General features: G+C 46.7%; 8 protein-coding genes across 16 annotated transcripts in view; 4 read left to right on the top strand and 4 right to left on the bottom strand.

Annotated features, from left to right (window-relative positions):
- Positions 1-29,902: 29,902 nt before the first annotated feature.
- Positions 29,903-33,864, bottom strand: LOC116997028 (ovocleidin-116-like). The gene is made up of 4 exons (XM_033061220.2): positions 33,622-33,864; positions 32,306-32,359; positions 32,073-32,165; positions 29,903-31,977 (listed from the first exon to the last, which is right to left on the bottom strand). The coding sequence occupies exons 1-4, from the start codon at positions 33,721-33,723 to the stop codon at positions 30,004-30,006; spliced, it is 2,223 nt and encodes a 740-aa protein (XP_032917111.1). The 5' UTR covers positions 33,724-33,864; the 3' UTR covers positions 29,903-30,003.
- A 2,716-nt stretch (positions 33,865-36,580) lies between these two features.
- LOC116996601 (integrin binding sialoprotein) lies at positions 36,581-47,807 on the bottom strand. 3 transcript variants are annotated; one of them, XM_033060446.1, is made up of 7 exons: positions 47,784-47,807; positions 40,215-40,279; positions 40,093-40,143; positions 39,902-39,973; positions 39,656-39,709; positions 37,589-37,690; positions 36,581-37,317 (listed from the first exon to the last, which is right to left on the bottom strand). In XM_033060446.1, the coding sequence occupies exons 2-7, from the start codon at positions 40,266-40,268 to the stop codon at positions 36,736-36,738; spliced, it is 915 nt and encodes a 304-aa protein (XP_032916337.1). In that variant the 5' UTR covers positions 40,269-40,279; positions 47,784-47,807; the 3' UTR covers positions 36,581-36,735. The 3 variants fall into 3 exon arrangements, with proteins under 3 accessions (XP_032916337.1, XP_032916336.1, XP_032916338.1); XM_033060445.2 differs by lacking the exon at positions 47,784-47,807 and adding an exon at positions 41,391-41,582; XM_033060447.2 differs by lacking the exons at positions 37,589-37,690; positions 47,784-47,807 and adding an exon at positions 41,391-41,583.
- Positions 47,808-49,079: 1,272 nt separating this feature from the next.
- LOC116996501 (dentin matrix acidic phosphoprotein 1-like) lies at positions 49,080-53,019 on the bottom strand. The gene is made up of 5 exons (XM_033060227.1): positions 52,794-53,019; positions 51,908-51,981; positions 51,767-51,808; positions 51,049-51,303; positions 49,080-50,956 (listed from the first exon to the last, which is right to left on the bottom strand). Exons 2-5 carry the CDS (start codon positions 51,959-51,961, stop codon positions 49,697-49,699), a joined length of 1,611 nt encoding a protein of 536 aa, XP_032916118.1. The 5' UTR covers positions 51,962-51,981; positions 52,794-53,019; the 3' UTR covers positions 49,080-49,696.
- Positions 53,020-68,847: 15,828 nt separating this feature from the next.
- SPARCL1 (SPARC like 1) lies at positions 68,848-81,253 on the top strand. The gene is made up of 10 exons (XM_042779272.1): positions 68,848-70,004; positions 70,134-70,187; positions 72,500-73,669; positions 74,342-74,411; positions 75,056-75,183; positions 75,753-75,873; positions 76,637-76,773; positions 77,224-77,372; positions 78,271-78,419; positions 78,863-81,253. Exons 1-10 carry the CDS (start codon positions 69,951-69,953, stop codon positions 78,889-78,891), a joined length of 2,061 nt encoding a protein of 686 aa, XP_042635206.1. The 5' UTR covers positions 68,848-69,950; the 3' UTR covers positions 78,892-81,253.
- A 91-nt stretch (positions 81,254-81,344) lies between these two features.
- On the bottom strand, positions 81,345-87,310 carry NUDT9 (nudix hydrolase 9). 2 transcript variants are annotated; one of them, XM_033060230.1, is made up of 8 exons: positions 87,205-87,310; positions 85,963-86,199; positions 85,120-85,215; positions 84,502-84,588; positions 83,516-83,627; positions 83,204-83,350; positions 82,871-82,955; positions 81,345-81,954 (listed from the first exon to the last, which is right to left on the bottom strand). In XM_033060230.1, the coding sequence occupies exons 2-8, from the start codon at positions 86,154-86,156 to the stop codon at positions 81,779-81,781; spliced, it is 897 nt and encodes a 298-aa protein (XP_032916121.1). In that variant the 5' UTR covers positions 86,157-86,199; positions 87,205-87,310; the 3' UTR covers positions 81,345-81,778. The 2 variants fall into 2 exon arrangements, with proteins under 2 accessions (XP_032916121.1, XP_032916119.1); XM_033060228.1 differs by lacking the exon at positions 87,205-87,310 and adding an exon at positions 86,804-86,954.
- Positions 87,311-87,623: 313 nt separating this feature from the next.
- Positions 87,624-97,304, top strand: LOC116996895 (17-beta-hydroxysteroid dehydrogenase 13-like). Its single transcript, XM_033060929.1, has 7 exons — positions 87,624-87,902; positions 89,518-89,625; positions 90,234-90,365; positions 91,000-91,106; positions 95,145-95,282; positions 95,541-95,657; positions 96,584-97,304. Exons 1-7 carry the CDS (start codon positions 87,693-87,695, stop codon positions 96,669-96,671), a joined length of 900 nt encoding a protein of 299 aa, XP_032916820.1. The 5' UTR covers positions 87,624-87,692; the 3' UTR covers positions 96,672-97,304.
- Positions 97,305-100,646: 3,342 nt separating this feature from the next.
- On the top strand, positions 100,647-106,943 carry LOC116996896 (17-beta-hydroxysteroid dehydrogenase 13-like). The gene is made up of 7 exons (XM_033060930.2): positions 100,647-100,974; positions 102,991-103,098; positions 103,710-103,841; positions 104,476-104,582; positions 105,275-105,412; positions 105,672-105,788; positions 106,486-106,943. The coding sequence occupies exons 1-7, from the start codon at positions 100,765-100,767 to the stop codon at positions 106,571-106,573; spliced, it is 900 nt and encodes a 299-aa protein (XP_032916821.1). The 5' UTR covers positions 100,647-100,764; the 3' UTR covers positions 106,574-106,943.
- Positions 106,944-113,804: 6,861 nt separating this feature from the next.
- Positions 113,805-126,872, top strand: part of KLHL8 (kelch like family member 8) — a 19,150-nt gene continuing 6,082 nt past the window's right edge. Inside the window, exons 1-8 of one of the 6 annotated variants that reach the window (XM_033060244.1) lie at positions 113,810-113,863; positions 114,646-114,985; positions 115,406-115,600; positions 115,686-115,776; positions 120,456-120,700; positions 122,726-123,274; positions 125,291-125,477; positions 126,179-126,322. In XM_033060244.1, the coding sequence (XP_032916135.1) occupies positions 120,497-120,700; positions 122,726-123,274; positions 125,291-125,477; positions 126,179-126,322 (1,084 nt within the window). In that variant the 5' untranslated portion in view covers positions 113,810-113,863; positions 114,646-114,985; positions 115,406-115,600; positions 115,686-115,776; positions 120,456-120,496. Of the gene's footprint in view, positions 113,864-114,156; positions 114,986-115,405; positions 115,601-115,685; positions 115,777-120,400; positions 120,701-122,725; positions 123,275-125,290; positions 125,478-126,178; positions 126,323-126,872 lie in introns of those variants that run through there. The other 5 variants (XM_033060249.2, XM_033060246.2, XM_033060245.1 and 2 more) reach the window with 5 other exon arrangements.

Raw genomic sequence — 126,872 nt, 5'->3', positions numbered from 1 at the left:
CCTTTTCAGGGACCAGGTGCCAGATATTTTTCAAGTTTAAAAAACAGGGGGAGAAAAAAAGCAGATATAACTCCAGCATGAGGAGTGCCATGACTGGCAGTGGGAAGCAAAGGACATGGGATGAAATTCCATGCCTGCTGTGGAGCAGTGCATCAGCCCTGCTGATGGGTGACAGATCTGTTGTGGCCTCTCTCGGATGTCCATAGCTTTGGACTGGTTCTGCATCAGCGGGGATGTGCTGGAGAACTCTCAGACACTCTTCCATGTGGTATTGCTTTAAAAGGACAATGAGGTGTCATTCAAACACATTCCAAACAGCCCCCTCAGAGGGCAGAATATTTATAACTCTTTCAAGGTTGTTATCTTGCTTCTCATTTGTGACATGCCTCTGATGTTTGCTGTGTCCTTAGTCAAGCAGACACGAGAGACCTGTTTGTACCAGCTCCAGCAGTTATCCTGTGCTTACTGACCCTTCTGGGCCATGTTTAGAGACATCAGGAGTAACATAACCATGTTAGCTCAGCACCTGCCCATCACTTCATCACACAGACTTAGCTGATGGTATTTTTGAGTTGAGATCAGCAATAGCTGGAAGTTCCATTTAGTGTACTTAAGAGAGTGTTCTAATATCCCAGCAGGAGAACTGGATAAAAACATAGTAGATAGTATATAATTTATAGTTCTGACTGTAAGGATCCACCTGAGTGAGGACTAGCCTAGCTTTTATTTTCAAAGCTATGTGACCATTGTTATATGGTAACTCAGGAAAGAATGTTCAACCAAAAAAGCCTTCAGCAGCTAGGACTTCAACACCAGTCCTGACCATCAGTAAAATCTGCTTCCATCTGACAGAGCAAAAACATAGAGAAGCCAGTGGCTCACACCACTGGATGTGGGACTGGGTGTGCTGTGTCCTGCTCTCCTGTCCACACCCTGGATTAAATTTTAAGCCTGAAAAACCTACTTTCCCTACAAACCATTCATCAAGAGACACAGAACTGAAAAACAACATTATGCTCAAAGATCCCCTAGAGCTGCTGTCTGGCCAAAACCAACACTTGCAATCTGCATAATGGTGTATTGCTGTGTATCAGACCATCAGAAAAGTACGTATTTTGTAAACAACCTGTTTCACCAAGTTCAGCAGCAGTTATCAGCTGTGCTGATGGAGCCATCAAAAACAGAGCCTTCCTGCAGTTTGTTACAGACATTCCTGTACAGGTCAATTATTACTGTGGCACCTCAAGGCAAATGTTTTACAAGAAGTGTCTGTGTCACCCCCCGGGAGCTGTTTCTGGCAAACAACTGATATTTCCAGTGTGCTGGGAGGTGACAGTGTTGTTGAGAATGTTGCCAAAGCTGTATGGTGGATCCTTAAGCAATAAGGATGTTTTGCAGTAATCCAGAAGCAGTATGAGAATCGACAGCTATTACTAAATGTCTTCATTTCATGCAAGATTAGCTTGTACAGAACTGTAGTAAATTTAGCACTTGTTTCATGCCTATCATTATGTGGTTTTTCCTCCTGTAAATCATTTAGTCTAGCTGAGAAATCCTTTGCCTTGTTAGGATTTGTGCTTTTTGTCTCAAAGATAAGGAGTAAGCAGGACAGAAAGCGGGGAACTTTCACCATTTTCACTTCCCACATTAAAATCCTTAGTTCTGGAGAGAACACTTGCCTGCTGGAGGCACAGCAGGAGCAGCTTACTTGGGTTTGTGCAAGTGGGAGGGTACATGATTCTGGCTTTCAGGAGCTGTCAGGGTCTGTGCAGAGCACGACTCTGGCTGTAATTTGTTGCATGTAGGAGACATTTTCTACTTGTCTGTCCTGTCAAACAAAGCTGTTGGCCACAATTCCTTCCGTCCTGGGTTGTGTTGGAAACATGTGGTTAGGCTGTCATTTTGTGCTGTCCAGAAGCTGTATCAGTGCTTCCCTGTGCAACCTCCAGCACCTGCCTAAGATCCTGAGCTAGGACATCAGTGTGATGCCCAAAAATACCTCTGGCCAGCTTGGGAAATCCCAGCCTGCCTGCAGTGACCTGTAGTGCTCAGGACAGCTGACTTTTGTTGAGCTTTGTTCACCCAAAAACAAGTCTGGAGGTGAACATGAGCAAAGATTAGATGGTAGAGAGAAGACTGGAAGAGAGAGGCTATTTTCTTCGACAGCATTAAAAATGCTGTCAAATACTGCTTTGCAACTAGAATCTCCCCAAGAAAAGCAGACTTAGTAAAGACAGGTTTCTGTGAAAGACAGACGAAAAGCCAAACTTTCTTGTATTGCTACCATAAAATGCTCTTTGGAAACTTAGTGTATCAACTAATATACCTCCCAAAACCATTACATTTTCCTGATTAAACCTTCAAAAGTGAGGACAACCTTACATACAGCACTGGGTAGACTTAAAACAAAGCCTTCTGCCTCTTAAATAGACTACACAGACCACCACAGTGTTTGTGTCCAGGCCCAGGAGAGTATTTGATATGCAGAAGAGATGTGGGTGTCAGATCAGTTTGGTAAAGAATTACAACAGAGATTTGCTCCTTACATGTAGGAGCAAGGCACCCTGATAACACATGCTTTGCAGCACAGCTCTGTATCTTTTCCTTTTCCATTTGGAGCAATTAAAGAAGTTGTAGTCTCTCACTCACAGAGTCAGCCCCAGAAGTTCCTCGAGTTGTTGCAGAACTAGGCACAACACTGACCTAGAGCTGGAGTAGGTGACAAATTGGGACAGAACTGTGACTTTCTGGGAAGCAGCCCCACCATAGGCTGAGAGCATGTTAGAAAGTGCCATTGTCTGACACATTGCACAGTCTTTTGGTCTGTCCTTATCTCCCTCTACTCAAAGAGAGCCCACTCGTTTGTCTCTGGCTTCTGGGACTGGTCACTACCTGTTCCCATTTTCAAATGTTTTTTTAGGAACAGCTTTGGAAAGTGAAGAAAAAAATTAATGTTTGAGAAGCTGCCGTGTGGCTGTGTCTCAGAAATTCTGGGGCCTGAGTCAGATTCCAGCTTTCAGAGAGACAAGTGGATGCTGTCTACAACTTGTTAAAATGGAGCCTCACTGATGTCCCTCCCTTGACTTTTACAACCAATTAGAAAAAACTCCAGATTTTTTTTTCCTGTTGAAATGAACGTATTTTAATACTGAAGTCCTTATGTAGCAGCAAGAATTAAACCAGGACAGAAACATTGGTTGTTTTCTGGTCATCAGAGTTACCAGTGTGAAGAGCAAAACACCAGCTTTTCAGTGCTGTGTTTGTGGCTGTGCTTCAACTCTGAATTGCAGAAGAATTGCATTTGTTTCAGCTGGAAAATAACAAACACAGTAATAGTCTGAAGTGCTCATAGAAACAGGAGCAACCAGAGAAAGAATATATGGTGTACACCATGTTTTCATAACTGTGCCACTTCTTAATGTATGTAATGCTCAAAAAGCAATTTTTTGAGAGCAGGGAGATGAGACTTTCTGAGCTCAGTCTGAAACCTGAACGCTGCTGCGGAGATAATGCTCCAGGATGAAGGAAGGCATGTGAGGTGTGTGTGCTTTAATCTCACATATACTCATAAAACAGCAACCATCAGATTGCCAGCTCAGGGCTCACAGTTTGAGTGCTGAGAGGGGTTTGATAGTAGGAAACAGCTTTACAGAATATTGCTTCTCAGACAAGCATTGCAAAAACTTTGTGACAAGATGTTTCCCTCTCTCCCCCCGTGCTCAGTTCCCTGTTTCCGATCCTACTGCAAAATTTTCTCCTCCTACTGAGAAGGGACCCTGATGGAAAAATCTGAATGTGCAGAATGGGTATGGAAAGAACAGCATCCTCTCACTCTGCATTGTGAAACCTGGAAAGTCACAAGACTCCTGTTCTCCCCAGTGTGGGGAGTGCACAGCAGGAAGGATTCTGCACACTGCACCCCTCCGGCTGCATCTCCATGAAGCTCTGCTGGCAAAACACAGAGAAACACTCCTGCTGCAAGCAACAGAGCAAATGACAGCACAGCAGGACAGAGAAGAGGTAGACAGGGAGATGATGGGCCAACTCCTCCATGTTCTGCCTCTGTGCATGACTGAGATGAGCATGAGAGTCCTAACTGCATCCTGGGAATCCTTATCACACAGCAGCCTTGATTTTGCATTCCACATTTACCACGTTGAGCTCACGTCGTGTTTCCAGACACAGCCCCACAAGGAGCAGAGAGTCCAAAATGTTTGCTACCCATCCCAGAGACAAACCTGTCACAAAGACACACTTTCTGAGTGCCTCCTGGAAGAGGCCAGTGCAAAACAGATAATTTGGAGAGGTGCCGGGCATTGCGCAAGGCAGGATTCCACCCTGCATATCTGTGGTTATCTGTGCACAAGGCATCTTTTCTGCAGAAGGTCTGGAGCAGGGGAAGCATGTGCTGTTTGCATGTTGTGACCCTGTCAATAAACCTGACCTCAGACACAGGCTTGGCTACAGATCAGAAACCTGTGTGATTTCAGCTTCTGCTGCGAGCAGTTTTCCTAATTCTCAGCCCAGGGCTGCTGTGGTCTGAGGTGGGAAGAACTGAGGTGGTCTGGGTGCAGAACTGAGTCAGCGTGAAAACAAACATGTCCCAGGCACTGCCCTTGGGCTGTGGGGACCCTGCTGGTGGAGTGGGAGGAAAAAAACCCATCTGTGGGCCTGCTGAAGGGAAATTAAAGAGTTGGGGACTGGGCTTGGGGAGGAAGTTGTTTGGCCAAGAAGCTGATTTGATTTTGTGGGGGAACCAAAAATCAGCAGGTCAGGGTCAAGGCCTCTCCTGTCTCGACTGAACCAGGGAGAGAGTCCCTGCAGCTTGCTAAACCTGGAGTTGATAAGGCTGTTTTCCCACAAAGCAAAAAAGAAATTGTTCTTGTACAGCAAGCAATAAATGTGTCGATAGAGAACATCACTCAGACCCAGCAATTTCTCCTCGTGTTCTGCATACTAAAATTTTTTAAACTTGAAAGGGTTTTTTAATGAAATGTGAAGTAATAGCTCATACCTGATAGGTATTACCATCAGCAAATCAAAGAGGATGCTTTCTTAAATGCATAATTTTTCAAGAAAATATGATAAATTGATAGACTGAATAGTTCAGGTACAAGTGTCTGGGAAAAACTAAAAATGTTTCTTTTCATTAAACACAGAAGCACAAACACATTTGGCAAATCGCTGTTCTCCCTCCTTGCCTACCAGCTCTCTTTGGAAGGGAGTTTTTGGAAACACACAGCTGAGAGATAATCACATCCAGATTTAGGAAATAACATTTTGCACATAATTCATACTGGCTACCTAGACAGATTATTGGTTGAGTGTGTAGCTATAAATTTGGCAGAATAAATGGCAAACTGTGGTTGGCATATGGACGCAAAGCAGGATGCAAACTGCAGCTATACATTAACTAGAGAAAAGGAAAACCTAATAAACTGAGTGAAGCAGCAGGATCTGAAGCAGACAAGAAGAAGGGGGAGCTGACAGGGCAACTAACTCTTGAGGAGCATCAGAGCTCTTTGCATCAGGAAGAATATTACCAGTCAATAAATAACAAGCCAGCACTGCTATTTTGCTCGCTGAGTCTTGTTTATCACAAAGAAGTCAAATGACTTCTCCTCACCCATGGAAAATGTGAACACAGAGGATGACAGGCAATTTTGGGAAGCAACATCCGTTCTGTATGGAGAAACTTGATCTTCTGTGCCCAAAATAGCTGCTGTTGAAACACAGACTAGATCTCATCCCAGCAATCGATTAGGCAAAAGGAGGAAGCTTGACTGCTGGTTGGAGCTGAGCTGGTCTCACCTCAGTGACACATGGGCTGAGCCAGGCTGGACAACACAGATCTCAGGGGCAGGTTGTCAGCAGATAACTCTGCCCCTCTGCAGGGCTGAAAAGCATTTTTTATGTAGGAGTTCTGGCACCTGCACCTTCATTGGCACCAATGCAGTCGCATCCACAGGAGTTTCCACATCCTTGAGACATCCTACCTCTGCCGTACCCTAAAAGTGCAGGCAAGGCCACATTACACAGCTACATTATCCAGGCTCCCTAAAACCCCACTCTTAAAAAATCAACAGTAAAAGAGGGTGCTGGATCACAGCAAGTCCCAGTGAGATTATTCCTAGTCTTCTAATTCAGGCTTAAGTAAAGACAGAAAGAGGAAGGTTTAATTTCAACAAATATTCACAGTCATGGAGGTCTCTTTTCCTCTCCTCCAGGCAAAGAAGCCAGGCTGCTGCACTGGAAATTTGTATGTATACCTTTCAGTGTTTTAGGTCAGCAGATTCATTCATCCTATCTATTTTCTAGGCAGCTACCCTCCTGAGAGAGAGAGAGAGAGCAGTGTGACACAGCTGCAGCCCCATTGAACATAGATTTTTACAATAGGAAAGGCAGGACTGAGTCTCAGAACAAGGGTGATAGAAGATGGGTTATCCAGGGAATGTTATCCATGGCTCTCTCTTGGGCAGTGCCAGCTGTGTCATTGCTGGGGTGTAACACTGCTGCTTCACAGGCAAGTTACAGAGCACCCTCAGTGGCTTGTCTGGGGTCTGAAGATAATAGGAATAATGTAGAATTTCCAATAATAATAAAAAAACCCAGTAGCAACAAAATGGTAAGAAATGCAAACTACCAGAGCAAGATTTTCCTTAAGCAGTCTTTAATTTACCTTCATGTCTACCATACCTGCCCTTCCCACACTGATGTTATGGCATGGACTTACATAATTTTCAGCAAAAATGACATTAATTATGGCTCTGGTCTTTCAAAGCTGCTGTATGGGCACAAGCTTTCTCTTAGAGATCAAATTGTTATCAGGTCCTGTTATTGCGTAGACTATTAAATATATTTTTCTAAAAAAGGCAGGCCACTCTAAATCTTGATGTAAAAATAATTTGCTCACTTTTTTTATCATCTCCTGGCTTGATATTGTTAACAAATGAGATGAGACATAGATGCCTCAGACATACTAAAAGTACTAGCATTTTTCTTTACACCTTGACTTCCCACCTTTATCACCATGGATCTCAAGGGAAAATACAGAGGCCAAATAGAAAACAAAACAAAAAAATAAACCCAACCAAGTAATTGCATTAATTTGCTCTAGGTTTTGAATATCTTTCTTTGGCAGGAAGTCTTCCCCACAGCCTTAGCAGCTCTGCACACACACAGACTGCACACTGGAGTCAGGGAGAGGGAGAGGCTTTTTTATTTATATGGGCTACACAGATGCTGCAAACTGTGACAGCAGGGCTGCTCTCACCAAGACAATGCCTGCTGAAAAATCAGCCCATTTTCTTCTTCCCTGCTTAGCAATTAAAGGGGGAAAAGGCTGTGGTCTCCCTTGTTCCATGTTGGAATGATGCAGGGGCTATCCAGGGGTTCAGGTCAGATCTTTCCTGGAAAGCTGACAACTCCCCCAGCCTGAACTGGCAATACAGACAGACCAAAAGAGTCAATTACCACAGTGTACAGATGATACAAAGCAGAGGATGAGTATCTGTGGATTTTTAAAGCTTAAATAGGCCAACTTTTAGTCTGACCCCCCTGCACACATCAGAGAGAAGGACAAACTTCACATACTACTGAGTTTAACAGCTTGCATTTGGCCAAGTGCAGTTATTCCTCCTGCACTGGGGTTGTTCTGTGTTAAAGCCACTTCCCATATAGTCATGTTGATGAGCCATTGTAATTCTAAGAATTAAATCATGCACAGGCCTTTGGCCTTCCCCTTGCTTTTTGTGGCCAGAGAGGAGATTATTCTGGCTATTTACACAATTCAGCCATGTATAAACACAGCAGCCTGGCTCACAATTACCAGTTCTATTCCAGCCCCTGATATTCACAAGTCATATTCTGATTTTAACAGAGATAAGCCTGATGGCAATGTTGGTGAGGTTTTGCCAGCACCCTCATGCTCATAGCTGGGAAAGCCTCCCCAGAGCACTGGCTTCTCACCCTGCTCCAGTTTCAGATTTTGCTACCCAAGAAGTCTGCTTCACTGTATGGCAAATCTGTCTGTGACTTCTATGGAAACAGGAGCTTTCCCAGCTCCATTAGGCTGCATACACACCTCCTGGTTTCCTGGAAATAATATTTCTTCTCCCAGTGATCAGCTCTGAAAGACAGCAAGATATCAAGGCAGCTGAACCACTGATGCAAAATGGATTAGAAACACATAGGTATGAATTTTTTTTAAATGACCATATTTCTCCACTCCTTTCTCAATGCAATACAATGCACTCTCATTGCTCTTTCCTCTGCAAAAGCTTTACCTAACTTCCTAACAACACCTGGTTATCATGCAGGGCCTGTGCCCAGCAGCAGCAATTCTTGTGCAGGTTTTCCAGCTCTTACTGTCCAGAAAATCTCCTCGTCGGCACAGGCCCTACTCTAACAAGCATCAAGGCGGAAATTGGGCTCTCCAATGAAAACAGCCATTGGTTTATTTGTTTGGGTTTTTATTTCGACACAGTAATCTCCCTACAGGCGCTCTAGGAAAGCACAAGAGGAATGTTTCTTCTGCAAAATGTAATTAACATCGTTTTCTTCCTGCTGCAAAGTGTAGTTGCAAATATAAACCGACACACGAGAATGGGGTTATTTTGGGTGATGGTTTTGTGAAGCAAAATACTGTGAAGAGTTTGGTTTGTCAAACTGAAGACAGGGCAGACGTCTCTCTCCCTTCCTGTTTAAGCCAGTGGTCTGGGAAGGGCTGCCATAACCTATAATGACGGTCAGCTCACCCAAAGAAACTTGTTTCCCCCAATCTATAAATGCAGTTTTCTGAAGGCTGAACACGTGCCAGAACATGCTCATGCTTTGTGATCCTGTGTGACATGGCAAACCCTGGTCTGATTTTAAGCTGTGTTAAAACTGACATTAAAATGCCTCAGTTCTGACAAACCTGCTGCCTTTCAATACCTAGGGGAGCCTACACGAAATCTGGAGACTAATTGTACAAGGGTATAGGACAAGGGAGAATGGCTTTAAACTGACAGAGGGCAGATTTAAATTTGCTATTAGGAAGAAAGTCTTTACAGGTTGACCAGAGAAACTCTGGAAGCCGCATCCCTGCAAGTGTTAAAAGCCAGGTTGGATGGGGCTCTGAGCAGAAGAGGATTCAATCCTCCCATGGCAGGAGGATTGAAATTAAATGGCTTTCAAAGTGCCTTCCAACCCAAACTGTTCCATGATTCTATTCTCACACACAGCTCATATAAGGGTGTGGAATACCCTTTCAAAGTCAAAGAAATGAGCCAGACTTTCCTGTGCAAAAGCATTTCATAAGAACCTGATCAAACATGGGTCATCTTCACATTTCACTGGGTATTTGTGCTTGCTCTTCAGGTGGCAAAGCACTTAAACCTGTACACAGCTGAGCCCCAGGAGCTGCTGAGAGCAGTGGAGTGTGGCACAGTGGGACTGGATGGATGGCTGCAGTCTAGAGAAGCAGGGGTGAGTCACCTCCTGGCTGGAGGTCACTTTACCCAGATGGGCAATTCCCTGCAACGTGTCCCCACATGCAAAACGTATAATCCAAGACGGAAACAGGGCACTGAAATAACAAATGTTTTACTTTCCCCTGTTCTCCATGCCAGGTCAATCATTAAACATAAATGAAAAATTACATTCCACCAGCACAAACTCTCACTAGTAAAAGTAGGCATTTGCTTACTGTATTTGTTTGGGTCTGGGCTCTACAGTCATTACTATAATTTTTTTTTGAGCCAGTGTACCTTAAAAAAATCATCAGCTGCTTTCTCTCTTATCTTCTTCATTCCCTGCAGGGATATACAACTGGATACTCTGTCCTCCATCCATAAGACAAGGCCCTGCAGCACAGGTGGCCTGGTTGATAATGAATAAATCACTGGGGAAAAGCAGGCAACAACTTTGCACCCTGGGGAACTGCAGACAGTCAGTCCCTCCTCAGTGCCTGGAAAGATCCTGGAGCACGTCCTCCTGGAAACTGAAGCACATGGAAAATAAGGAGGGTTACTGGGGACAGCAAATGTGGCTTCACTAAGGGCAAATCTTGCCTGACAGATCTGGTGGCATTCCACAACAGGGTTACAGTATTGATGGATAAAAGAGTGACTGACACCATCTACCTGGACTTGCTGAAAGCATTTGACACAGTCCTGCACAGCACCCTTGTTTCTAAACTCCAGAGGTGTGGTTTGGATGAATAGACCACTCAGGGGATAAAGAAGTGACTGGATGGCAGCACTCACAGGTTTTTCACTTTTTTGGCCCATTCAGCCTGGTGACTTACTCTGTCACAACATAGCATTCACAGTTACAGTTCAGCAAGGATTTCCCAGACTCCTCACCCTTCCAGCAAGCTTTTAGAACCAGATTACTCTTCTGGCTCTGTTTGTGAAACCTGTGAGAGGATTCATCCTTTAAAACCTAGAGCCATGGTGTCCTGGGGATCTTTATCTGGGCAAGTGGATAACATAGGCAAGCAGGCGCAAAGGAGGCTGAGAGTGCCAGGATTGAAATTTAGCTTGGATTTAGCATTCAGCTGACACTGACAGTGGTCACTGCGATTGCCACAGGCTCACAATCACAAGAAGTTCTCCCCACAGCCTGTCAGGGAGTACAGAAAGACTTCTTCAGGAAAAAACAAGCAGGAAAAGGCACAGAAAATTTGTCAGGCCAATCACTGAGGAGAGGTGGTTTAAGCAAAGAATTGTGTGCAAGGGCTCTACCTTGTGCACCCCCATCCACAGCCTCTGTTGGCTTGGAGCTTCTTGCAGGTGCCCATCTCTCAGACCAAACACCTGCAGGCTTTGGAGAGCCAGCCTGACTTTCAGAAGGAGCTGAGGTCCAAATTTCTGCATCTGCTTTCAGACACAAGGAAATGCACATGAATTCTGAGCAGCTTGAGAGGTGTGACAGGTTTTGTTTCAGTACCATGTAAAATTGAAACTGGAATTTTCCAGCAGCATCCCGTGCCAGACTGATGATTTATGAAACATATTCTGTCACATCAGCAAGGTGTGTCAGTCCCCACAGCAAAGGATATTAAAGCTCTCTGTTGCTCATTGAAATGAGAGCAGGGTCCAGCCTAAGCAGTACTCCACTCATAAAAAAAAGGGAGTGAACCACCAGTCATTACAGAACATCTCTCCAGTACAAGCTTTGCCTTCCTGGGGGTCTTTAGTGACACCTTGCCATTGCAAGAGAGAACAAACCCAAATAAAATTATTTCTCAGGCACACAAATATGGAATATCCAACAGCATAGAAGAATTCAAATAACTATCAGTAAGAATTTTTATATTACTTGAATTGAATTATATCAACTATTATATTTTGCTAGAAACTATACTGGAAACTAATTTCTGTATGATTTCTACAAGAAGGGGAGGCAAACAGAGTGAGCCATGCCACATATCTTGACAAAACCTCTCCTTTGTGCCTGGCACCTGACAGATCAGTGGCCCTTGCAGCAGGCTCTGGAAATAGAAATCCTAAGTGCAGAAAGAGTAAGAAACAACACCACCATTGCCCTTCTGATACACCAAGGGATTGGTTAGCAGAAGCAGAGGATCCAAGAGAAAGCAAACAAGCTAAATACTTCTTTTTTTGCCAGTTGATTCTCATCTTCTGGGGAGCAAATCACAGCAGCTGTTCTAGACTCTTCTAGACTGACACCCATACACAGCCAGCTGTGTACAACCCTCACTGAGTTGTTTACAGCCTCAGGGCTTTACCTGCCCTTGAAAATGTTCGCTTTTGACCTGTGCCCTTATATTTATTATATCTCTGAGCGCTTAAAAACCTTGTCTGTGGTCCTCATGGCTATTGGAATTCTTCTGCACACCCAGAGAAGCAGAACAGATGTCTTGAAAAGAGTCTGATATAGCAAGTCTGTGCCAGAGCCCTGCACAGCTCTGCCTCCTGAGCCCAGCATCTCTAGGAAGGGGTCCCTTTCCTTTCCCCTCTACAGTGCCCTGGATAAGGCTCTGACATGAAGTTGTGTACTGGTCCCTGACAGCATGATCTTCGAAACCATGGAGAGAACCAAGGCTAACACCAGCTGCTGCTTTTGTACCATGGGGCTGAAGTATTTTATTGCTGTCATTAAAAATGAAGTGATTTAATCTCACTGGAGTCCTAATGCATACCTTGTTAACTAAATCTCATTTTCTAGTTAGCCATGAACTATTAGACTGCATTCATGCCTTTAAACAAGCAGGACTTTCAGGGATTAACTGTGGTGCAGAGCTTGCTGTGCCAAACCCACTAGCACCTTCCCTTCCTGCCAGGTGTGCCAGAGCAGACAGGATGACCCAGGACAGTGCCTGGCCACAGACCTCAGTCCCTGGGGCATCAGATCTTTGATTTTCCCCCTCCAGAAGCGGATGCAGCAGCCAGGGCAGAGGGAATTAAATTTTCTCCCCTGCCACAAAACTCCTCCGGATGACACCAACACCCTGCATTTTCCTTCCACATCCCCATGCGGAGTCACACAAGCCCACACCCCAACAAACACCTCCACCTCCCAGCCAGGGGAAGGTTTCTCCAGCTCTGGAAATCTAGGCCTGGGCAGTGTTTGAGCTGCATGGATGAAGGACACAGATTAGTTTTTCCAGTGACCATAGCAATGCTTTGCTCTTTCCTGGGGTCTGGCTTTTTGTTTTAAGTGGCGCAGAGCCAGGCAGCACTAAGTCAGCACTAATAGCAAAGGTATAGCATAATTCCTGCTAGAAACCTACTCCTGGCTCTGCAAACAGGAAGGTAAAACTTCCCTGCTTTCCTCAAGCACACCTCACAAAGCCCCTTTAGCAGGATGCAATGGTTAGGGCAGGTAGGACAACACGGGGAAAGCACACGGGGCTTACAGGGAGGGGGTGAGTAGGGTGGAAATGGGGAGTGGAGACATCCTCTTCTGCTGGGAGAGGGCAAGAACATGTTAGACCGTGTGTATCACAGCATCTCACCTTAAATACACTTATCACACCCCCCAGCCCAGACTAAGGGAGAAGACACACAGGGAGGTCAGAGAAGGGCAGAGTTTCCTGACACCCGTTCATTTCCAGGAGCACTTACTCATTGCTGGGAAGTGCTGAGAGCAGCAATTGTTCCCCAGTTCTTGCACAGAAAATCCCATCTTGCCCCCAGGCATGTGTCAGAGCCTGTTTCCAGTGACCCATGAGAGCTGGGAGGCCACAGCAGACACTGGGTCCGAATGAGATGACAAAATCATCATCATCTGATTGTGACTCACCTCAAGCAACTTAGTCTCGGGCAATTAGCTTGGAGACCAACATCCCTCCCTCCTGTTAGTGATTTACACCCAACATCCCTCCCTGTGACTGATTTACATCCAGAATATCTTAACCTTTGGGCACAGAAGCTGTCTGCAAAACCCAGGGAGTTTTTCCAGGGAAACTCATCCTGAAGGGTCCCTCCTTAGCTGCAGCATGAACCTTCCCCTGCTAAGGGGAATCAGTATCAAGTAACCTACTGGTCTTCAACATCAACTTTCTTATCACCAGTGTAGCAGTTATTCACTTTGTTACAGGGGACTATTTCACAGCAAGAATCCTTGTATTAATGATCATTATTCAGGTGTGTTAATGATAAACAGGAATAAAGGCAAAAAATTTCCAGGTAGCAAATGAGACTCCAAGATATACAGCAGCACTTGGTCTCTTGATGCTTCCCAACAGCTTTCCCTACAGCATCTTCCTTTCACTTCTGTTCTGGCTCATTTCAAAAAGCATAAAATGAAGCTTGGAAGCATAAAATAACCAGGTACAATGAGTAGCAGACTACTGCACAAAACTGGTATCCAAGGGATTTCATTAAGGACTCTCCTCAACCTCATTTGGCTGAGAATTTTGGACAGTCAGAGCAAGGAGGTAGCACCAGTTTACTCAGGCTGGAGCAGAGGAGGTGAGCACTGACAGATGGCACAGCAGGAAAAAATGAAACACCAGGGTGGAAATGTGTAGCGGAGAAGGCAAGGCTGGAAAAACAGAAACGGGGAAAAAGGTTGAGGAGGAAAAAGCCAATAAGGCAGGAAAGCCAGAAGGCTGGGAGGGGAGAAGGCTTGGAGCACAGGTAGCTGAGGAAACTGGGCTGGAAAAGCGGGGAGAAGAAAGTAAAATCATGAAGTGGAATCCACTCCACAAGGCTGAGCTGGTCAGCCAGAGGCAGAGCTTAAGCAGAGGGAAAGAGCATGGCCCCAAGCTTCCCTGTACCCCCAGCACCCCACAAGTCTGTGCCAGGGGTCTCTGCTGGGGCAGGTCTGGCAGTGGCTGCACCCTTGCATCAACTCTGCTCTCATCAGCTTGATTGCTTAATTAATATATTATCCACAAGAAACCTACTTTGTAAGCTCTACCTTGAAGCCTGGTGTGATCTGCACAGCTATGTAGAGTGTTAACTCCTGTTTGTGACTCAGTCCTGGTGCTCACCCAGTGCTCTGTATTTCCATAGCTTCCCTAAGGGTGTCCCTGCTATTGCTGGCATGTGCAGCCTGCACTGCCATTAGGACTCCACTTAAATACATGCCAACTCCAACTATTTTATAGAATTTCTCCCAAGGTGGAGAGCAGCAGTGCTGACAAAGACAGAGGTTAAGAAATGTTGAGAACCTCTGCCTTTCCAGTGTGGCTGGTGATTAACTCACCTCTCCTTTTTAACAGTGGGCCAATATTTCCCTTAGGTTTCTGCCTGTTTTTTATGTATCTAAAGAACCTTTTCTGGCAGTTTTCAACATCTCTGGCCAACTTCAACGCAAGATGAGCTTTTGCTTTTCTTGCAGCATCTCTGCAGTTTTAGTAGTAGGAAGAGATGCTCCTCATCAAGGATGTGGGATTATGACCTGACCAAGAGAAAATGTGTTTAACATCTGACAGCTGATCCACATCACCACTTCTCGCAGCAGCATCCCCTGGTCCCTGCCAGACAATCATTACATGCTTTTGTTAAGTTTCTATATATGCTCTTTTCTGTAAATTTAAAGAGGACCTTCCCTTCCAGTAAATTACAGCTTTCCTTTGGCTTTCAGGCCAGTCTGCTGCTCGTGTTTTCCTGCAGCCCGAGCTGCCTGTGTTTGGCTTTTCCGAGACGCTGACTGCGGAGAAGGTTAAGCAGTTTAGTGGTCGAGTGGCTGGTACAAAAACAAACCTACAGATTTCTGATCCAGAACACCAAAACAACACAGTATAGAGAAACAGCCCAGCTGGGGCCAAGTATACGTGCTATTGCATTGCACACCCCCGGTGTTTATTTACAAAGCAAGCCAAGCCGGGCTGCCATCCCTCCTCAAACGTGTACTTTTCATGCCCAGAAATTGTCCTTGGATCAAGTTTCTGTTGGGAGGAGTGTCTCAAGCAGCCGTGCCTGCAGATCTGTGGCCAGCAGGCTTCTCCAGCACATCTTCCCAGAGGTGTAACACAGGTGTGAAGGGCTTGTCCACAGTGCTGTGGGCTCTGAGATTCCTGAGACAGCAGTGAGGCTTTGGCATCAGTGTCACAGACAGAGTGGGAGCTTCAGACAAAGCTCATTAGAGAAGCCCTCCCTTAAGTCACAAGGTGTGGAAAGAACCCCCTTGCTTTTTGAACTCCTCAAAGAGGAGCCTAGTCCTAGTCTGGGATCCAATCTGGGGCCCCAGACTTTGCCAATGGTTTATGTCCAAAGGATTTTCAGGTGTAATTGAGCCTTTATCCAACTTGTCCAGCAGCACTAAGGATGGCAAACCAAATATAAAAATAAAATGAATGATCCATTTAAATTGGTTGCAATGATGACATGAAAAAAGGGCTTTAGCAGAACTATTTACAGCACAGTTAGCTATAACTACTAGTATAGTGCACTGGTCTTGAAGCAATGTTGAAGCAGTTAATAATAAAGCAATTATATTGAAGCAATTATGTTGAAGTCCTTAAATTCACAGGCTTTTTAGAAGGGGAAGAGCTTCATAGAACTGACAGTGCTCCTGTCATCAGCTGAGAGTCATCACTGGAACATTGCAACCAGGGACAAAACAAGAGCAGCTTGGGCCATAAACAAGATGTCTCAATACATACAAATTATTCTCAAAGAAAATAGTTGTCTTTGGATGTGTGCACAACCTGCTGCTCTTTCAACCTTCAAAGCATTGAAATGACATTTTTAGCTGTGTCTGTCCTAAGAAACAGAAGGTCTTTGCACCCCAAGCAGTGCCTGTTTCCTTTTCCCTATAAAACACACACCATCACAAGAACTACAAAGTTTATACCTTCAACATTTCACCCCAAAATAAATGACTACAGTGTGATGAAAAGAGCAAGCACTTTTGACTGACCAAACCAAGGATTTTATTCCCACCTTCTAAAAGAAATATCAGCAGAAACCAACACAGATGAGCAGACTTGACTGTATTTAAATCAATTGAAATTTATTTATAAAAAATTTAGAGAAAATGGAACCTTATACAACAAAAACTATATACACAAAGAAAAAAACTCTTTATTCCACCTATCCCCCTGATAGGTGAGTACCTGAAAATTCATCTTAAACTATCTTGAAAAATAGAAGTACTTATATATAAATGGGATGATATTGTCCTGGAGTGAGACTTGTCCTGCAGGTTGGGCAAAACCTGGCAATCTGAAGGGCAAAGGGGAGGCACTGACTGCAGAAGACATGGCCACACAGTGTTGACAAAATCAGTCGGCCACTTTGCATGATCTGGAAGAAAGGAAATCACAACAGGAAAGAATTTGAGTTTGCTGCTTTACTGGAAGCAGACAAATAGGACTTGGAATATCTGCAACCTGTCAGTTACTGCTGAATAATGGGGAAAACATTGGTCTGGCAGTACCTCTTTGGCAAGGGCTTCTCTCTCTATGTACACCAACAAGACGTAACTTTTAGAGCTCCAAAGCAAGGTCTGTGCTTCGAACCAGCTGCCCACAGCACCCCACATCAACCAGCTGGGTTGTGCTGCTCCCCTTCTGCCTCATTCCCCTCCCACCTCCCACAAAGGCAGAAAGATGACCACAGGTGGGTCCTTACCTGTGGGTAAAAATCCATGCAGATTGGGCATTTAATAACACCTGCAGGCCAAGCACTAGAGAGAACAGAACCAGAAAGAACACGTGGCTGTTTATGTTACCACACATCGAGGGTCATGGCATCTAAAATGTCATGTAATCTCCAACTGCACTGAGCAGTCATGACACATTTCCTTTGGAGAACCCTGCATATCCTTAACCCTCAGTTTGCTGTATGTAATAATGAGTGTGGGTCTCTCAAAGGAAACAGCATCCTGGTTTTCATTGGGATAAGGATGCAGACAGGCACCCTGCTCCAGGATCTGAAGTATCAGCAGCCCCCAGCACTGGGAATTCTATGTATGGCAGCATTTATGTCCAACAGGTCTTCAACAACAGCTTTGTAACTAAAGCATGGAGCTGTCCTCTGGAAAATATTTGTTCTAGAATGGAACAAGGCCTGACACTACAGAGTAACACTGCAGACAGCTCTGGCAAGAAGGACCCTTTGCTCACTGTTGTGCTGCTCTTCAGCCTTGCCTAAACAGAGCAGGAAGGCATGCTGCAACAGAGAATCTTGAGACTGAAGGGAAAAATTATGCCTTTTTAATATTAAATTCTCTCCTACATCGCCTTTCAGTAATCCAGGGCACACTAGCTTTATTAAAACCTGCACAGAATTTGTCCAGCTGCTGCCAAGCCATTGATACCAGTGAAAGTATTTCCTTATCTACTAGAGTCTGGCATGAAAAGAAAATGGAATGCACTGTGAGCTATGGCCTGTGCCTCATCACCTTCTCTTGCTATGTCCCCAAACTTGTCTTTAAGGTTGTGTGCAAAGATTTACTTCTGCCTTGGGCTGCCTTTCTCTCCTGAGGTTAAAATGGTATCATTTGATCATCCTGCAGCATGGGATGTGGTTGTCATTGAAAGAGGGAAATAAGTAGAGTAAGTGAAGGTTTCAAAGGTAAGCCAGGCCATAGCAGTAAAACCTAGTCCTGTCTGTATGAAAACCAAAAAGCAAAATTCAGCATCTGGTAGGTCTGGAGACATACATACTCTGAACTTTCAGTTTCATCTTCTGATGAATCCCCTTCTTCAGATTCTGAATCACTCACAGACACATCATTATCTGTTGCTTCATCTTCATCATCATCACTCAGGACAGAGCTGTCCAACAGCAACTGGCTTCTTTGTTGTTCACACCCTGCAATTTGATTTCAAAGAGTTAGATCTATTATTTACCCTGTCTCTTTGGAACTACCCTTTAAATGAGTTATTATAAATAATCTGGAATGGTTCCTATTTGAAATGGACCCTATTCAGCTGGGGTAAAAGCAATCTTAAAGAAACTTGGTTTCCTAAATATTGAGGCTGAACCTTTCCACACATTGTGATTATTCTGCTACAGACCAACACAAAACATTTCCTCTATTCACCCTAAAACACAAACAGCCAAAAATGTTACCTGAGAGAGTCTCAGTGTCATGCATTCCACAGAGTTATTCTACTTGTGAACAAACTGGCTTATAAAGGGAAGCTCCCTCACATTCTTACTGACAGGGTCTGCTGTGGTCCTATGGTATTAAGGTAACTTGAAAATTATAACACATATAGTTCAAAGGAGATACATTTTTAATGGTCTGGTGTTTGTTTTTTAATTCTCAGAATACACATGCGACAATGATCTCTGCAACTTCCATGTCCACGTAACAATAATCAAGCACTAATCAATTGAAGTTATAGAAAATGTCACTGAATTAAAGTTTCTTCCTACATAAGTATTGAGCAACAACTTCTGTTGTGGGGATTTTCCACTGTGTTTGATAGCAGCTATCAGATACAGATGGGATCCATTCTTAAAGACACTGGCCAGAGACTTTAGCACTGTTCTTTACTTTTTGCTAAACGCAGTTTAAATCCCTGCTGCTCGAGATGGTTGGAAAGGACACAGAAAAACTAATGATTATATTTATAACAATCCCATTATCAACTTTAAAATGTAAACTCACCTCCAATAAGCTTGCATCAGTGCATATGGGAAGAGAGAAAAAAGAAAATACAGTTAGACTTTGGTGTGCAGCCCTGGTGTTACATACCATCACCAGCTCAGCAATTACAACAGATAAGATGAAGAATGCTAGGCTTTCACTCTATAATTTTGTTTAAGAACATTAAAATTAAGCAGCCAAATAGCTGCTGCCCTGAAAACAAATAAGATATTGCTGGTTCTTGTCCTACTGCTGGAACATGATAGAAACAGAGGCAGAACTACCTGAAAACCCTCCTCCCTCCCCCCATTTTGGTTTACAAACCAGATTTTGGCTGGAGGTATTTTTTCCCTCAATTTTCCCCAAACAGGAAAATTCATATTAGATGAACTGAAGAAAAGAAGAAAAAAAAACTAAGCTGGAATTGGGAGGAAAGAATTCCAGTTTGCTGCTCCATTAGCAACCTAGACAAAAAGGACTCAAGTATCTGCAATCTGTCAGTAACTGCTAGAAGAATGAGGAGCCCACAGATCTGTCAGTCCCACCTTGCCTGGAGTTTCTCCCTCTGGATGCACCAGCAAGAAGTGACTGAGAGGGATGAGCTACTTGGAACTTCAAAGCCAGGGCTGTGCTTCAGGCCAGCTGCCCACAGCATCCCACACTGGCCAGCTGAGCTGTGCAGTTCCCTCTCTGCCCAAAATCCTCCTCCCACAGAACACAAGTGATGGCAATACGTGGATCCTTACCTCTAAGTACTCATCCATCCGGTTTGGAAAGCTAAGAGTATCTGAGGACCATGCACTAGAGAGAGAACATGACCAGAAAGAACATGCAGCCATGACTTTCAGCACACAGAAAGGGTTACAGATAGATAGAATGTCAGAAATTAAAACATCCCATAGTATGACTTAGCAACGCCCCAGCCCAGCAACACAATAATTCCAAAAACTCTTATGTACTGCAAGCATTTCAGCTCATCTCAAGTCATTATATAAGATACATTCATTAATGACCTCATGAACAGAGGAGAAAAATTCTTGGATTTTGCTTGGATTTCTTTTTTTTTTTCTTTTTTTTCAAAGTAGTTCTCTTCCAGACAGGATATTCTATTCTAGGTCATAATATCAAGAAGAGCCCAAACTTTGTCTAAAGACTGTTACTACCCTATGTCAGAAACCAGACTTTAGAGAGACACTGTCTCTCACATACCTATTATTGTTTCTTCCTTCCTCTTCATCACTTGCCAGTAGCAGTGAAGAATCATCTGCTGCTCTGGAGACAAGTGAGTGCTGCTGGTTTTGCTCCAGCTGCTGCAACAGGGTAGAAACAGAGGCAATTTAGGAACCACCCACACACCCTCCACCCTGCTCCCCCAGTTCCATGACTGGATTTGGTCTATACATATTTATTCCCTTCTTTCTCCCCAGAATGGGCAAATTCAGCTGTGATAGCCACAAACACTTGGTGTTAGATGAACAGTTGCTGAAGAAAGGAAAGCTCAACATGGATTGAGAGTAAAGAATTCCAGTTTGCTTCTCTATGGGCAACAGGCAAGAAGATTTGAAATGTCTTCAACCTGCAATGGCTGTTAAACAATGAGGAACCCAAAGACATAGTGGTGCCATCTTGATAAGGATTTCTCCCTTGATGCACACCACTAAAAAATGACTTGGAAGGATGTGCAGATTGGAGCTTCAAAGCAAGGGCTGTGCTTCAAGCCAGGTGCCCATTAGCCAGATGAGTCCCATAGCTCCCCCTCTGCCCCATTGCCCTCCCACAGAACATGGAAGGAGGAGGACATGGGGATTCTTACCCATAAGAAGCAGTCGTTGTAAAGCACACTTGGTAGGGGACCTAAGAGCCTTGTGGAAGAGTGAACAGAACAAGAGAAAGACACAGTCATTATTTTCACCATACAACAAGGGTTACTGATACATAAAACGCCAGAAATGTTAAGTATCTCCTATTCTGATCTAGCAACATCCCAGCCCTGCAACAACCCAGTCCAGCAACATGAGCATTCTAAGTACTTTTATGTACTGCACACATTTCAACTTAGCCCAAACCATAGTGGAAGATATAGTCAATAATGGCTTCATGAACAGAAAAGTTTCTAACAGATTTTATGGTTTTGTTTAATTTTTTACTCAGTTCTCTTCCATACAGGCCACTAATTTCCAGGTATGAACTTTTTGCAAAGGATTATACAGAACCTAAAATCTTGGCAAAAACCTGTTGCTACTCTGTCAGAAATCAGACTTTGGAGAGACATGTCTGTCACATACCCATCATTATCTCTCAGCTCTTCATCATCATCACTGGTCAGTAGCACAGCTGAATCATCCACTGGTATGGAGAGAAACGGGTACTCCTGGTTCTGCTCCCACTGCAGGTGGGTAGAAAGGGTAGAAGCTTAAGAAACATGTTAAAACCCTTCTCCTTGCTCCCCTGTTTCAGTTCCTATCTGGATTTAGGCTGCAGGCAAATCTTTCCCTCTTTTTCTCCCAAACAGGAAAATTAAGTTGTATTAGCCATAGAAATTTCATACTGGGTGAAGAGCTGATGAAGAGGAGAAGAACAGGGAGTTGGAGATAAGAATTCCACTTTGCTGCTCTATGGGCACCAGGCAACAGAACTCAAATATCTGCAATCTGCCAGTAGCTGCTAGAAGAATGAGAAACCCAAAGATCTTCCAGTGCAGCCTTGCCTGGAGTTTCTCCCTCTGGGTGCACCATGAAGAAGTGACTGGGAGGGATGAACTACTTGGAACTTCAAAGCAAGGACTGTGCTTCAGGCCAGCTGCCCACAGCATCCCACACTGGCCAGCTGAGCTGTGCAGTTCCCTCTCTGCCCAAAATCCTCCTCCCACAGAACAGAAGTGATGGCAATGCATGGATCCTTACCTCTAAGTACTCCTCCATCCAGTTTGGAGAGCTAAGACTACTTGAGGACCATGCACTAGAGAGAGAACATGACCAGAAAGAACATGCAGCCATGACTTTCAGCACACAGAAAGGGTTACTGATAGATAGAATGTCAGAAATTAAAACATCCCATAGTATGACTTAGCAACGCCCCAGCCCAGCAACACAATAATTCCAAAAACTCTTATGTACTGCAAGCGTTTCATCTCATCTCAAGCCATAATATAAGATACATTCGTTAATGGCTTCATGAACAGAGGAGGAATGTTTCTGCTGGGTTTTGCTAGGATTTTTTTCACTTAGTTCTTTTCCAGACGTGTCTGAAGTTTTCACATCAAATTAAGCAGAACCCAGAAACTTGACCAAAACTTCTTTCTACCCCATGTCAGAAATTAGACTTTAAAGATACATTTTATCACATACCTAACACTATCTCCTGGTTCCACATCATCATCACTTGCCAGTAGCACAGCTGAATTATCTGCTGCTCTGGAAACAAGTGGGTGCTGCTGGTTCTGCTCCCACTGCTAGAATAGGTTAGAAACAGAGGTAGCTTAGGAATCACATGAACACCTTCCCACCCTGATCCTCTGTTTCAGTTTCCTGATTGGATTTAGGCTGGAAGTGTTTCTTTCCCTCTTTCTCCCACAAATGGGCAAATTCAGTTGTGATAGACATAAAGTCTTTGCATGTAATGAGCGGCTGTTGAAAAAAAAGTCCAACCCCAAACCCACTCTTATTTTTGCATAACTGGAGCTGGGTCATACATAATCTTCCATAAAGTTCAAGGCCTTTTCCAGCATCACTGCTGTGTGTTTCTTTGCTTTGCACAGTAGCAGTGGTATACCAAACATCAGGGGATAAACTACCCTGTGGGCTGGATCTTTGTAAAATACTTCTTGGAGTAATAAATAGAACTGGATCAATAAACTTGAAATACTTCTTGGAGTAATAATGTACCCCAGCCAGCTACAGATGTGCTTGGTACCTCAATGACAGGAGTACCTCAGACCAGCACTGCAGCTAAACATTTCATATTTGGGAAGTCAAAGGCTTCTTTCCTTTTACTTTAAATCATTGGCCTATATCTTGGGTATCTCTAGAACAGCTTCAGCTTAAACCTATCAGAAGAGAAGAGAGGAGATTACCTGTCTAGAATACCTGTTCTCTTGAATACCATCCATGCTCCAGGATTCTCATCCCCAAGTCACCAGCTTCTGCAAAAGTTCAGTAGAGAACTGAACACCAATTCTGCACAAGTTCAGTAGAGAATTGAACACCAGTTTCTGTACAAGTTCAGGCCTGGAGCCCCAAACACCTGCAGCTGGGTCAGAAGCTCAGGACATCCTCTCGGCATCAGAAACCTTTTCAAAAATAATCTACACTCACCTGTGTAGTCGGTCAAGAGTTTTCCTCGTAAATGTCAGCAAATCACCTTCTGTTCCCACTGGGATGGAGAAGATGGACACAGCACAGAGAAGATGGATGCTTTGTGTCTGCTTCCCAGCAGAGGATCCATCAACTGCCTTAACAGACCCCAGATCACCTGGGATGGAATCCTTGTGGCAACGGTCTGGCTGTGCCAACATTCCATTAATGGCAGCAGAAGCCCCCGTTGCGCCCTTGCACCCTCCTGGTGCCCCAGAATGCTTTGGTGTGGAAGGGACCTTGAACATCGTCTGGTTCCAATCTCCTGCCACAGGCAGGGATACCTTCCATCCACCACATCAGGGTGTGCAGGACCCTGGCCAACCTGGCCTTCCAGGGACAGGGAATCCACAGCTTCTCTTCTCCTCCATGCTTTTCAGTCTGTGGTTGAAAACTTGCATGAGGCTGTTTTAATTTTAACCCCTAGTAAACAGAAATTAAATCTAAATGAAGAGATCTTTGGTGTTGGGTTGGTGTTTTTTCTAAAGCGGTGAAAGTCTAACAACTTAGGTTCTTATTTAAAGAAGTCTCTGAAATCTTGAATTTTTCAGGTGTTCAATATTCCTCTACTGAGCATTTCACAAGAGGATTGGGAGGAGATTTGCTCTGTTTCTGGGGACAGCATCTTCCTCTTGAATCCCTACTCTGCTATGAAAGGCAACATAGCAGGAAAAGTGAAATTAAAATTCAGTTTTTCTTCTAACCAGTCTGCCACTGGACCTGCATTCAAAGGGTTTGGCTGGTGCTGCTGAGGGCAGCAGCAAACCCATCCCAGCCCTGCTGGATACAGGGATGCTCCTCAAACTCTGGTCCCGTGGGTGCTGGGGAGGATGGTGGAAATTCATCCAATGCTGTGGATAGCATATGGATATTTTCAGCATACACTCTGCATGAGCAAGATCATTTCTTGAAATAATTTCTCTGTTGATACAACTGTTGCTTTTAGGTAATTGGCAAAGTGTTGAGTGTTTAAAGATGGATGGGGATGACTTTCCTATTTTTCTCAGTCCTGTGTCTGGAAATTGAAGCAAAGGCTGGTTTTGGTCATCATACTCACATCTTTTATTTCTCATATTCGGTGCCTGGCATGAGATACTTCCTTATTCATATATTAAATAAAGTAATTTCACAATTATAAGCTGCACCTGTTTATAAGCCGCACATTACAATACAGAGTGTGATAAAAGGTATCTGTTCTATCACCATCTGTTGAGGGTGGGGCAGTGATCCTTATCTCCACGGGAGATATTCTGCTAATGGGCCATCCATTGAAACCAGGCAGAGCATTGTTCTTTATCTTTTCACAACCCATCCTTCCTCCAGCGAGTCATTTTCTGCTAATGGCCCATTGAGTCCCACTGTGGGACTGATAAAATTACTGCATCCCATTGGGAGTTGCTCCAGCCAGGGGGAAGAGCCCAACATTTCTTACCAAGATAAAAACAGAGGTTTTGGGACACTAAGGGAGCCCCTTTCTCCACTGGACTCCAGAGGAAAACTGGATTTCTCCACATCACCACTGGAGCTCCGGAGGGAAACTGCACCTTGTACAGGAGCACTGCTCCAACTGAGCCACATCTGTCACTCCAGGAGGATGCAGCCACCATGGAATGGGACTGCTGCCAACACCCTGCCTGACGGGGTGTCAGGTTGTACTCTGACTTTGTCAGTTGTTTCTTTGTAGTACTGTATTTCTATTTTAATTTCCCTAGAAAAGAACTGTTATTCTTAATTCCCATATCTTTGCCTGAAAACCCCTTGATTTCAAAATTGTAATAATTTGGAGGGAGGGGGTTTACATTCTCCATTTCAAAGTGAAACTCCTGCCTTTCTCAGCAGACACCTGTCCTCCAAACTAAAACAGTAACTTTTTGTTCTTTGTCCATATATAAGCCACACCTAATTATAAGCCACACTTCGGGTTCGGACCAAAATTTTAGTCAAAATGGTGCGACTTATAATTGTGAAATTACTGTATTTGGAATTGCTCTAGCATATTAGTACTTTTATTTTGAGCACTAGGTTTTTTATTATTTAAAACTCTGCCCTTTGGACCCAACATTTTTGGAAAGCAGGATGTTTAAGCTGAGATGAAGCACAAGTGGATTTACTGGCATATGAAACATCCCATATGTTAAGGCAGAGAGCCTGTTCACTCACTCTACAGGTACAGCTGAGATTGGCTGAGTGGGCTTGTATTTTGGGGTGGAATTGGATGGCTTTTTGCAGGGATGTAAGGGAGGAGGGAGCACTGAGGAAAAGGGGAGTCAGCTTTTAGTAAGTCAAACATTTGGAGTCTGTCAGGCTTGATCTTCCTAATTGCTGATGCTTGATGGCAGGAGGGGGCTGGGAGACTTTATTAAGGCCCAACACTTTTAATTAAAATCACTATTGAAAATATTCATCACTTGGTGGTGGGAGTGAGATAAAGCTCCTATCCCTTCTCTGCACATTGCAGGGGAGCTGAAAAGGCCACGTACCTATTTTATCTCCTCCCATGCAGGTCAGCTCTGAAGTAAGTTGCAAGATCTCTGAAACACCTCCTGCCATTCCATTTCATGACAGAAGTTTGTATTTACCATCTTCCCAAACTTAAAAGATTAATTATAGCCAACAGCCTAAGCTGAACCCAGACTGATTGGTTCGGTATATTAATTACCTGGAGGAGCAACACTGGGATTTTCACACAACTACAGTTTGCCAGGACTTTTTTGGCAGTTGTTTTTTTCCAGAGAACATCAGGAAGTGAGAAACTCACAGCTCACTGGTCAGGGATTGCCAGCTCTGTACTCTCTCAAATCAGGCGTACCCAGATGATCAGACCAATGCCCATAAAGTAATTTAAGAAGGGTGAATGTAGTATAGGATGTTGTTTAACACAGTATCCAACTGAAAGGCAATTGGTCCCCAAAGAAAACTTGCCGACCAGTGGCTCTAAAGCCACCATGAGGATGCAGGGAAAAAGGCAGGGATTACCAAAAGAGGCCTCAAACAGATTATAATATTGGCTAATAATATTTTTTAATGTTACTGAGATTTGCATTTTACTCTGTATGCCAAAATGTGCCTTTACTTGACTATAGCAATGGTTGTGACTTCAGAGTATGTTTCCCAAAATGTTTACAGGGAAGTGCTGGTGGATGGTCTATTAGAGACTGTTCAAGGCAAATAAAAACAATTTTGCACCCCCCTGATGATATGCAGTACTGTGTGCCTTGTTCTGCAGAAATAAAACCAAGTTTCTTATTGCTGGGCCTGCTTTGCACCTGCCTCAAAGGCAGTAAGTGCTTTGGGGCATCTTCCATCCTCCAAAAACCTGGGTGTGCTCAGGCCCCCTGCAGCCACCCAGCCTTGGTTCCCAGCTTAGGAGCAGGAAGGCTGAGCACTGGGGAGGAAGGGTTTGCTGGGGATGTGCACAGCACTTCAGTTCCTCTCAGTCCCTGCTCGTTGGTGTGGGATGAAGATGGGTCTCACTCAGTAACTAAAGCAGGTGAGGAGGAAAGCTGTTATTGTCTGAGGAAAGTTGTTATTGTCCTGTAGCCATGCTCCTTCAGTTCTGAGAGGTGCTGCATTTAGCTGCTCCCTCTGGCTGTCTGCTTTTGCCCTCTTCTGAAAAACCATGGTGCTACAACAGGGAGGGCACCCTTGTCTCTCAGGGTGGTGCCAAGAAAACATCTGAGAAGAGCTATTTGTGATGAGCACCACCTGCCCCTTCCATACAGCCAGCATTGAGCTCTGTAGGTGAAAACATGCGGCTCAAAATTCCATTTGAATGGTTCCTCAAAGCGTATAATTGGTTTTCAGACTTCTTTTAAAAAGCATTTTAGCAGACCTTTGCAACCTTGCTGGCATGAAGGCAGCAGTGTGCACCCATACTTGCCTGGCCACATGAACACAATTAGCATTCATAAGAGTAGCTGGGATCTTTAGGGACAATTTATTTTTTGTTCTGTACCCTCAGAACATATCACCCTTCACTTGGGCTCACACACTTACAGGGTGGGATGGAAGACCCTAAATCACTTCAACAACAGCCTCTGCTGTCCCAGCATGAAGAAACACCTGTAGATAAATCACTACTGCCCTTGATTTAAAAAAAAAAAAAACCCAAAACATATGGAGCATAATGTAAATGTGTATTTATTAAAAGTCTAAATTAAATCTTTCCTCAAAAACACAGGTCAGCAGAGCCAGAGAGCAAAGGGCCACAGAAGAACACCTCCCAGACCTGGTGACCACCTCTAGCCCAGCTGTAAGCTCGCTGTGGGTGTTTGAGCACTGGGGTGGGCAGTGTCATCCTGCCACATCTGCTCACCCTTCACTGCAAGGAAAAACCAGCTCCCTACTTTGCTCCAATACTCTGGCAAAACCCTTTCCTAGGGAAACTTGCAATTTTTATGTTCAGTGGCCACTTGTGCTGTTTGCCAGGTGAGTTTTGAAAGAGAAGGGCCAAGTAACATTGTGGTGCTGAGCAGTGGGCTCAGGGTGAGCATACCAAAATACTGTATTCTCCCAGATATAGAGTCAGAGTCGCAGCACAAAAATTCCAGGTGCTTTAGCAGCGACTGTGCAAGGAGGTAATACTGGTTTATAAATGCATGCCATTTATACTTGAACTAGCCAGTTTTGTACCTGATCTGTATATACCTATACCTGTAGCAGTGGAACAAGACAGCAGCAGTGCCCACGCCAGCATCAGGCAGAACCAGGCGTCATTCAACTGGCACAAAACATTCCCAGCAACAGGCTTTTTATTCCACTAGATGGTGCCCAGCCCTTGCCTAAGGATGATGCTTAATCCTTTGGACAAGGGTGTGGTCAGGACTGAGGATGGAGGGACCGGGGTGCTACACTGGGGCTGCAAACTCCTTAGTTCCAACCCTGCCAGCAGACCCCAAAACCACCCTCCTCATTTGGCAGGTAATCATGCCGAGCCCTAGATCCCCAGAGGATTGCCACAGTCCGTAAATCTGGGGGTGTGATGTGCCATGGCAATTCCAGGGGTGAATCATGCAGCCCAGACTGGCAGCATCCCTGCAGTACCTTTTAGTCTGAGCCAGATGGGCCAGCACAGGAGGCCCATGAGCCCTTGGGGTCTCTGCATGCTGCCCCCAGCCTGGGAAGCTGCAGGCAAATCCCTGCCACAGGCTGCCTAAATCTCCATGTCCCTGCAGCACTGCGACCAAGCTACCTGGTGGGGGCATGGTGGGCACATGCCATTTTTTACTTTTTCTGCTGGAGACCATGAGCAGTAGCTAAGCAGAGTCCTGAGAGCTGGTGGTAGCTGATAGCACCAGTGGGACTCATACTGTCCTGTGTTACAGCTGTGTTACAGCATGAATCAACTATGTATGACTCCTAAACACCAAGTTGCTGCAAGAAGCTATGGATGTTCCATCCCTGGAAGAGTTTGAGGCCAGGTTGGATGGGGCTTTGAGCAACCTGGTCTAGAGGGTGGCATCACTGTCCATGTCAGGAGAGTTGGAACTAGATGAGATTTAAGGTCGCCTCCCACCCAAACCATCCTGTGATTCTGTATCCCATAACAGGATCTGCCACTTCCCTGCATGCAGGTGTGCAGAGGGCAGGGAAGCAGGTACTCTGTGGGTACTTCACTGACATTGTGGCTGCTCCTGGCTGCTCCTGGCTGCTCCCTGCATGGGCACAGCACTGGGGGTGAGTCCTCTCAGCATGTGCTGAGGCAATACCTCTCCCCTTGAGGCTCGATGCCTCTCCCACTGTGCCGTTCGCTCTGGCACACTGCTGAACACGCCTGTTTTAGCAGCTTCTCAGCCAGAAAAAGCAACCTGCAATTGCATAAACAGTGATTACCTTTTGGCACCACTGACAGCATGGCTCCAGCGTGTCGAAGTCAGCCTGGCCTGTGTGTGGGGGCCAGCAGCAGGAATGGCGTTGGCACAGCCAGAGTGTTATGGTGCTCCTGGAAGGATGGTGTGGTCAGGAAATGTGCCACCAGGAGGGTATGGTGGGGATTTCTTGCTGGGGGACGTGGATGAACTGAGGGGGAGGATGCTCTGTGGGCCTCCCTAGCAAGCCCAGAGAGGCTTGGATCTGGCAGAGTTTGATACTCCAAGGGAAGGATGTGTGGGGTTTGTTGGCCAAATTGCAGTACCCCGGGAGATGGCAGGGCCAGGGATATGTTGGGGCCAGAAATCCCCCTACGGCCAGGGACCAGCCCACCCCTAGCACGCTGCTTGTGGCAGAGTGACTGCCTCAAGTCCCATTGAAAACAGCAGAGTCAGCAGATCCTCAGGTACAGAAATGCCTTTATTTCTCCAGTAGGCTGGAAGTGAAACCGCGAGGACAGAGGCTTTTTCTCACTGCTTCTTTAGTTGCTTCGCATCAGTGCACGAACACCGCTACCCTATGCCGTGTAGCATGGCTGCTGTTCCCTGGCTGCCTGGCACAACACTGCCGTGCATTCCTGCCGCCGTGCCACGTGCAGCCTCCCCCAGATTAACAGCAGATTGCATGAACCAGTGATTCTTGGCTCCTGGGCTGTGAAGCACCGTGTGCCCCCCAGCAACCTGCCCCTCACCGAGGCAAGAGCAGAGCCCGCAGCGGGGATGCCAAGGGGGAAACGCGGCACGTGGCGCTGGAGCCTGCTGGGGTGGATGCCGGCCGCGCCTCACAGGGGCCCCTGGATCCAGCGGCCTTGGGCGTACCCTGGGGATCCCCACCCTGAGGGCTGCAGTCCCGTCTGGCCGCTCTCGCTGTGGCTGCCCTGGTCGCCCTCGGAGGACTGGCTGCTGTCGGCGCTGCCGAGGCCGGGGTAGGGGCCATGGGGGCCGCCCGCCCCGCCCAGGCTGTAGAAGGCCCGCTCGCGGACATGGAGCTCGTCGGCGCGTTTCACCTGGTCCAGCTGCCGGCTGCGGCCCAGCATGGCCATGGTGCCTGGTGCCCCGGCCCCCTGCCTCCTGCCATGCTTCCCGGGCAGGTGGCCAGGCCTGGTCCCTGGCGCTGCTGTCCCGCTGCCTCGCCCCCCCTCCTGGCCCCTGCCCCCTGCCATGCTGCCTATGTCTTGCCCTGCCTGTGGAGTGGGGCTGGTTGCTGCTTTGGTGGTATGAGACCCGGCCCCAGCACCACCATCATAGCCACCGACACTTTTCTGGGCCCCACTGGATGCCCAGCTGGGTTTCCCACTTGGAGATGGCGCTTTGTCTGTTCTGGGTGCCTTGTCCAGCCCTGCTCCCCCTGGATGGACCCTGATCCCTGTTCCAGGCCGTGGCTCCACACGGGGGGTTCGGGAGGTGGCTGTCCCCACTTCCCCACTCCCTCCTGTGCCCAGCACAGTGCCTGTGCCTGCCTTGTGGCTGCTGGCTATCACTGGCACAGTGGTGCGGTCCCCCTCGGTAGTGGCCCGGTGTATGCTGGCCCCCTTGGCTGGGACAGTGACAGCGGCGTCCATGTCACCCCACTGGCGGGGGGTCGTGGCAACCACACGGCCCGGCTTCCCCTTGGACCTCTGCCCCTCTCCTCTCACCTCATCATCGTCTTTCCCATGGATGCTGGCCACTGTGGGGCGGATAATGTCACCACTAGTGACTCTCCAGGGGACAGGGGTTGCCAGTCCTCTATCAACCCCGATGGTGGTGGCACCTTCCTCATCCTCTCCAGTGAGATGGCTGCCCCTGAGGCTGCTGGTGATGCTGTCGCCATGGGTAGGGGTGGCTGTGGTGGCCAGTCTGTCAGGCTGCTTGAGGGCAGGGATGCTGTCATCTTCGCCACCACTGGGTGCTGCAGTGACATCCAGCCTGGAGAGGGGGCTGCTGGTTCCCACAGATGGGATGCCGTCATCCTTGCTGCCCACTGTGGCACCAGCCTGGGTGGTTTCCTGCTCCCCTACACGGATGTTGGCACTCCCAATGAAGATGTTGATCTCATCATCCTTGTCTGGAGAGACCTGGGTGAAGCTGGTGTCCCTGTCTGTGCTGCCCAGGCTCCCACGGGTGATGGTGACACCGCCTGAATCGGGGATGTAAGCGTATTCATCCACACCTGCAGCATTCACTTGGACATCCTCCATTTTCTCGGTGACAGAGGATGAAGCGATGCCTCCTGTCCCTGTACCCTGCTTAACATCCTGCTGCCCTTGGCCCGAGACAGTGGCCTCCCCACTGCCCTCATCCCCTGCCCCTCTGGTAGTCGGGACCCTGCCCCTCCCAGCGGTCACAGCTCCTCCCCCTGGAACCACCCTAGGGGCACCACCATCCTTGTCCTCACTCCTCACACTGGACCTGTTCCCCACCACAACCTCACTGGGGCGTTCACCCTGAGGAAAAACTGGAGCACCGCCATCAACTTCCACCACCAAATCCAGATCGCCGCTGCCCTCTGAGCTGGATGGGGTGGGACCCGTGCTGCCACTGCTGCCACGCGCCCGTGTGCCAGCGCCAGGGCGTGGACTGGGACCATCCCTGCTGATGCTTGTGGTGTTGTGGTTTTCAGGCTTGAAGACAATCCCATACTCGATTACTTCAGTGCTGCTGTTGTCACTGTGCTCTGGGGCTGCCCCAGCTGCCCCAGCTGGTGGCTCCCGCCTGGCGTTGTCCTCATCCAGCCGGTGGCTGGGGATGATACTCTGGTGGTCAGCCTCTTCTTTCTGTGCAGTACACACAAGGGAGAGAGAAGTCAGGGTGATGGATGGCTGCTGGGGGCACTGCAGCCAGGCCAGGGTGTCCCTGGCCACCTCCTCACCTTCATCTGTGTCTGATTCCTCCGTGTTGAGAATGAGTAGACATATTTGAAAAAGTAGAAACCATGCTTGGCATTGCAGCCTTTCAGAAGTATCTGGTGGGGAAGAAAATAATCAAAACCCACAATTTCCTTATTAATTGGATTGACAGGAGTTTCCCTTTCTGTGCCTGGCGCTGCAGCAGGGTCCCACCAGTGCCCACTGAGGCCCCAGGAGGTGGCAGAGGGATACATACCCGGTGCTGTCCCACACAGTTCCCAGCAGCTCTCCCAGGCAGCGGCGGCGGCACCTGTGGGCGGCAAAACACAGGCAAGAGCTCAGGCATCAAACACTACCCCAGCATCCAGGCAGCTGCCAGTACTCACTGCCCAGTGTTCAGGGAAGGGTGGGAAAACCGTGCTGATAAGCCAATAAATTCCCAGGCACTACCTGGGGTGCTGTCTTAAAGACAGCAGTAGTAGGAAAGCTCAAAGCCCCATTTCCAGGGTCTGAAAAGTATTGTGAATTTTGCTGCAGCATCTTTTGCTGGGTATTGACTAGCTTATCCCTCAGGGTTGCCAACTGCGAGCCCCACAAAGTAATTTCAGGCATTCCCTATGAGCCAGAGTGAGAGACAGCCCCATGGAGGGGAGTCCTCTTTGATTTCAGCAAAATTAGTCACTGAAACTTCCCAAACCGAGTTGAAGAGGCAGAAACACGCCCCAAAGTATAGAATATTCCCAGGTTGTTTCATTGTTTTTGAACAGTATCAAAGGCTGGATTACAGCTCTGGTTACACAGCATAGTATTAACTCTCTTCTGTGCCCCTATCTGAAAAGCAAATCTGTGCTGATTTATTGCCTTCCCCTGGGCTGCCCTGCTGCAGACCAGGTTGTGAGAGCTTGCTGTGGGGGGGTAAAAGACACACGGGAGGGGCCCCTCACTCAGGAAAGATGGGATTTCCCTTCTCCTTTCCCTGACAAAAAACCAAGCTTTTTCTAGGAGCAGATTTTCACTCCAGCTAGTGAAAACGAGTATTTAGCACATGTATTTAGTATGCTGAGCAACAGTTATGCAGGACAAAAACGGCTGCTATTATATTCATCTTACTTTGCCCTGCTTTTAGTTAAATATCTCAAAATTTCCCATTAGAAGAGTTGGAAAATAACTGCAGGCACCCCTCTGACCGCTGTTTCTCACACGGGTAAGATGAGCATCCTTCCCACACCTCCCTTCCTGTGGCTTGGCTCAGGCTGTTCACAGGCCTGAAGCACTGAGCAGATCCCAGATCCACAGAAATCCAGGGGAAGAGGTACAGCCTCCCAGATGGACACTTGTGCAATGCCCTGATTGCTAAACTGAAGGGACATGCTCAGCCACCTCAGCGCTAATATACATTTTTCCTTCTGGGCTCACCTCTGCTGTTCACGTTAATCCCCTCCCCAAGCACCAGAGGTGGTGTAAGCAACTACAACCCTGTTTTCCCACAGCTGAAAGCATGCCAGGATGCACTGGATAGTACACCTCACACTTCCAGCAGTGTGCTGGGAACCCAGGAAAAGCCATACTCACAGGTGTGGCGAGGGCTGTGCTGAGCAGGCACAGGCACAGGCAGACGAGGGATGTTTGCATCTTGGGCTGCTCCTGGAGGCACAAAGCGGAGTGTTGCTGCATCTTTTCTTCCTGGGATTTGTGCTCCTCAGTAATCCTGGTTAGCAGCAACCTAAAAGCTCCTGCTATCCCAAAGCTCCCACGGTAGCAGGGTTTTCCCAGGCTTTGTGGTGGCCCTTGGCACTGTCCTGCCTCTCTGCATTCCTCCCAACAAGGGCAATGCTCTCACCACGTGCTTCGGGCACAGCCAGCAGCTCCGAGTGGGCACACTGACACCGGCTGTTGAAAATTCCTAACTCCTTCTGTCAAAGCAGCTTGGGTGGATATTTGCAATAAATGATCCCCCAAAACTGCTGCAAGTTAAGCTGTTAATAAATCTGAATTAAGGAAGCAGCAGGCTTTCACAGCGCTGATAAATGGCAGGAGGCAATAGCTCTGTTGGCCAATAATTTTTGTTTCACCCAACCACCTTTGCTTGGGCTTGCAGATCCATCCCAGAAACTATTTTCAGCCATACCAGCATTGCTACAGAAAACAGCAGAAGGGAATTCATGCACAAGGATTAACAGTACAAAGCAAGGTAAGCTCAAGAGATGTGCACAGCCAAGGATCGGGATGTCCCCATCCCCACTGTGGCTTGCCCAGAGTGAAAGCGGGAGAATTCCTGCTCAGGGACAGCAGAGCTGAAGGGCTAGGGAGAGCTAGGGCAGGAAGCTAGGTAAGAAGATTACCTTTTCCCGTCGGAGGCAGGTCCCAGTGGCAGACCGTGGAGCCTGTGCCCACTTTGCTGAAATTTAAAGTTGGCCCCGGGTGCACAGAGCCAATCAGCTCCTGCCCAGGGACATTTGTCAGCTCTGGCAGCACCCGCAGATAACCAGGGGGAGTAATTTCCAGCTAAAAATGTGTTTGTGGTAAAAGACAGCTATCAAATGTTCCACCTGGCTGGATAAACAGAAAGCACAGTTTATAAATATCTGTTCTGAAGGCAAAATTGCTCGATGATTAGCGCAGATCTTAGTGTGGCACACATCCAGCTTGGTTATTGATAAGATGGTGCGTAGTGGGTCTTGGCTTGCTTACTGTGACCAACATGGGAACGCCATCAGGGCTGCAGAAATGGAAGGGCAATATCCAGAGCCAGGCCTGCTCCTGGCCCTTTAGCACAGACGGGCAGCGTTGGCCAAGCTGAGAGCCACCACCATGCTGTATCTTCTGACTTGCTTTTTGGGTTTGAACCTCAATCCCTCTGAGCTGAACCGGTGCAAGTGCAAAGAAGAGTGGCAAAAAAGAAAAAAAAAAATGTATATTTTTTCATGCACTGTTTACACAGGTGTCTTTGAGCCCAACTTCATCACAAATAAGTGCTACAAGGGCGTGCTTGATGCACAAACTCTCCTTCTCCCCACCTCTACTTTTAGTGGCATTGGTGGTCACCTACACCCTAGCCAAGAAGAGTTCCCACTGCTGCGGCCAGCCTGGCTCAGGCACTCGCTGTGGTGATAGCAGCTCCCATCCCACTCCCCACTCTGCCCTAACCCAAACCCTGAGAGCTGGCACGACTGCTACCTTACCACCAAAAACGCTTCACCATCCAGCCCCAAGCAGGAGCAAATCCTGGAGCCAGCAGGAAACTGACCCTTGCCCACTGGCCAGGGAGCACCAGTGGGTTGCCACCCCCCAGGGCAGCCAGCCCATGTGCCTTGGCTCCTGGAGGAGAGCCTTTGCCAGATGCCTGGGGGGCTGACGCACAAGGGACTGGGCTACGCGCCCTGTGGGAGCGGGACCTGGCCCCTGGCAGTGCCAGGGCCCTTTGTCCCTGCCAGCTCCCTGACGTGTCTGGGCACTCCCTGGGGATGTGGGTGATGGAACTCTCGTGTCCCCACACCATGAGTGCATGCAGGGCTCCCCAGTGCTGCCATAGGGATTTGTTCCCAGGGGTGCCCACTCTGCAGGCAGCACCTCCTGCTTCCCCAAAACTGCAGCCTGGCTTTGGCGTACGGAAGAAATTTTGTACAATGGCCAGTGACTTGTTGCTGCAGGAACAGACTAGTTCTGCAGTTGGACCTGCATCAGGAGCTAAACTCAGGTTTCCTTCCCAGGAGTTCAACAGCAGTGTGGCACCTGCCATAAAATGTGCATGAAGGCCATCACTATTCCCAAATGGTTACATCTGCCTGGAACCCAGTGGGATTTGTTCTATCCTTATCCATAATGCAGATCACCAGTTTGCCAGGGACACACTTCTGTTGGGGAGTGACCCTGAGCATGGATCCTGAGGACTCCCAGCTGCCCTTCCATCACTGATGGAAGAGGGGAGTGGATGCACCACTGTCACTGTGACAGTTCTACCTTGCTCTGGGAATGAGGATGTGTGACACAGGCATTTTGGGCTGCAGTACTGGTGTTCAATACACATATCCAAGTTGCCCAGTCTTGTACCCACATGCCTGGTGTAGGGATGAAGAACCAAAGCCCTCATTTACAGGGGTGTTCATCTGCAGTTAGAGAGGCACAGAAAGAGAAATTAGTGTTTTTACCCTTATTAACATTGCCTGGTGTGTGGTCAGGTCATAGAAGGCACTTTACCAAGGAATGGAAGATGGTAAAGTTGTCACTGCTCACATATTGGGAATTTGCGTCAACTTTACATAAAATGTGTCTGTAATCCTACAGCAGTGTCTCTAAGAGTGCCCTTTCATTCTTCAGAGGGGACTCTACAGAGGCTTTCCAAGTTAGCCTTGCTGTTCCTCTCTCCTTTCATGTGCATCTAAGTTGGAATAACAAGATTCAGCCCTAAGCTTCCTGGACAACCATAGCCCCTCACCAAGCACTCTGCTGCACCATTGACCCCAGAACATTTGGCAGCAAACCTTTTGTCACCAACAAGCTCAGTTCAGTTGCTTTATTTCATTTTGCAAGATTAAAAAAAAAAAAAAAAAAAGCCTGGAATGGAGCCAGTGCACATGGCAAGCTGCCTGGCATCCCCTCCAGCGTGCAGTGGCTCCAGGGAGCCTTTGGCTGCAGCTTCCTGAGTGGCTGGGGCAGGCAGGGACAGCAGCAGGGCTGTCCCCCTGCTCACTGGTTGTAGTAGTAATCCTGGCCGTACACATCGTATCCGTGCCCTTTGTAGTAGCCGTACTCATCCTCGTAGGCCCGGTAGCTGTCCCCGCGTGCGTACTCGTCCTGCTCCTCGTAGGCACCCTCGGTGGTGCCCTCGTCCCCCCTGGCTGTCACATCGTACTCCCACAGCTCCCCAGCTGTGGTGGCATCTGTGGTGGCATCTGTGGGTCCTCCATCATCCATAGTGGTTGCCTGGGTCAGACCCTCTTCGTTGGTGGTGCTTGGGAGGGTGGTGGCTTCAGTTTCCTCCTCCTCCTCCTCTTCCTCTTCTTCTTCTTCTTCCTCCTCCTCTTCTTCCTCTTCCTCAGCTTCACCAGTGCCCTCCTCAGCAGCCACAGTGCCGTTGCCATGAGGTCCCATACCCTCTGTGGTATTGGTGCTTGTGCCATTGACACCATTCTCATTCTCATCTACTTCTTCTTCCTCCTCTTCCTCCTCTTCCTCCTCATTCTCATCGCTGTCTTCATTTTCAGAGTCTTCCCCCTTGTTGGCAGTCCTCTGCCTGATCCCTTTCAGGGTCCCTTGGCAGTCCTTGCCCTGGCAGAGGGAAGACAGCACAGCATTATTCGGATGTCAGGAGGCTGCAGGTCCATGTGGAAAGGGGCAGGCATGGGCACAGCTGAGCATCCCCCCACACCCTGCATGGCAGGACTGTCTTTTTGGGGTACCCCTTCCAACCCCAAGTTAATGCCCAGAGCTTGGTCCAGCTATGGGTTTTCCAGAGCAGCCCCCAAAGCAGAAACGGGGTGCAGGGCATCCCATGGGTACAAGCAAACATGCAGTGAACAGCCCTCTCCCCAAACCACACCTGCTGGGGGGATGTGGCGTCTCCTCCCAGTGCATCCTGGCAGTCCCCAGGGGCTGCTCCAGCAGGGTGTCCAGCTGCCTTGGTGCCAGCATAAAATGGCTCCTGCAGGGACAGGGACAAGGACAGGATAGGGCAGGGGATCAGCAGTTGGAGAGGAGCACAGGCCTCCCAGCAGTCAGAGGGGTACAGAGCATCCACACACTGCATTTGGGCATTGCTCCGAGTTCCCTGCTTTCCCACGGATCCTGTTCCAGGCTGAAATGGAGAAGCTGCAGCAGGGCAGCTGGAGCTGTGCAATTAAGTGGTGGTGGCTGGACTTGGGTGTTCCCATTCTGGCTCCACGTTTTGCTTTGCAAAGCATCTAAAGGTTTTCTTCTGAAGTTACCTCCCCCAGTTTCCAGTAAACACAGGAAGCCACAGGCACACTGCATGTGGACACACTGCACGTCATGTGTGGATGGTCAGTGAGAGTGTGATGGCTCAAAGCCAGGCGTGAGCCCAAACCCCACCAGCAATCAACCATTGGCAACGCTTGGCCCTGGAGATCAGCAGCAGAGCAGGGCTCCCAGTGGGGTGTACAGCTAAAAAATGGTAAGGAATAACCCACATGCAAACAGAGCCTGGAGCAGCCACTAAGGAATTGGTGGGGCAATTCACCCAGTGTCCAGTCTGGGAGGAGGAGCTTGTTGTCACCAGCAAATGATTCCAGCCATGGCAGGGGGATCTGAGACCTGAGGTCAGTGCCATCACTGTCCTGGGCAATCCTTGCTGCTCCAAGGCCAAGACCAAGGATGCCTACCCTGGCATTCTGGGCCACCTTAACCTTGAAATACAGATGCACCTGATGGCAGAGAAAATCCAGGTTGCTCTCCTCTCCGATAGGAGAGCCATCAAATTGCACAGTGCAGCCAGCTGTCCCAGTGGAAGTGATGCTCCCCATCCATCAGCCAACATAACAAGGCTTTTTGCATACCTATAACTGACCTTGGGGCCTTTTAGCATGATTCCTCCTGCTGACCACCCTGCCAGTGAAGGCACATCCCTGCACGGGGACAGTCACTGCTCTGGTGCCCTCAAAACGAAAAGGGCAGACCTAAAATGCAGCTACATTCCTGCATACCACTTAATTTCTTCCTGAGAAATGAAATTCCACCTTTTGTTGCCCATCCCACTACTCAAATTTATCCCTAGAAATTGCAGTGGTTGGGGAGAGAAACAGGTAAAATGGGGAAAATTGCAGGGAGGTACCAGGGCTGGCACAGGGGCCACCCCACGCTATATCCCAAGCCCTGACAGGCCTGCAAAGTTGGGTTTAAACCAGATTCCATGGCTTTCATTAAATAACTTTTTTAAAAGAAAAAAATAAAAGGCTTGATTTGGCCTGACGCGCAGGTTTCCAAGCATACCAGATCCTTATTTCAAAGCACCTGTGTGCCTGAGACCACTGGATTATTTTTGAGCATTTGCAGCCTGGTGAGGCACAAAAGCTCTTTATAACCCCTTACATTTAATTTTGGACCTGGGTGACTCTCACAACTACAGAGGTGCCCAAGCTCATACTGATCCAGCAGACAGGAGCAGCTTTACCATCTGAGCGGTACAAATTTGACTTTCCCAATATAGCAACAGTTGTGTCACTCCACAGACACACATGCAGAGCATAACTGGATTTTCCATAGAGATTTTCTCAGTGCTATAGGAGCAACAGACCCTGAAAGAGGAAGGTGAGTTCCTAACAGCACTTTCTTCCTTTGTTGTGTGAACCTCCTTGCCTCTGTCTTTTGGCCTGTCCTGCTCCTTTCTGAGACACTGGAAATGGAAACCCAGAGAATTTGTCTCAGGATTGTTTGGTGAAATCCTCACTCAGGAAGAAAAAGGAAAGCAAAAGGAAAAAAATTACAAAAAAATAATAAAATAAGTCCCAGAGTAGAAAATCCAGTTGTATCCAGAGTGCAAGTCTGTAGGCGGTCAGTGACCACAAATGCTGATGAGCAGAGACTACAAAACCAAAGAAAGCTCCCAAATTCCCGTATTTGTTTTTGCAGCCTGTTGGTTTGCTATACTCACCCCCCCTTTCTCCTCCTCCGAGCCATCCCCCTCTTCCTCGGATGAGTCACTGCCCTAAGAAGAGGGAAAACCAGGTTGGAGGCAGGCAGGTAGGTGGTTCCCAGTGGTGTCATGAGTACAGTGTTCTGTGCCCAGGCCCAACAGGGCCATGCCAACAGGGCACAGACCATGCCCCCATCTCATTTGGGGCAAAATCTCTGCATTTGGAGGGCGGCAAAGCAGCAGCAAGCCATCAGAAGCACCCACCTGGTACCGTCGCTGCGGGGGATACACGTAGATGTACCTGTACAGGTAATGCCGGTGCCGGCTCTTGAAAACCTACCAGGAGAAGGAGGGGGGAAATCCTGTCAGTCTTGGGTAAAGGAGCCACCAAAATGTGCTGTTCCTCAGGGTCAGCCCCGTGTGGGACTGGGCACGTGGGGTGGGGGAGACCCTACCGCGTTCTCTTCCGAGTTGTCCCACTTGGGTCGCCGCAGCCAGCTCTTGACCTGGGGGAAAGGGCGGGTTGGTGTCAGCCCCACAGCAGCCCTGGGGCGCTCCCCCCTCGCCTGGCACTCACCGAGAAGGAGCATGCCATCCCCAGCAGGCAGACCAGCACCAGGACACTCCTCATGGCTGCTGTCTCTAGGAACACCGAAAAACGTCGAGGGTTCGCTTTCCAGCTAGAAAGCACCAGCACCACTCCAAACCATCCACATGTCTGTGTCCACATGGGTGAGTGGGGAGAAGAAAGGCTGACTGCCAGCCACTTCTTGGTGGGGTCACCCAACCCTTCTGTAGACCCAATTCTTTCTTTTCTTTTTCTTTCTTTCTTTCTTTTTTTTTTTTTTTTTTTTTTTTTTTTTTTTTTTTTTTTTAATCTGCCTCAACCTCCATGAATACATTTTGGTTTTTTTCTAGAAGCCACAAAATACCAGAAAAGCAAGTTTCACCACGTAGTGGACTCAAAGCTTTCCTGGAGCAGGACAACTTATTCCTGCTTCCCCACTGCCTTTGAGGGAGGGGAAAAAGCCAACCCCACTGGAGATGCAAGAGGAGTGACTGGGAGCACTGCCCACTGTGGCTGCCCTCCCATAGCTCCAAGACCTGCTTGAGCTCTGCCCAGGGAGCAGTGCTCCTGGGAATTACACCACTGACAGTTTAACCTCACTGAGGAAAAACAACCAAGCAAAAAAATAATGGAAATAAATGGCTTCTACAGCCTGCCATTGGAAAAAATAGCAGTGGCAAGGCACCAATGCAAAGAGCCCCTCACAGGCATAGCAGGAGGGGACTTGGTTCTGTGCAGGTCTGAGCTGCACACCCAAAGCACCAAAACACAGCCTGCCCTCCTCCATCATGGAGCAAGGAGCACACCCAATCCTTCCAGTGGCACCCCAGCCTTCCCCCAGGGAGCTGAGCTCAGTCAGGCCCACTAACTTTCCTTTTTCCTACCCTTCTGCCCAAACCCAGTATTAGCTGTGCTTGTAGGGAATTGTTATTGCATTTATCTCTGTGTGAATTTTCCCTATTTTTGCTTAACTCAGGCTAGAAAACAAGTGGCCACAAGCTTCCCTGACCTCGCAGCGAGGCTCTGGATGCTCATCCCTTCCACCCAAGCACTTCACAAAGCCACAGACCCAGCAAAGGTCTAAAAGAAGCACCCCATCCTGCCAGCAAGCTGAGACCCCCCATCTCCCTGCAAAAAGCAGCCATCAATGCACAACCCAGGTGGGAAAAGCAGCAGCAAGCTTACCCTGCCCCAGCACCGAGAGCGACCCACGGAGTCAGCCGGCACAGATTTCCTCCCGCTGCCGCCCCGCTGGGATTTAAGGTCTGGCTTTGCCCCCCCCTCAAGCCAGTCACCGCCCTGCCCAGAGTGACGCCAGCCCTCCAGCATGCACCAAAAACCCTCCAAAACTTCAACGCTGGCAGATTTGGTGCACAAACATAGCGCCCCGCGCCGCTGCCAAACCCAGCGAGGTTTGCACTGCGCCGCTTAATTGAGGGTCTGGCCTCAGATGAGCGGCTGGGAGGCCGAGGGTATAATAACACTCTGGGTTTTAATTAAAATAAATATTGGGAAATCTGTTCCTGGGGGGTGTCCACCTCCCTTTTTGGGAAATTCTGTCACTGTTTGTTCAAGTAGACAAAAAGACCGACCTCAAAGGCCCGGCTCCACAGCTACTTGGGCAGAGCTGTTAAGACCATTAAAAAAAGCCTAAATCCAAACAAATCCCTCTCCAGGATGCCTGCAGAGGCCTTGGTAAGGGCAGGGAAAGAAAAGGGGGCTCAGATACAGGTGTCACCAGTCCCCTCTGAGAGCCATTTCCACCACAGTGTTGCTACAAAATGCATGTCTGGTTTATTTCTAATGCCCTGCAAACTAAACTGTGCAGTCCCCTGCTCTCAGAAATCAGGCATCGCTCAGCTGAAATCTGTGTATGTCCCCAGCAAAGCAGAATAACTGCCTGGGGGTGGGGGGGAAATGAAAAAACCCACCCACACGTGCACTCAAATCACACTGAGGACCTCGGTGGCAGGATACAGCAAGCGGATGCTGCCCCCGGCCCCCACCTCTGCAGGGACATCTTTTCTCCTTTACCTATATTTATCATTTCCTGCTTGGATTTCAGCCACCCAGCTCAGTGCACCTCTGCTCCATCTTTCCCAGATTTTTCTTGCACTCCTCAGCAAAGGCCCCTAAGCTCCTGCACATCTGGGCTGCAGTGGTTCAGGGAATGACTCCTCACCAAATGCAGCTTTGCTTCCCACAGTGGGAAGGAGAACTGCAAATCCCACTCGATGGTCTCAGCCCTACAGCCCTAGGAGAGGGAACAGAGGTGCTGAAAAATAAATGCTTTCAGGCAGGTTCTGTAATAGTCAGCTTAGCCAGTGGTAAAACTATGGTTATTTAGGACAGAAAAATCCATTTTGCCATGAAAGACCTGAATTTTTCTTCTCAAAACTAGGTGCACAAACAGCCTCACCTACATGCAGGGGAGCCCAGCACTGACAGGTACATGATGGGGAGTTGATAATTGCTGATGGAGCACCACACACATAACTTGTTTCTGGGGAGGGAGAGGTCCCCTTTAGCCCCCCGAGGGTCCAGAAGCCCTGGCAGCAGGCCATGCCACATGCCCACCATGCAACCCCTGGGGCTGCAGGGCACATCTGCCCCACGAGCTTCAAAGCCCCTTGTGGCACTGTGAAGAGTCCTAATTATAAGGGAGGTCTGGCTGTGGCTTTCAGCTGATGCCTTGTGCCAGGAAAACCCACACACAAAAAGGAAAAAAAAAAAAAAAGAAAATAAAAAAGAAACAAAACACCCCAGCCATGCAGTTTTTTGGTGCCAACACAGCAGCCCCTGATAGAGAGATCAGCATTGTGAGGATTCCCCTGTTGTTCCATCTCCATGGGGTGGGAGCAGCTGGAGGGGCTGCCCTAGTGGGGGCAATGCAGGGTGTTCAGGGCAGAGATAGCCCTGCTTCCCATTGTTCCCTGCTGTCCTCAGCTGCTGGCCTAGGAAAGCAGTGAGCACATGCTCGGCTTTGAGCTTAAAATTTCATCACACTTGAGAACAGAGAGTCCTGGTGGGAGGCGATTTTTAATGTAATTAAAGGGCTTCTGCTCCAGGCTGCTTAAAAAATATATGGAAAACTGACTATAAAAACACTTATTTCACCCAAGATCCCTAAAAAGCACCAGGATAATTAACATGTGCCCAAGTGCCTTGTGCAGCCAGCACCTATGTTTAGCTCCTGGAGCGGGTGCTGCCCGGGCAGGCCACCAGCAGCAGCAACCTCACCGGCACCATGGCAGGACACCAGCAGGGAGCTCGGCCAGCACATCCAAAATGTTTCCATTTGAAATTCATTTTTTATTATTGCTTTTAAAAGCATCCCAAGGCAGGCTTGGAGCACTGGTCTTGGTCTTTTGCATGAACTCAGTCTCTCCGAGGCAGCAAGGCTTGGAGGGATCACCCCTTATCTATTATTAAAAGTGATTGCAGGCTTTGAAAGCTTTACGAAAACGATCTCACCTTGCTGGAAACAAAAAATGGAACGGCTTATCTGCCTCCAAAGGATGGGGTTTTAACCAATGTGGTCTAGTGGAAGGTGGGGTTTGCACCAGCTGCTGGCTGCAGCTTTGAGCTGGAGCTTGCACCCAGCAAGGGCACCCTGTATGGTTTGGGTGTGCTTGCCTGAGCCCCTGGAGACCTCAGGGTCAGAGTGTCCCTGTCTGGCTCAGGCTGACATGGCTCCTAAGTCCCACTTTAGTTATTATTTTTGCAGGGCAGTAAATGAGCAGAGCAGAGCAGAGTGCTCCTGTCCTGCCCGGGCGCACTGCGGGGCTGAGGCCACACCGTCCTATTTCCACACCCTGGAACTATTCTGGAAAGAAACCTCAGGGCCAAAAATAAGTAAAGAAAACAAAACCAGAAGGACACTTTGAGCATGATGGGAAGAGACCAAGGTGCTGCTGCAGCCAGGGAAAGGGGCAGCCTGCCATTCAGCTCAGCAGCCAGGGCACCCCCAAAATGTAGGGGGTATAATAAATACAGGGGTCACCTGAGGCACAGCTTGCCCTGGCTGCCACCTCTCCCCCTGTGCTGTCAGGGACAGGAGTGTGTGTGCCTCAGTCACCAGCTGTGAGAGGAGGGAGCAACAGCATAAGAATAAGGAATGCCTCAGTTTCCTCTTACCTCTCAGAGCACAAACACAAATGCACACCAGCATCAGCTGCACATACAGTTCATTATTCTTTAGCCAACTTTCAATTTTAGAATAAAAGTGTGAGGGGAGAATTTCTAAAATGCACTTTGTATCAGCCTCCATTATCAATGCACAACCTTTATATATTGGCCCTCTGCAGCTGAATACTTCGTATGTTTTTCCTTTTTCTCTGGAAAATAAAGTAGGTCTGGTTCCCCACCTGCCTCTGCCTCCATCCAGGTGTGAGAGCCCTCGAACACCTCCTCAGGAGAAAAAGCCAAATAAACCCCTGAAAGACCTCTCTTTCAGGAGGCAAACAGGAAGACAGCCTGTGTTCATTGCAGAAGTGACAACCAACAGCCTGCACACCCAGCTCAGGGGCTGAGCTCTCTAACAAAGTTAAATCAGTGTCCCTGGACCTTCAGGCACCTGGAAGGTGTGGAGGCACACTGCTCCTGTGCCTCACTGGTGGTGGCTGCCTACCTCCCTGCCACTGCACACACTGCCCTAACCTGGTAAAACCCCTGAGTCTGGGATTCTAAAGCTCCCACTTGCAGCAGGGGCAGAGTGTGTCAGCAGGAACTGCTGCTCTTGCACTGGTTGTTTGTTTTTGTGTGCACACGAGTTGCAGAAGAGTGATATATATATCCACATATAGAATCATAGAATGCTTTGGATTGTAAAGGGTCTTAAACCTCATCTGGTCCCAATCCTACTGCCTCCCAGCAGACCAGGTTGCTCAAAGCCCCATCTGGACTGGCCTAAGTACACAAAGAAGTATGTGTCTTCTGTGAAAACTAGCTTAACACTCAGGCATTCATTTTGGTTTCTTTAAATGTGACTTTGGAAGTTTTCACACTGTGATGGAACTATTTTTTGTTTTGCAGGTGAAAGAACATCAGGTCTAGGGCAGAAAGGGCAGGTGTTGCCTCTGTCCCCAGGCGCAGCTTCACCCCCTGTGTTCAGTAACCCGATGCCTTCTGCTAAAATGCAACAGCTTTTGCAGCTTTGCATTTCAGGGTGTGAAAACAGGAAAAAACTGAACTGCAAACCACTCGTTCACTCTACAGCTTTAGGTTTCCATCAGGAGTTTGGGGAGTGCAATATGAGAGGATTTAAGGTTTCCACCATGAGTTGGGGGGGATGCGGTACAGGTGGGTGCTAACACTTGCACTTTACTTGTACCATCCTGTGGTTCCTGGCTCCTTGGGGCAGTGCTGGGGGAACCACAAAACTCCCAGGACATGGCTGAGCCAGGGATGGGAAAGTTATTTGCCATCAAAGAGCATGGCAATAAAGGGAGCTGGAAAAAATTCCTTCAAGCATTCAAAAGGTTTGTAACATTTTGGGGTTTCACTGAGGTCAAACATTGTTTTCCCATGTCTGGGATATTTCTTTTGTTCAGATTGATAACCTTGTGATTCCATCAGAGATTTTTCCTCCCCATTGAAAAGGGCACAGGAACGAAATCAAACTCCTGGCCTCACTGTGTGCTTGGAGAGGAGTGGCACAGAAGAGACAATCCCATCAAACCTGAAGGGAGTCTACAAGAAAGAGGAAGAGAAATTTCTTACAAGGGCATGTAGTGACAAGACAAGGAGGAGATTACTTCAAAGTGAGAGAGAGAAGGTTTAGATTCCATACTAGGAAGAAAGTCTCTGCTCTGAGGGTGGTGAGGCACTGGAACAAGTTTCCCAAAGAAATTGTGCATGCCCTATCCCTGGAGGGGTTCCAGATCAGGTTGGATGGGGCTCTGAGCAACCTGTTCCAGTGTCCCTGCCCATGGCAGGGGCGTTGGATTGAGATGGTGTTTAAAGTCTCTTCCAATCAAGACCATTCTGTGATTCTATCATTGTTTCTTGCACAGACATTCACATTTTGCTAAAGACAAACACAGGCCAAGGAAAAGCCTTGCAGCCAGCTATGGAACTCAGATCACTGTGGGAAACCCAGGAAATTTGTCTGCACTGTCAAAAACGCCACTGCTGGATGGAGAGGTGGTCAGCAAGTGCAGGGGTCTCTCTGTTTCTCCCACCAAATCCAGGAAGATAATGGGGTTGAATAAGTACAGCTCATGTGCCGTGGCTGCCCCAAGTTCAGCTGCCACAGCCAGGTTCAGCACTGCCCACCACTTCAGCCACGCCAGCTACTTATTAAAAATAGAATTTTTTCTTCTTGGAAAGGACAAAAAAAACCAACACAAGAAACCTTTCTTTTAAGATGATGCAAAGTCATGTTTTCAAAAACCCAAACGGATCCAAAAATACCTGCTTTAAACCCCAATGCTGATTTCTGGGTAAATCGCTGCATTCAGCTCCAGAGGCCACCCCCAAAGCACAAAGAATGTCATGTGGGTGGATAATAAAAGCATACATCGACGTGGGCATTTTTTATCCCTGCCTAACCCATGGGGAAAACTGACACTGACAACTTCATGGCATAATCCTCCTGAAAGTGGAGGCAGGAACATCTCCAGTGATGGCAGAGCCTGTGGCTGCTTGCCCTGCCATCCCAAAAGCAGAAAGCAGGAGTTTTCCCCTCCAGTGCTAACAGTGCACAGCCACATGGCACAAAAACCAAATACATAAACTCCTAAAAATGCTGTAAAATCCTCCAAGAGAGCATCTTTTGGTCACACTCCCTCTGTCCATCCAAAACCTCACCCTGTGAAGCCCTGCCCATCATCAAACCCTTCCAGATGTCGAGCAGGGTGGTCCTGCTCATGCATACACGGATGAACAGCATTTGGTAAAGATGGTCCAATGCCACCAGCATCCCCCAAAACCTTTCAGATGTCCTTGCCAGCTTCTGGGCACACCCCTGCATGAGCCCTACACGAGCAGCTCCCTCCCTGCAGCCAAGCAGGAGGTTTTCCCAGAGAAGGGCAATGCCCAGGAGGGATGGTCCCGTGGGAAGTTGTCCTGGCAGGACCGGCAGGCAGCAGCCAGCCCTGGCACGGGCTCGCTGCTTTTTGGGGAGCAGCCAGCCAGCGGGAGGCGAGTTCTGGACGTCGCCGGCCAGGACTGCAGTGGCAGCAGGTCCCCGGGAAGACACGTGAAGGGGACCCACGTGTGGGACAGCACAGCCGGACACCCTCGGCCCTGCTTGCGAGAAACTCGTACCTCCCTAAACCCACACTAAAGCCAAAGCAATCCGGTTTTTCTCTCCAGACAGGCGGACGGGGACGCGCAGTTCCCTGCCCCGCTGCTCCCGCCTGCTGCGCACCCCAGCACGGCTCCCGCAAGGATGAGGATGGACACAGGATCGTGCCCAAATTTGCGAGCAGCGGTTTCACCCCACCCCTGAAACATCCCGGCCGTCCTTCTCGCAGGCTCACTGCAGAGCTGCACTCCTTTTCCTGGAGGGATCCCAAAAATAATGCTCCATCCCACTGTCCCCACCCGCCCCAGCTGTCGCTGCGCAAACATCACCTCCGATGGCCCCAGGGATGTGACAGAGGTGGCACCAGCCGGAGCTGCAGCACCCCTTGCTGGTCACGGAGAGCTCCCAGCCCTGCCAATTCACTACTAACACTTAGAGACCGGGATGGGACCCAGCCTCTCCGGCTGCAGCCAAACCCACGCTCGCTGTCCTTCGCCGCAGTGGTGCGGCTACACTCCAGGATTTTGGTGCCCGTGACCCTGATCACTGCCGCCACAGCATCCCCAACTATTCACACAACTGATGCGAAGGGTCCGAAAAATAAGGGCCAGGTCACAGTGAAGTGGGGACTAGTGGGATGAAGGAAAAGAGGCTCATTCCCAAGGCAGCAGCGTGGGGAAGCCACAGGTTTCACAGTCACAGAGCTGATCTCATACAGAAGCAAAAATAAAGTTACACAGGGTAAAGATTAAAACAATTTCCATAAAACCCGGGAACTGCTCAGCTCCCAGCCTTCACAGTGGTGAAAACAGACTACAAATTAAGTGTGGTTCTGCTATAAGTAACAGGAAAATATTTCATTTTCTTACTGGTTCTTGAATTTGGTACTGCAGCACTCAGCAGTGACACCCCTGAAAGTGCACAGCTGAAGGGATGTACCCAGTCAGCCTGTCCCCTTGGGGACTGTCCCCTGCAGAGCCACAGCTCCGTGCTGTAAAACTGCCCAGTGACACAGCAGCCCAAAGCTCCACCTGTCAGCACTGAAACCCTCATGGTACTGCTTGCCCTGCACATGTGAACAAGGGAGAAGGGCCTGGGTGGGATTTAAAATAACGTTATTTTAAATAGTGTGTTGTTTACTTGCTGACAGGAGGAAAAAACCAACCACATGTCACATAGAGCAAAACAGGCTTTACTCATGATAACACCTTTTCCCTGCTTACCTGCATCTCTGCTGCAGAGAACCTGGTACCAGGGGCCACTGTGGGCACACAGAGCCAGTGGCTCAGAAGAATCCTCCTGTCCTGGAACATCTCTCCAGCACCTCAGGAAGAGCAGCACAGCCCTTGCTCTCATTGCAGGAGGTGATTGCCCTATTTTAAAAAGCCCCAGGCCCAGCTCACTGGGGTAATCAGCTAGATTTTCCACTCTACCAAGAGCAGGGGTGACCTCTGGAAATAAAGGGGATGTGAACACGCTCAGCTTTTGTTTTCCCCCTCCCCCCAGCATGCTGTGGCTCCCCACTCAAATATCCTGCCCTTTGCTTCCCACTCCTTCTGGTCCAGCCCCAAATTGCAGACCGTGACACATCCAGAAGAAAAAACCAGCAACACCTCAAACAACACTACATTGGAGTTTGGTGGTTTTAATGGTGATTAAAGAAATCAGCAGGGTACATTTCAGCTTTGAAATACAAGTGCAAAAAGGACACAGTATAATGTTTTCTGTACATTTCTTACAAAATAATGAAATTATTACATACATCCCATCCTGAAGTGGTACTTCACACCCTGCTGCCCCCATGTACCATGTGTGCACACCAGCTGTAGCTTTTCCTTTTTATGTGCTGGACGTGGAGTTAGTGAAAAGCTCCAGTTGGAGTCTGGGCAGATGTGTTTAGGTAAATACAAGGGGTGAACACAGGGACCTTTCTGCCCAGCATGCCTGGGAGTGCCAAACCACCACTGTGCCCCTGGGGCAAGTGGGCAGCACCACCCTGCTGGCACCCACAGCTCCCAGCTGCTCTCCAGTGTGATACAGAAAATGCCTTTTCTTGCTGTGGTTCAGTGTTCTCCCCGCTCCTGGCAATCCCTTCACTCCCTGTGCAGGCGTGCCCAGGCCTGGCCCTGGCGAACCCAACCCCATTTTAACCACAGTACCTTCTTGAGAAGAAGTCAACCAGGCTATATGGCAAATAAATTAACCCCTCCTTCCCCACACCCCCCAGAGCACTGGGCACAGGTCAGTACCCGTCCTGGCAGTCATTGTCATCGTAGTCAGCAGCGGGTCTGTGGCGCAGGGCGCCCGGCCGCCGCTTGCGGCCCTCGCTCTCCAGGCTCTGCAGGGAGCTGTCATCCCCATGGCTGCTGGACTCGGGGCTGGCATCCTCCTGGGAGTGGCTCTCTGCATCGCCATCGTCTTCCTGGGACTCGCTGTTGTCGCTCTCTGTGGACCTGCTGTCCTCACCTGTGTTGTCCTCTGGGCTGCTGTCATCCTCGGGGGACTCTGGGCTCTCAGCTGATGTGCTCAGCACAGAGTCATTGTCATCCTCCTCTGACTTCTCCGCAGTGTCCTCTGGGGACTGGCTCTGGTCGTCATCGTCTTCCCTGGACTTGCTCAGTTCACCCTCCTCTTCCTTGGACTCGCTGTCAGGTGTGGACAGCACACTCCTGTCCTCAGCAGAATCCCAGTCCTCCTGCCCCTCCCAGGTCTGGCTGTTGCTGTGCTCGTTCAAGGTTCTCACCACCTCTGGGGTCTCCCGTGGCTCTTCATCTGACTGTTCATCAGTGCTCTGCCTGGACTCGCTGTCCTCATCCTCCCTGGAAGGGCTGTCCTCCCCATCCCCATCCCCATCCTCCCTGGAGTGACTGGAGCTTTTTTCCTCTGACTGGCTGTCAACAGGCTCTTCTGACTGACTGTTGTCCTCCAGGGATGGGCTGTCTTCTCCAGAGTCACCATCCTCCACCTCGGGGGACCTGCTGTCCCCCTCTTCCCAGTGGTGGGACCCAACCCCCTGGGCGCTCTCCCAGCTGTTCCCCAGGGCACGGGGCCCAGCGTGGCGCATCCTGTAGCTGCTGCCCAGGCTGTCAAACACAGAGGGATCATCCCCCTGCATGGCTTCATCCTGGAAGTCATAGCTCTCCTCCTCCTGGCTGCTGCTGCTGGCCCCTCCGTGCCTGTAGGCGCGCCCAAAGCCGTAGCTCCTGTAGCGTCGGTGATCCACCCCGCCGCTCTCGCTGCTGCTGCTGCTGCTGCTGTCACCGTGCCCCCTGCCAGCCCCGCCATCCCCACGGCCGGCCTCGGGCTCCTGCTCCCCTGCCCCATCAGCCCCAGCCACGTAGGTGGGGCCTTCGCCCCTCTCCGCTTCCCCGTTGGCATCGAAGGTGTCGTCCCCGCTGTCATCCTCCTCGTCCAGGAACCCGCCGCCGTGCGAGGGAAACGCGTTGGCTCCGGCGCCGTAGTGGTCTCTGTTGCCATCATCGGTGTCACGGGCATCTGCCTCCTGTGGAGGGGACAAACAGATGAATGCAAAGCCTTGGCCCAGGCCAAGGGAGCTTTCCTGGCAGAACTGAGCAATCCTCTCCACTCACTCACCAGGAAACCAAGGTCGTTCCCATTGTGGGCGCCCGTGTCCTCGTGGTCCACCTGGTTCACGTGCTGAGCCTGCCCGACTCGGCCTCCCACGTCTTGGCCTCTGAGCTCACCCAGTTCCTGATCCACAGCATTCCCACCCGTCAGGTCCCTGGCAAGGGCATTGTCCCCTGTCTCTGGACCAGCAGGAGGATGTCTGCCATCTCTGCCATCTAGGTGGTTGCCCAGCTTGTCCATGTAATCTTCATTTGTGGTATCCTGGAGGCAAAACTTTGGTTTATTAAACACCAACCACAGCACATTTACTGCTGTTGCTGCAGCACCTCACTCCCGAGCCATGCAAGAGCTCAAGCCTTTTTTATTTATTGCACCTCAGCCCTTTAGTTATTTCTGCTGAGACAAAATAAAATGGTAGCCACCAACAAAAGGGCAGTACAAAAAAACCCAAGCTGGGGTAGTTCAGAGCACAGAAACTCCTTTTTCAGGGCCAGCACAGCAAAAGGTATCAGGTGAACTGGGATCTTTCTCAGGGAGGCAAGTCAAAACAGGGTGAAATCAACCCAGCTTGAAAAGACTAAGCAGACAAAACTCAAAGACCCACAGAAGCAGCAGATCCCTCCCAGGTTTCTGGTCCAAGGATGCCTGCCCAGGGCTGGCTCCCCATCCCAGACTTGCTCCCTAAGGGGCTGCTACCTGTGGGACAGGGGCACCTGTGGCTTACCTCCTGCAGGGTGCTGGGGTGAGTGGGTTCATGGCCAGGCACCTAAACACATCCAGGAGACATTTGATCAGTGGTCAGTGTGCCTTGGCTGGGCAAAACCAAGGGGTTTGGGGTGGGAGTGTCAGTCCAGGGGGTACTTACAGGGTGAGCACAGGCCACAGCCCAGAGAAGCAGCACCAGGAACGCAGCCCTCATGTCAGTCGTGGTCCCTGCAGCTGCAACAAGGAATGAAGTATTTGCAGGCTAGAGCAAAGCCTTTGCATGTGCCTCTAGCTGGAACTCGGCCCCACAAAGCCCTCCCAAATTACAGTGCTCAGCCTGGCATGTCATCAAACAAGTCAGGGATTTGTCCTTGTGCCACCTCCTGGCATCTCCTGCGCAGAAACCTCCCTTTTGTTTGGGATTTGAAATACCCAGCCATGTACTGGCAGATTCTTTGTCTAAGCATCATTAAGGAGCAGGAAAGCTCTCCCGAGTTTCCTGTTCCCATAGCAATGTCACCACCCAGCTGAGCTCAATGGTTGTGACAGGAGCCTGTACCTCAGATGGGCAGCACTGTGAAACCACGAGATGCAGAGCTTCACCTCCCACCAGGAGTGGCCCCCACAGCCACAAAAAATCCCCCACCATTCCAAAGTGGAGCATCCCAACGAGATAACCCCACAGAGAGCTGCCTCTCCAGAGCCCTCGGGGTGGGCATCCCAGCAGCACTGCTGCCTGGCAGGCACATAAAGCAGTGACGGCTTTCTTTCAGCTCTGCTCTCATTTCCCAAGGATTTTCTTTAAGCAGCCCAGCGCCTCATCCCTATGGGATACACTAACCACACTGACCATCACCCTGCACCCAGAACACGCTGGAACGAGCACACTCCTGATTTCTTCCCTGACAAAGCAACACCTACATCCCAGCTGATGAACCTCCTGCTTTCAACCAAAACTTGTGAGGAAATCTTCAACCCCTGTTCCCAAAGTTGCCATTTTCCCTCCAGGCAATGCCAGACCAACCCAAAGACACCAAGACCTTTACCTCAAGGTGTGATGCGAGCCCGCCTCTCCTGTGGTGCTGGGGATGGGATGAGTCGGCTGCCTGTGTTGGAATGCTCCAGGCTGTGCGTGCCAGGGTGGCTGGGCAGGCATTTAACCCCTGGTCAGTGCCAGCCCCGGGCTGGGGGCAGCCAATGGCACCGCCGGGCAGCGCTGCTGGCCTGGAGGTGTCACCGGGAACCGGCCTCCCACGCTTCCTCCGCCCTCCGCCAGGACGCCGGCCCCAAAAAAGCTCCTTGTGGTTGCAGCATGACGAGATGGGCTGGCAGTTAATGAGGGACTGTGCTGGCCCTGTGTTTTGACTGCTAAATTTATCCCATTCACACACTTCCCGCCGTGACACACGCAAACAACTACGGCGTCACCCACGCCGAGCGCTGGACCCCATCCCAGGGATGGCATCCTCCTAACCCTGAACTTGGGAGCAGAGTTTGCCCTGTGCTATGGAACCCACAGGGACCATTTCCCTGCCAGGTCTCAGCCTTGTCCTGTACCTCGGGACAGGAGCACAAAACACCCTAGAAAGAGAGTACTTGTTTTATTTTCATGTCACTCGTGCCAGGAAGAAGGGAAATACTAGATGGAGGTGTACAGGAAGCATCTCACTCTCTGCAACGAGTGTAGCATTCCAGTGCTCCCTCCAGCTGCTGGACAGGGAGGGGATGAAACCTCTGCTCTGGAAAACTCAGAGGGACATGGACAGGGCTGCAGCCTTGCTGGCATTCACAGGAGTTGCTGAAACTGAGAAATAAATGACTGAAGGAAACTTGGGCAGGGTCAGGATTGAGCCAGGGCTCTGTAAACTGCAGGTTACCTGAATTTTCTCACCCTGCAGAAAACAGCATCCAGATGGCATGCCTTGTGCTGGACAGAGCATCTTGTAAAACCAGACATGTCAGTCTGCTGCTGGGTGCAATTTCATCCTCACATCCTACTGTCTTCCCCCCCTCATTGCCAGCCCACAGCCCATGTCTGTCTGTCCTGTGAGGACTGCAAGGTGCTGAGGGTGATGAGCATCATTTTTCTCCTTCCTCCTGCCCTGCATACAGGGAGGCCCCAGTGTTACTGTGGCCCCACTGCTTTCCCCACAACCCCCTGGCCTCAAGATGGTCACCACCAAGTCACTCACTCTTGTGCCCATACCTTCAGCAGATGTTTTCCCTCTTCTTCCCCACCTGACCCCTGCCACAGATACCGTGGGATGTATTTTCCTTTTGACCTGGGTCAAAATTATACCCCTGTCCCCAGCCAGATATGAGTTCATGTTGCCAACCTTTTTTAGGCACCTCCAACAATTACCATGTTTTGTTGTTTTGTGTTGGTTTTTTTTGCAATGTCAAACCTGCATTTAACTCAGCCCCCAAAGATCTGGTGCTGCTTCATGTCCAGGTGCTGTGATGCAAGAAGGAGATAAACACCAAGCTCTGTCTGCCCAGCTCTTTTATAGCACAGGTCACCCATTTCCCCACCAGGCACCACCCCAAGGTCATTTCTCTCCTTTCCAGTAGCCCTGCAACACCCACAGCACCAGCACACCCAACAGAGCTCACTGAGAGCACCCTGACCTGACCCATGTCCCTGTAATCTCTGTAATCTCCATCAATGAAGTCTGTTCCCAAAATCCCTTCCAGAGATCATCCTACAGCATTATCCAGATTGCTCAAGCAGATCTGCCTGGTTTTTGCAAGGAAAGGAAACCCCAGCCCACATATTACAACCTTACAATTAACCTTATAATGAAAAAAATAAGATTAAGAATTATTGTTGTTACATCTGAGGTGAGAAATGGATTCAGGGTGGGAGCAGCAGCTGTCTGTTGGGTGTTTTAAATGCCACTGGGCATTTCCCCAAGTCCTACCCTACCAAGATGCTCAGTCCCTGGAAGGAAGATGGGGAAACCTGGCCAGGCTAAAGCTGGCACCCTCACACTACCAGTGAGGATGTGGCCAAGTCAGAAATTATAAGACTGGCAAGGCTGGTAAGAAGATGCAGGAATATCACTTCTGTGTTTGACAGTCTGAACTGCCTGGTGTTCATGAGAACAGAGCAAAGAAATGAGTGCAGACAGCAGGAGGGATAAGACACAGCAAAGCCAACAGAAAAGCTGCACTACAGACAGCCAGCTGGTGGAGGAGGAACATAACAGCTGCTCTCCTCCACTGATCAAGACAGCTCAGCCTCAAAAACTCAATAAATAAATATTGTTCAAAAAAACCCCCCACTGTTCCCTTTTCTTTTTTTTTTTTTTTCCAGTCCAGGATATTTTAATAATATTAATGATGCTGGTGCACTTCTCTCCTGAGTAGACCTAAGGGTTTTGACAGCAGCATCAAAAGGAAAATGAATGAACAAAAGCAGGGGAGACTAGGATGAGAGCAGGACCCAAGGCACAACCAAACACTCAGCAGCAGCTCCTACCTTACAGTCAGATCCAAATCCAAGTCCCTTTCCCCCACACTTTGTGGTGTTACAACACAGTTTCATTTTGTTACCTGAGTAAATATTGTCTGTCTTTCACAACATTAACGTGACAGATAGCTCAGCAGCTAATGATGGCATTTTAGGTGTTGGAAGAGCAGCACTGATATTCCAACTCCTTCTGGGAGCAAGCCTCAAAACTACAAATGCTGTGATATGGAACTACCAGCATGTTTGCCACAGCACAGAGGCGTGCACAGGCTTGGTTTCTGCTGAGCCTCTAAAATTTGCTATTTCTTGATGGAAAAAAAACATCTCACAGGAGCCTGAGTCCAGAGACCCTGAAATGCAGGCACACACAGGCACTTTGGAGGCAGCAGTCATTTGCCCTATTTCAGGCACCTATTTCAGACATCCCAGACTGTTTGTAGTCTCTGTGACGCTGTCAAAGGGAGGTGCTGACCTTTTCCTCCTCACAAGATGCACCATGCCCTTTCCCAAAACCTATGCAGGCAAGCTCCCAAAAATCCCTCATTTCCCACCTCCTGTGCCAGCCCCACACTCTGTATATATCTATTTCTGGCATTTTTCTACCATCCTGCTCTGAGCAATGACCTCCAGCAAAACCAGCACATCACCCTATGGTCTGTTGGGATGAAGGCTCACAGGTGTTGTACCACTGCAGCTGGAGCTCATGGCTGGGCAGGTGCTTTGTGCCATCCCTGCCAGATATGTGTGTCCAGATTGGGAGGTCCTATAAATCCATATTCATCCATCAGCTTGGCTGAATTCACTAATTTGAGACTGTGACTTCATCAGAGGTGGATAAGGATGTCTCATTTCTGCCTGGCCACGGTCAGATCCAGCACATCTTCCTGAACACAGGCACTGTTGCATCTTGCTCAGTCAAAACAAGGGCAGGGACAGATGCCCAGCTCTGCCTCGCAGCAGGGACTGGTTTTGGCAGTTCAGGCACAGCTACCAGGCAGCTCCAGTGCCAGTGGGCTCTCAATAGCTCAGCACTGAGAGCAGTAACCATAGAGACACTAGCGGGTAATTACAGCTCCTAACATCTCATTCAGAGCACAATATCTTTTACAATCACTTCCTGCTCACAATTCAACCCCTTGGGAGGTGGCAGCAGTAAGCATTTGTCAATCACAAGCTGGAAGTGGGACAATAACCCAGCCTTAATATGAAAAGCTCCCTGCAGCTTTCACACTGTGCTTGCTCCCATCCAACTGGAATTGCAGGGACCTGGAAAGCAGCATGGTGTCAGTGCTCTCAGGAAGGAAAATACAGCAGTGGTACCTCAGTGAACTGCTCAGGATGACATGGGGGCAGCTGTGCTGTTTGTGCAGGTCGGGTGTGTGTCTGTCTCCTGAGTCACAGCACCCTGATTTCTTGTTGGAGGGGAAAAAAGCGTCAGAAGGAAGTGACTGATGGAAATGATTGTGTGAAACAGGCACTGAGGGGGTGCAAATGGGTAATGAGGAGGCACAGGCTGCCCAGAGTGGGCAGAGAGGTCAGGACAGGGCTGGCAGTTCAGGGATGGAGATGTCTGTAAGGAGTGCCAGACCCTCCTGGAGAGTGGTCAGCACTCCTCTGGTTCCTGTGCTCTCATTATGGCTCACTCAGGCTAAATTTATTGCTGCTCGGTGTAGCTGGAGAGGAAGCATTACCACAGTCCCCTGGGAGCCTGGAAAAATGGGACAGACACCATCAAGGCAGCTCTGAGCAAGAGATCATCAGCAATTTGGCTCACACCTGCAAAGGATGTTTGAATTCTCAAAATCCTAAAAACTTTTAGAAAATACCATTAAAAAAAAAAAAAGCCACTTAAAAAACCAACCAACCAATCAATGAACCAAAAAAACCCAAACCCCACTACCAGAACACAAGCAATGCCAAACAAACAACTCACAGAACCAGAGAAGTCTCAACCAATACAACCACAGAAAATAAATGCATACCACATCCCACATCTGGTGACTTTCATTTGGTTCATGATTAACTTTTTATTAGCTACTATTATGTCAGTGCTGTACCCACATCTTCCACAATATTCCATATTGCACAAGGGTCTATGCAACAAAAATCCCATAGAAGCTTCTTTATACAGGAATCTACATTCTTATGGTGAACTGCTTTTCAGCAAGAAACAAATATTAAATCCAAGGAGATGTTTCTTGGTTTTCCACAGTTTCTAAAAAGGTGGTTAAATACTGGGGGGAAGGGCAGGCCAAGCTTAAGCAGTACAAGCATGTTCTGAATATCAGAGCAATGAAGAAAAATCTGGATTTGTGTACTGGAAGTTGTTTTCCTGAAAACAATATGTAGGATTGCTGGTGACAAACCTGTATAAGCACTCAGCCAGCAGCCAAAACGCTGGTGTGCCCTTCCCAGCACCCTAAAATGCAGCTCAGGAACATCACCACGGCACCTGACAGCAGCCACCCCCGATCCTGAGGCAGGGATCTGCCTTCCTGCTCCACTTTCACAGGGACTGCAGTAGGAATTGAAGCTGACTGCTTTGAAGACCCACATTTATGAGATCTTCAACTTACTCCCCCAGTAATCAATTCACCTAATTCAGATACCAGTCGTAAATGCTGGACCCAGCCTTCACTCTTAACACCATGATGACTTTAACACCCTTCCTTGTTTGATCTATTGAGAAATAAAACTTCCTAATCCCCCCTCCTCACCACCCCCCAGCTGTTCTTTGTCATTTCATACCAATCACCTTAAACGAGCAGCTGTAAATGACAGATGAATTCTTACACAACAGCCTTACTCTGCTGGACAATGTATTCACACTCTGTTAAACTTCCAGCAGAATTCAATGGCACTCCTCAAAGCCCTTGCATATGTGTGATTGCACATGCCAGCCAGTACCTTTTGACTTCACTATTCCTGCTGGAATACCCTCGTGTTTTTTGTCTGAATGCTGAATGCACAGAAGAGTATTGCACAGGAGATAAGAAGCAGGAATCTTAAAAAAAAAAAAAAAAAAAGAAGAAGAAGCTTGTAAGAAATGAATACCGGATAAGCATTGAAGAATTCGATTTTGCATAACCAGTAACTGAGATGTGAAAATGAGTTTGATATGCCAACAGGGAAGACTGATGCAAACAAATGAGAGCAAGGTGCTGTCTGGGGAAACAGGGTCGAGGACTTGTGCTGTCTGTTCCCTACCTGCACTGTCCCACAGCAGGACCACAAAGCTCCCCCCCCAACTATTTTTTAGTAACTTCAGGCCTTCAGTTATGGACAAAAGCTTTCCTGAAGGTTTCTAGCATTTGTGACTCCTGGCACATTTGCACATTCCGGTGCTGCCTGCTCCAGTCACGTATGTAAATGTGCTGGGGGAGCAGTCTTGCTCTGCCCAGATGTAATTGCATGGTACACTCTGTGGCTTTCTAGGAGGAAGTGGCATCACCACCTCTGTCTTCCTCTCCAGGAGCAGCCCAAATGGGAATGCAAAGCCATGAAAGGACTTCCTTTGTCTGCCCAACCACGCGGGAGCAGGAGGATCCCTGGAAGCATCACCCCAGCTCGTGTACCAGGGCATCTTTACCTTCAGCAGGGCCTTGGCACTCCTGACTGAAGAAATCAAATCACAAAAGCTGATCCATCTCACCATTCCACAATCCTCTCAGCACTGGGGGTTTAAGCACTTCACTACCCAGCCCACGTTCAAATCTCGCCCGTGCCCACAGCCATCATCTCTTCATGTGACTAATGTGCTCCAGCAGGTGAGCTCAAATCTTTCCATTCCCTCCAACTGAAAAATAAATGGAACAAAGGGACATTTCAGTTTGATTCACTTCCTTTTTTTTTTTCCTTTCAATGAAACCAAAGCCCAAAATAAAGCCGATGTGAGCTGGCTGAGCATTAAGGCAAACAGTGCAAAGAGGCATCATCAAACCCCACTCAGGTTGTGACCTCTTCCAGAAAAGCCACTTCCCATTAACAAACCCAGCCCTTGCTGAGCTGCACCAGGGCTGCCTCACAGCCAGCAAGGGGTTTAATGGCCATGATTCCATCCCATGGAGCAGCACAGGGAATGCTCCATGATAGAGGTGTGGGATGCAGCACAGAGGGGCTGACATGTGGGAACAAGAGCTGGACATGGGCTGGGCACTGCAGAGCCCTGAGTGATGCACAGCCCACCAGCACTTGGGCTGAAACCTCTGCCTCTAGGGAATTACAAAGAAATTAGAAAATATATAGTAGTATCAAGAATTTTATGTGTAGAAATAGCCCAAACTATTATCCTTTCTTTCCTCTTCTGTGAGGATTAGATCCTGAAGTGGTGGCCATGGAGATCTACACGATGTGGGGTGCTGCTGACAGGCTGCCCCTTAATGAGTGTGGACCCCAGGAGATGAATTCCTGGGGAAAAGCAGGCAGCAAACAGGAATTTCTGCAAGGTGGAACTTCCACACAAGTGCTTTGCTCGCTCCCAGTTTGGGTCCTGCTTCCTTCTGAGCACAGGGAGACAGACACCCGTGCCCACACAGGGATAAGGTACAGCATCCTTCTCCTTCCCACTACCTCATCCCATGGCAAAACTATAATTTGATTCCTCTCTCCTCAGCTATTTTTGGATTTTTCAGCACTGAAATTAGCATAACTCATACAGACAGGAAGTTGTTGCTACAGCACTAGAGAAGGGTGCCTGGAAATGAAAACCAGTCTTAGATTAAAAGAATGATGTCAAAAACCCTTTTAATGAAAAATACCCTAGATAAGACCCTTCAAAATAATGCTCTACTCCTTTACTGTCACTTAATTTAGGCAAAAAACAATGGGAACACTTTTATAACTGCACTGCATAATTTACCAGGAGTTTCTGCAATGGCAAAGAAATAAACTAAATACTTTAAATAAAAGTAAAGAACAAGAAAATTCAATAAATAGGAATTGAATCCGTGAGGCACATCTTGAATATCAGAATATAACCAGACATGACCATCTGGAATCATCCAGGAAGTCTTCACTCAGAAAGTGATTTGGCACCCCTACAAAAGAGATGAGATGGATCGCTATAAAAATCCAAGGAGTTCACTGAGGATCAGACACAAACTTTAAATCAGCTCGACTACATCGAGCCTTCTCTAAACCCAAACCTTTGCCTAAATAGGAAATGAGCCCATGTAAATGCCTTCTGAATTGCTGGTGCTGGGGACTAAGAGATGAGGGGTACCTTATACAAGAGTGTTTCTCTCCTCACCCCTCCCTTCCTGACAGAAGATCCCTGCCACCCCCTGGAAAGCAGGAGAGCATCCTGCTTATTGCCCTTCCAGCTCACCCATCCCATTGCCCTTTTCTCCCCTCTCCCCAGCACAAATCCAGCTCCCTGAGTGACCCCAAACAAGAATTGGGACTGCAGAGAAAGCCACCAGCCACCCCACCACGGATATTTATCTCCACTGAGCATCCTGCTTCTTGTTTAGAAACTTTGTTTTGAAATAAACACTTCTTCAAATACCTTTCCCATCAGAAAACGAACGTGCTGGGCGTGGATCGCCTTCTAAAACTACTCTCATCAGGTCATTCACAAGTGGTATTTTTAAACCCCCGGCTGGCCGAACAGTAGACATTACAGACATTACAGACATCACACCCACCCACCCACAGCCCTGTCTTTGTCTTGCCGGAGGCTGCGAGGCATCGCACACGCAGATGGCAGGTCTGATGGCAGCCTGACCTTCGTGCTGGCACCAGCAGCACACCCTCCTCACTATTTATTTCTATTTTAGGAGCAGGCATTTGCACGGAGTTGAGGATGCACCCAGCAAAGGGAAAAACCTGAGGAAGAGGGGAGCAGCCACCCTAAAGCTGGAGACACAATGCCATGGGGAGGGCACCAAAATTATCCTGCGCCCTGAAAATCCTAAAAGCAGCTCCCTGATTCAGAGAAATGCTGTACAAAATCACACTTGGGGATTCCTGAGGAAGACAGAGGCAGCACTAGAGCTGAAACAGGTCACACACTATAAGGAATATCAGCAGAACCAGGACCATGAGAGGAGAGGGTGACACTCCACGCTAAGACCATGCTGCTCCTGAAATAACAAGGAACAGATTAATTGCAGTGTTTCACAATCCTTATGTCTCCTTATGGACCAAGGCTCTGCTGCTCTCACAGAATCACTCAGGTTGGAAAAGACCTCGCCAATCGCCAAGTTCAGCCCATGACCAAACAGCACCAGTCCAACCAGACCATGGCACTGAGTGCCACATCCATCCTTTCCATAAACAGCTTCAGTCTTGGTGACTCCACCACCTCCCTGGGCAGCCCACTCCAATGTCCAATCACCCTTTCTTGGGAAGAAATTCTTCCTAATTTCCAACCTAATCCTCCCTGGCACAGCTGGAGGCTGGGGAGAAGAGACTGACCCTCACCTGGCTACACTCTCCTTTCAGGTAGTTGTAGAGAGTGATAAGGCTCCCCTTGAACCTTTTTTTTTTTTTTTTTTCCAGGCTAAACACCCTCAGCTCCCTCAGCCATTCCTCAGCAGACCTGGGCTCCAGACCCTTCAGCAGCTTCACTGCCCTTCTGTCATCAGCAAAGATCACAGCACTCACTAAACAAACAGCCTTGACAAACTCCTTTGTGAATCTTGACACGCTTTTTACATCAGATTCCTCATCACAAGTGGACTTGGCTTTTTTCCCACTTATATTTGTTTCATGGTGCTCCCAAACAGCTGCAGAGCCTCTTCACAGGGCAGCCAGGCTGGAAATCCAATGAAATGGCACCCATAGATAATATAAAACTTGTTTTGCCCCTACCCTAATATTTAAATCAATCATGGCTGGCAGTTTTAAGGTGAGTGCTCAGCAGAACATCAGAAATGAGGAAGATGTGCCTCAATGAGCAATCCTTGCTGTGCTGTACTTCCCTGAAAGCCTCCAGCTTTGTGTCTGAAGTGATTAAGTGAAATAGCAACCTGCTCTTGAGACACATGTGGAGATTGCTCAACTTGTACAACGGGTTTTCAGCAGAATTGCTCTTAAATCCTCCCACTGAACTTCATCTCTCATTATTAAAGCAAATGCACACTTCAACAATAAAAAGAAAGCACATCTCTGCAGCCCAAAGAGCAGCAGGGCACAGACAAGATCTTTTCAGGTTTGACCTGTGTCTACCTCTTGCTGGCTTAAGGACTCTTCCTGCTCGTTTTTGTTCCTCTTTTTAAGAATTTGGTCAAGAGAATGGTTTGAACAATGCAGACCATTAGCTTAGTCTGTCTGGCTGAAGGGCAAAAATAGCCATCCCTCAGTCTGAGCTTTAAAATAGCTCCTCCCCAACGGGACTCAAACGTTCCCCGGCTGGGCAAGATGTTTATTTCTCTCCCTCCTTTTCCAGCATTTAATTCCAACCTATGCAGGCACTGTGGTCGAGCATGACACAGCCCAGAGCAGGTCTCAGGAGACAGGATGAGAGTCTCTAACACCCTGAGTGCAGCTCAGACAAAGCCTGGTACAGCAGCAGCACAGAACCCCAGCCCCGTTCAGAGTCACTTCCCAGGGGCTCATTCCATACATCCAGGCAACAGGAGCTCTGCCTGGCACTTCTTGTCTTCCCAAGCATCATGAAAATCACAGAACTGCATCCAGTACAGCATTTAATGCAGATAGAACAAGAAATAAGAAGCCACAATAGAGTTTTGGCTAACTGAGCTTGCTAAAGGGCTGGAAAACTCCGTGTAATAAAGTAAAGGAATTACAATGTGGAATTTGGCAGAACTGCTATATGGAATTAAACATTGGTGATGGAGGGCTCCAGGGTTAGAGCAAATCAAGAGAACCTGTTTTTAGATGCAGAACTGAGCAGCTAACTGTCCAAAACAGAACACATAGCAAGATTTCTAACTTGGTGTCTCTGTGATTTTTTAAAAAAGTTTTTAATGATAAGCCACATTTGGTGAGATTTTTCACTAAAAATCTCTTGGAAGATAACTCAGTTTCAATACACTCATCAGCAGCTCATGTGCATTTATTATTGTGCTCCAGAGATGCTTGCTAATCTCAAAAGCACTCCAGGCATTGCCCTTGGAGTCAAAAGAGACCCTAGAGAAGGGCAGCCTTTAGAGTCAAAAAAGCTGTGCCAAAAGTTCGTTTTTCAGAGCATAAAATCTTCAGTCCAAATTCAGCACAAGGAGCCTCCAGAAAGAAGTCAAGCTTTCTTTCTTTTGAGGAAAGGAGTAATATACTAATATTACTTAGTCCAGAAGTTAAAACTTACATTTGTCTATGTACACATCTATATATTACATTTACTATTGTTATCAGTGATTTATTTATGGTAGATAAGTTAATTTAGAAAGAAATGCGTGCAAAAATACTTGGGCAAACTTCCTGATCAGAATCTCTATTATAAGATACCTAAAGAGACACAATTGATATCCTCCTGCCTCCCCAAAAATAAGGCACAGAAGGACCCTACCTCCAATATTCCTCTGGTGTGGCACAACTGAGGAGAGCTGGTCAGAGGCACCAGTTTCCTCCTATCCCCAGCACTGTCTCCAACCAGCTTTTCTGCCTTTCTCAAATAAACTGAACTCCCCATGAAATGCCTCTATGGTCCACATGAACCCTATCAATGATATCTTGTAGGAAAGGACAAGGAATACTTGCCAACATTTCCAATGGGAGTTGCTGCAGGCTGTGATCTTTTGAGAATCTAAATAATTTATACAGTTATCTAAATGAAAGCAATTTCACAGGCTCGTGTAAAGCTTCAGATGCATCTTTTGTTAAGGAAGTTACACTGATACTTCCCTAAATTTCCTGATCAATTAATTAACGCACACACACATCAGCACTGACTGCAAGCAGACTCAAACTGTTTCATGTCTGTTTGTTGTTTTGTGCTTCATTTTGCTGGTTTTTTTCCTTCTCTAGTAAAAGGGAAGACACATGGACACACAGCTAGGTATTATATCATTGAGATATTAGCCAGTATACATGCACAGTTTCTTTATCTACAACACTTGAGTTCCACCTTGCTTACACCTTTTCATTTTGGGGCAAAGCATATTCGATGGAACAGCCAAACTTCATTTGTAAATCACAATGAGCACTGATGTTCAAACTTACTTTACATTTTAAAAATCTGGAAGCTGAACCCTGGTGCGTGGTCTGGAAGCTGATGGCTCAACACCACTCTCTTGTGGGCAGAGATATGAACCCTCTGCCCAGACTGAGCACGCAGAGGTGCTCAACAAAAGCAGCTCCAATAAAAACAAATGTCTTCTGAGCCCAACTCAGTCTCCCCCACAGTCAGCCTGACCCACAGATCTTTGCTGCCAGAGAATGCACTGCAGGACAGGCATAACAATAAATATAACTCAAAATCCTCTGAGGTTTTGCTTTTTCCTTTGTTTAAAGTGTCTGTTCAGCAGCTGTCACAGTGAGGTAGATAAATCAAATATTTCCACCACCCTGTGCTCATCTGTCCTCTTTCTTCTATGTTTAATCTTCCTCTATTGTTTGCTGTGTATCCTCCCTTTCTCTAGCTCAGCAAGTGCTTCCCTCCCCTCTCTTCCCCTCAAACCTCACCTGGATGGCACAGCACCTCTTCCTGGTGGGAGAATTACTAATCCACCCCTGAGAAGGTTTCCAAAAAGCACACTGCCTGCCACAGGGGGACTGACTAGGACTGATGGCTCCAAGACAAGCTCAGGCCTCCTGGTGACACCAGAAAGCCACCAGAGATCTTCCCAATCAAAGCACTTTGTCATCAAAAGCAAAGTTAGAAAATTTTGTTTAATTAAAAATTTTATAAATCTGTAACAGCTATGATAAACAATGTATAATCCCTCAATATCCTCAAAACCAAAATGTTTCCTCCCCACTGCCCTGTAAGTCCCAAGAAAGCAGTTCTAACACAGAAACAGGCAAAGCCTACAAATCCCACACAGTTTTCCAATAATAACCTTCAAACTCCTACAAATTTCCACTTCAAGTTTCTGCACAGTTCTTCACAGTCTGGCACTATTTTTTTTTTTTTTGTGAATTAAGAACTTCAAGGTAATGTTAATAGCCATTATCAGAAAATCTTATGACAAAAAGGGTTCATATTTAGCTACTCGTCCTAATTTCTGGGAAGCCACCTGAACAGTTTTCTTCTATCAGCTGAGAGTCCATCCATATCTGGAACACTGAAAAATCACAGCAAAGGCACTTATCTTTGATAACCCAGTAAAGCTAATCCCATAGTACAGCACAGCACAAAGCAAAGTTTTGAATGGATAAAACCAATCATTTTTTCAGCATGCACAACAAAAGAAAAAACAAACGGCAAGTTCTGAAATATGCCCACTCCTTTCAGGCACTGACTGGCTGACAGACAAGCACAATTTCAACCCCAATAGGCATGAATTAGTTTCCAGGCAGAGAAGCAGAGATAAAAGGGAAAAGGATTTAAAGAATTTCTCATGGGCTTTTGTCAAAGGGGTTTTTTCTGCTTGGTCTACAGAGCGAGGGCTCAGCTCTGATTTCAGGTTCTTTTATTTATTTATTTATTTATTTATTTTATTAACTATAAACTTCACAGCTGTCCACATAAAACATGGTCAATTTTTGTTCATTTCTCACTGTATCTGGTCTGATCAACACCCAATGTCTATTACCTGTTTGGGTGAACAGAACAGAAGCCAGCAAAACTGTGACTTTACAAAGAACCATATTAAAATATTATCTAAAGTGACTGAATTTTCACCATTTGCATTACAGTTCTTACCATTCACACACTTCATTTTGCTTCAACCTCTCTTCCAGTCAGGCCAGCGCAATATGCAAAGAGTCCTGTTTAGGAAGAGAGGATATTGGCAGAATGGGGAATTTGAGGCTGGATCTGCTGCCTTCATCACTGGAAGTGCCTCTGCTCTTGCACTGGTGGATCCCCTCCACTATTTCTGGAGAACCTCACAGAAAGTATTCCAGGCCTGCTGGAGCATTTGAGATGAGAAAAAAAAACAATAGATAATAAACTCCTAATGCTTGCAGAGCCAGGAACCATGAAGGCTCTGCTGCAGAGGCTCATGGAGGTTTCCACACTCCTCACCAGGCAGGCACAGCCATGGCAACAGCTTCCAATAGCAAACTCCTGAGTTATGCACAAGCCTCCAACCAACACTGGGTTTTACAATCTAATTTAAAATTTCTACCTTTCTGCATGTGCAGCACACTGAAACAACACTGGGCAGCCCAGCAGGGACTGGCATCCCCAGTGTTCCACTTCCCCAGGCTCACAGCGTGGTTGCCCCAGCAGATCCCTTAGTTCAGCTCTTCTGGGAGCAGCTGATGCAGCACAAACTCTTGCACCCTCTCCCTTTGGCTCCCCTCCCTGCAAAACACAAAATATGTCCTTCCCACACAGCACTGAGCTCCGCTGGCCCGGAGCCCGTCAGCACTAAACTGTCTTTCTGATTCAATTAATCCACCAGAATTCCAGCAGCCCACTGCCCCCTCCTCGTCCCATGGCAGCCTAGGATTCCACCAAGACCCATCTTCCTTCCCTGAAGCACAAGGCACTTGCTGAGAGGGTCAAAACACATCTCAGGAAAAGCAGCAACATCTTCGAGGATTTCCAGCACATCAGTGGCAGGCCAAGAAGGAGCACTTCTTCTATGCTATGGTACTGTTTCTTCTTTATTCTCTATTAGAATGCTTTATATCTAAAACTGTGCAGTTCTTTTCCACTTGCTGCAAAATACCAGAAGCTTTCATACAGTGTCATCTGTTTTAAGGATAACATTTTAAATGTTTATGTCTAGAATAGAAAGAAATGTCCTTCATGAGAGAAAACAGTGTGTAGTTACTCTGTTGGGGAAGACAAACCTTATCTTACCACTGGAATATTTATTTTTCCAGTGATCCTGCAAAACAATAAAGCATTATGGCCAACAAGAGCCAAGAAAAGTACACATCTCCTTTGGAACCATACAGTGGTCCAGCTGCAAGCCATGGTGTGACCTAATTTCCTAATACTTCAACAGTCTCCCCAAATTGAAATTTCAGTTTAGGAACCTTAGTCCAATAGACAAGGCTAAAAAAATCAGATTCACCTTCTTTATTCATATTGGAAAAGAAAGAGAGAGAAACTCTGGCTGGTCTTGGAGGAACCTTTCAAAAATGTGTTGGTAGACCTAGTACAAACATGTACCAAACAGGGAACCCATGAAAGAAATGTAGGATCTGGGAGAGGATAAAACCCACTAACTAATACCAAAATAATTCTGCCAATAAGTAAGTCTCATTTTGATCCTCCTCAAATTAAATCAAAGCAGCTCATTTTGACTCGATCTGGTCTTAAATTGCAGAGAGCCCTGGTAAAAAAAACAAAACCTCAAAACTCTAAAAACTCAGATCTAAATGAGTAGAAAAAATGAAATAGTGGAAAGGAAACATAAGAGATGAAACAATTACATTAAGTTAGCATGAATGGTTTGTTAAAAACTGCTTTAACTTGTCCTGAAATACTTTTGGTTTGGTTTTGATCTTTCTGCACTCTGCCATCAAGGACTTATGCCCGATGGCTTTTGCAGCTGTAAAACTGGCACCATCAGAGGGACCAATTCTCATTAGCAGCTATTTACTGGTACACAGTGAGTGAAACAGTTTTAATGCTTTAATATTTTTATTTTCTTATTGTGATCTTTTACTCAAGTCAGAAATCTGCCTTTTAGTTTTATGTTTGTGCACACATGAACCAGGTTCTCCATGTAAAATGTACTCCTGTTCTCACAAGGGCTTTTGAAACAGACCTGGAAACAGGAATGTGCTATGCCAGTTGTAATTGAAAAGTATCACACTTATGTTTTTATTAAAAATTCATGTCATTGATGACTATTTCAAGTGACTGCTGTTAGAAGGGCAGCCCTGTAGCCTCCTTGCCATGCAAACCCAGCACCTCCAGTGAGCATTGCTTGCTCAATAACCCAAGAAAAAATATTGTTAAATTACTAATTTCTTGGTCAAAACCCCCTCTATACTCAAGAAATTTTCCTATTCACCTTTTGGCTAAGTTTTCCTGTAGATTCTCCTGCAGAGTATAATGATTTCATTTTTTCCAGGGAGATGTCTCCCTGCTCATATTTTTTAAAAATAGCTTCTTGTGTAATCATTCCTTTCTTACAGCTCTATTAAACTTCTGTGCCACAAAAGCTTGCTTTTAAAAATCTCTTCTGCAGGTCGTATTTGGAAATTAAAGCAAGAATAAAGTGCAAGAATGAAGTAAAAAAAAACCCCTCACAATCCATCATAGGATGCTTCAATCAGTGTGGTCAGGCTTCCCTAATAATTCGATGCTTATTCAAGACCAAATACTTAATTCAAGACTTATGCTTCCTATGGGCTGCTGTGGGCTTGCTGTTAATAAAATACAAAAGCCCTGTCCTGACACCTTAACTCAGATTTATTCCAATTATTTGAACAAAGGCAATAGAGACAACTTTTACAGACAGAGACAAGCCAAATTGGAAAACTGCAATTATAAATATAAAGAACTTCTCATTTGTAACTCTAACACTAGTTTACTGTAACAAATACGACAAATGAGAGTTTTAAAAAAGGAAACTCAGTTACATGACATGCCCAGATCTGTGCTGCTCACCAGCATCAGAAAGAAAGAGAACCCAAGCCTACCTGACATTCACATCCTTCTTTCCTCAGCCGCTTGCCAGGCCTTCAGAAAGCACAGCATGCAGTTTTTTAGGGCTTTACATGAAACTGGATTATTGCCCTGCATTTCTGACAAGTTGCCTGCATAACCCTCAGTCTAACAACACTTGCCTTGATGTGAAGAGACTGCCCCTATCCAGCCCAGTGAGGCTTTTTGCATATGCTCATTAATGGCTTTTGCTGTATTCTGCTTTTCCCTCTGAAAACATCTTTGACAGTAAACTAACTGTAAACTAACTGTGAATGCCAAAGAGATAATAGATAATTAGTCAAGGGGTAATTTGGAGACTAACTGTGAGAAAAAATGGATTGCATAGTAGATATGCTCCACTAATGAGTATTTTGATCTTCATTAACAGAAAGATAATGACCTTAAACTATGTTTAAGGGATCTTCCAAAAGCATACACATGGGGTGACAATTTCCCAGGAAGCACAGGAAGCAGGACTGCATCCAAAGCAGGACTGCACCCATTCTTCAAGCAGCCTGGGCAGCACTTCTGAGCTTGGAGAACTGCTGAGCAGAATTTCACCACTTAATTCTTCCTGCCAGACACAGAGGGGAGCAGCCAGGAGACACCCCGGCCATAGAGGTGCCACAAGCCTCAGAGTTCAGTAAAAAAGAGGCATTTTTCGCAAAGTGGTATCTCAGAGGGGTGGATAAATACTTACATATATTTGTAAGTATTTAAATACTCAACCTATGTCCATTCACAGCTCTGCCTTGGTAACACCCACTGGAGTTTGTGAACACAGCCCACAGCTTAACCAGTGTCAAAGAACTGAGACTAAAGTGCCCTCTAGTTAAGCTCCTCTCACATCTGAGTTTAAAGGACACTGCATAGCAATTTTGTGGGTCTCCAGACTTAAGTTACAGCAGTCACTACATTGCTTCCATCAGTCATTTCTAGGCCATTACACCAAATCCTAACTTGTTTTGTTTTTATGTCTCTTGCAGAAAGGAAACCTCTAAGCTCTGCCCCTGTACCATTAATTATTGTCCTCTACAAGATCTGGAAAACATGAAGGCTGTAGCTCTCTTCATTTGTCTTGTAGGACCAGTTTTTGCTATTCCAGTAAGTTCTCATCATGCTATTGTTACCAGGCACTTAATTTCCCATTCTGAGAATATTCTGTGCTATCCTATTGACCTATACAAGATTTTCATGGACATGTAGATATTAATATATTTGTCTTTTTTTTAGACCCATCCTGCAAACCACAAGCTCAGAACTCACAGACAGAAAACTCCAGAAAAGGTACTCTTCTTGTTCTTTAAACAATACAAAGTAATGTATATTATTCATCTTAAATGTACAAACACATTAGCACATATATACTGGTTGGCAAATTGATTTATGTTAAAAAACTTCAGGTCCTCTCACCTATTAGTGTCGAATATCTCATGCCTTGCATATTAAACAATTGAAAACAGGACAAACTCTAAAGCTCAAAATGGAAGTTTCACTTATTGACAAAATTACCTTAAATGAATCCCCACATGTCACCATTATCCATATTTGTACAAGCAATACGCTCCAGTGACAGCCAAAATTGTTGTTATCACAGCTCCAGAGCAGGAGGAGGATGAAATCCTCAATTTATCACACCAGGGGACCATGTGCAGTCTCAAACATGTAAGAATTTTTCCACCATATGTTTCATTATTCACAGTGCAGAGCGTTAGACACAGGGCCAGATGCCCTGATGGCAACGAGACAGGATTTCACCAGCCCTCCCTATGCCACATATGTGTGCCAATGCCACAGCCCACAGTTTCCTATTCATGGCTGACCCAAATAAAAATTCCTTTTTGCTGCACTGTTCTGGTGAGCCTTTGTGGCTCAGACACAATGGATCTCGGCTCCAAGCCACTGGAGGTTCAGAACTACTGAACTCAGATCATGCTCTGTAGTAAGAGATTAAAAATCTCAACTCTTATGCTAACTATTTTTAAATTTTTAATTATAAACTGTATCCCACTCTGTACAGTTTTTCAGATATCTGGATAGTGCTCTGCACTCTGAAAAACAAAAAGTTAACTTTTCCTAATGAAGTATCCAGCAGAGGAAACGGTATAAAGATTAGCTTGTAGCTACAGCTGTCTAACAGAAATAACACACAGAAGACTTCAAAACAAAACCTTGCAACAGCCAATGAATCATCAGTTCCAAGTGTGTGCATCATCTATCAAAGGCCAGTTCTCCCCCACAGTATCTAATCACAGATAGTGACTGAAATTTGTCCAAGTTCCTTCATGAGCACTGCCAAGACATGAGCCAAATCTTTCTCAAACTGCTGCTTCAAACACAGGAACCCACAACAGAAAGCCTTGAAGGCTTGTTTGGCCTTGTGTTTTCTGAAGCTGTAGAATTTTGGAAAAGCTCCACAGTGAATTTCTGTTAGGTTGGAACAAACTTACAATCTTCCCCTGAAAAAGTTAGAGTTGGAACTGATACAGTGAAGATAGTGCCCAGCATCAGCAAGGACACCAGGCAAAAGACAAAATTGAAAAATATTAAGATACCACTTTGACATTAGGAATAGGACATAGCTGATCTACAAGAACCAAATTAATATTTCCAATCCTACCTCTAAATAAATAAATAAATAAATATATATATATATATATATAAGCACTTGTGAGTGGAGTTTCCAAGCAATCATGGGACTGCCCAAATTAAAGGAAAAAGCTTTTCCAGCAACTTGGACGCTTAGAAGGGCCATTCTTCCCAAATTAAACCTCCCAAAACTTTAATAAAAATCAGCATCAGGTGCTATACTGCTATAAGCAGAAAGCAACCCTGAACATCCATAGGTGTTACTCAGAATTACACACAGAAAGATAATTGCTTCAGCAAGACCTGGCAGTCATTTTAGCACCTGCTTTCCAAGCATTTGAACCATTTCCACTGAAGGTACTACTTTTGCTATTGGCTTGACAGATTACTGGAAAAAAACGGCACTCAAACATTTATTGTTGATCTCATAATTGTCACCACACACTACATACAGCTCCTGGTGGCTTCAGCCAGGAAGCAATGGTGTATCAGGCTCAAAGCAGATGAATATTTGGATTATAAAATCAATTCAGAGCACTCCTCAGGAATCACTATCACAACACCTCGTGAAAGGTGCCCTCTCTTCACCTGCTCCTCTTTTCCCAGGTCCCTTATCTTTCCCTTATCTGTGTAGGAAGTTGTTTCACATCCCCCTTCTCTGAGGTAAGTGATAATTACTGCAGCCTACAAGTGCCTGTAGTTATGACTAAAATACTAACTAGGCATTTTGAGATTTCACAAGACACCCATATGCATCTGTCTCTGAAACAGAGCTGCACAGACCTCTCCAGAAACTCCAGCAAAAAAAGTAAGGGACAGATAGACAGATTTTCTGAGAAAGAGAGGGGACATCAGCTGTGAATTTCATGGTCTGGCCAGTTTAAGAGGAGCACATACAAAGAAAACAAATAAAGTCAGCACCATGCTTTGCAATACAAAGCAAAAATAACACTGCATCAATTCAAATAAATCCTATGATTTATTAATCTCTTATTTAATTTTTTTAAAAGAGTGAATATATTCATCCTGAAGCCTCAAAGGAAGAGAACTCAGGGTATGTAGACAAGGGTGATTTGCTGCCCAGTTACAGAAACTTCAAACCAGAGGTGCCAGTAGCAGGCACTGAAGACAGGGATGAGCCCCAGACCATCAGGAAACAGGGAAGAGCTGGGAGCGAGCATCAGGTGAAAACCAGCCTGAAAAGCATTGATTTCCTTGCGCTGCACAACAAACTGGGTTTGGCTTCTGAGAACCAGGACAGTGACTCTGGGAGCAGTGGCAGGGAGCAGCCCAGCTCTGAGCACGAGCAGCTCAGGAAGCACGAGAGAAGTGGGAACACAGCAAGCCAACACCTCCCAGGCCACCCAGAACACCCAGGGGGTGCTTTCAGCCCCCAGCAGCAGCATAACATGTGGAAATATAACAAAAATGCTGTTGGCCTGGCTGAAAAAAACAGTGAGAGCGAGGAAGAGGAAATCATGGAAGAAGAGGATGAGGAATGGGGTGAAGAAAGTGATTACAGAGATGCAAAGCACAAAGGCCATCGGACACGTCAAGGTGACCGATACAAAAGACGGCAGCATGAGCACAGCATGCAGTCAGATGAGCTCCTGAGAGATTCCAGCCAACCAACCTGGAAAACCAAGAGACACAGCGAGAAATCTGACCTAGAGGAAGAAGAGAAGGAGAACAGGAAGAAGTCCTATAAAGAAGAAAGCCCCCTCTCTCAAAAAACCCGTGATGACTATCAGGATGGCAAGCAGCAAAGTCAGGAGGGAAAAGACAATATTCGAGTGAACTATCAGAGGGATCATGACACAGTGCTGAAAATACAAGATAGGGAAGACAGCAGTGATGATGATGATGGTCATGACAGTGGTGACACTGATGGTGAGGAATTGCTCAGCAATACCTGGAAGGAAGCAGCCTATGAGGAAGGGGAGAGAATCCAGAGTAATGACCAGGAGAGCACCAGCACTGAGCCTGAAGAGGAAGGAACCACTGGAGATGACCCTGCAGTTCATAGAGAGACTGAGGATGACCAAATTGTCAAGATTAAAGACCTTGCTCACTCTGAACAAGATATTGATGATCATGAGCCACCTGACTCTGACAACAAGCAACAACTGAAAATGAGGAGCTCTGTTCAGAACGTGAATTCAATGGACAGTGAAGAACAGGTAAATTATCTGTAAAATAAAACTTGACTGCTACAAAAAGGGGGAGGGAGACCAGTTCCAAATTTAAATTCCTAATGATTTAAATGACCTGTTGGAGAAAAACAGGTGACTTCTTAGTATGCAGAAGTCTCCTCTCCCCTTCCATTCACTATTCCTCTGTGTCACTGCACCCAGAGCATTTAGGTGACTTGGACCAGAAAGGAAGTGAACACCATACACATAAGAGCTCCAGCCCCAGCGGGGTGTATAATGAAAACCACAAATAAATACAGATGCACAACCTGAAATCCAATCTCCAGCTTACTAGGCCAGCCTGTTCACTCCTCTCTCACAAAGATTTTAAACACTATTACACAGAAGTGAACAGCTTGGAAAAGCAGAACTAAAGAGTTCACAGAATACTTATAAGAAACTCAGGCCTTACTAAGCTCCCATTTTCTCTCTCTCTCCACCTCCTACTCTATTTTTTCCCCAAATAACAAGAGCATGGTAATACTACCAGAGGCTTTATGCTCTTCTCACACATTTTGCATAGCAACCTCTCTGCTGAAAGCAGAGCAAACTGTGCCTCAGTCAGCTCTATATTTGGACTCCCAAAAAAATCTGTCCAAGTATTTTTTTTCTTCCCAAGATTTACCACAACTCTCTGCTTATGCCTCTGTGACTGTGCAGGTTAAGACTACAGGCAGTTCCCATGGTGAGATGGAAAGTGGCAGCAGCAGGAATGAGGAGGCTCTCCTTGGTAAGCCCCAGGCAAAGCTGGCATGTAACTCCCAGCTCTCTGCAGATGGGGAATCTGTTGGTCTGCATTTCTTTTCTGCCCTTTGCTGCACAGGATTTCACGTGACTGAACTGGGCTTGTGCCTAATCCTGCGTCCCAGAGAATCCCTTCCATACTCCCTTGGATTTAGTAACTTGTTTGTGCAAAACATTTGTAGGCAGTGCACAGATTTTTGTGTCAGTTATACAGAAGTGGGGATCACCTTGCACTGAGAGCTTTCAGTTTCAGAACAGTAGCTTGAACTCAAGTAGGAGTGGGACAAAGGCCAGCAAAGACAGATGGGATATGTTTCACCAAAGGAAGCTGGAAGTGAATGTCAATCCCTACAGAACAAACAGCTTTTCCTTAAAAGAAAAAAAAAAAAAAAAAGAATCAAATTGTTTCCCAATCCAATTCAAACCTGGGACTGCTAGAAGTCTCACAGAAATCCTTATCTAAAGTCTGGCCTGTTTTATTCAATATATGACCCAGCTTCATAACAAAATTAAAAATGCATTTTTAACCGCTTGATGAATATTGGGCTGTATTTTGCTGTGGCTGTCAGCAGTGTCTGACAAGCACTTGGCTTTATCCCAGCACCTCTAACAGTCCCTCTTTCCTGCTAGGATTGCCAGACACATGTCGGAATTTCCACTGCAAGAGAGGCAAAGTCTGCCACACAGACCAGCAAGGGAAACCCCACTGCATTTGCCAAGACCCTGCTGCTTGCCCTCCCACCAAAGACTATGAGCATGTGAGTATTTCACCCAGTGCACAGGACTGGGAAGAGCCACCCACTGTGTTCACAAGACAACATATTCCCCTGCTACTATTTAGAATGATTGCACCTTAAAAAGCATGTGAGTTTGAGTGATTCCAATAATTGCAAAATTCATATAAAGCACCCAAATTTGCTGAGTGTGGCTTGAGGGCAGTAGAAACCCATGTAACTACACAGTGACTGCCTTGTTTCACTCAGTCTCTCAGGGACTGCAGGTTTTCCCTGTCACTAGAAGTTCTACATAGCCATTTGGTGTTCTAGGCCACATGCCCTGTACATACTGAGTGAAATAATCCCACAGCATTTCAGAGGCTTTATTACAACCACAAAATTCAACTCAAGTGTTGTAAAACTGGGCCTACAAGTACAGTCAACTGATCCTCATGCAGGTCATAAAACAACTAATAATTCAGATAGTTCTGATCATGGGTACTCCTGTGGGTATTCACCACATGTTAATGAAGCTTTTATTGCTGTCATGCCTCTGAGTGACAAGGATTTTTCTCAACACAATGGTGGGGTGGTGGTTTTGCTTCCTCTAGGTTTGTGGTACGGATAACAAGACTTATGATGGCACATGTCAACTCTTTGGCACCAAATGTCAACTGGAAGGGACAAAAATGGGACGCCAGCTGCACCTAGACTATATGGGTTCCTGCAAATGTAAGCTTGTTTTTCTTTGAAGAATTCACCTAGGTATAAAAACCCAGTAGCCTTAACCCATCTGCCAGCCCTAAATTACCCTTTTTCCTGCAATCTGCAACTTGTGCATCAATTATCTGCTGAGACCTTCAAAACCCTAAACATGTTTTAAAAGTATCTGAAACCTAGACATCTTCCCTGTGCTTACAGCAATTAGTTGTTGACCTTATCTTCCCCCTGCACTCTTACATTTTCCTATTGCTATAACCTCTGAAGGTTTTTGGAAATCCTTGACCAGAAAAACAGTGTTTGCAGAGTTAATAAATGAAAATATTCATCTCAAACCCCCATGGAAAACAAAAAAAACCAACAAAACATCAACCAAACTTAAATGTCAAATGCAGCAGTCAGGATCTAAAAGCCAGAACTGATTTCCAACCTCTGCTACTGCTGCATATGGTAGGAAGAAAGTGCATTCCCAGCCAGAATAGTCCTTTGTTGTCAAAAACTCTGCTTTCATGCAACTGACTGATTAGAGCTTCACTGCACAGCTATGCTCAAAAGCTGCACAGATATATAAAGGTTGTGGCTTGCACAACTGGTTAAGCACATGCACCAAAAAATCGTAGATTTTTAATTGACCTCATTAGGTACATTCACAATTTTATTTATTAACAGCTCCATCAATTTTAATTTTAACTGGAAGTAGATCTTAAATCTCAGAAATGCTCAAATGGGAACTTAACAGATGAGTTGCTGATAAAAGCTTTTCTGTTTGGCACAGACATCCCCCCCTGCACTGATTATGAAGTGGATCAGTTTCCCCTCCGGATGCGAGACTGGCTTAAGAACATCCTTATTCAATATTATGAACGGGACCTCAACACTTCCGGGATTCTGACTGAAAAGCAAAGGAATAAGGTCAGCAATCCTTTCCAAATAAGACCATGCAGTTACATGGACCAGCCCAGAACATCTCACAGTAATGGCATGAATTAGGTGACTTCTGAGATGGCTTACTTCACACCAAAACATGAGCTGCTTGCCTCAGGGCAGATGATGTGATAAAACTGGTGTAATCTCCTAACAAGCTGAGGCTACTGCCCCCCTTAGCTGAGTCTGACAATCAAGCCACACGAATTTTTCCTTTCTAGTCATTGCAAAGGTGATATGGACAGCAGCAAAAATGTCCTAGACTGCCTGAGGCAAGCTTTTCATGCTGCATATGGTCACCAACACTAAAACACATTTCCCCAGTGGTATTTTATCATCAAGTTTCATTTCTCCAAAACACCTTCTTGCCAGATAGTTCTCTTCAGGACAGATCTTCATCCTGAAACAAAAAAATAACAATTTCTGTGTTGAGTTCAGGTCAAAAAGATCTACCAGAACGACAAGCGCCTTGTGGCTGGTGACCACCCGGTTGAGCTGCTCCTGCACGACTTTGAGAAAAATTACCACATGTACGTGTATCCTGTGCACTGGCAGTTTCACCAGCTTGACCAGCACCCTGTTGACAGGTAAAAAAAATAATCAGTGGTTCAGTTCTGATTTGCTGTTTTTCAGGCTGTTTTACTTTTCTAAACACCTCAAGGGATTCTCTACATACAGGACCAGTCCCTTAGCTGTTAAAGCCAATTTCACCCCCTCTTTAACAAAGAACTTTTTCCCTCTTTGTTTTCCTGATCATGTCCTAGCTCAGAATCTGCTATCCTCTTGCCTTGCATGATCATGTATTACACTGTAAGCTCTACAGTGTCTTAATACCTACTAATGCTCTCAGCCAGGAAGAAGTCCTGTTATTACTGAAGCTAAGAGCAACAGGCTAAGCCCAAAGGACAGAGCCCTGGCAGCAAAAATCCACTAGTGAGGAATCCATAGTCTGCAACTAACACCACAGAGGTCTCTCAGTATAAGGAGCAGATATAGTCACAGTTCAGAGGGAGCCTCCAGCTTCTGAGAACATGACTTAGATTTCAAGCTTTTGGTCATATCACCCAGTGATGGGATCTGTATTTCCAAGTTCAGACCTTCAGTATCTCAGGACAATCACACCTACTGTTTCAGAACACAGTTAAGCACTTTTGCAAGCTCGATATCCTGAGGATTAACACCAGAATTCCACAACTGATGAGTTTTGAGCAAGTGGTTCCTTACAATACTTGTAATTACCACACAGGTAGTACTTGTTCTAGGAAAAAAGATGCTAGCAAACAAACATGCAGCAAAAGCCTTTTAGTCTATCAGGTATCAGATATCTTTATAATGACCTGGGACAGATTCACTACAGAAGCACCTTAACAAAATCCACTGGGGCATCTCTGATAAAGCCACCATTGTTGTCTTCTAGCACCTTAGGTAAGCTTTAATAAGATTTATGAAGGCAATGCAGCTGTCCCTACCTGCCCTTTCTTTCAGATTGCTAACACACTCGGAGCTTGCACCCCTGAGAGCCTCCCTTGTTCCCATGGAACACTGCATAACTCGTTTCTTCCAAGAGTGCGATGGAGACCGGGACAAACTCATCGCCTTGAAGGAATGGTGCCACTGCTTTGGGATTAAGGAAGGTAAACCTAAAAGAACAGGCAGATGTACCTGACAGAATGTTCCTGCCAAAAACATTACTCAGACCTCAATGTAAGGCAAAGAAGACTGCAAAAGGTCAACAGGGTTAACAACCTAGCACAGGTTAATCCCAGAAGAATTATGGGACAGAAGGCATTTGGCCAAACAAGACTGAAGAAATGTGTTCAAAACCCAACCAGCAAGTCCCTCATTTTATGTGGAGGCTGATTCTGGTCAGAGGTCAGACACACAGAATTTTTCCAGCTCTTCTGCTGACAATTTACCAGTCATGAAGGATGAAAGTTTTAAGGAGTTATCTTAATACATGTATACTTCTGCCAATGATTGCTCATTCGTAGCATCAGTCACTTTATTGATAGTGTTACAGCATAAAAATGTCTCTTTGATAAAAAAGTTAATAAAGTTTTCTTCTTCTTTGTTGCAGAGGATGTAAATGAAAATCTCCTTTTCTGAGCCCAGCTGAACAGACTCCCAGCACTGCATTAAAACTGGTGAATCCTGGTTACTTCTGTAATTAACAGCTTAACAGCTTTCAAGAAAAAGGTGGGATAAGGTTCACTGAATTCTTATCAAACAACCCAAGTGCAGAAAATTTCCTTATTCATTAAAAGCAGAAAAATTTAACTATTTCAAATGGTTCATAGCTAAACAACCAGTGTTTCCCCCCACATGTATCCATGATCTTTCTGAACCAATAAATATTACTAACCTAATGACTAAGCTGTTCACAAAACTCTTCAGTAGAATTATAGAATGTAGATTTTATCACCCATTAAAATGGGGTTTGTTTCCTTTATTTACTGTATTGTCAGCTTAACACTCTGCATAGAAGTCTCAAATAAAATAGAAGTCTACTTGGATACATGGGTTTCATCACAACTTTGTCAAAGAAAATTCTGCTTCTTTCACCCTTACCCATCTTTTGTTCTCCTCATGAGAGTCATAATTTAAGCATAAAAAACCCCAGGACAGGATGAGATTATTCCTGAATCCACATAAATTTGTGATTTTAAGGTAAGCACTTCACTGAAAACACTCCAGGCATGTTCTGCTTTAAGGAAAAAGTCCCAAATGCTATTCCTAAAAAGGATGATCAGCAAACACCTTTCACCTTTCATGTCACCTCTCCAAAAGAAAGAAGATGGGAGTCAGAAATGCTATTTTGGTGGCTTAAATAGAGGAAGTCCCATCATCCCCTGGTAATTTGTTCCTGAACCAGCAAAGGCAGGTAATCTTAGTCCAACGCCAGCCTGATGCCCTGGGATAAAATGAAATAAGCTATGATTCTTTTCAACACAAGAATTTCTTACACAAGCCAGAGATTACTTCCCAGCAAAACCAGTTCCACTGCCAGTTTTGTTTTTTTCCCATAGTCCAGACTTGTTGCTCACTTCACATTCTGCAACATCACACAGCAGTGTGTAAATAACTCAACCTGGATGGCAAGTACCAAAGCACATTCTCTATGCTAGCTCCATTTGGAAAAGATCCTTTCTCTGAGACTTCAAATGTCTTGGGGGAGAAAGTAATTTTGACAGCACTTTTCCAGTCTGGCTGCAGCCTATTGCTTATTTGCTCTTCCTGCTTTTTGTCCAACCCACACAGAGCTGGGTGGCAGAAAGAACAGCTCTCAAACTGCACAGCTGGCCTCAGAAGGTAATGACTTTAATCCACAAGTTCCCATTTCTTCAGGAAAAATAATTTATGCTGCCTCTCAGTTTCCAGCTTCAGTACTCTCAGTATTATCACCCAAGTACTCTTCCAATTGCTACAGTCAGAATATCTACAGTAAAAAAACAAACAACAAATATTCCTTTCATAACACATTTCCACTGCCAAGCCTGTCAACCTTCCAAGGATTAGTAGGGGGTGCTATTAAAAAAAAAACAAAAACAACACGTTGTTTTTATCAGCTGAGAAGTAAGCTAATAACCCAAAATATCTGAAGGAGGCATGATTCATGACATTTTGTGTTTTTCTGATGCAAGCCAGAATATTAAGAACTGTATAGAGAGAGTGCAGATCCACATCTCAACTCCATAAAGAAGGGTCTGCTCTTGTGGGTCGTGCTTTGAAAACCCAGCTACACTGCTGGGAGTCTGCTCTGCATAATGTATCACATCACAGAAGAAATCAGAAGAGTAAGGATTGAAAGAAAAATTAATACCTCTTGGCATTACATTTTCACTTGAAAGGAACATACTAATAACTCTGCAAGATTCCCAGGGCTTCCTGCATAAACATCCATGACTCCTCCAGGTTTCACTAGCTAATTGGGAGGAGAGGTAGGGTTGAAAAGGAGGAAAGTCCTAAACCCATTCATTAATTAAGCAGGATATGGATAAAGTTTCAACAGCGCATGAGTGTGTCTCAATAATGTTTCAAAAGGTAATTCCAGACCATGATGTTTATCATCACCTTACTTCAACACATGGATCAAAATTCCCAGAGTCCTCAGGTCTCAATATCAGCTTTCAGTTGTCACTGTCACCAACTCCTGACATAACTGACAGCAATTGATTAAAAACACAGGGGGAAATGTCAGCAACTGTTGTGCAGCCCCTGTTAGCAGCATAAATGCCACAGAAGGCCCCATCAGCCTCCTGACTGCAAGTTACATCACCTGAGGGGTAAGAAACCAGTACAATTTACAAGATTATACTTTAAGGCTGCTCTTTTTATGCTGCAGTCTCAGCAACAGCTGTACTGCCATAAGCTATGGGAAGAAAAGGAACCTCAAAATTCAGCTCCACAAATCAGTCACCAAGTTTCATCTAACAACAGTTTTCTTCTGACACAGGGGTACAGTCATATATTCAGATGTGAATCCCAGCCATGCTGTAAACTAAAAAGTAATTAAATGTGAAAACTAATCTCTCAAAGTAGAAAATCACTGCAAAGATATGTTAAGTGAAATGACTCAGAAAAGAAATGTCACTTTATTATGCAGCACTTAAATTAAGTCATTATTCAGGTTATCCTACAAGTCTCTCATTCCTTAGGGATTCATACTCCTGAAAAGGAATCAGTGCAAAAATACAGAGCCTGTGAACTGGTGTTCTGAGCACCAGCTAGAATGCCAAGTGCTGCCATGCAGATCTGCAGACATTATGAAACAGATGCAAATGATGAAGCCAAGAAAGCAAAGCTCCACATTCCTCTCATTTCACACTAGCTAAGAAATCAAAAGGAGCAATCTCAAGTCTCTCTCTCTGTTTATCACTGTCCAGTGTTTTTCCCAGCCGGATTTCACAGAATTTTCACTGAGGATGACAAGGACATCTGTTTCAAGGCTGGAAAATGTGTTGTCCTCTCAGAGTCTGTCAGTTCCAAGTTTCCATCACTCATGGTACTCAGAGCCAGGATCCTCACTCCAGTGGGCTCCCCGTTTCTCTGTCACCAGCTTGATGAAGTAGCTGTGACTCGCGTACAGCTCAAGCTTCTCACTGATGTCAACCCACTTCACCACTCCAGCATCATCACCTGCTTCCAGAGGCAAGTTATCCATCGTCTCACCTGTTCACAAAACAAGAGTTGGAGCTTGCTACTGCATCTTTCCTTCCTGCTTTTTCCCCTCTCACATCCTATTAGTTCTGCCCTTCCACAATGCTCCTTCACACGCAGCAACCTTCAACTGCTTCTCTGAGTAAATCTCCCACTGATTCTGTGCCAGAAACCTTTTTCATACTTGCACTATTTTAAGGCAAATCTGAAGGGAAAAAGTGGTGTTAACATCCTGTCACCCCTTCTAGGGTATCACCAGCAGCATTAAAAGTTACTGGGAACCATCATGATATGTACTTATTACCCCAAGTTTAGTCAATACATCTACCTGGATTTTTGTTTGTTTGCTTAACATTTGACTGCTTCTTTTCTCACATACTATACTACAGGACAAACTGAATTCTGAAACTTATATATATTATGAAAAAAAAATTGAATTTTACTGAACAATACTAGTTTAAGAGGGGATGCATAAAGGCTTCTGAATTTTTTTTCCCCAAGTTTTCACTCTGTTTTTAAAAAGAATCTCAGAACTTCATAGACAACAACCAAGGAAATGTTATTCTATTCTGTAATGGAACCAGAGGCCAAAGTTACACTATCTCCACTACTTCTGGGGCCAATAAATCTAGGACCAGTGACCTGGGGAACTTCACAACTGGCACCTGTTACCCAAAATTCAGTGGAAATGCCACTGCATGAAGTCTCTGGCTTGAACACATCAGAAGCATCTAAGTAGATTGATTTCTCTTACAGGTGAAAAATGGGAGTCCAAGATAACAGATCAATTTAAGAATCTAGTCCCATATTTTACACCTGACTTTCATGCTCCCCTGATTTCATTGCCATTCTCAGTTCAACTACAGTCCCATATGCAAACCAACATATGGAGTAAAAGGCAACTAAGAGCATGCCTGGAGATATTTACCTGTTTCATCATGGTAGTTCACAGCCTCTGTCTCCATCCAGGCATTATCAGTGTTACGAGGGTCATCCACATACCCTCTGTACACCTGTAAGGCCCCAAATAAGCCAGAACAAGCTCAGTGTCACAACAAACAAGGGGGACTCAGTCATTCTCTTTTCTTTCCCTCTGACACATTTGCCCTTACAGAGTTTTCAACAGTCCCTTCCATTTCCTACGCCCCAAGAACATGAGCATCACGACTCATTTTCATTTCAGCTGCACTTCTTCAGGTTCCATACAACTGGGATTTACATGCACAGCTCAAGGGGTTACCACAAGACAAACAGAGCTCACCACAAAGTGGTCCTGGCTGAACAGCTTCTGGAGCTGCTTCTCCAATTTTGCTTTCTCCTCAGGAGATTTCTCCAGAGAGTTCAAGGCCTCCTCCTGAAATTCTCTCTTCAGGGTAGCAGAGATCTTCTCCCCCGGGTCCACCATCCCCTTAGAGGAGGAAAAACAAACAAAAAAATACTATCCTTCATATTCTACATATTTTAAATCCTGGCTCTTGGTATATTACATCCACCTGCATCATACACATGCCATATCTGCATCATGGTTTCACCAGCCGGGAAATGCCAGCTGCCTCTGGAGCTTTGCCCTTACCCCTGGAATGGCCCACTCCCCACAGTCTCTCCTCTTGATGGCTACGAACTGCAAGATGTTCTTGCCAGAAACTGGATGAGCAACTTTATTGCCACTTCCATCCCTTTTCCACCTGCAGAAAATGACAAGCAAGAACATGTTTTGCTGCTTCTTGACACAAGGGCCTGAGAGAAGAACAGCAAGGCACTGCTACCTGTGTGGGGACAAACAAAGCAGGGGGGACCGACAGACATCGTCCAGCAGGATTGCAACCAAGGGCAGAACACTGAGGGTCCTCCTCAGCCAAAAGGGCAGAAAATGCCCATGAGGCATGATTCTGCAGCCAGGCTGGGAGCAGAAGCTCCTCTGAAAGCTCCCCATGCTGCACCTGTGTGCCAATCCATACTAAGAGGATGAGAATGTTTCTGCTGGAACAGAATGGTCACACAGGCTGCAGCAGCGCCAGGACAAAGCCACAAGCAGCCACCGTCACCTTCAGTAAAGAACTAAGAACTACCAACAGGCAAAGCAAAAAGCTGTCTAAACAAAAACTAAAACACAAACAATGCCACCATTTACTTTCAAGGAAGCAACTCAGTAGCATCGGCATCCTTCTGGAAAGGGGAAGGAGTAAAATGCATCAGGATGATTTTCCACAATGGTTCTGCCTTCAGCATAGCACTTCCTAGCTCATGCTTCTGTTAACCACAAAATCTTTTCTGAATGCTTTGTGTAAAGTAGTTAGCACGTACACAAACATGCTGCTGGAAAAAGCACATCAAACCAAAGCATACAGTGACAAAAAGAGCATCCTAACCCCACCTCCTCCTAACACAGACTAAGTCCAGTTAGTGTTTCTTATGTAACAAAAGCAGAATGGCTTACACATAGAGAACACACAGAGAAAAGGCCATGAAAAGTAATATTCTGTCCAGAGATGCAGAAAAGACGCAAATGCATTGTTTTTTTCTCTACTGCAGGGTACCTTGCAGTCACCTGTCCCTTACCTGGTTACAACAGGATCAGCAGCATGGTTTGGTCCCCAGCGCCCCAACAATCCTCTGCCAGTGAGGCCAGTCCTTCCCACTGGATTGCTGAAATAAATGCCACAGTCCATGATTCACATGGTCCTGAACTGGCTCCAACTGGAAATTAAGCCCAGGCACACCCAGCTCCTCTGATCTCTCAGGACCGGCTCAAACAAAAAGGAGTTTATTTTCTGCTAAATTTCCAAACCCCTAACACAGAAGTACTTTCAATGTATTTATTTACCCACAATCAAAATATTCTACAAAAAAACCCAACCACCAAACAAAAACCCCAACCAAAACAAACAAAACAAAACAAAAGAAACTCAAAAAAACCCCACAAATAAAGACTAAATAATAAAAAGGGAAGGACAGCAGGACAGCAATACATACTTGGTGTTAAAGCACATACGTGCTTTAAAGGGCAAGAGCCACAATGTGTTTTTCTCCTTCATCAACTTAGATTCACCAAACTAGATTCCATTTTTCCCTCTTGCCTTTGTCCTAGCACTTACCATGTATTGGAACTGACAGACTTGTAAGAGCACTGAAACTACATCAGTGAAATGAATATGCAGACAAAACCCCCACACTCACCGGGGTCTCCCATTTTCGACCACGTACAAGCCATTCAGACTCTTCCTCTCCACTTCTCCATCTCTCTCATTGAATTTGGGAGAAAAACCTTCATGGCTGCGTGGCAAACAAGAATTTAATAGAGATAAATTATAAAACACAAAAGCTTGCATGCCAGCCATCAGACCACCAACATCCCTTGGAGTGTGTTGATGAGCAGTTTTTACTGGAGCTACTGGAGAGCTGGAGTTGCAGGCCCTCCCTTTTCTAAAATGAAATCCTAACCTTTTCTGATTACAGCCCCTCTGTATTTATCTCCGCAGGCTAAAGTGCAGAACCAAAGTATTTAATACTGCATCTCTCTCAGTCTTCATTTGGACAAAGCATTTCAAAGGTATTTTTGTTAAGAGTTGTAGAATCACAGAATCATTTTGGTTGGAAAAGACCTTTAAAGTCACTGAGTTCAGCACAGCACTGGCAAGCCCACCCCTAAACCATGCACCCCTGGGCCACATCCAGATGTCTTTTAAATATCTCCAGGGATTTAAAACTAGGGATTTTCCACTTCCCTAGGCAGCCTGTTCCAGTGCCTGACAAAATTTTGGTGAAGAAATTTTTCCTAATATCCAATCTAAACCTCCCCTGGCACAAGGTGAGGTTATTTCCTCTTGTCCTAACCCTTGTTACTTGAGACCTTCACAACAAACCCAAACGACTCAGTTCTCTAACCACCACTTTCCTTAATCTTGACATTCACACATCACTGCAGAATCACACATCACTTAAGATGATCCTGTTAACTGAATTCATGATTATTTCCTGCTTTCATTTTCACATGGGTAAAGAGCCACCATTTCCACTCACTTGATTTGGGGATCTGCCCAACTGGGTCCGGCCAAAACAGACTTTGCAGTGTACTCCACAGGATTATAATCTTCCCACTCAGTCAGCCAGCCCACTTTATCTTCAGGAACTTGGCTACGCTCAATGTGTGATCCTGGATATGGGGAGGTGAGAGCTTTGCTGTGCTGGAACTTCACATGATAACTGTTGAACATGTTTACAGGATGAGGACGGGACCAACAGCTTGCAGATAAATTACTGAAAGTAAAAAATATGAAAATAACGTCTCATTCATTAGGTTGCTATTTAATAACCAATCTGCAAAGCACATTATAGGAAGCAGAATAGACTCAGCTCTTTCACAGAATCAATTAGGTTGGAAAAGACCTTTGAGATGATCGCATCCAACCTATGACCAAACACCACCGTGTCACCTCAACCATGGCACTAAATGCCATCTCCAGTCTTTCCTTAAAACACCTCCGGGGAAGGTGATCCCACCTCCCTGCACAGCCCGTCCCAACGCCCTATGAAATTCGAAGAAATTAATAACCTCCTAATATTCAACTCACGAAACGCCTGAACCTCACAACAACCAGAGGCGTGGGAAAGGGCAAACCCTCTCTTACACTCAGCAGCAATTACATCACTGTAAGGGACAGCCCCGCTGCCTCTCTGCCCCAAGGGCACACCCCGAGGGACACGGCACACTCGGGCCAAGCTGTCCCTCGGCGGGCAGGGGCGCACGGCAGCCCCGGGATGGCGGCCGGGCCGTGAGGCGGAACAGGCCGCGGGCCGCCGGCAGCGACAGCGGGGCCCGCCCGGGGCTCCCGCGGCTCCGCCTCGCCACAGCCCGCCGTACCTGGGGGCCGGGCGGCGCTGGGCAGCGCCCCGGGAGCTCAGCAGGACGGAGAACGAGAGCACGGCCACCGCCCGAGGCAGGGCCCCGGCGGGCAGCAGCATCGGCCCGGCCGCCACCGCAGCGAGCGCGTCTCAGCCCGGGGCCGGGCCGGGAGCACTGGGCCGGGAGTGCGGCGCTGGGCCGGCGATGTGAGGCAGCCGCTCCGGGATGCCGCCCCTTGATCCCGCTCCTCGCTGTCCCCCGATCCCGCAGCCGCCCCGCGCTGTACAAGCCGGTCCCGCATTGGCGGCAGCGGCGCCAATGGCAGCGCCCGGTGGCGGCCCCGGCTGGGGCGGAGCTCCGGGCTCGCACAGCCCCGGGCCGCGCACGGCGCTCGGAAGGGGTTGGGCGCACATACACACCCGTGTTTCGGCTGCCGCGTCCCCAGCACTGCCAGCCGCAGTGGTGGGCAAGGTCCTGGGAGGGAACCCGAACCGACCAGAGGGTTATTCCACGCCACGCGGCGTCACTCGGACATAAAACATGAGGAACGGAGGAGGAGGAGGAAGGGGAGGGAGGGCGTTTGTTATTCAGTGTTTGGCTTCCGGAGCGACCGATGCGATAAAACCCCTGCTTTCCGCGGGGAAGTATAGAATAAACTTTTATATTTTATATCCTTTACTTTAATCACATTCGTTATACCAGAGTAGAAGTCCCCATTTCCCACGTTATTTTCCATCCCGTGTGGAGGCGGGAAAGACATCGAGAGCGCGGCCCCGGCCTGGCCCCGCCCACAGCCGCGCCCCCGCGCTCTGATTGGACGCTGAGCTCAGGGGGCGTGGCCTCGGCAGCCTGAGGGGCGGGCGCGGCCCCGGCGCGGTTCGGGCACCGGAGGAGCTCCGGCGGAACAATGAATGTGTTTGTGGAGCTTCTGCTGTTCCTGGCCACGCTCCTCTACTCCTACCTGGAGGCTTTTGTGAAGCTGTTCGTGCCTGCCAGGAGAAAGTCTCTGAGCGGGGAGCTGGTGCTCATCACGGGCGCTGGCCACGGCGTCGGCAGAGCGACCGCCTTGGAGTTCGCCAAGCGCCAGAGCAGGCTGGTCCTGTGGGACATCAATAAGGTAATGGCACATCGTGCTCGAGCCCCGTGAGCTCCGAGCCCGCTCCGGGGGTGTAGGGCCGGGAGAGGGGCAGCAGCACATGGCAGCCCCATCGGCTCCTTCCAGCTCCCGCTCGGCTGCTCCGGGATGCTGAGCGCCGGGAGAGGCTTTGGCCCCGCTCGCAGCCCAGGATGTGCGGCTCCGGTCCCTCGGGCGCTCGGCAGCAGCCGGCAGAGCACGGAGGGACAGAAGGGCTCAGGGAGTGCCGGGGGAGCCGAGCCTGGGCTGGCAGAGAGAGCCCGCTGGGAGCAGAGGCTGTTTGCAGAGAGGAGCAGCTCTGCCCGCACTTGTGCTCTCTGTGCCCCGGTGCTGGGTGTGCACTGCTGGGAGATGTGTGTTCTCTGCGCTGTGCCGGGCTGGGTGCGAGCCTAAAGGACCTTGGCAAGTGGAGGATGGGCAGATACAAACCTGCAGCACGGCATTCGGAAGAGATCCCAAGTGCTGGGTGTAGGTGCAAGAGGGATGGTGAGAGGCTGAGCTTCCTGTTTCTGACACCCTGGGTCAACAAAGCATTTCACCATGAAGCTGCAAAACAGATCCCTGCCCACCACAAACAAAAATACACCAAACCCGAGACAAGTTGAGTGAGAGGATGGACAAACAGGGAAGGAAGGTGGTGTTGAACATTTTCAGTGTCTGTTCGTGGTACCCATTATGCCTAAGACCAGACATTGGAGCGGTGGGAGGAGGCATGGCACTGCTCTCACAAAGTGTCCAGGGCTGCAGTGAAGCAGAGAATTGTTCATGTTCACTGGATGGAAAGGGGGGATTAAAGTATAAATTTAGGAGTGAGCGACGCCTGGCTTCAGTGCTGGGAAGTAGATTGTGAGCGTGGGTGTCAGCAGGAACTGAAATACAGTGCCAAGGGAGGTTCTGGATTCCAGAGCTGCTCCTCCAATGCAACTGCCTTGACAGGGCCTCCTTCCTGGGGGGCTCTCAGCATTAAACAGCAGCTGGTGTTGAGGACAGCTGCTCAGTCACCCACCACAGGGACTGCTGAGCTGTCCCAGGCTCTTTGTGACCTAGAGCTTTTCACTGCACAGGTTTTCACTGGCATGGGGACAGGGATACAACAAAGTCACTTTTGTTCTGGCTTAGAGAGTTCAGGTAATGACTTTGGGGAGCCTCTGATATGTGTGTGTCAAAGATCATTCTGAAATTAAAATCTTTCTACATTGTGCACTGTAGAGGGCACCTCTCATCTCACACCCAGCATGCAAATACAGAAACACAGAGCCAGTTTCCATATGACAGGGTGTCAGCCAGGCCTGTGTTTTGTGAGCTGTTTACACTTACAGTGCTGTGACAGGCACCGTGTGCCCCCTTTCTGCAGCTTTGCTCGGTGTGCCTTACCATGCCAAACTCACTCTTGTTGCCACCCTGCCTTTCTGGCTGTCACTACACACACATCCTAAATTTAAGGCTGGAATGCCTGTCCTTTCAGCAACCCCACCTACAGTTCTTTCCCTGGGTAGCCAAGAGCTGTCCTGGGGCTGGGCAGTGGTTGCTCAATCCAGAGACAACTTCAGCCTCTGCTGCTCAGCTGTGCACACTCCTTTCCCTCTGCCTCTTCCAGCACGGCGTTGAGGAGACGGCAGCAGAATGCCAGAAGCTGGGAGCCACTGTTCAAACCTTTGTGGTGGACTGCAGCAAACGGGAGGAGATCTACAGCACTGCAGACAAGGTGGGGCAGCAGGGGCACGGCCAAAGGCTCTCCCAACCATGCCTGATTTCCAGAGAAGGCAGGGACACTAGAGGAGAGGTGTTGTACTCAAATCCTGCAAGTGTTGAAAGCTCCCACTCCTCACTGCTTTCTGCACACAGAGTGCTGCAGCATTTCCAAGATCACAGCCAGTCTCATCCTATTTGGGAGGCTCCAGCATATCACATTCTGTTGCCAGGTTTGCTCTCTAGGGTTCCAGCCTCTGAAGGAACAGAGCACTGAGGACATGTGGAACATTTTATTGTAATGGCTGTGGTCCAGCTGCCTTGAAACAGTCTGTACCTCCATGGTTCCAACTGTGACCACACAGTCCAAACTGTGCACAGCTTGTGGAATGCAATAATCCTGGCATTAATTAATGGGGAAGAACCAGATCTAAACCAGATTTCATGGCTCTACTGCAAAGTTCCTGTCCTGCCACCTCTTGAATCGTGGCATGAACCTCCTCTCCCATTAAGATGCAATTTTAAGAATTTAATTAGCTATGGCTCATCTTCCCCACCCTTGCATCTCTTTTTCTTCTCCTGAGTGACAGACACAATTTTAGGCTTTTGTTTTCTCTCCAAAAGGTGAAGAAGGATATTGGGGATGTGACCATCCTGGTGAACAATGTTGGTATTATTACAGCAGCCGACTTTCTCTCGACTCAGGACCACCAGATAGAAAGGATGTTTGAAGTCAACATTCTGGGCCACATGTGGGTAAGGGCCACCACCATCTGTAGCTCCAGTTTTTGGGGAGTGTCATGGAGGAGGAGGCATGTTTAGACCAACCATTATTAGCAGTGAACTACCAAATAACTGCATAGCACAGGGGCACACAGCAGACTGTGCTGGGAAACTGGAATGGTCTCTTGCTGATGTGAGCTGGCTGGTGACAGCCTCATCTGCAGCAGGCTCTGGCCTCTGTCAGAGGGGTTGTGGGGCTGACAGGGTGGGAGGCTCTCAGCAATACTTGTTTGGGGCTGAAGGAAAGAGAAGCCATGGGTTGACAAGTGGTTTATTGTCCATGCTGGGAGTGAGACCCTGCCAGCATTTCTGCTGGCACCTGAAACCTTCATAGCAGCAAAGGAAAGATGTGAAAACCAGCTCCTGTTTATAGCCAGCTGCTGAAACTTTTGGAGAGCAGGTTTTCAGCTGCACCTCTGGTCAGAGGGCAGGTATCCATCCCTGTGGCTCTGGGAATCTGAGGTGCTGTGCAGCTCATAGCTTTAGGGATAGCTTTGGCCACCTAGGGAATGACATTGAGGGTCATTGCTGAGCATCCCTAAGAAAACAATGTTCTTCTCCTTCTTGCCCCCTGCATTTTTGCCTCTTGGTTTAATTGACTTCCAAGACCACGAGAGCTTTTCTGCCAGTGATGATGAACAACAACTACGGGCACATTGTCACAGTGGCTTCAGCAGCAGGTCAATTTGTGACTCCTTATATGGTGGCATATTGGTAAGTGATTTTGAAATCAGCTTGCTTCATTTGTTTTCACTTTTAATTATCTTCTCCATCAGAAAGTTCCAAGTTAATAGCTCTGACTGAATTGTGATTAATGTGTGTATGAAAGAATAGCCGTGTGACACATCTACTAATTAAAGACTCTCCTCTTTTCTCTGCCCACCAACGCAGACTCTTGCTTAGCAATAAAGGTATCCTCTTCCCTTCTCCTACTTAGAATGTAGTTATTTTGTGATTTGTTGTAGTGTTTTCAAGTAAGCCCTTACTGAATAGCTTTTGATCTTTTTACCATTGTGGCATTGACTGTAGAGTATAAAAATAGAATCATAGAATCACCAGGGTTGGAAGAGACCTTTAAAATCATCCAGTCAAACCATCCACCCAGCACTGCCACTGCAACCCCTAAAGCACATCATCCAGTGACAGATCCAAATGCCTCTTCAATACCTGCAGGATGGAGACTGCCCCACCTCCCTGAGGAACCCATTCCAGTGTCTGATCACAGTGAAAAGATTTTTTCTAATATCTCATCTCATTCCCCCTGTCCCAGCCTAAGGCCCTTTCCTCTATTCCTCTTACTGCAGGCATGGCAGAAGAGACCAACTCCATCTCCCTCCAACCTCCTTCCAGGGACTTGTACAGAGTCCTGAGATCCCTCCTCAGCCTGCTCTTCTCCAGACTAAACAAACCCAGCTCCCTCAGCCATTCCTCAAGAGACATGGTTTCTAGACCTTTCCTGAGCCTTGTTTCCCTTCTCTGGACACAGCTCCTCAATGTCCCTTTTAAAGCAAGGGGCCCAGAACTGGACACAGCACTTGAGGTGTGGCCTCACCAGTGCCCAGTGCAGGGGAACAGCCCCTTCCCTGTCCTGCTGGCTGATCCAGGCATGGGGAACAGCCCCTTCCCTGTGCTGCTGGCTGATCCAGGCCAGGGGAACAGCCCCTTCATGTCCTGCTGGCTGATCCAGACCAGGGGAACAGCCCCTTCCCTGTCCTGCTGGCTGATCCAGGCCAGGGGAACAGCCCCTTCCCTGTCCTGCTGGCTGCTCCAGGCATGGGGAACAGCCCCTTCCCTGTCCTGCTGGCTGATCCAGACCAGGGGAACAGCCCCTTCCCTGTCCTGCTAGCTGATCCAGGCCAGGGGAACAGCCCCTTCCCTGTCCTGCTGGCTGGTCCAGGCCAGGGGAACAGCCCCTTCCCTGTCCTGCTGGCTGCTCCAGACCAGGGAACAGCCCCTTCCCTGTCCTGCTGGCTGATCCAGGCCATGGGAACAGCCCCTTCCCTGTCCTGCTGGCTGCTCCAGGCCAGGCTGCCATTGCCCCTCTTGGCTACCTGGGCACACTCTGGCTCAGGTCCAGCTGCTGTCAGCCAGCACCCCAGGTGTCCCTTTGTGACCCAAGGCACTGCTCACCCCGCCTGTGTCACTGCATGGCTCAGGTGCAGAACCTGACACTTCACTTCCTTGAGTCTCCTGCAGCTGTGTCCTCAGCCCACGGATGGAGTCTGTCCAGGTCTCCAGCAGAGCCTTCCATCCATCCCCTGAGCACATCAACACTTCCACCCAGCTCAGTGTGTCCTACACAGCTGCTGAGGGTGCCCTGATTCTGTGCCCAGATCATCCATAAAGATGTTAAACGGGACCAGCCCAAGGTGGAGCCCTGGGAACACCTGGGGAACACACCTGGATAAATCCAGCTGGATTTATCTCCACTCACCACAGTGCTCTGGGCCCAGCCATCCAGCCTGGTTTTTACCCACTGGAGGGAGAGTCCACCCACCCACCCATCCAGTTTTTCTAGGAGGATGCTGTGGCAGGTGGTGTCAAACACTTCACTGAAGTTTAGATAGACCCTGGATAGACACACCCACAGCCTTCCCCTCATCTACTAGGTGGGCCACTTTGTCATACAAGGAAATCAGGTTGGTCAAGCTGGGCTTTCCTTCCATAAATCCATGTTGGCTGGGCTTGATCCCCTGTATGTGCCTTGTAGTGACACTGTTTTCCATAACCTTGTCCAGAGCCAAAGTTAGGCTTACAGGCCTGTAATTCCCTGGATAATCCTTCCACCCCTTCAAGTAAATGGGTGTTACATTTGCTAATTTCCATCCAGATGGAACTTGTCCAGTTTACTGGAACTACTGGTAGGTCATTGAAGTGGTTTGGCAAGTTCTTTCAACAGTTCCCTCAATAACTCTGGCATGGATCCCATCAGAGGCCATAGACTTATGAGTGTGTAATTGGCACAGCAAGTTACTAACCATCCTCTCTTGGATTATGGGCGCTTCCCTCAGCTCTCTGTCCCTAATTTCCAGCTCTGGGACAACTAGATAATATTAAAGACTGAGACAAAGAAGGTATTAAGTTCTTCTGCCTTTTCCTCATCCTCTGTCACTGTGCTACCTTCTGCATTCAACAAATGGTGGAGACATTACTTGACCCTCCTTTTGCTGTATTTATAGAAAACTTTTCTGTTGTCTCTAAGGCCAAGTTCTAGTTGGGCTTTGGTCCTTCTAATCTTCTCCTTAGGTGACCTCACAACATCTTTATAGTCCTCCCAAGTTATCTGACCTTCCATCTGGAGAGACTACATTGGGGGTTTTTTACCTCCAAGTTCCACCCTAAGTTCTCTGTTTAACCAGGCTGGTCTTTTTCCCTGACCACTTGTCTTTCAACCACATGGGGATGGGCTGCTCTTGAATATTTCACAATTCCTTTTTAATTATCCAGCCTTCCTGGACCCCTTTGCCCTTCAGGACTGACTCTGACAATCAGTGTCCTAAAAAAGGCCAAGGTCTGCCCACTGGAAGTCCAAGGTGGAAGTTCTGGTACCCTTCTTTACTTCACCACTATTAGAAACTCTGACATTTTGTGATTCCTTTGCCCAAGACTGCCACCAACCACCACATCACCCACCAGTCCTCTGTTCACAAACAACAGCTCTACCAGGGCACCTCCTCCAGCAGGCCCTCTTACCAGTTGTGTTAGGAGGTTGTCTTCCAAACACTCCAGGAACCTCCTAGGCTCCTTCCTCTCTGATATGTTGTATTTCCAGCAGACATTTGGCAAGGTGAAGGGCTGGAAACCACGAGACTTCTGTCAGCTGCTTGTAGAACACCTCCTCTGCCTGTTTGTCCTGGCTGGGTGTTCTCAAACAGCCTCCCACCATGAGGTCCTCCCTGCTGACCTCCTCCCTGACCTTCGGCCATCATGACATCAAATTACTTTTCTACTTGAAACATGTCAGAAAATCACAGTGCAGGCACCAAAACCCTGTTAGACTGCATGTTGCCATCCTGCATCACATCCAGCCTTCTATAAAGGCAGCTCCAGGTGCAGCTGTCTTCTTCTGGGAACACTCCTTCTTAGAGTCACTCACTGTCAGCAGTGTGAGAACTCCCCAGCCAGGGATTTTACCAGGATTACACTGCCAAATCCATAGCAATCAATAAACTGATTGTGTGGTTTTACTTTCTTTGGAATTTGATTTAAACCTCAGGCCCTCACCTGTTTCCATGGCAGGTTGTTCCTCAGTTTTGCTTGCGTAATGCTTCTCTTTTCAAAAGTCACAAAACTCTCACAAGATGCTCCTGAGTAGTACAATAAACAGTAGAGGGTTAATCTGCATTTCTACCCTGCCCATCCTTATTCATTTTAGAGATCCAGGCTGCATTCCTTCTAGGAATCTTCTCTCATGTGAAAGAACAGGATGTCCATTGATTGATGTGCTTCTGTTACAACTTTCTAAGAATTCCTGATGTTTGTCTGTCTGTTTGCAACTGAAGTGCCTTTTTTTGTGGTACCTCCTATGCATTACATAATTACTCCACAAGTTTCAATATCTTATCCAGCACTACACTGGCACAGGCAAAGTTAGAACAGTCCTTGTTCTGCCTCTCAGATGGATTACATTATTTGGAGGTTTTTGCATCCTAGCCTGTACTGTATGGAGATGATGGCTTAGGCCATTTGCAGTGGTAGGAAGGTGGAAATAGGATTTCTGCCTTCTCACTTGTACTTTTTCTCCTCCTGCAGCTCAAGCAAGTTTGCTGCAGTTGGATTTCATAAAGCTCTGACAGAGGAGCTGGCTGCCCTGGGAAAGGATGGAATCAAAACAACGTGCCTTTGTCCAGTTTTTATCAACACTGGATTTGTCAAAAACCCCAGTACAAGGTAACTCTCAACATTCTGCATTCCTGTGCTTCCTTTTTTGTATCCAGGCACTGCATCTCATGCCTAGCTTTAGGCCTCTGTTCCAACTGGCTGTATAATAACAGTGTGTATCTTTGGCTAAAGAAAATCTGCAGTGTCCTTTAACCCCTGTAATTGTTGCATTTGAATTACCTGGGTTTGTGCATTTTGAAGCCTCCTAGACCAGCTGGTCCCAGCCCTTTTAACCACTGCAGCTCTAATGTGTTTGCTTTCCTGTAGGCTTGGAAAGATTTTGGAGGTTGAAGAAGTTGTAGAGGCTCTGATGGAAGGAATAGTGACCAACCAGAAAATGGTTTTTGTCCCACCACAGCTGAACATTGCTTTGCTTTCTGAAATGTAAGTACAATGGAAAGTTAAGCAGTGGGTGTGGAAATAACAATACTACCTGAGTATACAAGGTTCAAACTTGTTACTGCTGAGTCAGCAGTAATTCCAGAAGGAGCTGAGGACCTGCTGCTTAGTAGTTTTTGTTTCTTCATGTTAGCACTGAGGCCACAGATGCTGAGAATGTTCCTTTAAAAGGGATCTACTGTTCTCTGCTATGTAAAGCATGATTTATCCTCTCACACAACTTAATTATCCAGTGCAGCTGCTCTGCTGAGGAGGTGTTTTTACCAGAGCTCCAGTTCCAAACCTGGAATTCACATCCAACAACTAAGCTTCTCAGTTAAATCCTATAGTTTCTCATTAAACACTTGCTGGTTTCTTAGTTTTCTAAACCAAACGCCAGACAGTGTGAAAAATATTTTAAATCTTGTTGCAATTCCCAGAGGTGCCTGTTGAGAGTGCAAGTGTGCAGAAGCATAGGCAAGTCAAAACTGATGCTGTCAAAACTTCACTTTTTTTAGCACAGCGGGGATAAAGAGACAAAGCTCTTTAAGAAGAAGAACCTTAGGAGTGGACACTGGACCTCAGTTTTAGCATCTCATCCTTCTACAGGCCTTCTGTTTTTCAGAGCATGAAATGTAATACACACCTACATCTTTGAACAATATTGAACCTTCCTGGATCCCACAGCAATATTGCAGTTCACATATTGCCCATAGGTATAGCATTGGAACGGTCCTAAAAGGCCAAGACTGGACTTTATTTAGTCCCAGATTGATGGGAGCTATGGAAATAATGTCCAGTTTAATGCTTACTTTTAGTTCATATGTGTGCATGCATTCTGCTCCCAGACTTGCTCCTCCCTCACCTGCAATGTCACTTTTTCCCATAATTTTCCTATCCCACTTTTAATTTCATGTTACTGTCTCTTTCAGGGTGTTTCCAGAACGTGCCCTGAACCTTCTGAAGAAGATGACCATTCCAAAGTTTGATGCAGTCATTGGGCAGAGAAGCACCCAGTGAAAAGCAAGAACTGACTGTCATTTCCCAGAGGCTCCAGTGAAAACAGAGCATGTGTTGGGCAGAGTTCAGCTGGCTTGATTCAGAGCAGAGCTCAGGCAGCTGCTTCCAGGCAGCTGTGCCCATTCCTGGGCACACCTAAGGGCTTATCCCACCCCTGCAGCTGGAACACACCTGCATGACAGGGAGTGTTAGCAAAGCAGAGATGCAGCTCTAGAAGGGCTGCTTTGAATGTACATCCCATCACCTCTGTCTCATGCTGAGGCAGGAATTCCCACAAAGCCCATGTTTGGGACAGCACAGCTGCCTAGTTGAGTGCAAAGGGATTGCCTCAGAAGATGTTAATCTGAACTCATCCCTGAGCAAAAGCATCTTGCAAGAAGCAATTTATAGAGGGGATGGGTGGCCTTTTTCATCTCATTTAATAATATTAGGTTTTTTAAAAATGTGCTCTAATGAACACTTACAGTTTTGTGTGCATTAGTAATGAGCATTATTGAATTATTTGTATTACTGAAATAATACAATTATTTGTATTATTGTTTGTACTGTAATGCATAATTACAACATTTATCAGTTATGCATTAGCATCATCAACACTCCATATTACAAATAAATACATTTTTCTAACCCAAAGGTGTCTCTCTGCAATGAAAATGGTAACCAGGTCCAGGCAAGGACAGTGGAGCAGGTGCTGCAATGCTGAATGGATCAGCAGAGTCTGCCAAACACCAGCCCAGGCTGCAGGGATGAGGCAGTCCCCAGGCACACAGGGAAGCCACATCAGTGAGGTACAAGGCCAGGCAGTGCAGCCCATGCACGGCCCAGGGCAGGGGGTGGAGGGGAAGCTCCAGACAAACCACACAGCTCCCCATCACAAGCCAGGGCTCTGCTCTGATGATGAAATCCCTGAAGGTCTTTGGCCTGTCAGCAGCAGCCGCTGACACAGGGGTCACAGACCCCTGCAGAGCACAGAGGAGCTGTGCACCTACTGGTGCAACTCCCACCCACCCACTGCAGGCACTGCTGGCCCGCAGCCATCCCAGGCAGGGCTGAGTGCTGGAATCCAACTGCTGGAATCCAGCCTGCTCACCTGAGCCTTTTAAGCTGTTCTGTAAACAAGTTCTTCAGAAAAGGGAGAGCCCTCACCACCCAGCCCCTCCTGCTCTTAGCTGGCAACAGGTAGAAGCACTGACAGCTTAAGTAACACACAATTGTTTTCCTTTTTGCCCACGGAACATTTATGTAACAGGACTTTTCCCAGCTTCAGCTCTTGTGCTTTACAGTGCAAGATTCCTGCAGCTGAGACAGGAAAGGGAAAAAGGGTTTCACAAAATTCAGGACATTAAAAAAAAAGGTTATAAGCCAATAGAAGAATACTTAGGCATGGTTTCCATTTAAAAACCAAGCCGAAATCGGGGGGGTTGCATCTCTGCTTCTTTTTGGAGCTGCATAGTGCCCTCTTGCTACCATCATAGTCCTGTCACTCATGAGACACTAGAAGTCACATCTGCATGGCTTTTTGATTATGTTCATTTCCACCTATTCTTACGTAGTGAGGAGTCAAAAAGTCTAAAAATACAGATTCTTTGAAAGTTCAAAAGATCAGAGCAAGCAGCATACTGGCCAAAATGTTTGTGCTTAGCACTCACTGGAAAATAAGAGCTAAATCAATACTTTCCTGATCTGTAGGTACTTCAGAGTTGTCTCTTGTATGGCTGGCAAGCATTCTTAATTTCTCACCCTGCTTAGCCTTCCCTCATACCCACCTTCCACATTTCTTCTATTTCATGACTTGAATCCTTGCTCAAAGGAAGGTCACAGTCTAGTGATTCCATGGAAAAAAAGTTTTAAAAGACTCTGGAGAAAAGTCAGCATTGGATGACCTGGCCCTTTTCTTAGACTGGGGAAGGACTGGCTTGAGTAGGATGCATTGGACAAGATGCTTGGCTTCTCCTGGCACACCACTCCCACTAGCCCTGTGTATCATTCTGATTCTGATGGCAGCATTATATTGGGAGTCAAAAATCCATCCAGGGGATGACAGCACTCTTCTGCACTCTGTTTCTTAGCACACTTGCTCCTAAGGCAGGGGAGACTGGATTAAGTCCTGCTTTGCCAGATCTAGTCCAGGGTCTCAGAGCCCAGAGGAATTACTGGGCAAGGCAACTTGTGCAGCACTCCATGTGTGGCTGTGATTCTATTCTGTGGTTCTACAGCTGCAAATCTTCTGCTTGGCATAAAGTAACATACACAAAGTAAGGATTTCAGCCTTCATTTCCTGAACACCAGTGACAGAATTGAGTCATCAAGCCTCCCAGGCTCCTCAGTTCTCTTTCTGGCCACAGCACTCAGCTGAAGCTTTGCCCAAACTCTGGTCACACATGGGTGCCCAGCAGGAATCATATGAGCAGGTTTCATGCAGCCACCTACAGCTAAGTCCCAAATTTCAAGAGTGGTACCTCACACCCTGGTCCAGGACTTCTTAGGAGTCAGGTTTGTGACTCTGGCCCTGTGCTCTGCCTCCTGCTGAAGTGTCTCTGGGAGTCAGTGCTTCCATGCCCTCCCTGCCTCTCTTCCTTGGCCCCAGCACTGCCTGGAGCCCTGTGCCAGGGAAATGACAGCACTGCTGAGCCGTGCAATTGGGGTTTGGCCCAAACACTGATGTGTTAATTAGGCAGAGAACCAAGTTCCAAGGAAAAGTGGGAAGTACCTAGTTCAGAATCTCTGTGCTGGAACTGACCCAGTCTCTGACTGACAAGGTGAGCTGCAGCCAAACCACCAGGACAAAAATAGTACTTTTCAAAAACTGTAATCCTAACTGGACCCAAGTTTTGGTCAGTTGTTAGGTGTTTGTGAACCCTTCACATTTCCCCAAGCAGCTCAAGAATATCCTTAGATAAAATAATGAACATGACTGTGATAACATCAGTTTTTCTAACTGGAAAACAAAGGAGTAAGATCAGCAATACTTTCCAAAAAAGGCATGCAGTAACACTGACAGAGCTGGAATAAACACCTGAAAGTACTTTTTTCCTATTTCCTATAAGCATTCCTGTTCTGCTTGAGGTTCTGCATACTCACAAGTGAGTCCAAGTGTGAGTTGTGTGATTTAGACTAAATTAGATTAAAATGACCCAATTCATGCAATTTAATGCCATTTTCAAAGGATTTATGGAAACTAAGAAGCTGCAGCATAAGATGGAAGGTCTGAGTATGGATAACTAAATAAGACATAGTAAGACAAACAGCTTGGCAGGAGCTCACCTGTGGAGTTCCAGAAGTTGAAAGGACTTGTCTCATTCAGCTTTCCTTAAGTGACCTGGGGGAGGATGGTGGGGGACAAAGCCTGCTGACAATGCACAGAGATGCTATGGAAGGAAGGACCATGAAGAAATCTGCTCTAGGACCTCATGGCACTGAGCAACTCGGCAGGCACAAAGCACAAAAATTGAATGGAATTACAGCACAGAGTTGAATGGAACTTCAAGATGCTTTTATCAGCAACTTCATCACCACTTCTGTCCCTTTTCCACCTGCAGCAAATGACAAACAAGAACATGTTTTGCTGCTGCCTTGATAAAAAGACTTGAGAGAAGAACAGCAAGGCACTGCCACCTGCGTGGGGACAAAGCAGAGAATGAAAAGTCGGGAGCGACCGACAGATCAAAGCCAAGGGCAGAACACTGAGGGGCTTGCACACCTCTATCGTCCGTGTTTTCCTCAGCCAAGAGGGCAGAAAACGCCCTAAAATTTAGCCGCATTTCTTTACCCACGCTCTGCAGGTGCGCTGAAGGGGGAACACAGATCTGCGAGGAGAGACTGCGGCTCCTCCGCACCGCCGGCACAGGGACACGGGCACAGGGACCCCGGGAGCTCGGAGGGGACCCCGGGAGCTCAGGATGGAACCCCGGGAGCTCCGGCTGGGACAGCTGGGCGGAGCAGCCGGCGCTGCGGGCGGTGCGGGCGTGGATCCCGCGGGAGCGGCCGGGAGCAGGGACGCGCACTGAGACGAGCAGAGGGCAAATCAACAACCCAGCGTCCCCCAAAAGAGATTAAAGTTCAGTTCTGTCCTCAAAAGAGCTCCGGGGGAACAATGAATGTGTTTGTGGAGCTTCTGCTGTTCCTGGCCACGCTCCTCTACTCCTACCTGGAGGCTTTTGTGAAGCTGTTCGTGCCTGCCAGGAGAAAGTCTCTGAGCGGGGAGCTGGTGCTCATCACGGGCGCTGGCCACGGCGTCGGCAGAGCGACCGCCTTGGAGTTCGCCAAGCGCCAGAGCAGGCTGGTCCTGTGGGACATCAATAAGGTAATAATGGCACATCGTGCCCGAGCCCCGTGAGCTCCGAGCCCGCTCCGGGGGTGTAGGGCCGGGAGAGGGGCAGCAGCACATGGCAGCCCCATCGGCTCCTTCCAGCTCCCGCTCGGCTGCTCCGGGATGCTGAGCGCCGGGAGAGGCTTTGGCCCCGCTCGCAGCCCAGGATGTGCGGCTCCGGTCCCTCGGGCGCTCGGCAGCAGCCGGCAGAGCACGGAGGGATAGAAGGGCTCAGGGAGTGCCGGGGGAGCCGAGCCTGGGCTGGCCGAGAGAGCCGCTGGGAGCAGAGGCTGTTCGCAGAGAGCAGCTCTGCCCGCACTTGTGCTCTCTGTGCCCCGGTGCTGGGTGTGCACTGCTGGGAGATGTGTGTTCTCTGCGCTGTGCCGGGCTGGGTGCGAGCCTAAAGGACCTTGGCAAGTGGAGGATGGGCAGATACAAACCTGCAGCACGGCATTCGGAAGGGATCCCAGGTGCTGGGTGTAGGTGCAACAGGGAAGGGGAAAGGATAAGCTTCCAAAGAAGTTAATTGTGTCATCCTGAAGCTGCAAAACAGGACCCCACTGGCAAGGCCTTCTGGCACCTGGGGACAAGACAAGAGGAAAATCGCTCCTGCCCTGGCATAATGAGCTGATACAGTGGCAAAGGGAAGCTTCTGTGCTGTGTGTGTCAAGTGCAGTTCTGTAAGCAAAGTCTCTCTGCACTGTGGTGGGGTTACCTTGGCTTTACGCCAGGTGCCCCCCAAGCTACTCCATCACCCTCTCCTCTCAGCTGGACTGGGTAGAGGAAATAGCCAGGGAAACCATGACCTGTAGGTTGAGATAAAGCAGTTTGCTAAAGCAATGCTGAAAGGTTGTGCGCATAGAAGCAAAGAGAAAAAAACTATTTTATTCCTCTACTTTCCATTAGCAAGACATCACCGCCCAAATGCTGGGAAGTGCTTGCTCGGGGAGAAAAACATTGTAAACACCAGATGCCCCTCCTCTTCTTCCCCTTTTTCTTGGCTTTTGTATCTGAGCTGTGATCATATGATATGGAATATCCCTTTGGCCAGTTTTGCTCTGCTTTCCTAATTACGTTCCCTCCCAGGCTCTACTGACGGGGCGAGGAATGTTGGGAACAGCACTGATGCTGCGCCAGCACTGCTCAGCAGCAGCCAAAAAATGTGTGTGTTATCAACCCCTTCCTAGCAACCACTGCAAAGTACGGCTCTGTGAGGATGCTCTGGGGAAATGAATTCCATCTCAGCCAGTCCAATACAGCTGTGGCTCTTCTCACACCCTGCATGTGAATACAGAAATGCATGGAGGACTCCCCACACCTCAGGCTGTCAGCCGGGGCCGTGATGCACCAGCTCTGTTTACATTCACACTGCGCTGTGATAGGCACCGTGTGCCCTCTTTCTGCTGCCACGTGTGCCTTACCAAGCCAAATTCACTCTTGTTGCCACATTCCTAAGGTTAAGAGAATTTGGATCGTTCAGCCTGGAAAACAGATGGCTTCTGAGTGGCCTAATTGTAACCTTCCAGTATGTGGAGGGGGCTGACAAAAATATGGAGAGAGGGAAATGGCTTCAAACCAAAAGAGAGGTTTAAATTGGATATTATGAAGAAATTCTTTACTGTGAGCATGGTAAGGTACTGGAACAGGTTGGCCAGAGAAGTTATAGATCCGCCTCCCTGGAAATGATCAAGGCTGGATTGAATGGAGCTCTGAGAGCTTGCTCTAGTGTCCTGCCCATTGCAAGTGGGGGGTGGAATGATATTATCTGTAATGTCCCTTCCAACCAAAACCCAAACCATAACAAGATTCTGCGATTTCCTTTCTGGTAATCACATCACACAGATCCAAAATATCCGGCTGGAATGCCTGTCCTTTCAGCAACCCCACCTACAGTTCTTTCCCTGGGTAGCCAAGAGCTGTCCTGGGGCTGTGCAGTGGTTGCTCAATCCAGAGACAACTTCAGCCTCTGCTGCTCAGCTGTGCACACTCCTTTCCCTCTGCCTCTTCCAGCACGGCGTTGAGGAGACAGCAGCAGAATGCCAGAAGCTGGGAGCCACTGTTCAAACCTTTGTGGTGGACTGCAGCAAACGGGAGGAGATCTACAGCACTGCAGACAAGGTGGGGCAGCAGGGGCACGGCCAAAGGCTCTCCCAGCCATGCCTGATTTCCAGAGAAGGCAGGGACACTAGAGGAAAGGTGTTGTACTCAAATCCTGCAAGTGTTGAAAGCTCCCACTCCTCACTGCTCTCTGGACACAGAGTGCTGTAGCATTTCCAAGATCACAGCCAGTCTCATCCTACTTGTGAGGCTCCAGCATATCAGATCCAGTTCCCAGGTTTGCTCTCTAGGGTTCCAGCCTCTGAAGGAATATAGACAGCACTGAGGACACATGGAACATTTTATTGTAATGGCAGTGGTCCAGCTGCTTGAAACAGTCTGTACCTCCATGGTTCCAACTGTGACCACACAGTCCAAACTATGCACAGCTTGTGGAACACAATAATCCTGGCATTAATTAATGGGGAAGAACCAGATCTAAACCAGAATTAATGGCTCGACTACAAAGTTTCTGTCCTGCCATCTCTGGAATCGTGGCATGAACCTCCTCTCCCATAAAGATGCAATTTTAAGAATTTAATTAGTTATAGCTCATTTTCCCCACCCCTGCATATCTTTTTCTTCTCCTGAGTGACAGACACAATTTTAGGCTTTTTTTTTCTCTCCAAAAGGTGAAGAAGGATATTGGGGATGTGACCATCCTGGTGAACAATGCTGGTGTTATTACAGCTGCCGACTTTCTCTCGACTCAGGACCACCAGATAGAAAGGATGTTTGAAGTCAACATTCTGGGCCACATGTGGGTAAGGGCCACCACCATCTGTAGCTCCAGTTTTTGGGGAGTGTCATGGAGCAGGAGGCATATTTAGAGCAACCATTATTAGCAGTGACCTACCAAATAACTGCATGGCACAGGGGCACACAGCAGACTGCGCTGGGAAACTGGAATGGCCTCTTGCTGATGTGAGCTGGCTGGTGACAGCCTCATCTGCAGCAGGCTCTGGCCTCTGTCAGAGGGGTTGTGGGGCTGACAGGGTGGGAGGCTCTCAGCCATTCTTGTTTGTGGCAGAAGGAAAGAGAAGCCATGGGTTGACAAGTGGTTTATTGTACATGCTGGGAGTGAGACCCTGCCAGCATTTCTGCTGGCACCTGAAACCTTCATAGCAGCAAAGGAAAGATGTGAAAACCAGCTCCTGTTTATAGCCAGCTGCTGAAACCTTTGTAGAGCAGGTTTTCAGCTGCACCTCTGGTCAGAGAGCAGGTATCCATCCCTGTGGCTCTGGGAATATGAGGTACAGTGCAGCTCTTAGCTTTAGGGATAGCTTTGGCCACCTAGGGAATGACATTGAGGGTCATTGCTGAGCATCCCTAAGAAAACAATGTTCTTCTCCTTCTTGCCCCCTGCATTTTTGCCTCTTGGTTTAATTGACTTCCAAGACCACGAGAGCTTTTCTGCCAGTGATGATGAACAACAACTACGGGCACATTGTCACAGTGGCTTCAGCAGCAGGTCATTTTGTTGTTCCTTACATGGTGACTTATTGGTAAGTGATTTTGAAATCAGTTTGCTTCAGTTTTAAAAATTATAACGGTGTCTTTCCCATCAGAAATTTCCAAATTATTCGCTCTGACTGAATCGTAAACAAAATGTATCTGAAAGAATCTTCATGTGACATCTCTTTTCTTTGGAATTTGATTTAAACTTAGGGCCCACATCTCTTTCCGTGGCAGTTTTTTCCTCAGTTTTCCTTGCATAATACCCTTCTATTTCAAAGCACACACAATTCATTTTAGATGCTCCTGTGTGCTACAATAAATAATCAAAGGTTAATCTGCATTTTTACCCTGCTCATCTTTCTTCATGTTAGAGATCCAGGCTGCATTCCTTCTAGGAATTTTCTCTCATGTGAAAGAACAGGATGTCCATCGAAAGGCACACAATAGTTGATGTTTTCTAAGATTTCCTGATGTTTTCCTGTCTGTTTTGTCTGCCTGTTCACAGCCTGTCTGCTTTCCAAAATTACTCCACAAGTTTCAATATCTTGTCCAACACTACACTCTGGCACAGGCAAAGTTAGAACAGTCCTTGTTCTGCCTCTCAGATGGATTACATTATTTGGAGTTTTTTGCATCCTAGCCTGTACTGTATGGACATGATGGCTTAGGCCATTTGCAGAGGTAGAAAGGTGGGAATAGGATTTCTGCCTTCTCATTTGTACTTTTTCTCCGCCTGCAGCTCAAGCAAGTTTGCTGCAGTTGGATTTCATAAAGCTCTGACAGATGAGCTGGCTGCCCTGGGAAAGGATGGAATCAAAACAACGTGCCTTTGTCCAGTTTTTATCAACACTGGATTTGTCAAAAACCCCAGTACAAGGTAACTCTCAACACTCTGCATTCCTGTGCTTCCTTTTTTGTATCCAGGCACTGCATCTCATCCCTAGCTTTCGGTCTGTGTTCCAACTGGCTGTATAATAACAGTGTGTGTCCTTGGCTAAAGAAAATCTGCAGTGTCCTTTAACCCCTGTAATTGTTGCATTTGAATTACCTGGGTTTGTGCATTTGTGAAGCCTCCTAGATCAGCTGGTCCCAGCCCTTTTAACCACTGCAGCTCTAATGTGTTTGCTTTCCTGTAGGCTTGGAAAGATTTTGGAGATTGAAGAAGTTGTAGAGGCTCTGATGGAAGGAATAGTGACCAACAAGAAAATGGTTTTTGTTCCATCAAATCAGGGTGTTGGTTTACTGCTTGAAAGGTGAGTAGGGCAAAAAAATGTATCAAGTGTAACCTGCTGAGTGTACCACCCTCAGATTTGTACAATCTGATTCATGATCAGGTTTTATTTTAGAACATATCACAAAGTATTTAATAATACAGTGGTTCTTTCCAGTGACAACAGCAGGCATCATCCAGAGATTTTTTTGAGCCCTCCCACAGACTCTTTCCTAGAACCACTTGCTTCAGCTGACTGGTGTCAGTGCAGAATTCCACTGTTGTACAGGCTGCCACATTCTCTGAAACAGGCACCCCAGCTAGTCCCAGAATGAGATGAGGACCTGAGTGTTTGTTTCTCTATGTCAACACCAAAGATTAAGGCCATGGAGGCTGGAAAATTGCTTTAAAAGGGCTCTGTTGCAAAGAGAAAGCAAGTGTCTATGTTCCATATGGAAAACTTTCTGGATTCTGCAGAAATACTGCAGCCTAAATCATGGTTGGTACATACCTGTCCTGGAATTGTCATAAAAAGAGATGGGTGGGATTGGAGTTAAAACTTGCCAGAGATTGATGAGGGCTTCATGTCCTTGGGAAATGATGCCCAGTTTAAGAGTCTGTCTCAGTCCATGTGTGAGCATGCATTCTGCTCCCAGACCAGCTCCTCCCTCCCCTGCAGTGTCAATTTTTCCCATAATTTTCCTATCCCACTTCTAATTTCATGTTACTGTCTCTTTCAGGGTGTTTCCAGAACGCGCCATGAACCTTCTGAAGAAGATGAGTGAGGTCAAGTTTGATGCAGTCATTGGGCAGAGAAGCACCCAGTGAAAAGCAAGAACTGACTGTCATTTCCCAGAGGCTCCAGTGAAAACAGAGCATGTGTTGGGCAGAGTTCAGCTGGCTTGATTCAGAGCAGAGCTCAGGCAGCTGCTTCCAGGCAGCTGTGCCCATTCCTGGGCACACCTAAGGGCTTATCCCACCCCTGCAGCTGGAACACACCTGCATGACAGGGAGTGTTAGCAAAGCAGAGATGCAGCTCTAGAAGGGCTGCTTTGAATGTACATCCCATCACCTCTGTCTCAAGCTGAGGCAGGAATTCCCACAAAGGTGGGTGGCCTGTTTTCACGCAATTCATATTTTTTAATTATAAAATGCTCTAATGTACACTGAATTTCCCATATTTTTGAAGCAAACACCTGAAATATTACAGGTGTATATGTAATATACTTAATTACATTGATTATCAATTATGCATTTGCACAATCAATATACCTTTATATGAATAAATTTAGCACAAAGAACAGTTTCTCTTGGCAATATTTCTCCACAAATGACTGGGTGCCACAAGTGCAGCCCATGCACGGGCCAGGGCAGGGGGTGGAGGGGAAGCTCCACACAAACCACACAGCTCCCCATCACAAGCCAGGGCTCTGCTCTGATGATGAAATCCCTGAAGAACTTTGGCCTGGGGTCCAGGAGAGCAGCAGCTGCTGACACAGGGGTCACAGACCCCTGCAGAGCACAGAGGAGCTGTGCACCCACTGGTGCAACTCCCACCCACCCACTGCAGGCACTGCTGGCCCACAGCCATCCCAGGCAGGGCTGAGTGCTGGAATCCAGCTGCTGGAATCCAGCCTGCTCACCTGAGCCTTTTAAGCTGTTCTGTAAACAAGTTCTTCAGAAAAGGGAGAGCCCTCACCACCCAGCCCCTCCTGCTCTTAGCTGGCAACAGGAAAATGTTTTGCTGCCATCAGCACAAACAGTGGCTAGATGAGCTGAACGACACAAAAACAGTTTCTTTTTTGCTCATGGAACATTCATGTAACATGACACTCAGGGTGTATGAAACTCAGGTTTCCAGCTTTGGAATTTTTGCTTCAAAGAGAAAGCAAAAAGAAAAGAAAGAAAGGGTAAGCAAACTTCAGAGAATTAAAAAAAAATCCCAAAAGTAAAAAGCCAATTAAGAACTGTTAGATGTGGTTAGTACTTAAAACCAAGACCCTCCAGCCCCCAAAGCATTTGAAAGAAGCATGCTTTGAGTCCTGAAGGATACAGGAGTACAGTTTGCATGCATTTTCAGTTAGCTATTTTATAAGTCTGTTTTTCCTGCCTCAGTCATATCCTCTAAATCTGAGAAGAGTGACTTAGTGAGTTTTGTTGACTGAAAGAAGTTGTTTTGTCTTGCTCCTATTTGAACTGCATATTCATCTTTGAGAGGACAGGCCTGTCACAGCTGAGAGCTGCTTGCTTGAGTTTCCATGTCTTCTGCTTGGCATAAAATCCAGAAGAAGTCCAAGGATTTCAGTCTTCATTTCCTAAACGCCAGTGACAGAATTGAGTCATCAAGCCTCCCAGGCTCCTCAGTTCTCTTTCTGGCCACAATACTCAGCTGAAGCTTTGGCCACTCAGCTGAAGCTTTGCCCAAACTCTGGTCACACATGGGTGCCCAGCAGGAATCATGTGAGCAGGTTTCATTCAGCCACCTACAGCTAAGTCCCAAATTTCAAGAGTGGTACCTCACACCCTGGTCCAGGACTTCTTATGAGTCAGGTTTGTGACTCTGGCCCTGTGCTCTGCCTCCTGCTGAGGTATCTCTGGGAGTCAGTGCTTCCATGCCCTCTCTGCCTCTCTTCCTTGGCCCCAGCACTGCCTGGAGCCCTGTGCCAGGGAAATGACAGCACTGCTGAGCCGTGCAATTGGGGTTTGGCCCAAACACTGATGTGTTAATTAGGCAGAGAACCAAGTTCCAAGGAGAAGTGGGAAGTCCCTAGTTTTTTATCTTTGTGCTGGGGTCAGTCCAGTCTCCTGCAGACTGGGTTCTTCTTTGGAGACTGGCTCTGCTGCATTTTTCCAAAGTCCTTGAATCCTACTCAGAATGTTAGGAGAATCATCTCAGCCTGTGTTTCTTGGCACAAACCTAGGGCCACTTACAAGTGAAATCAGGGTTGTACCCCTGAGTGCCAGTGTCTGCTAGCACCAAGGCCCCAGGTTCATGACTGGGCAATACTGTTTAATGCTTGCAGGTAGTAGTAGTATGCAGTTCAGGAATGGGGTTTGTATTGTTTTGTGGGTTTTTTACTACTTCTCCACCGAAATCATGCATCTGAGATCACTGGTGGTTCACAGTGTCACAAAACTGTCTGCAAAAATTCTGACTCAACTTTTTGGTACCTTCAGTCTCTCAGATTCTTTCTTTCTGCATCTATTATCTAACCATGCATTTTTTCCTTTTCCAAGCAGGTCTCTTGCTTTGTTTGAGCTCATCACCAAGAGGATTGTAGGATTGTAGCTTTACTGCAAAACTTGTACCAGAGTATGAATAAGCTTACATTTATCCAAGAAGCCAGGTGTTTCTAGGATTAAACTTGTTCTTGTGCAGACTATTTCCTCTCTGTGTTCTCAGCCTTTTAATGTTCACAGCTGATAGTTGATCATTTTCTAAAACATTACAATCAAAATGATTTTCAAGAAACATTCTAGTTAAACCAGTGCTGCAACAGGAAAATTCACTAAATGCTCAAAAATAATCTGGTGACAATAGGGGCAGTATTTTTATATGAAGGAATTCCAGACACTCACATTCACCAGTGCCTCTGAGCTTGCTAATTGTGAGTTCATCTCCAGTGGGAGAAAAACCCAAACCCTGAGCAGGAGCTTGCACTAATCCTTTGATGGCTCCATAGCTTTTCCTGCTGCTTCCCTCTGAAGAGCTGACCTGGAATACAGTACATAAGGACTTTTTGGAGCCTTATAGAACTGACACCTGCACTCTAAGAGAGGTGAAAAGTTGAAAATCGTGTAATAGCTGGCTTTAATATTATGCAGATGTGGTGATCTGCTTTTATTTTCATTGAGTGATTTCTGTGTACTTACACTGTAATTATACTGGCAAAAGAAAAGATTCAAGTTTCTCTGGTATGAAAAACAAGGAAGGGAAAAAAACCCAAGTATTTATTTGTAGCTCAGTTCTCCAAGTCCTTAAAGCATGCATGTGCTGTTAGCACCAGCTTTGGCTGCACAGCCTAATCATTAATGTTATTTCCTATCTGAACATCTGCTCATATGGCACATTTCCACTTCCATCCTCCTCTCTCTCTCTCAGATATTAAATTGTACCAAAAGCCCTTTTAAACACAAGTACAGTGTTAAGGGCATTTAAATGAACTTGTCTGGAAGGAGGCTATGTCGTGATTTAAAGCAAGCAACGCAGAAAAAGCTAAAAAAATTTTAAATTAATTAGTTATTTCCTTAGAAGGGCCCTTTTAGGTCACTCAGAGCTGTGGTCAGTTCTTGTGCATTTAATGAATACTTTCAGCCAGAAAAACCCAAAAAAGCCCAAACCCAACCAACCAAAATCAATCAGGACACTAATTAACAGAGACACAGGAGATATTAGCTTCTGAGACACTGAGATTTTCTGCACAGCACTATGGAGACACCTTGGAAAGGAAACTCCTTTTATGTGAGTCAGTTGTAATGGACATGACACTAGGAATGAGTGACTGAGAATCATTAAAATGCAACATTTTATGAACATACTTTATACTCGGTGTTCACATGTTCATTTTCTAGATAAAGAATTCCTGACTCAGAAGGATTTGTGCCTAATCCATGTCGTTAATCAGTAATCAATGTAGGTGCAGGAGAGGCTGTAGCTCAGTTCATGCCCTCTCTCCTCAGGAGCAGGGAACAGATAAAAGGGAAGAAGCATGCCAAACAGCAGGATGACATAAATCCATGTATGCTACAGGCCTAGAGATAAGAAACCAGCAGCACAGGTTGTTCAGACAGTTATTTTTCAAGACATGGATTGTTTCAATTTTGCCCTGTCACACACAACACATGTGAAGCCTTGGAATTCATGAAACTTTGGACGCCCCACACACATTTACATTAAACACAGATCTTCCCAAGTGCTTACAAACATAATATAGATCACAGGCAGACAAATCCTAAAGCATGATCCTCAGTACTCTAAAGGTCATTTTAAATAATGACTGTGCTGTGCAGTGCTGAGCTACCTCAGAGCTAGCTCAAAGGCTCTGAGAAATGTTTTGGATGTATGTGTAGCCCCATGATTACCTGCTGCCTTGGAGCCTGCCACTGGGTTTGGCTGTGTTAGTGCAGTTGTGGACTAACAATTTTGGCAAAGGGGTTGTTCTTCAGCTACCTGGCATTCATTTTCTCTTCAAAGCCTGCTCTAAGAAGGTGTTTATGGTCCTGTGGGTTTTCACTTCGTAGGCATATCAGTCACATGCTCATGTAGCTGAGATTAGCACACAAAGCCACATTCACTCAACACTCAAAGATCTTTTTCACCCAAGGTTATGCTCTGTCTCTGAGCTGCCAGATCATGATTTATCTTTTGGACCACGGAAACTTCCTTTTTCTCCCTCTGAAACAGATGAAAAACAAAAAAAAAAAAACCACACACACACAAAAAATCTGGCTATTTAAGTTTTCACAGTTTGCTCTTTTTCGGTTGTTTTTTCAGAATTGTTACTATCAGGGAATAGCAATATTTTAAAATTTGTTGCCTTTAGAGCCGGAAGATAAACTACTGAAATCTTACAGGTCTCTACAGTTGCTAATCCAAAAACCAAGGCTTTAAAATAATCCAGACAAATACAAATTTTACATTTACTAAGAGAACAGAGGTAAAGCATTCACCAGAACAGTCACAATAGATCACCAGGAATCCAGCCCCAAAGTCTGCCCACACCCAGGATAAGGCAACCTCTTTCTGTCATCAGGGATTACATCTGACCCCTGTAAAGCACTGCTGTGAGGACTGAGTGGATGTGTGTGTCTGAATGTGTGTGGGAGCAGGAGCAGCACTGTGCCAAGCACCTCAATGGCAGCAAAACCAAGCAATGGCATCTTTGTGAGTTAAAGGCTTAATTAAACTATGATTTAAGTCAATCAGAGCCTTTTTGGTGGCTTCCAGGGGCATTGGATGAGAGCCACAATACATTACAAGCAGTATCACTGACTCTCAAAGCCAGAAATAAGAGCACAAAATTCTTCATTTAGAACAGCAGTCTGCCCACTGATGACTTCTAGCTTTTCACAGACCTTGCTCCCATCCCCAGCACTTGTCTGAGGAAGCTGGGAGGTAACATTTCCTTCCTTGGCACTTCTTAAGTGTCAGGCTTTCATCTTGAAGAGAACCAGACTGGGGGGAAGTGGAGCAGCTGCCAGGCTGGGCATTGTGGATATATGATGTAGAAACTCTGATGCCAATAAGGAATATCAGCATACACTGTGATAGAAGGGGAGGGGAAATCTGAAAAACACAACTCTGTGCAGGTCACTTTGTCCAATTCCAGCCTTCTGGAAACTCCACATGGACAGCACTATCCCTGACAAAAACATAGATGAACATAGAGGGGATTGCTCGAGATTTTTATGTTCAGGGAAAAAAAAAAAAAAAAAAGAAAAAAAAAAAGACATCGCTGAACAGGAATTTTCCTAGTGCAACTTTTGGATAAGCATGTGTATAACCAATTCAGCTGTTTGCTGAAAACTGATTTTTTACTGCCTCTGACCTTATGGAATAGATGGCACAGGGCTGTGGAATAACAACCCAAACCCATCACATATATTTGAGATAATAACAGTGATCCCCATATTTTCATGGATGGTGTTCTGTGTCTTTGTCCAACAGGCCACCTCAAACAGAAGTATTATTTAGTTGGGTATTTTTGCCTTTAAAGATTCCTAAATGGATGTGCATCTCCTCCTAAAAACAGTGTATGTGTGCTCTGTGTGGAACTGCAAAGCTCCAGCCACTCATTCTCAGATTAAACATGGATTTACAAAACACCTTCCTGCTTTTCAGCCGAATGGTGTTGGGTTCAGGAAAAAAGGAAATCCTAGAATTATTATGCACATCTGTAGAGCTGAACTTGGCATCCAGTGTGAGTCCAGCTTTCAGCTTTGCAGTATAGAACTGGGAAATCTCCTAATCTGTGGGGCTGGAGGTGACGGGCATTTTCACTTGGCAAGGAAAACTCCATACTCCCCAGGGCATCTATTCCTTTCATAAGGTCTTTCTTTGGTTCTAACAGCCTGCAAAGCTTTCCCAGCCAATTCTTTTCAAGTTCTGAAGTCAAGCTTTGACCAAATGAGACCAAGACATACATTTATTATTCCACAGGCAGAGAAGAGTACTACTAACAAAGAGACTGAATCAAACCAGGGGGGACGTGTGTATTGGGGAAATGTATTCCTGCACTGGAGGGGCTGTATGTATCTCTCTGTATATATATAAAAAATACACACTTGTAGAGCCCAGAGCTGGTGGACAGGTGGAGAGGAAGGAGCTGGTACAGCCTTTTCCTCTCTGTCTTACATCCTTCTCTCTCTGAACTCATGGAGAGCAGCTCCTCCAAAATCTGAAGCAGGATCACTCTGATCTCTGTTACAGAATCACACAATCACAGAACATGCTGCTGTGGAAGGGTCCCACAAGGATCATCGAGTCCAGCTCCTGGCCCTGCCCAGGACATCCCAAGGGTCACTCCCTGTGCCTGAGTGATTGGCCAAACGCTTATTGAGCTTTGTCTGGCTTGGGGCTGTGACATTTCCCTGGGGAGCCGGTTCAGTGCTCAGCCACCCTCTGGGGGTAGAACCTTTTCCTGATATCCAACCTCAATCTTCCCTGAGACAGTTTGGAGCTGTTTCCTTGAGGCCTGTCACCGCTCAGGAGAGTGAAGAGTTCAGCGCCTGCCCCTCCGCTTCCCCTCACAAGGAGGGCAATGGGGTCTCCCCTCAGCTTCCTCATTCCCAGGCTGGACACACCAAGTGAGCCACTCCCCACGCCATCATTCCGGCGGAGATTGCACTAACGGGGGGATAGGGTGACAGCATTTCTCAGGAGCTGCTCTGCCTGCTTCTGCTCCTCGCTGAGGGCCAGCCCTTCATGCTCCAAGCTCCTGCAAAGCCCGACGGAGGGCGCCGACCCGTCCGTGTCCCGCCGGAGTCTGAGGGGGCGGGAGCGCGGGAAGCGCCGCGGGGCTCGCGCCTCGCCCCCGCCCCTCGGCGCATGCGCGGGCGCGCCCCCTGGTGGGCGGCGGGCGCTCCGCCGGACCCGCCGCGGCGGCAGCGGCAGCGCAGGTGAGCGGGGCGGGCACCGGGCGGGCACCGCGGGGCTCACCCCGGCTTTCACCTTATACTCCCCTTCCCCCGCAGCCGGAGGGCTCCATCCCACCGCGCGCCCTTCCCCCGCCGTCCCGCACCCTCGTCCCGCGCGCGTAGCGCCATGGCGGCTCCCCCTCCCTTACGTAACGCGCCCCTGCCCTCGGGTTCCGCCGGGCAGCGGGGCCGCGGCGCTGCCGCTCCTCAGCACCCCCGGGCGGGCCCCGAGCCGCTCCCGGGAGGGCCAGGGGCCGGCCCGGCTCCCCCCTGGCCCACGGGGATCCCGCCGGGCCGAGCCGGTGTGCGGGAATGAAGGTGGGCTCGGTGGGAATGGTTCCCAGCGCTGGGATGTGCGCAGGGAGAGGCGGCATCGGGGGGTGGTGCTGCGGGGGCACCCACGGAGGGAGCCACGCCGCTCGGGATGTGGGAAATGTTCATTAAAATGTTCATTAAAAATGAACCGAGCCGGGATTCCGCGCGTTTCAGGGTGCTCCATGCGGAGACCACAGCCAAAGGTTGTGCCTTAGTGTGCTCACTATCGGCATCTTGTGAAGGATAACGAGTAGTCGCTTAGCTCACCCCAAAACAAATATTTGTGTTAAAAAAAAAAAAAAAAACAGCAAGAAATTACCCGTTGCTGCTGGGGAGAGCCTCAGGAGTTCCTAGCTTCTCCTTTCTTCTCAAATAAATAAGAATTTAAGATGGCACAGCTCCCTCAGCTCTTGGTACTGGCTGCTGTGTTTTCCTTCCTTTTTTGCTAGGTTCCCTCTTCCCATCTCACTCAGTTGTTTACTGGGCACTGTGAAGTGTGTCTGAGTTTCCTCCTTTGCCTGAGTCATTCGTATGTATCTTACACTTGCAAAAGTTACAAGACTCAGAGAAACCTGGCTTCCTGTGGTTTCTGTGCTGGTTCCAAAGGCTTCTGCAAGGATAATCTGCAAACAAATGACACTGTGGAGAAGTATCACAACGAGCAAAATAGCTCCTCAAGTGCTGTCAAATTAAAACCACAACAGACGTGTTTCATAGGTCTTTTCTGGAAATGGAGGTTAAGCTGCAGAAGGTTCAGCCACCTTCAAGCAATGCGGTCTGAGGTTTTGAGTGAGGTTGGGCTGAGTCCCCTGTAATCTCTGTGCAAACTCTTGTGCTGTTAAGGAGGTGTGACTGCATTGTTACATGGCAAGGTTGTGCCTGGGGTTTCTGTGCAGTGTGCTCATGACCTCATTTGTTTTACTAATTGTTGGTGGGATGTCAGTAGCCTGGCATCGAGTTTTCTAGCTGGCCATTTATTTGCAAAGGCAAATGTAGTCAGTGTGGTCACACAAAGACAGGATCATTGTGTAATGACTGCCAGTAATTTGGTGCAAGGCAGCACAGTACCACATTAGGCAGTGCTTTACTTCTTCCCCAGCAGGCTTCACCAAACAGATTCTGTAATAATAATTTCCTACAATAATTGTAGCATCTTGTTTTGTCAAGCCTTTTGTCTTTTGTCTTACCTCTGCCACTTCTTGGTTCCAGATTTCGAAGGAGCCTTGCAGCTCTGGGACAAAAGGAGGGTGGTACTCCTTTATGGTTTGAGCTGTTTGTCTTGTGAATCTCAGCTCTAAATGAGAGAATGTGATGATGGTTGGCAGCTAAGGAAGAGAGCCCTGGGAGGAAGGGTCTGGTGTGTGCAGGGGAAGCATTGTTTGGCTGCAGTTCTGGGATGCTCTGGTGGGTGCCTTGATTTACATATCCAGGATAAAGGAAGCTGCCAAATGACCTAGAAATAATTTTACTCTCTGTTAATATTTCCCAGGAATGGCTGGACTAAATGCTGCAGTGGAGACTATTAAAATATTGTTATTTTTAATATAGTCTGTCAGAGAAGACAATAGTGCCCCTCCTTGGTAAGAGACTGTTCTGTGTTCTTGTGAATGTAGTAGGCTAGTTAAATTTTTGTGTCTATCCATCAGCACTTCATTCCAAGGAAAGCAGTCCTTATTCACTGTTTGTGTGTCTGCAGCACTGATGGGGATTTGATTATACAAACTTATGAGAGATGGTGCCAGCTGTACCCATTTCACTGAGCTACCTGTGTGACAAGTAACACAAAACAATAATGTCACTTTTTGCTGCAAAAAGCCTTGGAAATGCTGAAAGGATTTAGAAACTGTAAATTAGGGTTGTCTAAGAAACTTTTCTATGTGTTTCTACAAAAGCAATCCTGGTGGTTTTAAGCAAGCTAAACCAGTTAGATGGGTGGTTTCTGGCGATTTTTTTTTCCTTCTGTTAAATACCTTTCTGCTGAAAAGTGCAGTAGGCTTAGGATTGTAGGATTGTAATACAGTGTGTAATTTGAATGTTCTCATGTTTTCCAGCCTTGTCTAATTTGACCTAGTTTGTGTGGGCATCTGAACAGTTTTGCATAAAGTTTCCACACCATCTTTAATGGAATTGAAGATGAGAAGGGAGAATGGGAGAGAACTGAGGATTTTTTCCTGCACTATTTTGTCTATCAGGTTTTTTTCCCCCCATGTTCCTTCTTGATGGTGCAGCTGTAGCCAGACTGAGCAGTGAAACAGCTGCTGGCACAGTCCCTGCCAAAGCTGCTGCTTGTCTGCAATTTGCAGTGCAGCTGCCTCCTGCCCTTCCCACTTCTCTCCCTCTGTGTCTTCCTTGGCTCTGCCAGCTGTCCTTTCTCCAAATTTTCAAGTTTTCTTAGCACAGCACAAGACAACAACTCAAAGTGCTCTGTTAGCTGGATTAAACTGGAGAAGATCTTGTTGCTGCCTCTGCTGTTCTGATCTCGTGGGCAGCAGTGAGAGCATTTCATTACCCACAGAGACTCACCAGGCTCTGTGTTAGGCAAGTTAATTTTACACAGCCACTTGTACAAAGGCAATTTTTTTATCTCCTTCAATTTAAAGGCCTTTTTGTTTTCTGACCACCCTTCTTTGCACAGATCATGATGTGATTTTAGTTCATCTTGGGGGTAGGTAGGCAAAATGACATACAGGATACTTGGGGAAATTTCATCTCTATCTTTATTTCTCCTGTACTTCTGCCACCTTTTTTCCCAGCTTTTATACCACTGATCATAAGGAGCATTGGATTTACAGGTATCATAATACCTCTTATCTGAACACTGCCAGATTTTTATTACAGTGGCAATCGTGGTTTTGTTTATTTTGTTTATTTTATATCACTGAAGTGTCTCCCTCCCATGTGTCAGAGAAAGAATAAGGATGATCCCTTATTTTTGGGACAGGGCTCCAACATCTAGATTGGCTTGTCAGCCAGGATTCTTGGGATTTAATTTCATAATGGGGGAAAATAGAGCAATGTTATTCATGTTCTAACAATGCCTATTGTCTTCAATTTCTTTTTGCTTCAAAATGGAGGTATTTTGTCTCTGCTGAGCACAAGTACTCAATGTGACTTGAGAAATGTTACCTTTATTCTGTTTAAGTTTAGCTAGAATGTCTGAATCCAAGCCATGCCACTTTCAGGTGTTACTGAATTCAGATGTTACCTGAATTAGAGCACTTGTAAGGTACCTGTTTGTGCTCTGACCGCCCATCCTTTCTTGCTTTTGTAAGTTTGAGGAGCAGCTGAGGAGAGGATCCTCAGTCCCTTGCCTGAGGGCCAGCGCTGATGGCCAGAGCACAGACCTCTTGAGAACAGCAGACATTGTCAGTATTTCTAAATATTTAACTTGAACAAGGAAATTGCTGACTGGCTGTCGGCAAACGATGGTGAGCTGTAAACATGTGTGGGGTTTGTTTGTTTTTTTTAAATACAGACAGCTACTCCTTCATGGAAAGTGTCAAGTAGCTGTTTTCAAGGAATAATAGATGATGTTATGAATGAGGTACTTCCTTTAGTTTCCTTAGAGTCAGTCACTTTCTGTGATGGTCACTTATGCCCTTAATGTCATCAAAATATTAGACTGCATGGAGGCTGGAAGACTTAATTGCCAAGGTGAAAAAGGGAGCACATGACTGAAGTTCTGAATGGCCATGGCAGCGTTTTGTTCTAGAGAGGAAAGACTCTATGTGTGTGTTAGGACCAAACTAACCTCAGGTAGTTGGATGTTATTGTTGAATTACTGTTGATTTGGGGAGTAAATCTGTAATGGCTCTTTTCTTTGTTTGTTTAATATATTATACTGACCTTCATGAATTTGGAGTGATATTCAGATTTTCAGAACTTAATATCTTGAGTCAAGTGCTACTAAAATTAATTTCTTTGTCATTTAAAATCTGAGCATAGAAAAGGCTTATGGCTAAAGATGAGCCCAAGCTAGTATTTTCTGTAAATGAAACATGGCTACAGCTGGTACTTTCCATAGCAGATGATGATTTGTTTGAGGACTCAAATTGTGAGATGCTGTAATTGAGACCAGTGGAGGATTTGGGGGTAGATGTCTAAAAAGATTTGCATGACCGGGTGTATGACAGAAGCAAGATGCTCCTGAATTGGTGACTTGGGGGAAGAGTAAAAATTTACCTGCCACCAAGTCTCATCAGAAGAAAGCTGAAGTATGTCAGTCTGTTGCTGTCTGAATATTTCTGAAGGTTATGTTACACATGTTCATTTTTAACGTGTTGCAGGAACTTCTCTTTAGCTGAGCAGCAGTAATTGACTTGTTCTCATGTTCCCATACAGATATTTGATATCACAATACTGGGCACTCCTTCATAGATGTGATTTTCTTACCTATGGCTGTGTGCCCAAGTAATGCCTTTGGTTTCCTCTGGTGACATTTGTAGTTTCTTCCCCTGCCATATCAAGTGGGTACTTGATGTGTATCAAATATATAAATCCAGGTATACATCCAACTTCTTTTCTTACAGGCAAGAGCTCAGAGCATCTCCAAGACCTTTATTTGCTATGAACATGAGATATGGATGAAGTGTATTGCTTAAAATCAGTCATGTTTGGCTTTTGTGTTACTGCTTAGTTAATTTATAGCATAACAAATTCACCCCAACAGCACTGATTTTTTCTTAAGACTCATGGGTTTTATGTTGGTGTTTACAATGGCATACCCAGAATAGGAAAAATCTACACTTCAGCCTTTTAAGCAGGGAGTGGTGAAGCAAGAGTGTCACTCAAAGACCAAAATAAGCATGAGTTCCCTACAACTGTAGGCTAGAGATGCTATATCTTATCTACATTATCATGTGAGTGAATAACACATGATGCCTTTCAACATCCCTGTACAGCATTTCAACATCAGTCTTCTCCTTCTTGTTTGTCCATGTTAATTTTTATAACCTCAGGAGATTGTGTCTGAAGCTCTGTGTCAGCTTCAAATCTCAGTGCTAATAATGGAAGGGCGTGTTAAACCAAAATATCATAGTGAACTAGAAAAATATTTTAGTAATTTGTGAATCTGACATAATGAAGCTTATGTTTTCAGCAGAAAAAGGTATTCATTGCTATAAACTGTATAAAGATCTCATGATCCATAATATCTTTGAGCTAGTTTGTTTTTTGGAGGAAGTAAGATCTTTCTCATATATGAAGGAAGAGTACTTAACTCACCTAAAGCACCAAATATTCCATGTTTGATCTCACTTTAACCTGCCTGGCCCAGTGCAGCCACCAGCTCTGTCACCACAGGATGCAGAGCTGGCAGCAACCCTGTGACCTCCAGCAGGAACAAGTGTAGTTGCCTCAGGTCACTTCCTTCTTTTTCTCCAGTACTGATGCATAAAGAGCTGTAAATTTAGTAAGAGGCATGGACACTTTCAAAGTCTCCCAACTGAAATCAGTTCTGCTCCCAGACATGTGATTTAAATTTTTATTGCAGGGGAATTTTTTGTTCTTTTGGCCAGTCCGCTTCCTCCAACACCAGAGTCCGTAAGCAGAATTACAGCAGTCATCAACTCTTAGCATAGAATGAAGAATGAATGCATCATAAATCAACTAAAAAGCCATGAAACCAAAGGTGGTCAGTGTAAGAGGAGCATACTTCTCAGTATACTCTGGAATACCTTCCAGCACTGAAAGGTGGCTTACAAAAAACAAGGAGAGTTACTTTTTACAGGCAGGTCATAGGACAAATGGGAACAGTTCCAATGAAAAGAGGAGAGATTTAGATTAGATGTTAGGAAGTTATTTGTTGTGAGGGTGGTGAGACACTGGAAAATGTTGTCCAGAGATGCCCCATCCCTGGAAGTGTTGAAGACCAGGCTGGATGGGGCTCTGAGCAGCCTGGTCTAATGGAAGGTTGGAACTATACAATCTTTAAGGTCCTTTCCAAGCCAAACAATTCTATGATTCTATAGTTCATATTTGCCTTTTCTTTTTCATGTCTTTATCAAGAAGTGTGGACTGCAAGTTCATAAATATGGCTTTTCCTAAAGTTACCTGCATAGGGTTCTTAGCTGTGGGTTTCTTTTGTCCCTTCTGCTCTCACCTTCCCCAAGTAATATCCTAGGTAGCATTACAGTGTAATTGAAGTGTTATGTACTGGCATTACCTAATGTCTCATTTTCTTCCTTTGTGTGTGCTCTTAAACAGAAAGATGAACAGAACTGAATTTTAGGACCTGATGGGCTGGATTTTATCTTGGCAGGAGTTTTTTGAAGATTGATGCAGTGAGAGAAGAAACAGCCAATGGCTTCAGAATCCATGGTCCCTGAGCAGGCAAAACAACATCTGATAAAGGGAAAAAGGCGGCAGCAGCAGCAGTCTCGGCCTTCCAACAGTGATGGGGATGATGATGTCTTCGTGTTTGAGGCAAATGAGGCTTGGAAGGATTTTCACAGCTCTCTTCTTCACTTCTTTGAAGCTGGAGAGCTCTGTGATGTTACTCTGAAGGTGATACTTGTCATATCTCCATTGCATGTATCAGTCTGAAGATAAAGCTGCAGATGAGTGTGTTGGGAGGCAGCTGTGAATATTGGCAGGGGTGTGGGAGCCACGGAATACCTCTTGGATCTGTGGCATCTCTGGAGATGCTTATATTTTTTTCTTTATTTAGCAAGTTTAGAGCTGAAATTTAAACACTTAAAATATTGACAATCCAAGAGAGGATTTTGACCTCATTCAATTTGCCTTCTAAGCAAGTTCCCACTGTCGGTCACTAATTACTGTGCAATTCCAGCTCCTTGTAGCCTCTTTGTTCTCAAAATACTTTCATCCCCAATTTTACCTCCATGTCTGCATTTTGTGTTGTTTTGCTAGATTCTTCTCAGCAAACAGGAATTCTGGAACAAATCTAACTTCCAGCATTCTTCAAAGAAGGAAGGAAAAAACCCCAGACAGTTGTGTTCTACAGCTGATCAAAGAGTAAAGGAAGAGAGGGAGGAAGCAAATTTTATTATTCTTGCATAGCATTGCTTTAATGCATTATTTGTAACTCAGCTGTATATTAATTACATCTTGATCACAATAAATTTTTGTTGAGCATGCACAGAAGTGGGTGCCAGCACCTTTGAGTGTTAAGTATTGCTTAGCTAAACAACTTACTAGTGCAAGGTGGTTATTTAAGGAATACTGACGAAGCACAGCTCCTAAACCAAGAACAAATGACAGATGCCGTTAGGAAAAGTTGGTGGTAGCATCTTTTTGTATCAGTACTGTAGTTAGTTGAAGTGCTGATGCTGTAACAGTGATAAGATGTGGGAGCACACAGGGAGACTCCTTCTGTTCCAAAGAGTTAAATTCTGGAATTTCACCTACTCTTCCTGCTGCTGTCATATGAACAGTCTTAGAAGGCGGAGAGTGGCAGATGAATACCATCTGCTTTTCTCCTGGAGGTTTGCTTTTGTTCATTTGGTAGGTCTGAATTGTTCCCTCTGGAGTGATCTGAAGTAATCACACTGAACCATCCATCTTTTCCTCTTGTTTAATCTGCACACTCTTACTTGTGTGTTTACTTTCTGTACTCAGCTCACTGCTCACCAGGTAAATTACACTTGTGTTCATCATACCCTTTAAAAGCACAGAGCAACACAGTATTGAATCAGAACTAGAGAAAAATCCAAAATATCCTTTATAATTTAGTATCTTTTGATTTTTTAAGTGCACACCATCTCTCTGTAACACCTTCATCTGAAAGTGAACATCTAATTTGAGTCTGTCGGGGAAGCTGGTTGCTTATGTCAGCCATCCCTTTACATGCAGAGTGACAAAGGCTGTAAGAAACCACTCCTGGAGCACAAATAAGCAGTGAATTGTTCATTTGCCTTCAGTACTTAGATTCTTTTTTAATGTAGTGGAATTCTAGAATTTTGTACATGAAAAGCTGATTTTACATTTTCTGATCAGAATTTTGAGAAATACCTTATCTTTATGGGGAATACACTGTCTTTTGTGGCTAAACATTCTGAAAATATTGAGTGATTGGTAACTTCTAATAACCCCTGAAATAGCTGTTATTCCTGTGTTTTTAAATAAATTTCCTTGCATAAACATCAATTCCTTGACAGCAGTAAAAGTCCAGAAGTCTAAATTAAATAGTCTAAAAATGTCACTTTCCAATTTTCCCCTCTGAAAGTCTCTGGGTATGTATAAAATGAGGGTCTAGCAGTCTCCTCCTGTCTCCAAGATGCATCTAGAATATTTCTAAGGGTGCTTCATAAGCCTTTTAAATAAGGGCAAGTTCAGTGCATCAGTGCTATTCTTCCTTGTGTTATGGCTTTGCTGTGCTCTGGTGGCCAAGCTACAGCTCAGAATTCCTTCAGATACATGGATGTAATGTTGGAAGTACAGGACAAAATACAGACAAAACACATCAGTCCAGAATTCTTATTTCAGCTTCACTGTTCCTGCTTTCACAGCCAAAAGTGACACTCCAGTAGAACATTGGGGTTTTTTTTTTTTTGTTCTTTTCTCTTTCAGGTTGGTTCAAAGCTAATCTCCTGCCACAAACTGGTGCTGGCTTGCGTTATCCCGTACTTCCGGGCCATGTTTCTTTCGGAAATGGCAGAAGCCAAGCAGAAGCTGATCGAGATCAGGGACTTTGACGGCGACGCCATCGAGGACCTGGTGAAGTTCGCGTACTCGTCGCGGCTCACGCTGACGGTGGACAACGTGCAGCCCCTGCTGTACGCCGCCTGCATCCTGCAGGTGGAACTGGTGGCCAAGGCCTGCTGTGAGTACATGAAGCTGCACTTCCACCCCTCCAACTGCCTGGCAGTCAGGGCGTTCGCAGAGAGCCACAACCGCATCGACCTGATGGACATGGCCGATCAGTTTGCTTGTGAGCATTTCACAGAAGTGATGGAGTGCGAGGACTTTGTGAGCGTGTCACCACAGCACCTCTATAAACTCCTGTCCTCCAGTGACCTGAACATTGAAAATGAAAAGCAAGTTTACAATGCTGCTATCAAGTGGCTGCTGGCCAATCCACAGCATCATGCTGCGTGGCTGGATGAGATCCTTGGACAGGTAGGGCAGACCGAGGCACCAAGTGCCTGTCTCATCACTGGTTTAGTTGTGTAATCAGCTCTTTGTACTTGAGAAGATCTCAAGGTGAAAAATGTTCTTAGTTTTTGGTACCTCATCCCGTGTTCAGGGTTGGGAGTTGACAGTGGAAGCAAGTTAGAATGCTTAAATATCAGGGAGGTGATATTCTCCTTTTTCTGTAGAGAGAAAAGTCCTCACTTTATTCTCATGGCTGGGAGGTGGGGAGCCAGCACAAAGCTACATCTGTGGTTGCGCAGAAATGTTCTATACTGACACAAAACAGAGAGAATATAAAACCATCACTCACTTGGCATGCCACTCCTACAGCCTGATGTGCTCGCTGCCCTTGCTGTTACATATTTGTACTTAAGAAAGGAGGCAAAGCTGTTGAGTTTTCGTAGATGACTGGGATAGGAAACTAAGAGATGTCTCACAGTATTTGAGACAGGTGTGGAGAGCCTGTACAGGGAAGATTTGCATTCCACATGTCTTAGCAGGTAGGATTAGCTGTGCAGTTTTAGTTGTCACAGCACTCCAACTTGATTATTTTGCATTTGGCTGAATTGATAATACTGGCATTATGTGAGTAAGGAGAGGTCCACTGAGATGCTGCTGTCATTGTCTTCATGAATCATTTTTCACATTACATAGGAAAAGATCACAATGGTTTATTAGCTGTCTTGCAAAAACCCTCAGTTTCTCCTAGACTAGCATGAGGTTTTTGATACAAAAACCCCTTCTTTATTATGGTGTACTTAAACTTACAGGCAATATAATTAAAGATTTTTTAGAGAAATTTATACTTATTGCCAGTTGTGCTGGCAGGTAGAAACCAGAGACTAGATTCAAGCAAAGCAGAAGTGAACCCCTTGTTATAATTGTGGGTTATTTGCCAAAGCATAGGGAGTCATCAGTTGACTTGGACATTACTGCTAGAAAACATGCCTGGGCTTCTGGACAGTGATTAGCCATGTCATATTCAGCCTTAGGGGTTTCACTGTCACAATGAGGCTCTGAATTTAACAGCCTGGAGTTCTTACCATGTCACTAACTGTAGGAGCCTGTGAGCAGGGCTGCAGTGCTTTAAAATAGCCTCAATTAAACTGAGCCAAAATAAAGAAAGAAGTGGGACTGAAAGCAAGGAGGTAAGGAAGAATGGGTAGAGACACATGGTTGCTTCAAGACAGGGACACTTGTCAGTGCTGTGCCAGCCCCATCCTGCTGCTGTGAGAAGCAGTGGAGCTACTGGATTCCTGTACCATTGCTGTTGTGCGAGCTGAGAGCTGCTTGACAGTGTTGGCTCCAAACCTTAGGAAGTCAGGTGGAGATTTGCTTCAGATCCCCCCACTAATGTCTGTCTCACCTTTGCCTCTGATTGTACTTTGTATTCTGCACTGTTTGTCTTACAAAGAAGGATGAAATAAATGACAGAAGGGATTTAGAGAAGGAAACAACTGGCTCTCAATATTTATTACTTTTTTTTTTAAGTCTGTCAAGTCTGCCTTAGAGAAAGGTGTTACTGCACTAGCAATACCTCCTTCATAGACACTTAGTTCATGGTGACTAAGTGTTTCCTTCTTGACTTGCCACCCAAAGAAAATGAGCCATTTTAGCACAAGCCCTCTTACACTGGCATAGCAGTGAGCTGGAGATTCGTAGCCAACAGCAGACTAAGCTGATGAAGCCCTGGTAAAGCCACAGGTCCTGCCTGCATCACACCGGGCAGGTGCGCGTGCAGCAGCTTGTCTCCTTAGCACAGCCTGGGCCAAGGGACACTTCTCCACTGTGGCTGAAATGCAGATGGTTGTAGCAAACATTATGCCCAGAAAGAAGTGTTGATATGCCTGTTGTCTGGAAGAGCCCTGGGAGCTGCTCTCCTTCCTGAGGAGCGTGGGGCTGGCGGCTGGCTCCGCTGCTGCGGCCGGTGCATGTGCAGCGCTGCATGGTGACACTCAGCACTTCAGCCACTCTCTCCAACTGTGTTCATTTCTGTGTCAGGTACGGCTGCCTCTCTTGCCCATTTGTTTCCTTATGGGTGTTGTGGCAAAGGAAGAGATTGTCAAGCAGAATCTAAAATGTAGGGATTTGCTGGATGAAGCAAGGAACTACCACCTTCACCTGAGCAGCAGGGCAGTGCCTGACTTTGAGTACTCCATTCGCACAACACCAAGGAAGCAGACTGCTGGTAATTAAATGTGTGTCTGGTTACCCAGTAGGGAGTGGTGTGGAGAAAAGGCAGCACATCTGTGCAGGTGTCTTAATATCAAGCAGGTATAGCTTGATGTCAAGGGTTGTTCATGACTTAATACAAAATTGGGAAAGCTATTATGTACCTCTCTGGTGTTTCTGTAATGTTCTGCATTTTCCTAGCAGAACTTTAGCAGTCATTTTCTTTCTTTAAAGCATTAATGATTTATCCTGATTTGCTCTATCTGTATAAAGACACAGCTGTTATGTATGTTATGACCAGGCAATCTGTATAAAGCTGTACCAAAAACAGTGGACAATTAGCTTTTGGTGTTGAAGGCTGAGATAACTTTTAAAGTCTTTGACTAACCTACACCAAAAGTGAGTGATGAATGTTGACCACAGATCATAATTTATACGTAGTTATATTTAACAGACAATGGCTTTATCTCAAGCCAAATCACAACAAGCATATTTAAAATATGCATTTTTTCTCCAAGGGCACAGATAGCTAATTGCCATAGCAGCATGTCAAGCAAAGGCCAAAATCCAGTATCCAGTTATGAAGAGCAATGACTGTGCTCCTTGAAGTGAAATACAAGTTCCCCAGAACTATGTAATTTTCAGTTTGCTCTGCTGTACAGCTCTTTTTGCCCATCCTCCTGCTCGCTCTCTGGAAGGCTGTTCTGTGTTCTGCAGGTGTGCTGTTCTGTGTGGGTGGCAGAGGAGGATCAGGTGACCCCTTCCGCAGCATCGAGTGTTACTCCATCAGTAGGAACAGCTGGTTCTTCGGCCCTGAAATGAACAGCAGGAGGAGGCACGTGGGTGTGATCTCCGTGGGAGGTCAGTAACCCTATTCAGGAAACCCCAGGCAAAAGGCGCTTGTTTGCTCCTTTTGCTGTGTTGGTACTTTTACTAGCTGTACAAGAAGTAAACTAATTGCTTAATTGTTTGATAGTCTTCAGTTCAGTAAAGCTTCTCCCCGTTGTAGGAGTGTTTGGTCCTGAGCCAATCTGAGACTGTGCTTATGGAAAAGAACTGGCTGTGAACTGACAGAGTTGGGCTGCTCAGACTTGGGAAGGCTTCATGGAGACCTTACTGTGGCCTTTCTGTACTTTAAAGGGGGTCTACCAGAACGAGGAAGACAGGCTTTTTAGGGGTACCTGTGTTAATAGCACAAGAGGTGATGGTTTTAAACTAAAAAGAGGGTAGATTTAGACTAGATGTGAAGCAGAAGTTTTTTACAGTGAGATTACTGAAAACCTGGAACAGATTGCCCAGAGAATTAGTAAATATCCTGTCTCTGGAAATGGTCAAGGTCAGACTGGATGGTGCTCTGAGCAACCTGAAAATGAAAATGTCTCTGCTCATTGCAGAGGGGCTGGACTAGATG

This window comes from Catharus ustulatus, chromosome 5, assembly GCF_009819885.2.
Source record: "Catharus ustulatus isolate bCatUst1 chromosome 5, bCatUst1.pri.v2, whole genome shotgun sequence".
Lineage (NCBI taxonomy): Eukaryota > Metazoa > Chordata > Aves > Passeriformes > Turdidae > Catharus > Catharus ustulatus.
Note: the sequence above shows the minus strand (reverse complement) of the source record. Positions and strands in the feature narration are given on the sequence as shown.

Coding starts and splice junctions, on each gene's coding strand:
- LOC116997028 (XM_033061220.2), bottom strand. CDS start 33,723: ATGCAGCAACACTCCGCTTTGTGCCTCCAGGAGCAGCCCAAGATGCAA. Junction 32,166..32,305: donor ACTGTGTGGGACAGCACCGG/GTATGTATCCCT, acceptor CTTCCCCACCAG/ATACTTCTGAAAGGCTGCAA. Junction 31,978..32,072: donor GGAATCAGACACAGATGAAG/GTGAGGAGGTGG, acceptor TGTACTGCACAG/AAAGAAGAGGCTGACCACCA.
- LOC116996601 (XM_033060446.1), bottom strand. CDS start 40,268: ATGAGGAGTGTCCTGGTGCTGGTCTGCCTGCTGGGGATGGCATGCTCC. Junction 40,144..40,214: donor GGATGGCATGCTCCTTCTCG/GTGAGTGCCAGG, acceptor CCTTTCCCCCAG/GTCAAGAGCTGGCTGCGGCG. Junction 37,318..37,588: donor ACGCCACATCCCCCCAGCAG/GTGTGGTTTGGG, acceptor TCCCTCTGCCAG/GGCAAGGACTGCCAAGGGAC.
- LOC116996501 (XM_033060227.1), bottom strand. CDS start 51,961: ATGAGGGCTGCGTTCCTGGTGCTGCTTCTCTGGGCTGTGGCCTGTGCT. Junction 51,809..51,907: donor CTGTGGCCTGTGCTCACCCT/GTAAGTACCCCC, acceptor GGATGTGTTTAG/GTGCCTGGCCATGAACCCAC. Junction 51,304..51,766: donor ACCCCAGCACCCTGCAGGAG/GTAAGCCACAGG, acceptor TTTTGCCTCCAG/GATACCACAAATGAAGATTA.
- SPARCL1 (XM_042779272.1), top strand. CDS start 69,951: ATGAAGGCTGTAGCTCTCTTCATTTGTCTTGTAGGACCAGTTTTTGCT. Junction 70,005..70,133: donor GACCAGTTTTTGCTATTCCA/GTAAGTTCTCAT, acceptor TCTTTTTTTTAG/ACCCATCCTGCAAACCACAA. Junction 75,184..75,752: donor CCACCAAAGACTATGAGCAT/GTGAGTATTTCA, acceptor TGCTTCCTCTAG/GTTTGTGGTACGGATAACAA.
- NUDT9 (XM_033060228.1), bottom strand. CDS start 86,904: ATGCTGCTGCCCGCCGGGGCCCTGCCTCGGGCGGTGGCCGTGCTCTCG. Junction 82,956..83,203: donor TCAGCCAGGACCACTTTGTG/GTGAGCTCTGTT, acceptor GGGGCCTTACAG/GTGTACAGAGGGTATGTGGA. Junction 81,955..82,870: donor GAACTACCATGATGAAACAG/GTAAATATCTCC, acceptor TTTTGTGAACAG/GTGAGACGATGGATAACTTG.
- LOC116996895 (XM_033060929.1), top strand. CDS start 87,693: ATGAATGTGTTTGTGGAGCTTCTGCTGTTCCTGGCCACGCTCCTCTAC. Junction 89,626..90,233: donor TCTACAGCACTGCAGACAAG/GTGGGGCAGCAG, acceptor TCTCTCCAAAAG/GTGAAGAAGGATATTGGGGA. Junction 95,658..96,583: donor ATTGCTTTGCTTTCTGAAAT/GTAAGTACAATG, acceptor TGTCTCTTTCAG/GGTGTTTCCAGAACGTGCCC.
- LOC116996896 (XM_033060930.2), top strand. CDS start 100,765: ATGAATGTGTTTGTGGAGCTTCTGCTGTTCCTGGCCACGCTCCTCTAC. Junction 103,842..104,475: donor ACATTCTGGGCCACATGTGG/GTAAGGGCCACC, acceptor TTGACTTCCAAG/ACCACGAGAGCTTTTCTGCC. Junction 105,413..105,671: donor GTCAAAAACCCCAGTACAAG/GTAACTCTCAAC, acceptor GCTTTCCTGTAG/GCTTGGAAAGATTTTGGAGA.